This window comes from Eublepharis macularius, chromosome 12 (assembly GCF_028583425.1).
Source record: "Eublepharis macularius isolate TG4126 chromosome 12, MPM_Emac_v1.0, whole genome shotgun sequence".
Classification (NCBI taxonomy): Eukaryota; Metazoa; Chordata; class Lepidosauria; order Squamata; family Eublepharidae; genus Eublepharis; species Eublepharis macularius.
In genome coordinates, this window is record NC_072801.1 from 55550091 (window position 1) to 55694269 (window position 144179).

Genomic DNA, 144179 nt, shown 5'->3' on the forward strand with positions numbered 1-144179 from the left:
AAAAGATAAGGAAATTACACTTAAATGATGAAACCATTACAATGATCTTACCATTACAATGGCTAAGAATGAATAGATGATTGTGGCTGATAACATCTTAGCTGAATAAGAGTGACAACTTGTCTTTTGCCACATTGAGGCTCATAACTCTGTAGTGCATACATCCTTTTATAAATTATGACACGCACCAGTATGACTCTGTCTTACATCTGGTTATGATTGTCTATGCTTCAGCTGCTTGCAGGTTGGTGAGATTGTAACAGGCCTGCAGCAGTTTACAACAGCAGCCCTTCATACCCAGACTGCAGAGGAATTTTTGGCCCCACACCCAGGAGCAACAAAATGCCCCTGACTCACCAGGCTGCCATAGAGAACAGCAGTGGAGAGCCTGGCTCACAGTGAATGTGCCATAAAGCCTCTAGAGAGGCAAGAATGCAGTGGGAGCTACTGTGGAGGATGCCAAGAGAAGCCTAGCAGAGAAGACCCTGGCTGGGGCCAGCAAAGGAGGGGCCAGGAGCATGCTGGAAGCTCAGGTGCAGCTCAGCCGGCCCTGTCCAATGAAGGCCAAGGAGAGGAGCCAGGTGATCTGGTGGTTGGCTGTCTGATCTCCGGCAGCTGGGAAGTACCCTGGTGGAGGCCCTGGGGATAGAGGAGGTGAGTGGAAGGGGAAAAAAAGAGGGCCTCTGAGCTGGGCCAGGGAGGAGACACTGGGCTAGTCTTGGACAGAAAGAGAGAAGAATGATGACATCCCCTGAAAGAGAATGAGATGGGCCAGTGAAGCAACCAGGCTCTGTCCAGTTTATTTTTGAGGCTGAGCAGAGCCACAGGTGGGAGAAGGAGGTGGCAAGTCAGGATGGAGAAGGATCTGCACACGGCCCCAAGAGGCAAGGGTTATAACAATGATGTAATGGACTGTACCTAAATCTTCTTCTGGAGGTTGTTCAGAAATTTCCCCTGGTTCTGGATAATCTGGATCCACATCGGGTCCCAGTTTGGTTGAAGTGAAATTCAGTGTTTTTCTGGTTCTTATCTATAAAGCCACCAGTGACCTAACTTCAATTTATCTAGCCTGCCCAATACTACAAACATTTTGAGATGGAGATACGTAGTGCAAATATTCCAAATGATAAATAAACCAAGTCTGATGGGAAAAATAGGGTCTTTTAAGACGCAATTACCTGCCAGGGTTGCACATTATAGAACTCTAGATTCCATCCTTTGTCCATTCTTCTATGTTTAGATCTGAATAAGTAGATAGCCTGCAAAGTATGTGATACTGCATAGACAGCATTGTAGACATTGTAGCTGTGGCCAGTCATGCTCATTTCAAACAAAGTCACTGGAACAGAATCCAGCTTCTCCTCTCCAGTGCACACTTTCTTGCTGTCCCCATGAATATTTGGATTTCTCAGTGAACAACTGAATGTCTGCTCCCAGAAGTTCTGGATAAAACCATCTCCTTTTGCCCAGGAAGGACTTATGGACCGCAGGAATGTTTGGAATCCTGGAGGATCATTGGAGTGAACTGCAAGAGAGAGAGCACCGTGGAAGGTTTCTATATCCCAAACCCTTTGGACAGAGATTGATTCAAAGTCCCAGTGGCATGTAACAATCCATACTTTATGCACAGGTGGAATTGAAATTAAAGGTGCTAAAAACAGGAGTAGTCTCAAAATGTTCATGGATGGGTTCTCTCCATGTACAAAATATGCATTGGCTTTACTTGGAGTGTGAATAGGAATATTCTCTGTCTGCCTTAAAAGTGCATCTACTGCACCTTGCATATTAGTCTGTTTTGGTAATCTTATTATGAAATCAAAACAGATGCTATTCTCATTAAGCATTGGCAGCATGATTTGCAAGAACCTGTCCCCATTGTCATCATCTGTTGCAATCAGTACAATCCATGTCCATCTGAAATGGTGAAATAACCGGATAACTCCCATATATTGAGTGGCATCATTGGGGACCATCGGATATACGGAAGTAAATAGCAATTTATTACCCTGCACTGTGGAAAATGATCCATATGTGAGCTGGAAAAAAGGATACAATATTTTTTTTCCTGGTGGAACGCAGGGTATCATTCAATCACATGCCAAAGGAGTCAAAAATCCATAGCCCTATATGGATGTCTTACCTGTGGCATCTTTTTAATGGCAACTATGGTGGCAATATCAGCAGATGTTTCTGAACTCAGTCCGCCAATGACTGCGATCTGATTGTTCTGTATATCACATTTGAAATTGGGCACAAAATTCCGGTGTGTGGAAAGCAAGCTCAGGGTGGCTTTATATGTCATCCTTGGAACATAGTAGCTGTTGAGGATGTGGAAGCCTAATGAGATGTTTGGTAAAATGCTGGGATTCCCATTGATCTCTTTTATAGCAAAAGCCAAGGCCAAGATGTGCTGGTAGTACTTTGGTACTGATCTATAATGAGAGTTACAGACATTCTTGGTATCCAAACTGCAAATATCTTTCATTCACTCATCCCACCATCCTACAAGGAGCTTCTCCACTACACTGTGCTTCTCTTTTTTCAATCTAGCTCTTATAGTTATAGAATCATAGAATTATAGAATCATAGAGTTGGAAGGGGCCATACAGACCATCTAGTCCAACCCCCTGCCCAGTGCAGGATCAGCCTAAAGCATCTCTGACAAATATTCATTCAGCCTCTTCTTGAAAACTGTCAGTGAAGGGGAGCTCACCACCTCCCTAGGCAGCTGATTCCACTTTTGAACTACTCTGACCATGAAAAAGTTCTTCCTAACATGCAGCCGGTACCTTTGTGCATGTAATTTAAGCCCATTGATTTGCATCCTACCCTCTGCTGCCGACTGGAACAGCTCCCTGCCTTCCTCCAAATGACAGCCTTTCAAATACTTAAAGAGAGCAATCATGTCCCCCCTCAATCGCCTCTTCTTCAAACAAAACATTCCCAAGGCCCTCAGCCTTTCCTCGTTGGGCTCTGTCTCCAGACCCCTGATCATCCTCGTCATTCTCCTCTGCACCCTCTCGATTTTATCCACATCCTTTTTGAAGTGAGGCCTCCAGAACTGCACACAATAGTCCAGGTGCGGCCTGACCAAGGCAGTATAGAGAGGGACTATGACCTCCTGCGATTTTGACGCTATGGCCCCTTTGATACAACCCAGGATTGAATTGGCCTTTTTTGCCACCGCATCACACTGACTGCTCATATTTAGTTTACAGTCCACTCTTACCCCAAGATCTCTTTCACATATACTACTGCCCAGAAGTGTACCCCCCCATCCAGTATTTGTGTTTGCCATTTTTGTGGCTCAGATGTAATACTGTGCACTTGTCTTTGTTGAATTGCATCCTATTCACAGCTGTCCACTTCTCCAGAGTATTCAGGTCTTGTTGAATTTTAATTCTATCTTCTTGGGTGTTTGCTACTCCTCCCAATTTGGTATCATCAACAAATTTAATGAGCAGCCCTTCCACTCCTTCATCCAGATCATTGATAAAAATATTGAAAAGTACCAGGCCCAAAGCTAAGCCCTGCGGCACCCCACTGGACACCTCCCTCCAATCTGATGTAATGCCATTGACCACCACTCTTTGGGTGCGGTCCTCTAACCAGTTCCCTGTCCACTGAACTGTCCTATAGTCCAGTCCACAGTCTTCCAGTTTGCCCATCAGAATGTCATGGGGGACCTTATCAAACGCTTTACTGAAATACAGATAAATCACGTCAACAGAGTTCCCCAATCCAGTAAGCTGGTCACTCGATCAAAGAAGGAAACCAGGTTGGTCTGGCAAGATCTGTTAGGGACAAAACCATGCTGACTTCCCCAGATCACTGAGCGGTCCTTCAGATGTTTACATATTGATCCTATTAAAATCTGTTCTAATATCTTCCCAGCAACAGAAGTCAGACTGACCGTTGCTTATAGTTACTTATAGTTGTGCTTATAAACACTGGTTTACTATTCACCAGTAATAATTTTCATCTAATTGCCATAAAAATACAGTGGTGAGTTATACATTTAAAATGGAATTATGAATAGTGGAGAGGTGCCTATGTGACCATGATCAGCTTATATCATAGCTCCAAACTTTAAACACAGATAATGCCATAACTTTATAGAAATACTATGTGACTTTCTTACAGGAAATCCTTTCTTAACAGGCACTAGGGAAGTGAAATAAGAAGGATGTCTTCATAGGATATATGTCCATGCAAAGTGCTAATTTTTTTCAGTGCTTTGGGATGAATACAGTTGATCATAACATTTGAGTCAAATTTCCATAGCCCTGTATCATCTTGTGAACAACAACTATGCTGGCAATATTAGCAGATGTTTCTGAACTCAGTCCTCCAAAGACTGCAATCTGTTTATGACATTTGAAATTGGGCACAAAATCCCAATGTGTGGAAAGGAAGCTCAGGGCAAAGCTACAAGTGACAAATGACACTTGAACAGCAAGTGGATTGAGCGGAGGGCAAGTGAACAGGGAGAAATACACTTGCCATTCAAGTGTCATTTGTCACTTTTAGCTTGGCCCTCAGAGTGGCTTCATAGGTCATCCTTGAACTATAATAGTTGTTGAGCATGTGGAAGCCCAAAGTGATATTTGTAAGATGTTGGGATTCCCATTTATCTCTTTTACAGCAAAAGCCAAGGCCAAATTAGGCTGGTAGTTTCTTGGCATTGATCTATAATGAGTTACAGACTTTCTTGGTATCCAAAGAGCCAAAATATGTCCTTCATTCAACCCACCTTCCTACAAGGAGCTTCTCCATCACACTGTGCTTCTCTATTTTCAATAGGACACGGACCGGAAACTGGACCTAAATTTGACATGAACTTGCCCTGTTCAGTGTTTATGAACAGGCAGCTTGTGGGAGGCATATTTTTCATGAAGCCATGACTTTTGGGTGGGTCCTTTGGTCCATTGCTCCATGAACACAGACATCCTGGCGTCAAGCAATCAATTCCCTAGGTAACGTAGGAGCCACCTGCAGGCCTTTTGCTGCCTTTGGAACACACCAATCCTAGCCCTGAAAACTTTGGTAGACAGCTCTGGCTGCCAATGAGAGAGCTCCCATTATTCTCTATGTGAGCATTTAGGGCGGAGCCGCGGTTTCACTTTCCAGCCCACTGTTACCGAGCAAGGAATTGCTTGTTGCAGGGGTTTTTTTTGCATTGCACGTTGCACGAGAGCGGCTTCAGGCTTGTGCTGCAGCAACGCTCTGGAAGTAAGCTCATTATAAGTTGTATTGTCGAAGGCTTTCACGGCCGGAGAACGATGGTTGTTGGGGGTTTTCCGGGCTGTATTGCCGTGGTCTTGGCATTGTAGTTCCTGACGTTTTGCCAGCAGCTGTGGCTGGCATCTTCAGAGGTGTAGCACCAAAAGACAGATATCTCTCAGTGTCACAGTGTGGAAAAGATGTAGGTCATTTGTATCTACTCAGGAGGGGTGGGGTTGAGCTGAGTCATTCTGTGAGAGTTTCCCAGGGTGTGGAATGCTAATGGCGGGAGGCTTCACTGAGTCATTCTGTAAGAGTTTCCCAGGGTGTGGAATGCTAATGGCGGGAGGCTTCACTGTATCCTGAGGATACACTGTATCCTCAGGATACAGTGAAGCCTCCCGCCATTAGCATTCCACACCCTGGGAAACTCTTACAGAATGACTCAGTGAAGCCTCCCGCCATTAGCATTCCACACCCTGGGAAACTCTCACAGAATGACTCAGCTCAACCCCACCCCTCCTGAGTAGATACAAATGACCTACATCTTTTCCACACTGTGACACTGAGAGATATCTGTCTTTTGGTGCTACACCTCTGAAGATGCCAGCCACAGCTGCTGGCGAAACGTCAGGAACTACAATGCCAAGACCACGGCAATACAGCCCGGAAAACCCCCAACAACCATCATTATAAGTTATTGGGTTTCCTCAGCTGAAGGGTCACTCTTTTGTTTCATTTTTTCCCCTTTCTATTCTTATTTGCTTGTGGGGTGGTGGACTAGGTCTCTGAGTTTCTGGAGTTAAACCTGTGTTGGCTGACTTCATTTTTAATTGATCTGTAGTTTTTTTAACACAGAGCTGTGAGGCCCCCTCCAGAACAGGCACACAATGGAGAGCCCTAGTTGAGTGTGCTTGCTAACTGGCCAGTTCGCCTGAGGAAGATGCAGGAGGAAGACATCAACCTGATCTAGCTGCCTCTCTCCATGCCATTCTGATCATAAGGCAGATGAACACTGCTTGCCTTCCTCCCCTTGCCGAGCCTAGCATTAAATTTACATTCAGGGAGGGGAAGGCTTGGACTCAGCTTCGGTGGTTCTTCTTTGCAAAGGGGCCAGGGAGAGGGAGGACAATGCAGGCACGCTGGGCTTCTGTGGGCATCTTGTCCCCCCCCCAACCCACCTCCTTCTAGTTTCTTTCAATTGAAATTTAGTCCTTCCTTTCCTTTATTCTGATTAAAACTCTTTGACTAAATGTCCTGAGCAGTCAAAATCTATCTGTTAAGAAGAATAATCTAGACACAATATTTAGAAGGGCCTGGGACCACAGCATATACTGCCCCAATGGTCAGTAATGAGCTTTAAAAAATATCTACAAATTTTATACAGAAGGAAACATAAACTTAGCTTCTTTCAGTGCTTTTCAACTGCAGAAGCAGAATTCCATTTTCATGTCCATATATATATATTTCAGATTTTTCAAGCCTACTGCAGCACTAGAGAAATATGTTCCTTCCTTTCCAATCCCTTCGTCTATGTCCTGGTCCTCCTTTGCCTTTACTACAGAAATCTGTGTTCTTTGGCTGTCACATCTGGACCACTATTTCCAGCCAGCGCTTTTTCACAAAAATCACTTATTCATCTCATCCATTCTTACTATGAGATGATTTTTCTAATATCTTGATGCAAGGTTCTTGTCATTTGCTAGAGCCAATGCAAAAACTTCATCTTTACCCTCATACTCCTTCAAGGCCTCCCTGCCTCTCCTTCATTACCCTACACTGATGTATCTCTGCCTCTGGTCTTCATTTTTCTAGACTGACAACCTGAGCCAACCGAAGTTCTTTGGTTCCTCAAAAATCTATACTTTCCATTTTGTCTCTTGCCTCTGGCTGCTTCCCAGACCACCAGAATGATCTCATCTCTTTCTCTCCTTTCAAATCCTTCTTCAAAATCCCCCTATTCTGTGAAGATTTGGACATGACCATTTAGGTATTTTACAGTGAAATCCTAAACAGTTACTTCAGTGTAAGCCCATTCAAGTTAATAGGCTTAGATTGCTGTAACTCTGCTTAAGTTTTCACTTTTACTCTATTAAGTCAATGGAAAGGTAAGCTCATTGTTCCCCTTTCTTGTTCTCTCAACTCCACCTCCCTGTGGTCCTTTTGCTGTCTTCCATGTATCAAATTATAGATTTTATGTCCTCAAGACAGGATCCAGTCTTCCCATACTTTTTAAAAATATCATATACATTGTAGATTTAGATGAATAAGTAAATGGTACAAAGACCATGAATGAATGTCTTACATGGGCTCAGAAATGAGCAACTGTGTAGGCTCCTCCTTGAAAGAGGGAGTTTCATATGCGTAGAAGACTTGAGAAACAATCTCACCAACAATCAGGTCACCAGGATGATAAAATGCATGAGTAACTGGAAGAAAATCAATAGTTGTGGTGCAATGAATGGAATGCTTCTTGCATACGGCATGGCACAGCATCAAAAGCAGCAACAGCAGTACCAGCAACTTCATGACCAACTTTTTCTCCATTCACACATGTCTCTTAGAGTGTGCTGTGCTATCAGTGTTAGTTTAGTTCTCACTTCCATGAATCAGAAAATGCATCTGTGGGTGTGCTTGAGCCAACTTTAGCCTAAAGGGGAATGTCAGCATAAAGTTCAGTTAATGGAACCTTCCCTCCCCCTCCTCCTTCAGCACTCTGTACAATATAATTTCTCTGCCTTCTTTCTATCTTCTCCCTGGATGAACCAGCTACAGCTTTGCCCAGTTTAACTTTTAAAAAAGAAATAACACCCTCAAAAAAAGCTTTAACCAAGAACTATACCTGTGTATGAAAAGGGAGGAGTTAAAAGTCAAACTGATTTTCTTTTTAAAACTTCAATTGGAAAACAAAACTGTGATGCTTCAGTAGCAGAATAGTATCAAAATGATGCAATGAGTTTCATCAGCCCCGTCCCACAAAGGGACTCCACAGTAAGGTCATTTTAGTTTAGAACATTTATGATCTTTTCCCCCCCAAAATGAAGTGGAGGTAAGAGGCTAAGGAGGAAAAGAGAAGTGATTAAGTGCAGAATGATTTTGGATCCAGCTAGCTTTTTTTACTTAATTTTACCCAATTCCCTCCATACTACTGCCGCTACTTCAAGTTGGTCAAAGAAGGTATCTTCTTACCTTTTAAATAGCAGAAACTCGGTGGCTCCAACCTTTATCCTGTTAATTTTTTTTTTCTTTGTGAAAATATGTTGGGGAATCAGTGGGTAAATACCTTACATATAAATGTTAACTAAAAATCATGATAGAGCAGACTGACAAAGCCCTGTCTATCCCTGCATTCACATCCTGCTGGTACATGGGGTTTTTATTTACAATGTTTTTTTTTTATAGTGACCCCTGGAAATTTGTTGTCTAGCAGGAAAAAAAACAACCATAATGACTGTGGCACACCCTCCTAACTATGTGGTGCTGATTATGTTGGCCTTGGTCTAAATTGGCAGTTCAGATTGGCAGAATTTAATTTAATGTGTGTCCATGCAATTGTAATAATGTAAGAGAAAGCATACAAAAAATCAAACCCAGTAATTGTACCTGTTTTGGACATCTTCCAATTTTTCTGATGTTCCCAAATGACCAGAAAATACACCTGATCTGTGGTAAGTAATAAGTAAAGTTTGTCATGGTATAGATCTGCAAGCAAGGTAGAGATCTACAGCGGAAGGTCTAAATGACCCACTAAACTTAAAGAACACCTTACAGCTGAAAACTAACAATTATGGGGACATTTAAATCTATGAGATGCTCAAACCTATTGATTATTGATTGCTTTATCTTTGTAACTAACAACTGTGGTTTATATGTAAAGAACACTTAGTTGCTTTGATATAAATATATTTTTGATAAATACTTAGAGAAACTTGGTTGTTAATTTTCAGCTGTAAGGTGTTCTTTAAGTTTAGTGGGTCATTTAGGCTTTCTGCTGTAAGTCTCTACCTTGCTTGTTGCTTATTACTATGCGGTGCCCTTCTTTATTGTGTTATTTTCACATGGTATTGATCTGAGCATTATCATCTGCTGTCTGTTGGTAGTAATGTCTGCTGGAGCCAGTTTGGTGTAGTAGTTAAGAGTGCAGGACCCTAATCTGGAGAATCGGGTTTGATTCCTCACTCCTCCACTTGAAGCCAGCTTGGTGACCTTGCGTCAGTCACAGCTTCTATGAACTCTCTCAGCCCCAACCACCTCACAGGGTGTTTTGTTGTGGAGATAATAATGACATACTTTGTAAGCTACTCTGAGAGGGTGTTAAGTCATCCTGAAGGGTGGTATATAAAGCGAATGTTGTTACTGTTACTGTTACTGTTACTGTTACTGTTACTGTTACTGTTACTGTTACTGTTACTGTTACTGTTACTGTTACTGTTACTGTTACTGTTACTGTTACTGTTACTGTTACTGAACTTTTATGTTGAACTTGAATGCTGCTTTACAGGCAGCTAAAACAGATGGTGATGATGCCACAGGTCAACCTATGAGTTCACCTTATGCATGAGGCTCAAAATCAGATATCCTGATTAGATAACCCTTAACCCTGAAATGACTGACAAAAACTACACATGTTGCCACTGCGGTGAAAAGGTCCCACAGAAACAATACCCCCCCCAAAAAAATACGGTGGCAGAAGTCAGTGCACTTATCAATTCCAAAACATTCTGAAAACATCCTTTCTCATGATGCACAATATTTTTAAGGCATATGTCCTTCCTCATTTGCATATGAAAGAATTTATTGTACATGGCCATAGGCCTTCACAATCTAAAACCTTTCATTAAAAAGATTTTTAAAAAACACATGAATACAAATATAATTACATGCATATAAATAAAATTACAATAAAATGCATTTTACCTAAAATGTAAAAAATAAACATTAAAACTAAATGGTTTCTAGCAGCTTATAAGACAACGAACTGTATCAGGTGTTTACTCTCCTAGTTGCCACATTTGCCCTTATTTTCCAAGCAGCCAGGGTGTAGAGTGCCATCCTATTCAAAATAAAAAGGTCTGTGTCTGAAAGTATAAAATTTAGTTTATCATAAGCAGACAAAAGATGGAGATAAAATATTTGTGAGAAATTTTCCCCTTGGTTCCTGATGTGCCCCACACATGCACATGCACACGCACACCCACCTACCCACCCCTGGAGTGCCACAGCTGCCCCTGCAGTTATTAGCGGGCTAAAGGTGAAACATCATGTTATACTCACAACTTGTTGTGCTGAAGAGCTTGATGCACCTTTAAATGGATGTTTATTACGGATAATGAAATTTCAAGTTCACTTCAGTCGGTAAAATGCCACATTCACATGAACCTTGCTTAGGCTTTACCAAGTTCCTGAGTGTGGCAGGGAATCCCCCACTCTCAGCTAGCCTTTCCCAACACTGCTCAGCTGACCAGTGGGAGGTAAGTGGGGGAAGCAATGTGCAGTGTTCTGATGGGCTGACCTCATTTTCTGTGCACTTGGAATTGATGTGAGTGAATTGCTAGGGACATTATAGCATTTGGGGGAACTATATGCTAGAGCATCACCGACCAGGGGAGTAGACTTTCCAATTTCCGGGGGGGGGGGGGGCTGGGGCTGGGCCAGAGATATTGCTATGTTAGGGACATCACAGGGAGGATCCAATGACATCACAGGGAGGGGCTTCCATTGCCACCATCTATGGAGGCAGGGCCATGGAAGATTTAGGGAGGGGCTCTGCACAAACTTAGGGGGACCCCGGCACCCATGGGGACCCCCCTAACCAGTGGCATAGACTTTCCAATTTCCCGGGGGGAGGGCTGGGGCCGGGCCAGAGATATTGCTATGTTAGGGACATCACAGGGAGGAGCCAATGACATCACAGGGAGGGGCTTCCATTGCCACCATCTATGGAGGCAGGGCCATGGAAGATTTAGGGAGGGGCTCTGCACAAATTTAAGGGGACCCAGGCACCCATGGGGACCCCCCTAACAATGCCCCTGAGCTGGGCCAAACCTAGGGAAATGTGGGAGTTGGTCAGTGGTTATAGTGCTATCTCAGTGATCTCTTGTTGTGTCCTGTTTTTGAAATTCACTTTTAGGATAGTCACTTTATGATCTATAATTATACATACCATGTGTATAGGACAAATTAATGGTCACAAATTTGACACTAAGAAAGGCAACACAGAAAAGCCTGTAAGGGAACATTTTTAAAGTTTTCCTGGATGTTCATTTACAGGAGTCTTGATTCTGCCTTATTCATAAGGGTGACTTAGTACTGAAATTTACTAAATTATGGCATTGCAGATGCCTTCATTTGGTAAATGCATGGTTGAAGTTTGAACCAGGGCAGAATACAAAACAGTTGCCGTGCACTCGATTTCTGAGCAGTGTACAGAGTGCAAAGTAGTAGCAAACTCCCATCTTCTCACTTCAAACATATCCTATAAGTGAGTACAAGCACATTTTGAGGCAATTCAGAACAGTACTAGTCATGACCCCAAAGAAAACTCGCAGTTATACTACCTAGGATTTTATATACCTTGCTTTCTTAGCACACTGCTTAAACTCCACCTTAAAAGACATTATTAACCAAATCACAGCCTGGACACAGGGCAAAAGGAAATTTTTAAAAGGCCTCTGATCTGCACCCCCTCTCTTCCAATCTTGTTCATGCATATAGGGCTTCTCATTGCTTCAGAGAGACAGCACTCATTTTTAGGAATTGTCCTTTTCTGCAATAGATACCACCTCTCCATTAAACATGGAATGGAAATTGAAAGAGGGGTTTAGGAGTGGCTGAAGCAGCCCCCCCCCATACATTACCATGAAAAAAAACTAACTGTTCTCCCACACCCAGCAAAAAAAAAGCCACAAAAACCAAACAAAGCTATTTCAATAAGGAAACATAAGGCCTACCCTTTCCCAGTGTTCCATTTCCAAAATACAATGTAATGATAAGGTTACTGGAAAATAAAATACTCACTTTTTTCCCTGTTAAAAGGAATAGAAACTGGTTCTTAACAGAGTAGCATTGACTGCAAAGAATACATGATGATGGGTGGCTGGAGCGTTCTGGCTGGTGTGAGGGTATGTTTTAAAAGGGAAGCAGTTTTAGAAAAAAAATAGTTTTAAAAAAGAAATCAGAGTTCTTTATTATAGAAACTCCATACTTTGATAGGAAAGTGAAGAGAGCTTCCTACCTACAGATCTGTTCTGAGGAGGAAGTCCTCATGAGTAGACATGGACATTGGTTGCAGAGTTTTTAGTGGGTATGCTAAAGATTCATACAAGTTTTGTATAAATATATTGACTTCTGATATTTTATGTAATTTTATAGTGATTTGTTTGCTGTCTTAGATCTTTGTATGCCGTTAAAGGTATTTGAATTGAATTGACATGGACATGGAACAAAAAAAAAACAATGAACCAGCAGGTTCGTGATTTGTGGGTTCCACGAACCACAGAACTGGACTGGTTATGAACCAGTTCGTGGTTCGCAGTTTGTGGGGTTTAAATGCCCCTTTCTGGCCTTAAAAGTGGCAGGGAAATGGACATTTAACAGTTTAAAGGGCCCTTTCCTGCCTTGCAAGCGGCAGGTCCCTTTAAACTAGCAGCTGGCAGGTGGCAGGGGAGATCCCCCCCACAGCCTGCCAGCTGATAGTTTAAAGGGGCCTGCCTGGCAGGGCCCTTTAAACTGCCCAAACCCCAGCCCCCCTACCCCCCCAGCCCCAGCCCAGCCCCACACTTATCTTATCCTGCAGCGCAGCATCCTTTCTCTCCTCCCAGGAGGGGCAGGAAGGCCATTTTTGGCCTCTTCCATCTCCCTGGGGGCCTGCAGGGCGATGGAAGAGGCTGAAAACAGCCTTCCTGCCCCTCAAATGGCTGCCACAACAGCCATTTGAAGGGCAGGAAGGCCGTTTTCAGCCTCTTGAAGGGCAGGAAGGCTGCCAGGCAGGTCCCTTTAAACTATCAGCTGGCAGGTGGCGGGGAGGGGGGGCGGGCGGGACCTGCTGCAGCAGGGCCCTTAAATGGCCATTTAACTGGGGAAATGGCCATTTAAACTGCCCCTGTAAATACGACCCAACAAACAAGCATACCGTTTGTGAACCCCGAACCAGCGTGGTGCATGGGGTTTTTTGGGTTGTATTTACGTTTGTGACCATCTCTACTCCTGAGTAGTAATCTACACATCAAAGGGCAGTAAAGGAATAAACAGTAAACAGATGCTCTGACCAGTCTATCTTTCTAACTCTCTGGTTTCTCCCCCTATGAAACCTGAGGAATGGAACAGCATTAGAAGTGGAATCTTCTAACATTCCCTGAATGTAAATTGTATCCATGCACTTATATTGCACTTATATCCAACAGAGGTCTTGCAATCGGACTGTTGCTACATTGAAAATGGGTGGAGTCAGCCAGGGTTAAGGACTAGAGATGGGCACGATCCAAAATAAATTAACGATCCAGCTGATCGTGGATCGGCGCTAGCGACGATCCCCAATAAACGATCCACACCGATCATCTCCCATTCCCTATCCATGGATCGTGGATCGTGGAGACCAAAGCGGGGCATGCTGCTATTCCCAGCTATGTGGGAAGGTGGGTGCTGGTGGCGGCCGCTGAGCCCAGTGGGCACGGGGTGACAGTGACGAGCTGCCTCCTCTCAGGAGGTGGGGGGTCTGGCCTGTGTTTGGCTGTCAGAGCTGCCGATCAGGGTTTGCAGGGATGAGATTGGAGTGCCCATGGCTACAGAACACCCCCTTCCCCCTCCCTCCCCTGGCTGTCTTCTCCCAACTGGTGTCTGCTTTGCTGCTCTGTGGTTGGAAGGAAGCCCTGCTGATCAAGGAAAGCTGGGCTTCCATTCGGGTTTCCAGGGTGACAGAAGGAGGGCAAACACAGCTCAGGCATTCCCCTGGCTCCGTTGCCAGGGGAATAGATTGCTGGCACCTGAGTGTCTGGCTTCCCAATCCAAGCACAATCGCGCCGATCCAGCCCCCCCCCCCTGCTGATCACTGGATCATTGGCCGTGGCCGAGCACGATCCGCCGGTTCACGATTGCACAATCGCCATTATCGTGGGTTTTTTTCGATTGTAATGCGGATCGTGCCCATCTCTATTAAGGACTAAGCTAATTAGTGTGTCATAGTCAAAAGTATTTTAAGGCTGTGTATAAATTCTTTTTTATATAAAATTTATTTTTATAAATATAAGCAGAACAGAAAAAAGAAAATAAAAACAATAGCACAATTATAATTATGTCAAAAGAAAAAGAGTAAACATAATATAACAAACAATATAAATAACTTATGTTTTTTATATCCAGCACATATCAATTCTTGAATGTGTTTGGTGTCTGTCAGAAAAGAAAGTATAGTCTCCAATATTCAGATTTTTGATCCTACAAGCATCTTCCAATTGTAACATTTCCATATAATTAAACACATTTTGGAGAAGATGGGGGGACATGAAGAGAGGGGAGAGACTTCTGAGGTAAATGCTCCCTGGATTTATGGCTGTCAAAATCTCACATGCTCTCTGGTCCTTTCTTTTATTTATGTAAATTGCTTCAGTCGCCCACAATGTAAAAGAAACACAAGCTTTGTTGATAGTTTGTAAGCTTTGTGTTCCCTTTGTAGGATCAAAAATCTTTTAGACATTTAACCCACTGAAGCCATCATATACTATTTAAGGTATTACTTCAAAAATAGTTTCTTGATAGGAAGAGAGAGAGCACATTTTGGGGGAGTTTGCCTTCTTTGGGTTTTTTCCCCTACCTATCTTTTTCTTAGATCCATTACCCCATTCATGTCTCTGAAGATCATTATCTTCTTGAAAATTAAAAATGGATTGAAAAACATTTTCATAAAAACTTTCTCTTGCATTGTTTGGTGCATATATTGTTGCTAGTGTGTTGCCTTCCAGGAGCCTGATTTTCAAAATCAAATATCAGAGTTCTTAATTCTTCTGTAACATTTATTTGTAAATTGTTTATACAAACCACAATATCTTTAAAAATGATAAATTCTTAATAAACACACTAATACATACAAGCAAAAACCAGGAACAAAGGCCCAAAGAATCATAGAAATTATAATATGATATAACAGGAAGGGGGGACAATCCTGTGCTTCATCAGCTATTGTAACTGAGACCCTCATGTGAGATCTGAGGGGGCTCGAGCCCCTCAGCCCCCCCGTAGTTTACACCTATGTCACCGACAATACACTCGTGTCACTTCCGACTTCCAGATAAGTCTCCTGCTGTTAGCTAGGTAAAGATTAGATCTGTCACATTGTTTTAAATGGGATAACTTTATCTCTGTATTCTTCATACAAAGGTTAAAAAGAAAGAGTATGGAATGCTGATCTAAACACAAAAATACAGGATCAACGGTGATTTAAGTCTTGCCTCTTAAAATACTCAGAGGGTTTTTGTCTTTAGCTGTATCTGAATGTAAATTGGGGGGTGAAATAAAGCACTTTGAAATAGGGGAACATGTGGCACTTTTTTCTGCATTGTTCCAGCATCTCAAAGAGTCTTTTGGGCCTCCCTTCTATCAGTTTTGACATTTGTGTTTTAATACATGGGAAAACAGGTCTGTGTAAGAAGCAGGGCAAAACATATTCAAAGACTATTGATGTTTCTGTATGAAAGTAGATCCCCATCCCCCATCTATATGTGTATGCACAAAACCATCCATTCAGCAGAGAAAAAATGATTTTTTTCTGTATTATCCTCCTCTGTAGTAAATGATTCTTCGTCTGTCTTCTGCCCACTTCTTTTTCATCTACCTAATAATAACCTTCTGGACAGAACTTGTGGAAAAATTACTTAGCACCTCTGAAACCATCTCCAAGATAATCTTGCTGGAATTGTGACAATTAGTTGTAATTGCAAAGGCCTGGTTTGATTGGTCCTTTGGAGAAATGCCACCTCCCAGTGTTGGCAGTAAATGGTAAAGTAAGCACAAGTGGTGCTGAGGTAATGAAACATTAAGGCAATGCCAGTCACTCATTATCAAGGCAAAACTTTGGGCTACTGACTCAGTGGAGAGAAGGAAATTTAATCAAGGCCTCTCAACCGAGGTCATTAGGTAGGTTTCACTCAACCAATGTTTTGATGAAATCGTTGATTCTTTATATTCCAAACATCATAGCATTGTAGTAGAAAGTTCATGATTGTATTTGTAACTAGAGATGGGCACGAACTGAAATACAAACCAAAATTAAGCATGAACCAGGCTGGTTCGTGGTTCGCGAACCACTGTTTGTCAGATCCCATTTCTGATGAACTGCCATGAACTTCTAGGCTGGTTCATTTGGTTCGTTTTCTGGTTCGTCACGGCAGACAGCCTGTTTCCAATCAATCACTTTCCTAGGCAACAGGGGATGGACTTCCTGCAGACCTTCTGCTGACCCAGAAGTGAACTTCTGCTGGCCCGGAACTGACCTTCTGCTGACCCAGAAGTGATGATTTTCTGACCTGGATGTGACATTTTCACGAACCAAATGAACCGGTTCGCGAACCAGGGGCAGGTTCATGAAAGTTTGTGGTTCGTGGTTCGTGAAATTTGACGAACCATGAACCACATGGTTTGGCTTTTTTCTGGTTTGTGCCCATCTCTATTTGTAACTCCTCATTATGATGTCCTGATTTGATGACAGAATGACAGTTGAAAATATGGCCCAATATTGTGTTTATGATACATTTAAGTATAAAGTCATGTGAACCCAACCTTATAGAGTAATCATAAGGAGGTCCACTGAGAATCCTACTCAGGTCTATTCAGTGGAATATACTTCTGAGAACTCATCTTTAATATTGCACAGTACTTTCTTGCAAGAAGGAGATGGGCCATGATGAACACAGGCACAGACTTCCTTATTTCTGCCTAAACATGGTTGTATATAGGATTGGTTCTCCTTAGAATCTTCAGTCCTTCTGGTAGAAGTGGCACCTTTAACAAAATTGTAATTCTGAGGAAAGAGAGAGCATTCATTCATTCACAAATCTGTCTACTCCCATGCTAGAAAGAAGTGAATTCAGTGCTCATAATGAGAGCTCCTATATATATTTCTGGCTATGTCTTATAGCAATTTTAAAAGATTGTTGACAATTAACTAAAACAATAAGGAAACAAGTCTTTGAAAAATGTAAATCAGGTCCATACAAGTTTAATTGCCTGATTTTGGATAAGGAACCTTAGGAATTGTAGGTCTCTGCTATGTCAGGAAACAGCATGTGAAAGAATGCAGAGACCAACATGTTTTGTCTTCATTTTTTCCTCTTTATTAGTAATTCCCTGTTGTTTAGCTCAGGCCTCAGTGCAATGATGTAACATTTGGGTGCAAAAATGCAACCCAGTAAGCCAGCACTGGAGATTAAGATGGAGAAGATTTCTATTGCTACCATGGATTTTCCCTTTGTGCTCAGGTAAGTTGGAATAAAAGATAGCCAAACACTGCAAAAGAGCAACATGCTGAACGTGATAAACTTGGCTTCATTGAAACTGTCAGGTAACTTCCTGGCCAGGAAAGCCATAATGAAGCTGACAATGGCCAGTAGGCCCATGAAGCCCAAAACACAGTAAAACATGGTAACTGACCCTTCATTACATTCCAGTATGATTATCCTGGACGATGAGAGCATATCTTTATCTGGGAATGGAGGAGAACTGCTTATCCAAAAGACACAAATGCCTACTTGAACAAGGGTGCAGGAAAGGACTACAGAATATGCCAGTCTTTTCCCCACCAATGGCATTATCCTAGACCTTGGTTTAGTAGCCATGAAGGCCAGAACCACAGTAATGGTTTTGGCCAACACACTTGAAATAGCTACCGAAAATATGATGCCAAAAGTAATTTGTCGGAGAAGGCAGGTCACCTTTCCAGGCTTCCCAATGAACAGCAAACAAGAGAGGAAGCAATGGACAAGGGAGATTAGAAGAATGTAAGTAAGGCTTTGGTTATTGGCTTTGACGATGGGAGTGTCCTGGTGCCTCACAAATGTTCCAAGCACCAAAGCTGTGACCAGTGAGAAAGAAACAGCCAAAGTAGCTAAGATGCCTCCTGTCAGTTCTTTGTAAGAGAGGAAGCTGATATCCCTGGGAACACATTGATTTTGATAGTAGTTGGAATAGTGATCTTGTGGACATTTTACACAGATAGTCATGTCTGTAAAAAAAAAAAGGAGAAATTGTTGAAATATTTCAAGACTGTACCCAATGTCTATGGAAAAGGTTTTAAAAGTTTGAACACTGGTTATGAATATTATTGTGGTTATTAGATTAGGAAACTTTCCTCTAATAGAAGGAGTTTGTCTTGAATGGAAGAGAGATGTTCTGCTGATGGAAGCTGCGCACTGGAGGAAGGGCCCACCAAGAGCTAGATCTTGGAAACCAACCCAAGATTATTCTTTGAAAAGTCTTCAGATAAATTGAGAGAAGGAATTTGAAGGAAGGAATTTGAACGTGGGGGAGAACAGGATAAAGATGGTTTTTCACTCATGAGAGTGTCTTTTTTAAAGTTCTTACTCTTGTAAATGTGTTCCTAGATGGCACTGCACTAGTGTATAGCAGTAGGCAAGCTATGAACTGAGTTTTGTTGACTGAGATGAGCTCTCAACAATTTTACAAGGTGATCTTTATTAATCTTCACTTTCCAATTGCAATAAATAATAATATTGGCTTCAGATTATTATAACATCTGATGAGACTGAATTTCATGAATTAGAATTCTCCTCCCCCACTGGACCAGATGTTGGATTGATGCTTAATTTATTAGGTATCTAAAAACCATTTGCCTATTGTTCTCCTGAGGCTGCTTGTCAACTCAGCATTCCTGTCATATGTTGACCTCTCCAATAGCAAGCAGATGCTCGGGTGAGCAGGGAGACAAAATTCCAAGAGAATATTGCATTTCTCTTGCAGGAACATGCCTTTATCCTTACATCTCTGCAATAAAAGGAAACAGGGACTTATTTTTTAAAAAAATAAAAGCTGGTGCATGTATTTGTTATAACATTATACCAAGATAATAATATTCTAATGCCAATTAAATTTTTTTTAAAGCATCCTGTGATGGTGGGGGGGGGGGGGAATGACCACTGCAGAATAGGGGCAATCTCAGGATAAATCTTGCAGATTCACACTCATTTTACATGCGTCTTCTCCCCAAATTTCCTTCTTCATTAAGCACTTTTACATTTTTGTGAGCTTTTTTCTTTTAGGTGGGTAGAAATATTTTGAAGGGTTCCCCCACCCCCACCCTCCAGTGGATGATTGTTTGAGAAAGTCTAATTTCTTGCTTCTCTCAATGGGACTTTTTTTGTACCGTATCATGTTGCAATATGAATAGTGTAAATTGTAAGTAAAATATTTTCATTAATCATTTCCCCCCTTTACTTTAATGTTCCTTACCTAATGAACAATTATAACTCTAATTATGGTATCATGATGCTAAGAGATTTGTCAGATATTTAGTTTGAATCAGGGTCATATGGGGTATTTGTCCATGGGGCCATGGTGGTTCTCAGCAGCCCTAAAGGAAGACAGAATCATTGCATAATGCACAGGCAGTAACAAAGACCTGGGTTCAGTTGCTACAGAACCACCTGTAGATCTGCATATCCTCTACTGTCACTGTCAAAGATCCAGAGGAGTTAGCTGTGTTAGTCTGTCGATGCAAAACAATAAAGAGTCCAGTAGCACCTTTAAGATTAACCAACTTTATTGTAGCATAAGCTTTTGAGAATCACAGCTCTCTGGATCTGATGAAGAGAGCTGTGGTTCTCTAAAGCTTATGCTACAATAAAGCTGCTTAGTCTTAAAGGTGCTACTGGACTCTTTACTATGTTACTGTCAAGCTTCTTGAAGGCTCTGGTTCTACAGAGCTCTGGTTCTACAGAGCTAAGTTCCTGCCCAAGCTTCCTCAGGGGCTGTCTCTAGGCACTACTCCCTTACTACAGCGATAGGTCCCTAGGATATAAACCCTAGCTCACACAGCAAGGAATGCCATCTCTCACATCTAGGTAGACTCCGGTCCCTCCAGATCCCAGCAGTCCTAGGCCTTGGCAGGCAACTGCCATCTATCGTCCTTTCTCCCTGATCTGGTATTTTTATTCCCCTTCCTCCTGCCACATTCATCACTGGATCTCTTGGGCTACACTTGAGTAGGCCTTTTATCCTTAGGAGTTCTCTACTGACAAGGTGGCCTTTACATCTTAGAAGGCTAATACTGGCAGTCCTTGTCTCTGCCTGCCATTTAGCTGCTCTTGGTGTATGCATAAAAGTTAGACTAGGATCTGGAAAATCCAGGTCCGAATGCTTACTCTACTATGAAAACATTCTGCGATGACCTTGGGCCAGTCACAATTTAATCCCCTTCACAAGATTATTGTGAAGATAAAACTGAGTTAAAGAAAACAATGTCAGCTGATTTGGATCCCCTTAGGGGTTGCCCGAGGCCAAATCGAGGGGGGGACATGGCAGTCAATAAGTACTTACCCTGTCTTGCACTCAACACTTGCACCAGAAAATAACATCATTTTACAGCACCATGTGGAGGCTATGGGTTACACCAAGGGTAAATTCATTGGGGCTGGGAATCACGTGCCTCCAATGGGGGGAAGGCATCCATAGTCCCCATTGAGATGGAGGAGGGTATTATTGAAGTAAGTAAGCAAGCAAACAAGTAAGCAAATAAATAAATAAAGTGAAGCTTTTCTGAAGCTACTCTAAAGCTTCCCTGCTTCATACCCTGACATGGAATATTGTGACATGTTACAAGAAGACCATGGACACTAAAGGAAACGTAGGCATTTTTTAAAGTGGGGAAAGTCAAGAGTGTTTCCTGTGTATCCTTGCAGTTTTACTCATCAAATTTCTCCGGTTTTAGTAGAAGACCTTCAGGTACAATCCCCCAAAGGGGAAAGGAGAAATCAAAATTCTTATTGAGATGAAGCAGAGGAAATCCTCTCCTCTCCTATAAGCCTGTATTACAGATTATGATAGTGATCACCAGGGTCAAGAAGATGGTTCAACTCTGGGAATGATTAAAAAGCAGCATGCAAACACTGGAGCTATATTTCCAGTTTGCTTCAATGAACCACAATATTAGTAACCTGTACCTCTGCTGCTGTGAATAATCTTGAACTGCATCTCCATATATGACAAAAGGACAGCAATGAAAGCAGTTGCTTATAGAGCAGTTTCCTATTTTCCTATGCCTAAATCACAGAACCAACATATTGTTAGATTTCTTTTGTTGGATTATCTTGGATTATTACTGTGTTCAAAAGAATGGTTGGGAATCTTATTAATTGTGGAGGGGGGAAACAGCTGGCAGGTATACCCAGATACTCCTGATCACTTTGGGTGTAGGTGAATATACTATTTTACTGTATATGATCGACTTCTCTGTTCATTCTGTTTCATACCCATTTGCTCCGAGATCATCCCATCTGGACATGGAACACAGTCATAGCAGCAAAATTTTTCTCCCTCTTTCTTTTTCTTGCAGGAGCCGGGAAGGCAGTGGTCATTGCACACAGAAAGTGGTAGAACCTGTCCGTAAACAGAAAGGGAGATTAACACTCCCACAGCATGTGCACTGAGAACTGCTGATCAGCACAAGTGCTGTTAACAGTGAAGAGCCGTTTAGAGTGCTGGAGCAGATGAGACCTTGGCTTGAATCACTCTGCAATGAAAGCTCACTGGGTTGACTGGGGCCACTCATTCCCTCTCAACCTAATCTACCTCATAGGGTCGTTGTTGTTGTTATGAGGATTAAATTGAGGAGAGGACAATAATGTTGTAAACTGCTTTGGGGAGAAAAGCAAAGCATTAATATCGAAATAAATAAATAAATAAATGGTAATGACTCAGATCTTACTGTTTCTCAGCAAATTATTGCCAGGATTCACATGCCATATTTTACTGATCGACTTACAGCACCCCAAACATGTTAATTGATTATTCATGGCAAGGTAACTTGCTACTGTACAACGTGCATGACTCATCCAGGCCCAGCCCTTTGCCATTATTCAATTGCCACCCCAGAAATTCCAGTGGCCGGATATGGATGACCCAGGTCCAAAATCCCCATGCTGCTTTGGAAGGAGGATACAGAAGAAAGTGAGATGTTACTACAAATCCTTCCTTGTTCCCCTCAAGCAACTGAGACTGGCCTGGCAGCTGGCACCACACAACTGGGGTACAGTTTTCTTAGGTACAGATGACAGGGAGAGCAAATGAAGGAAAGCAGAATACAGCAGGGAAAAAAACAGGTTGGTTAATGGGTGAGAAGGAAAGATGTAGGCAGGAAAAGGGTAGAAGTTATGGGGGCTTTCAGGGAAGGCAGTCATGAGGGAGGGAAAATTAAGATCCCATCAGTAGTTCTTGCACGTCCCTAATTGTTAATATATGCAATTTACAACATGCCCCGATCTGTGGATACTTACATCTAGAGAATGGAGCCACAACAGCCAATCTAAATCTACAAATCTGAGAAAAAAACTAGGTTTACTGAAAAATCTGAAATCTAAAAAGAGTGGAGAGTTCAAAACCCTTCTAAATAATAGATGCCATGCCTGTACCTTTAAGAAAGAAGATCTTGGGGGCCATTGTGGGGGTTACTAGGCAACTACAATGCTATTGCCATCCTTGAAACTTTGGTTTCTGTCAGTAAAAGTTGGGGGAGGTCCTTTGCAGGGCTATTTGGGATTCCCATTCCACCCCTACTCCCCTCCCTCATCCTACCTTGCTGGGAGGACTCATGAGGCCAAGTACATCAGCAACCACTGGGCAGCTTACTACCATGTGAGTTATGTGACTCATTCAGGTAAGTGGTGGTGGCTACTGGATGACAGCTACACAACTTGCTGCTGCACAAATTTTGCAACTTGGCCACACTTTTCCCATGGAGAGGCTGCTGGGGGAGGGAAAGAGGGGAAAGCTAAAACCACATACTGTGGGGAAGGGGGTACAGAAAGAAATGAAGTAATCCCTGAGAATCTTTGCTAGATCTAGAACTACATGTAGATCCAGAAACTATTAAGTCAACAATCATCATAAATTGGATAAGATATGACAGCTAAAGTAATAAATGTGTGAAGAGTATGCAGCATTCTGATCAGTGGGAACATGGTAGATTTCATGAATCAAATTGGGGGAGGAAAATATGTACTCAAATATTTCTCTGCTCAACTTGGAGACTCCACTTGGTGCAGAATATTACAGCTCAATTATTATTAGGAGCTAGATGTGGCAATGCTTATTATTCCCATTCTGCAGTCACTCCATTGGCTACTCATCAGCTGCTGAGCTCATTTTAAGGTTATGGTATCACATACAAAGCCCTTCATTCCATGGCCCCACATAACTATGGGACAACCTCTCTCCTTATGTTCCACCATGGGACCCAACCAGCTAAATCATTGAGGAAAAGACTGTGTTGGAAGGACAATTTGGCAACCTTGAGTAAAAATGCTGGCAGGACCCATCTCAAGTGCAGGCAAATAAAACTCTGAAAAGTTGTTCAAGTTTTTTCATGCACAAAAATATCTATGTCCCACCTGATTAAATGTTCTGTGCCACACAATCTGATCATCACAAATGGTTAATTCTTTGCCTGGAAAAGCCCAAGGATCAAATGTTCCCACTTTTACTCTAATGAAGGAGCCATTTGGGAAAGTTACCCAGTTTGTAACATCAAAGCTAGCATTCATTTCTCCATTTTCATTGAAATGCATGGTATCATCAGCACTGTTGTTGAATGTGATGCTTCTTAGAAAATTATGCAGCTGATTGATAGAAAAAATGAAATGAATGGTAAACAAGAAATTGAAATCATACAATGAGCTTTGAAATATTTTGATTTACTGAGATCCATATTCCTTCCTAGATAATCTGCTTTTATTTTCTTAAAACACTTTCTTTTTCTTCCTTGTGCATAGAAATTAAAGAAAACAGTGACAGAAGGCTATGGCTGATACAACCACATCGGTTCACAAAGCTGAATGACCACATAGAGATGTAATTACCTGCCACGACTGCACATTCTGAAACACCAGCTGCTCTCCTTCTACTCTTCTTCTGTGTTTGGATCTGGATAGATATATGGCATGCAAAGCATGTGCCACTGCATAGACAGCATTGTAGACATTGTAGCTATGGCCAGTCATACCCATTTCAAACAAAATCCCAGGAAGGGTCTCTAGCTTCTCCTCACCCGTGCAATTGTTCTTGCTATCAGCTTGAATGTCGGAAATTTTCAATGAACAACTGAATGCCTGCTCCCAGAAGTTCTCGACGAACCCATCTCTTTTTGACCAGGAAGGGTTTATGGCTTGAATGAAGTTTTGGAACCCTGATGGCTCTTTGGATTGAATGGCGAAGGACAGGGCACCATGGAAGCTTTCTATTTCCCACATCCTTTGAAAGGACATTGATTGAAAATCCCATTGAGATGTAATAATCCATACTTTATGGATAGGTTGAAATGAAATCAAAGGTGCTAGAAACAGCAATAGTCTCACAATGAACTGGTATGGCGGTTCTCCATATACAAAACATGCATTGGCTTTGTTGTCAAAAATCACCATAGACGTTTCTGCTTGCCTTACAACCAAGTCTGTCAAAGTATTCAGATAAGTCAGTTTTGGTAATCTTAGAGTAAAGGCAAAGCAGATGTCATTGTTGGAGAGCAGTGGTACGATAGTTTGGAAAAACCTGTCACCTCTGTCATCATCTAGAGCGAAAAGCCCAATCCATGTCCAATTGAAATGCTGAAGTAAGAGGACCACTCCCATGAATTGATAGGCTTCCTTCGGGACCATCTGGTACAAAGAAGAAATGTGTGTTTTGTCACTCTGTGCTGGGGAATATGATCCGTAAATGAGCTGGAAGAAAATATGTTGGCATTATTGCAGATGGATTACTATAGAATGTTCAGCTATACGCCAAAGATTTGTCATTTCATTACAGCCTAGCACATCACATACCTGTGGCATCTTGTAGTTGGCAATAATGGTGGCCATATTGACTGAGGTCTCAGAGTCCAGTCCTCCAATAATAGCTATCAGATTATTTGCAATACCACACTTGAAGTTGGGGACAAACTTCTGCTGCTTGGAAAGCAAACTCAGGGTGGCTTTAATAGTTATCCTTGCATTATAGTAGCTGTTGAGGGTGTGGAAACCCAAAGTGATATTTGGTAAGATGTTGGGATTCTTGTTGATCTCGTTTATAGCAAACGCCAAGGCCAAGATGTGCTGGTAGTTCTTTGGCATTGACCTACAATGAGAGTTATCAGCTGGCTTGATAATCGAAGAACAAGAGCTTGTTCCTACCTTGAGTGAATAAACTTCTGGTTGATCATTCATTTATTCATCTATATTGACTGATTTACAGAGGTAGAGTAGAACGACAAATATTGAGGCCAAAAGAATAAAAGCAAAATAATCTCTCAAACAATAATTGCAATAGAATTAGAGTTGTTAGCGCCAGGTTGATACATTTCTCAAGATTTTGGGGATGGAATCTGAAGGGGTTAGTTTGGGGAGTAGAGAGACCTCAGCAGGAAATAATGCCATAGAGATCACCCTCTAAAGCAACCATTTTCTCCTAGAGTACTGATCACTGTGGCCTGGAAATCTGTAGTAGTTTTTTCAGGAGCTCTCCAGCTACCACCTAGATGTTGGCAACCCTAAATAGAATACAACACTATTCCACCCTTTTGCACTGTTCTATCCTGCTACAATTCTACTCCTTTCAGAAAAATGCCCTCGTGAACATTTCTGTTTTGCACATTCTGCAGAACGATAGAAGTGCGGGACTCGGAGCCTTCCTGACTCCCTGAGGCAGAAGCCATTCTCTGCAGTGAGAGCCATCACAGACAATGTGCTGAGATGGGGCACTTGCAAGTATGTGGGTCCAAGACCATTAAGGGCTTCGTAGGTCAAAACTAGTGCCTTGAATTGCACAGATTCAATGTTCTGTAATGAACAGAGTCACTGCAGAATGAGCATGACATGCATTTTACACTTAATGCCTGCTTGTAACCAGGCTGCAGCTGTGGATTCTGACTTGATTTTAAGGCAGATTCATACAGAGTATACCCTGAAATCAATGGCCTTAGACTGGAGTAATTCCATAAGCAAAGTTGGCCCTAGTAACTGGATGAGAGACCTCCAGTGAAGACCAGGTTTGCGATGGCAAACCACCTCTGTTAGTGTCTTGCCATGTAATCCTCACCAGGGGTTACTATGACTCAGTTATGACTTGATGACACTCTCTACCACCACCATGCAGAGTATATTGCAATTTTCTTAAGAATTGCCCCACAGGCCTGCAGTTTTACCCATCTCTGTCACAGAATGATAATCTGCTCCCTAAAGTATCTTCTCTAGTTTTACCACTTTTATATGTTTATTCTGTTCCCAGAATGGGCTTCTTCTTTCCTTTTTTTGCAGTTTCTTTTCCTTACAAACCCCAGCATAATTCCACTTACTTTGCTTCCTTCAATCCCCTCCTCCAAACCAACCTTTTCAGTGAATTCTCTGGAACACCTCTTGAATTCTCTTACCCCACTAAAATTTCGAGTTCGTACATGTAACTGGAATGAAGGTATTTATTTTGGATATTTCTGTGCCATTTCTTCAGAGTCCTACTCAAGGCAAATTACAATTAAAATATAAAATATATTTTTTTCATTTATTGTTACCAAAATAGGCTTCCTTTCCTCTTACTTTTTCCTTGACCGAATTGTAAGAACCTAAAAACTGTGCACATTGGGGTCACTATAAAAGTAACAGGAAACAATTCCGTACATAGGTTCATTAATCAACATCTGTGTAGGCTGCTCCTTGAAAGAGGGGCTTTCATGCAAGTACAAAACTTGTGAGGCAATCCCACCAATGACAAAGTCACCAGGCTGATAAAATTCATGAGGAAGAGGAAGGGGATCCACATCTGTGGTGCAATTAATGGAATGCTTCTTGCATGCAGTATCACAAAACAGTGCATGCAGCAACAGCAATACTAGCACCATCCAGGTAAGTAAACTTTCCCTCCAGGTACAGAATCTTGTTTCCATCTATAGCATCATCTAGTCAGCAGCATTAGGTTCAAAAAGAAGAATTTGATATGAAAACACTGAGGAATTTATTGGGTCTGCAGCTCTGCACATGCATAAACTGGAAATGGAAAAAAAACCCTCTCTAACAGAGTAAAGTGTGAAATTTTTCTGCATCGATTGTACAGCTCCACAGAAAACGCCTCTGGTTTCTGTCTTCTTCCTACTGCTGGGACTTTTGGTTGTAGATGATATTATATTGGAGAGTGTGGGGGTGACAGTAGCTGCATCCCGAGATCTGAGGAGCTGGCATCATCTACCTACTAACTGCCTTCAGGGCAAGGGATATTGAAAAAAATTATATACCTAATGCCAGCTCCAATTTGCACGTAGTGGAATTGTTACAATTAACTGTAATTTTAGAGGGTGGGCTTGATTTGTCCTTTGGGGGAAATGCCACCTCACAGAGGTGGCATTAAGTGGCAAGGCTGGTGTTGAGGTAAATTACAGAGAGAATGATATCTCACTCATTATCTAGGCAAAATTTGGGGCTGCAACTCAATGTTGACAAGAAAGTTTCATCAAGGCTTCCTAGACAAAGTGGTTTCCTAGGTTTCACTCAGCTAGTTCTTTGATAAGGTTTGGTATTGCCCCCCTAGTTGGAATAAAGAGACAGACACAGGTGTTGGCTCTAAGGGCTACTTTATTAAATTAACCTCAACGAGAACCTTAAACATAACTGGGGCAAGGGTAAAGCAGTACAGGTCAAGCCACAGGGTCACCCCTAGACCTCTGCCTTGACCTATCTGGGCGAGCCCCAAAGCCCCGGGTGTGAGTCCTCCATGTGGATGGCTAGGAGACCCGGCTGGCCAGGCAAATTGGTTCCCCCCTTTCAAGCTCCTAAGCCTCAGCTGTACAGCAGTGAGGGAAGGACTTGCACGTGGGGTTCCCCCAGGCAGTCTGCCCACACGTGCTGGCAGCCATCACAAGCAGTACCAGCTGCTCCTAGCAGACCCCACTTCCCTACCAATAAGGAAGCACCAAGGGTGCTCACTGGCCCGCTGCTTCTAACCGAACTCCATCCCGCCAATGACACCACTAACAAGCACCACCCTAAGCCAATTTCCCCACTCGAGTCCTGGTGCAAGGTAGGCAAAAAAAACCCTCAACCCTTCTCCAATTAGAGATGAGGGGGAAAATTCCTACCTGGCTCTGAATCCAGCAACCGGCTAATCCTGCACCAAAACAGGGTGAGGAGGGTGGGCTGAGTGTTGAATGCACCTGAAGCCGGGCAGGTGGAGCCACCTGAGAAGGCTGCTAGCTCCTCCCACCTGGCAAAGCCCCGGATGCCCGGGAAAGCTGCCTCTGTTCTCCCTCCTTCCAGGAGGGCAACAAACGGCCCCCTCCTTGAGCAGCTAAAGCTGCCCGGAGGCATGGCCACATTCTTTGTACTCCAAACCTCTATATCATATTCCCAGGAGAAAAGTCTATAACCAAATAGAATTGTTAAGAGAATTTCTCATAATTCCTCGTTACCCAATTTCTCCCTGAAATCCATTTAGCGCTTTTATTTTCTCTTTTCAGGACTTTGAAATATGTTATTAATCCATTTGAAGAGAAGGTGGGCAGGAAAGGAGGTTCTGAAAAATATCAGAGTTTCATTCTGCAGATGCTCAGAGGCAGGCAATGTCTCTCCAAACTGTCCTCTCCTCCTGCTGAAGCACCAACCTCTAGTGTGTAACATAAAACATCTGCAAGGGCTGAAGTTTGAAAAGGATGTATTGACTTCTCACCAAAAAGAACCCCCTGTTCTGAAAAGAGAAAAAAGAGAAAAAGAGGAATCAATGGGTATACTTAAGAAGAGTTATTTGGGAAGGAAAATTCCCCTGTTCATAACAAAAAGCGGGTCCGTGTCCCATGACTTACCACCGTAGTTTGAAAACCTCAAAACCATGGGACGTGAACCAAGTGCTGAGGCACTTTAAAGACTGAGTATGAAATCTCTCAATGTTACAACTAGATATGGGCATGATCTGAATTACGATTTCAAAAAAACCCCGATTTTGGCGTTTGCGCCATCGTGACTCAGGGCCAAGCTACACATGACGAATGACACTTGAACGGCAAGTGGATTGAGTGGAGGGCAAGTGAACAGGGAGAAATACACTTGCCATTCAAGTGTCATTCGTCATGTGTAGCTTGGCCCTCAGCTAATTGGTTCCGTCCACGGCAACTGATCCAGCAGTCGGGGGTTTGCTTGTTCGGGACTTGATCGGATATATTGGTTTCTGTTCGGAATTGCAGACACTCTGGCGCCAGTAATTTATTCCCGGGCCAACGGAGCCAGGGGAATGAGCTGTGTTTGCCCTCCTTCTGTCACCCTCGAAACATGAATGGAAGCCCAGCTTTCCTTGATTAGCAGGCTTCCTTCCAACCACGGAGCAGCAACCCAGGGGAGGGGGAGGAAGGGGGTGTTCTGAAGCCATGGGCACAAAGGAAAGACAAAAGGCAGCGCGGGAGGCTGGGAGGCCACCCACGCCGTTCATCTTTCCCCAGGACAAGGGGCATGTGGGCAAGCCAGCTGCCCCTTGTCCTGGGGAAAGGCAAAAGGCAGTGCGAGTAGCTGAGAGGCCACCCGCACCGTTAGTCTTTCCCCAGGGCAAGAGGCGTGTGGGGAAGCCAGCCCGGCAGCGGCCCGGATCCACGAACGGCTTAATCGGTATTTTTTTTTGGATTGTGCCCATCTCTAGTTACAACCCCAATATTGGTGGCTAGCAAGGAAAATGTGCACTTGATTGTTTTTGCATTTGATTGTTCTGATTCATTTATTCTATCTATCTCTTTGTCTATGAAAACCAGCGAAGTTCTTTTAACTAAGAGATACTCATAAAATAAACTAATTTGGATACAATTGAATTCAAGCCAAGGCTGCAAATTTTATCACTTGGGCCTCCTTTGAAAGAGTTTTTTCTCCCATTTGTGGCACCTCACCCTGGGACTGTCAAAGGTTCACTTCATTTATTGCCATGTATGTATCAAGGCAAAATAATTCTCTTTACCCAGGTTGGTCACCAGGTTGGTCCCATCATTTTTACTGGATTGGTAATCTTCTAGTCTGAGGGCTGTTTTCTTGCTTGTTTTAATAGTTATAATGTTTATGATTTTTATGTAATTGTTTTTATTTACATTGTCAAGCATGTCAAGCAGAATCCTGGAGAGGAATCATAGAAGTTTAAGCTAATAAATGCAGCCCTCATTCTCCCAATGATTTCATTTGTGACATCATGATCACCCCCCCCCACCCCCATGTATGGTTATATTGCTCCAAGTAAGGCATGGCATTCTTTCAAAGTTATACCTGGTATCAGGGCTTTTTTTTCAGCTGGAACATGGTGGAATGGAGTTCCGGAACCTCTTGAAAATGGTCACATGGCTGGTGGCCCCGCCCCCTGATCTCCAGACAGAGGGGAGTTTTGATGGCCCTCCGTGCCACAATGCAGAGGGGAATGTAAACTCCTCTCTGTCTGGAGATCAGGGGGTGGGGCCACCAGCCATGTGACCATTTTCTCCACTGAGTTCCACCACCTCTTTTCCCAGAAAAAAGCCCTGCCTGGTATCCACACTGCAGAGATCAGTTGCCCTGGAGGAATTGGCTACTTTGAGGGCAGACCCAATGACCCTTCTCCATCCCCATTGAGCTCCCTCCCCAAGTAGTGCCCCCAAATCTCCAGGAATTCCCCATGCCAGAGCTGGCAACCCTTCCACTGCCTCTTCCACTCTTTTGGGTCCACCTTGTATGGCACATGCATATGTGTGCATGCCAAAGTCAAGGTTGCTTTTCAAATTGTCATTGAGTCTCATCATATTTTACAATAAAGGATATTTGTGGTTTGTTATTAACAAGTGATAATGTTTATCTCAGTGCCATGGGATATATACAGTATTGATTTGTGTTTATCAAATGCAGTTAACAGAAAGGTCTACTTGACTAGGATCAGCCTCTATCAAAGCTTTGATTTTTAAAGTTTGAAAAGCACCTCCATAATCATATAGAATGACTTTATTTCAGGACATGGTTTGCTAACAGGTAATCTCTGAACATTCTCACTTTGTCAGTTTTAGAGGGTAATCAATCTGAATGAAATTAACTTCAGTTTTTTGGTCAGGAAGCTAGAAGTCTACAGCTGAATGTAACTTTTGTTGGCACCATGTAATTCAATAATGAAACATACCATTCAACATCTGCGCTGAATATGCCACATCAGGGCTGGCCCAGGACTTCATAGCTTCCTTGACAGCCCTAGACTTCTCTCAAATAGTGACAGGCCCCACGCATGGAAAGGACCACACATTGGAATTAATCTTTTGCTTTGAGCCTTTGAAGAAAAGGTCTTCTTTCAAAGTTGGAGATTTAGTCTGAACCTTGGACTGACCATTATCTGGTGAAGTCAAGGATGAATACGGTCTTGACATCCCATGAAAGGTGGAGGGGAGCTAAAATGGTCCATTCAGAAAGGCTCATGGAACCTTCTGGATTCCTAAATGATCTGAAGGATTTTAGAATTCCAAACATTGGTTCTGTTAAGGCTGAATTGGAAGCATGGAATTTGAAGCTCCTTTCTCCCACCCTTGTAAGCAGAAGCCAACTCCATGGTTCACCACAGAGATGGGCAGTCTAAAAAAGGCTGGAAATCATTCAGAAAGATGCTTGTGGAAAATTTATGCTGAATCTGATAAGAGCATGCTACAGAGCTCAATGGAAGACTTATTAAGTAGTGGGGATATCAGCAAAGAAACTTTACTTTCCCACAACCATTGCATCAGCTGGTTCACATTCATCTCAGTTGTTTAAGTTGTCTTGACATCTTTTGAGTCCTAAATCTGAACCTTCACTGGTTCAAGAACAGGCAATTAGCTGTGAAACTTTTGCAAAGTTTCAGTGTGCTCTGATCTGGCTGCCAGTTGTAATACAGGTGAAGCAGAGGTAATGCTTAACACACTGTCCAGTCCACTTCTGAATAATTTTGACCCAGTTACAGTGATGAATATTGACAGAATTCTAGCACTTGTGAAGGCTACTATTTGTGCACTGGATCCTTACCCATCATGGCTGCCAAAATCTTTTAAAAACAACATAAATTAGTCACTAACTCAAGGCATCTTCCCTCAGCCTCTCAAAGAGATGATCATCTACCCAGTACTTTAAAAAAAAGCATCCTTAGACAAAAATGTAGCCAATTATCCCTCAGTTTCTAGTCTGCCCTTTCTGGCCAAAGCGATTGAGAAAGCAGTAGCTGACCAACTCCAGGTCTTCTTGGACAACTTTCATGCTTTGGAAACTTTTCTGTATGGTTTTAGGACAGCTTATGGGATGGAGACAGCTCTAGTGGCTCTAGTTGATGATTTTCACCTGAATGCAGACAAAAGCCATGCTTCATTGTTGCTCTTCCTGGATCTATTGGCAGCCTTCAACACAGTAGACCGTACCATCCTCCTGAGGCATTTGGGGCAGAAGTAGGTATCAGAGGATGTGCCTTGGACTGGTTTAAATAATTCCTCATGGAACCGACTCAAAGGGTTGTTATTATAGACCAGCTATATTCAATGTGGGAACTATCTAGTGGGGTTTACAAGGTGCAATCTTATCACCCATGTTATTCAACTTCTGTATAATGATTTTAGGAAAATTGGATGCTATCGATATGCAGATGTTAACCACCTCTGTATCTCACTATCGAAACCCCTTGGTTATGCAGTAGAGGTATTGAGTCACTGTTTGACAGATGTTGTCAAATGACTGAAAGCAAACAGATAGAAATTGAACTCAGACAATCTGGGTGATGCTGGTTGGAAAACCTTCTCAGCCAGACCTACTGCACAGGGTTGTTGTGAGAATAAAATGGAGGAGAAGTGAACAATGTAAGCAGCTTTCCCCATTGGGGAAAAAGGAAGCACAGATAGGGAGAGTGAAACATATTCTCTGACCTACAACACAAGGGGTTTAAGAAGCTTGCTGAGCTATTACAGCCAATGTGATATAGTATTTAGAGTGTGTGACTAGGATCTTAGAAAATCCCACTTCAGCCACAGAAGCCTGCTGGGTGACCTTGGACCAGCCACATGCCTGCTTACTCTTACCTACCTTACAGGGCTGTTGTTGGGAGGATGAAATAGAGGACAGGAGAATGATGCAAGTAACTTTGGGTGCCCATTAGGAGAAAGGTGGGGTATGATGTCATTGATGAATCTAATTTTGCCTACAATTTGCCAAACAATGATCACTCTTCCTTCTGCTACATACAGTATTGCTGCAACTTTTTGGCAAGAGGCTTAACTTCTCCTTCAGTATTCAAAATGCCATCAAATATGGTGAAAACAAGGAGGTATGGGGCTGAGGAGCACAGCAAGCAGCAGTGGGGGCTCCTAGTTTCTAAATAGGAAGAAATTACACTTTAGTAGGTAGAAAATTAGTCACTTCTGTTGTTTGAATAAAATCATAAGAGTAGCCAGGGCTGGTGGCACTGTTGAGGCAGTGAGGTGGCGGCTGCGGGCGCCACGGGGCTGAAGGGGGTGCCAGAGGCCAGGGGTGGAGGCGCATGTCCCACGCCGCCGCCACCCAGCCCTGCACCGCCGCCGCTGCCGCACGCCCCTGGGCAGGCGCAGCAGCCACGGGCCAGGGACGACAGGCAGCCAGGGCGGCGTGCGGCACATGGGCGGCTTCCTCGCACTGCCCCAGCCACCCGCCACCAGCACTGCGTGATGACGTCATCATGTAGTCCAGGGCATGCGCTGGCCTCCGGCACCAGAAACCCTGCCGCCGGGGCTGAGAGTAGCCATGCCAGAAGACATCACTTTTCCATCTACACTTGCTTTCAGTTTCAGACTGTGGCGAATACCCTCTGATCATCTATAAACAGGACACGTAGCCCCTAGTTAAACAATAAAAGAGTGCCTCCTAACAGATCATAGAACTTTAAGTAGATCTGAATCTTAGTCACTTACGCATGTGTTGTTTGCCAGAGCTTAGATGCTAGTGGGAAGAATTTTCCCCGCTGCTTTCCCCCACCCCCGCAACATCATGCTGCTTCTGTAAACCTAAGTTTTCCCCATCTTTCCTGAAATAGTTCCTAAACCAGGTTTGTTGTAATGCCTTGTGAATGATCACATCAAAGTTGGGACGGCACCCATGAGAACAAGAAAGTCTGGCTTTTCCAGCACCACCCACATCACTTCCATTTCCCCTGCCCCAGTCCCCACATGGTAGTCATTCCCCCTATCACCACTAGAGGGCTTTCTGTTTGTTTTATTTTTAATTGGCAGGTGGCATATCAGTCTAATGTTTTAATGATTTACAGTGATATCAATGGGCTTAGACTGGAGTAACTCTGCTTAGGATTTCACTGTTGTTCTATCAGGTTCTCTGAATTCCCAATTTCCTTCCTTCCTTCCTTCCTTCCTTCCTTTCTTTTAAAAGTAAGTTTCTTGTCTCTTTCATTGTGAAGATATTGGTGATCCATAACAACTGCAGTTCAGAGAAGCCCTTCCTAATACTTAAAAGATGCAAATTTTGCCTGAAAGGAATTGGGCTTTTTTTGCCAGTTATAACAGGATACAGAGCAATCTTACATATTACTCCCTAAAACCCTTAGTAAAAATAAATATATCACCTAGTAAGGATAAAGCTTCAAGGGAAACAACTGTGATCAGTTTTAAAGTAGTCTCTGGATGCTTTCACACATGCTTTCAATCTACTTTCAATGTACTTTAAAATAGTTTGCAAATGGATTTCCCCATTTCACACAATAAGGTCCAGTTGCAAAGAGCACTGAAGGTTGATCGACAGTTGCAAAGAGCACTGAAAGTTGATCGAAAGTACATTTTTCAGCTTGTGTGAAAGCAGCCTCTATGTGGTGGCTGTAGGCAGCACTCAAAAGACTGATGAACAAGTAATCACATCTATTGTTTTACTGACAATAGGGCAAGCAGGAAAAAAATGTAAAAGCATTTACATGTAAATCTGCCTTTCTGCCTCCAATACTTTGGTCAAACTCCCCCCCCCCTTTTCTTGCCATATAGTGTAATACAAAGCACAGCCTTCATCATAGCATAGGCCCAGTGGGATCTATACAATGACTTATTTCAGAAAACATTGATGAAAGATTCTGGTCTGCATTTGGACAGCAACTTTTTTTTTTTTTAACTTCATAATGAATTTGATAGAATGGCAGTTTCCCCAAAGGACCAAATAAGCTAGGCCCCTGCAATTACAGACAATTATCACTTCCAGCAAGAATGAACATGCAAGCTAATTTAGGAACAAACTTTGCCAAGTAATCGATTATTGAGCAGATGGTGCTGGAAGCCAAGAGACCAGATCTGCAGTTTCTCAGACACTTCTGCTGCCTCTCTTACACTCCCAATTAATCATAGTAACAAAGAAGTGTCACAGCTGGTAACCAAGGCAGACACATAAACATTGACAACAGGACTAGACAATGAAGACAACGTTTTCTATTTTCTTTGGGGGGTTTTGTGTGACTTCTGTCATGTCAAGCTGCTGACAGGAATCCTTCAGAATATTTTCATATGTTACGTTTCAATAGATGTGAACCTCTCCTGCACTATTTAGATCATCTGTAGGGGCAGAAACTGCATTCTATAGTCCTCTGCTTTACAATGGGTCTGAATAGTGCAGAGTTAAAATTGCCCCATTTTTATAAATCCCAGAGATAGATAATTTTGAAATACAATGCCATCCAACGTTCCTTTAAAGGACAAAAAAGCCCATATGTTTGCCAGTAAAGATATGAGTAGAGCAGATGGCTCCTGTTTAAGAATTAACTAATCTCAGGAAATGGATTTGGAGTGTGCATCTTTAAGACATCCTCATGAATGGAACTTTGACATTATCACTGACTAGTTAACTGCTCAGCAAGATAGCGTTTAACTGTAGCATAAACACTGGTGATACACTTTACCACTAGACCCTGTTCCTCTCTCACTAGTAACACTTAGGTCTGCAGATATTAGAAGATAACATTTAGCTCCTCAGTGTTAACAGCTGGATCACCTAGTTCATATAAAAGGCCTCAAATCAGACTAGAGTGTCCTTCTGCTGTTTTGAAAATAGTCCCCAAACAAAAAAATCACTAACCAGAGGTAAAACACATGAACCCACACATTTATAGATAATTTAAATATATGTGTTTTTGTCTAGAAAGTGCAATGTGCTCAGTGCTAAACCAAGACTTGAAAGATATATAATGTATCACAATAATCCTAATATCCACTATCTACTATGTCTCCAAGTTGTTTCATATTCTACTATATAAAAGGCTAAGCGTATTCAAGACAACTGTTTTCCTACCCTGATGCACCTCCAGAGGGCGCTGCTGTGGAGGGCGCTGCTGTGGAGATGAGGCAGCCAGACCTCCAGAAAGCATGCTGCAGCAGGAAGCCCAGGCCCAAAACAGGTGCTAAGCAGGCGGCAGTCCATATCCCCCCCCCTCACCTAGCTGGGATCTGGAGCGGAGAAGGTGGCTCACCATCACTCAGCTGGGATCAGGAGGAGTGGAGCACTTGGTAATGCCCGCCCACCGCCTTCACCCAGCTGGGATCAGGAGCAACAGCAAGCCAAGAGAGGTGGTCCCCGGCAATGCAATAGAAAAACGAACTGAACCAGCAGGGGAACCAACAAAAATCAAGATTACTCAAATGTGTATATTCTTAGGATACATGTAAAAATATTTTCAGTGCAATACTCTGTGCAACGTATAAATACAAAATAATTCACTTCAGTATAATGAAAGGTGTATACATATCAAGTATTTACATCAGACCGTATCCCCTCAACCCAGTCCTAATTCCTCAGTCAGGTGGAGATGCTTGCTCTTCGAAATTGTATAGTGAACGTGATTGTTTCCCACAGACTGAAGACTCCCGCCGAGGTGGTGTGGCTGGAAGAGGGTCCAAAACGGAGAGGAGATGAAGAAATGAAACCCCCAAAGGGTATAATTCTCCTGGTGTTGTATTTTCAATTGTAGGTGGAATGCAGAGGAGAACGGAGGACCCGGGAGGGCCCCCCCTGCCCGCCCTACAAGCGACCGGTTATTTCGGCTTGTTTCATGCAATCCAATTCCTCAGGGGACAGCACACAATCCACCTTGAACAATAAACTTTTCCGACTCTCCAACAAAGCAAACTCTCATGCATACATCTCAGCGCATGTACATCATCATGATCGTACACTTTTCATTATACTGAAGTGAATTATTTTGTATTTATATATTGTACAGAGTATTGCACAGAAAATATTTTTACATGTATCCTAAGAATATACATATTTGAGTAATCTTGATTTTTGTTGGAATCAGGAGCAAAGCAAGTGGCAATGCTTCCTCCCTGTCTTCACCCAGCTGGGATCAGGAACAGAGAGGGGGCAATGCCCACTCACTGTCTTAACTCAGCTGGGATCAGGAGTGGAGCAGGTGGCAATGCCCACCCCCACCTTCACCCAGCTGAGATCAGGAGCAAAGCAGGTGGCAATGTCCGCCTGCCCTTCACTCAACTGGGATCAAGTGGGGAGCATGTTGCGATGCCCACCCCCCGCATTTACACAGCTGGGATCAGGTGGCAATGCCCAGCCCCCCTTCATCTAGCTAGGATCAGGAGTGGAGCAGGCGGCAATATCCACACACTGCCTCCACCCAGCTGGAATTAGACGCAGAGCAGGTGGCAATGTCCAACTACTCTTTACCCAGCCAACATCAGGCACAAAGCAGGGGGCAATGCCTGCCCCCTGCCTTCACCCTGCTGGTATCAGGAGTAGAGCAAGTGACAATGCCCCCCTTCACCTGGCTGGGATCAGCTGAGGAGCAAGAGGAAATGCCCGTCCCCCTTCACGCAACTGGGGTCAGAAGTGGAGCTGGTGGCAATGCCCACCCCCTTCACCTAGCTGGGATCAGGAGTGGAGCATAAGGCAATTCCCATTGCTCTGCACATGGTTTGGATCAGCCACAGAGCAGGAGGTAATACCCACCCCCAACTTCACCCGGTAGGGATTAGGCGAGGAGAAGGTGACAATGCCCACACCCTCCATGTGGCCGGGACCAAGAGTAGATCATGAGGCAATACCCACTTGCCTTCACCCAGCCTGGATCAAGCATGGAGCAGGTGGCAATGCCCCCCACTTCACCCAGCCAGATTCAAGTGCAGAGTAGGAGGCAATGCCTGTCCCTTCTTCACCCGACTGGGATCAGGTGTGGAGCAGGAGGCAATGTCCCCCCCCCCATTCACCTGGCCAGGATCAGGTACAGAGCAGGTGGCCATGACCTCCCCCCCCCATCTTCATCCAGCCAGGATCAGAGATGGAGGAGGAGGGAATGCCCACCTGCTCACCCTCCCCTTTCTAGAGCTCATATTTTTTGCCTCACAATGGACTTCTTTGTTAGTCAGTCAATACATATCACAATAAATACAATACAATAAGTTACATTCAATAAATATTTACAACTAGAAACAAAGCCCGTTGTGGGGAAAAAATACAATGGGCTCTAGAAAGGGGAGGGTGGGCAGGCAGGCATTCACTCCTCCTCCATCATTGATCCCAACGAGTGAAGGAGGGGGATAAGCATTGCCACCTTCTCTACAGCTGATCTCAGCAACATGAAGGGGTAGCGGGCTTTGCTACCTGCTGCACTTCTGATACAGACCAGGTAAAGGGGGGGCAGGCATTGCCATGTGCGCCGCTCCTGATCCCAGCCGGGTGAAGGGAAAATGGTCATTGCCTTTTGCTCTGCACCTGATTATGGCTAGGTGAAGGGGGGTGGGCATTGCCATCTGTTCCCTGCTGGGAGAAGGGAGGAATGAGCACTACCTCCTGCTCCTTGTCTGATACCAACAGGTGAAGGCGGGCTTTGTTACGTGCTCCATTCCTGATCCCAACTGGGTGAAGGGGGTGCAGGCATTGCCTCCTTCTCTGCTCCTGATTCCGGCAGGTTGAAGGGGGGTAGAGATTGCTGCCTGCTTGGTGCCTGATACTGACAGGGTGAAGATGGGGTGGGCATTGCTGCCTGCTCAGTGCCTTATTCTAGTAGATTGAAGGGGGTGGGCATTGCCACCTGCTCCATTTCTTGTCCCGGCTGGGTTAAGGGAAGAAGGGAATTGCCTTCTGATCTGTGCCTGATCCCACCAAGGAGAAGGCACGAAGTGGGCATTGCCAACTGCTCCACTCCTGAACACAGCTGGGTGAAGGGGGTGGGCAATGCCATCCACTCTGCTTCTGATCCCAGCTGGGTGAAGGGGGGTGGGCATTGCCATCTGCTCTGCTTGTAATACCAGCTGGGTTAAGGCAGAGAGTGGGCATAGCCACCTGCTTTGTTCCTGATCCCAGCTGGGAGAAGGCAGGTGGGCATTGCCACCTCTTTTGCTCCTAATACCCGCTCTGTTAAGGCAGTGGTGGGCATAACCTGCTCAGCTTCTATTGCCAGTTATGATAAGGAGGGTGTGTGTATTGCCACCTGCTCTGCTCCTAATAACACCTGGGTTAAGGTGGGGGTACGTATTGCCCCTCCTCCACTTTTAACAACTGGGTTAAGGTGGGGGTGGGTATTGCCATCTGCTTCTCTCCTAATGCCAGTTGTGATAAGGTGGAGGTGGGCATTGCCACCTTCTTTGCTCCTAATACCAGCTGGGTTAAGGCAGGGGCAGGCATTACCACCTAATCTGCTCCTGAACCCAGCTGGCTGAAAGGGGGCTGGCATTGTCACCTACTCTACTCCTAATACCACCTGGGTTAAGGTGAGGGTTGGCATTGCCACCTCCTTTGCTTTTATCAGCTGGGTTAAGATGGGGGTAGGCATTGCCACCTTCTTCTCTCCTAATTCCAGTTGTGATAAGGTGGGGGTGGGCATTGGCACCTTCTTCAATCCTAATACCAGCTGGGTTAAGGCAGGGGCAGGCACTACCACCTACTTCGCTCCTGATCCCAGCTGGCTGAAGGGGGCCCGGCATTGCCACCTGCTCTGCTCCTAATACCACCTGAGTCAAGGGGAGGGTTGACATTGCCACTTCCTCCGCTCCTAATACCAGTTGGTTAAGGTGGGGGTGGGCATTGCCACCTTCTCCACTCCTAATACCAGCTGGGTTAAGGCAGGGGTGGGCATTGCCACCTGCTTTGCTCCTAATATCTGCTGGGTTAAGGTGGCGGTGGGCATTGCCACCCACTCTGCTTTTAATACCAGCTGGCTGAAGGGGGGTGGGCATTGCCACCTGTTCCACACCTAATGCCAGTTGGGTTAATATGGGGGTGGGCATTGCTAAGTGCTCTTCTCCTATTACTGGCTGTGTTAAGGCTGGAGATGGGCATTGCCACCTGCTCTGCTCCTAATACCAGCTGGGTTAACGCACGGGGAGGGCATTGCTACCTGCTCTGCTTCTGTTCCCTGCCTGGGCTTCCCACCAAGGCATGTTTTCTGGAGCGATATGGTGAGTTACCTGGGCTTTCCTTTGTGGCAGCGCCCTCTGGTCATTCACCAGGGTATAAAGTGAGTTGTCTGAAACATGCTTACTCAATTATATATAAAGATAGGGAGGTGAAATCCTCTGCCCATCGAATTCTACTGCCTCCCTCTCTATTCCTGGGTCTAATGTAGCTAAGATAAGTTTCCTGGGTTACAGTAGCACCTTTCTTGGCCACGCCTATACAACTTTCTACTGTTATTCATCAAAGTAGAAACATGTAGTTATGGAACAATCAGAGGCAATTATTTCTTTCTTCGCTATTTTGTCACATGACAGCACAGTACAGGACAACCCACTGAGGACTTGATTATCTTTCCCATCATTGTCAAATTACTGATTTCTTTCTTACTGCCCAATGGATTTCTAGAAACTACTAAGTCAACCCACAGTATCTGCATCTGAAATATGATATAAAAACCCCATATGTTTTTGGGAGTAGGTCTAGGGAAACATAGGGCTCTGCCAGTCTTTCTCCTTGAGCTGTTTCTTTCAGCATTTCAATATGACAATTATGAAAGTTATCAATGTGCCGAGGTGCACATTTATTTCTTATTAATTTATTTCCTCATAAAAACTTAGATTGGATCAAAACATACATCCCAATCATCCTGAAGTATGGTCAGAGAGGGAATACCTCATCAAGAGAACTGGAAGGAGGAAACAATGACCAATGAAACCATTATTGACTATAAAGCATCTGCACCAATATTGAGATGTTAAGCTTTTCATTGCTGCCCCTCAAGGAGACTGTAACAGTACCAGTGAAAGCCAGATAATTATGCAAATGGAAAGATGGAAATCTGTATCTGGAAACAAAGTTCTCTTACCAGGATGGCATTGGCTCTGTTGTTGGTACTCCTGTTGCCATGCCACACTGCACACAAAGCATGTTCTCAGAACTGCGCTGCACCTGAAGATCCTCTTCCTATTCTTCATGAATTTTACCAGCCAGGTGATTTTGTTATAGGTCAGATTGCTGCTCACATCTACTTCTTCCATGACCCTCCCACTTTCAAAGAACAGCCTAAGCAGATGTTGACTGCGGAACGACTGTAAGAAATTATCTTCTTTGTTCAATAACATGTCCTGATAATAACAATGGCGAGCAAATAATTAAGTAAAAATGTAATTCAGTCAGTTTATTTTGAGCATGAGAACTTCCATTCCAGAAGACATTTGGTCCTGACCATAATTTGGTTTGCTTTGCATTTCTCCATATATTGTCAAAGTTGACCAGAAAGTTCAACATGTGAACTTGCCTCATGCTATGTCTGGCCATTGGTCCATTTAGCTCAGCAGGATCTAGACTTACTGGCAGTGGCTCTTCAGGATCTCAGTCATAGAAAGATTCTGTCCCAGAACGAGATACCTGAGATTTTTTAACAGGAGATACCAGTAACTAAACCTAGAAATCTTCTACATGCTGAGTCATGTGCTCTTCCACTGAGCTATAGCCTCTCCTCTAAGTTCTCTTGCACAGACAACATTGAATGGAATGGAACCTGTTCATTTTTGGGTTGCTTTCACAAAAGGAACACATTTTCTTAGTTGTTGAGGTACTACATCTGTTCCTTCAACCTGTTGACCCACTCTGTGTCTTTAGACAATGGTCATGGCAGTAACATTTAGAAACTGTTTTTCAAATTTATATGAGGAATGGCTATACCTTGTGGTTTAGGATAGATGATAGAGATCATCCATTGGCTCTCGTTTCTGAGATTTCTGAAAACTCATATTTTATCCAAGATATTCAGATTTTTATCCAGGATATATCTGGCCTAAACGCATGGTTGGGTCACTAAGTTTAAATCAGTCTATTTTAAAAAGTAATATTGAAAGCCATATGTCTTTCAAAGAGCATCATCTGAGGTGGATGCAACCCATGTCCATTCATAATATTCAGAACAATAAGATGATGGACTGCACACATGATGAACATAACTAATGATTCACTTTTATATTTGATAGTTTTTGAAATTTCTCGGATTGCATGTTTGCTTTGGTAAACTGTATAGTGTAAAGCTTTCATTTTTACTATGCAATAAGGAGATTGTTTATGTGTTTTTAAAAAACAGAGCTTTGATGAAAGAATAGGCAAAGAACAGCGGGTATAGAAACTGGCACATGAAAAGAAGACTTGTTACCTGCTTTCATGATGAATTGTGCCTGTGAACATTCTGATTAGTTTAACAACCTGAAATTCTTATTACAGTTCAGCACCAAAGCATTACCAGGATCTCCTGACCTTGACTTTTGCTGTAAAACAGATCAATGGGAATCCCAGCATATTACCAAACATCACGTTGGGTTTCCACATCCTCAACAGCTACTATCTTGCAAGGATGACTTATAAAGCCACACTGAACCTACTTTCAACACGGCATAATTTTTCCCCCAACTTCAAGTGTGATTCTCTAAAAAATCTGATAGCAGTCATTGGAGGGCTTGTCTCTGTAACCTCTGTCAACATGGCCAATATTTTAACCCTCTACAAAACCCCACAGGTAGGACAAATTCATCTGTGAATGAAGATTTCACAACTGTGTCATGTAATATATGTTTTCTTGTACTTCAGCTGAAAAAGACGTGTGCATTTTCTTTCAGCTCACTTATGGATCATTTTCTACAATGCAAGGTAACCAAATGCTATTCCCTTTCTTATACCAGATGGTCCCAAATGAAGCCTATCAGTACAGAGGAGCTGTCCATTTATTCCAGCATTTCAGATGGACGTGGATTGGACTTGTGGCCATGGATAATGACTACGGGGACAGGTTTTTGCAGGCAGTGATACCTCTGCTTTCACAGAGTGGGATCTGTTATTCCTTCATACTTAGAACACCAAAGACGACTTACATGGATGCATTAGTAGGGTCATTTTTTAAGTTGCAGGAACGATATTCAGTTCTTGTGGAGAGTAAAGCCAATGTATATTTTGCATATGGAGAGCCTCCAACCCTGAACATAATGAGAACATTTCAAATTGTAGCAGAAGCACAATCATTACAACCTTTGGGTAAAGTTTGGATTGTTACATCTCAATGGGATTTTGATTCATTGTACTTGGAAAGGATGTCAGATATAGACGTTTTCCATGGTGCCATCTCATTTGCAGTGCATTCCAGCCAGCCACCAGGATTTCAACAATTCCTTCAGACAGTAAAACCTTCTCAGCAAAAAGAGGATGGCTTTATCCAGGATTTCTGGGAGCAAGCCTTTGAGTGTTCACTGAAGAAATTCAGGAAGAGTGAGATTGAGAGGATGTGCACAGGGGAGGAGAAGCTGGAGAGCCTTTCTGGGATTTTGTTTGAAATGAACATGACTGGCCACAGCTATAATGTCTACAATTCTGCCCATGCTGTGGCGCATGCTTTGCAGTTCATATACACATACAGATTTAAACATAGAACATTAGTAGATGGAGGGAGTCAGGAAATTCACAATGTGAAGCCATGGCAGGTAATTCATTATATCTCAAAACATTAAATTTTTAAAAAACCCAAAGCCGGCTACCTATAGGTAGATGGAAATTTGCCCAATAAGGGAGCCAATGAATGACCTCTAGCTACCAAGCCTGGGTTGGTCATAAAAATGTTCAAAATGTGCTGAAATTGTATCTGCACACTGATTTATTCACTGGAACAAATGTAGAGTAACTCAATTGCCCCCCCCCCCAGTTGAAATAAAGAGTCAGACGCAAGGCTTGGGTAATAAAGGGCCACTTTTTATTTATGGCAACAACATGAACTGCAACAACTGAAACCTGGCAAGGGCCTAACCAGCTGTACAGGTCAAGCCCTGGGGTCACTCCCCTGGACCCCACCTTGACCTGTCTGGGCGAGACCCGCTACCCTGGATGCGAGCCATCCAAGTGCATGGCTGGGATCTGGCTGGCCTGGTGGATGGGTTCCCCAAAGCTCCAAGCACCTCTGCCGCGGAGCATGAGGGCAGGACTTTTCCAGGGGCTCCCACCAGGCAGCCTGCCCTCTCAACTGGCCACCGCAAAGCATGCCAGCTGATCCTGACAGGCCCCCAATATCCCCACCAATGAGGATGTGCCAAGGGTACTCACCATCCTGCTAACATCCCCCCAACTAAATCCTGCCAATGCTAAGGCCGAGCCTCTGCTCAGGCCTTCGCGCCCCCTAACCCAATAACATTTGATATTTAGTCATGTAAATGGATATGACATTTAGAAAACAAATGTGTGTAGTTGAAGTCCTCTAATATAAGAAGATTGTACAACAGATGGCTTCTCTTCAGTGTCCACTCTGCTATATTATACCAAGCATCCACTGTTAGATTCATAATTAAAGTATATTTTAGACTGAAGTCAATGAAACTGTATAAGGGTCTAACTCTGTCCTACTCTTACAAATAACGATATGTCACTCATGAGGAACATGGCATTGCAAACCATTGGTTATAAGAATGTCCACCTAAATCCTCCAACCTCCTTCCCCACAATGTGACAAAATATGAGACAGATCAACAGTTGAGCTCCTAGGAATGTGATCAGTTAAACCATATATCTGCAGTCAACAATTTCTCACAAACCACTGTAATTGCTCAGTATGGAGTTGCATTTCAATTAGTGCAGCACAGAAAATGTGGATTGTTTTTAATTTCCATACTTGTTATGTTTTTAAAGCTAAGTAGATGAAAATGACCAAATCTTACAAAAGTAAACCACTGCATATATATTCAGATATGGCTAAATCGAGACGTTATATAGGCTGCTGAAACAGATTTCAACACCAGATCATTCCTTTCCTTCTTTTTCTCTTACAATCTAGCTCCATCATTTTCTGAGAAGTATTTCTTTCAACAACAGTGCTGGGGACACTGTGCATTTTAATGAAAATAGAGAATTAGTGGGAGGTTTCGACATGATAAATTGGGTAACGTTCCCAAATGGCTCTTTTATTAGAGTAAAAGTTGGAAAACTGGATCCTCAGGCTCCTCAGGGTCAAAAATTACTTGTTAATGATGATCTAATTGTGTGGCATAGAAGCTTTAACCAGGTAAGATGTGGTAAATAGTACACAAAAGTATTATACTCTTAAAGAAATGTTTTGAGGACACTATTTTTCCTGTTACAAAAAGTATATTCTGGATACCAATAACAATACAATACTAACTGCACTTACTCAGTCTCTGCCTGTTAAATAAAGTTATTTCTTTTTTGAATGTTATACAGTCTACAGTGGCATTTCCAAGGACAAAAGGAAGAGGACTCCTGCTTTTCCCCATCAAGTTCCTGGGCTGGGCTAAAAGCCAAAATTATATCTGCCTGTCAGGGTGGGACAAACAGACTTTCTAAACCACAAATATTAACATACTACTTGGGGCAGTTCAGTCAAAGCAGGAAACTGAATTTTGGCAGGAAAATCAGCCTCAAGGTGGGAAGAGTGAAGGGGAGTGGGGGGAGTCTGTCATACATGCCTTAAAGTCATAACTCAGCAAGGGAAGTCAGGAACAGAGGTAGTTTGCCATTGCCTTCCTCTGGAGAGGAAGCCTAGTCTTCCTTGGTGGTCTCCCATACAAGTAATTACCAGGTTGACCCTGATTAGCATCTGAAATCTGATGAGACTGGGCGATACCATGCTACCTTCTCTCCCTCCCATGACTTAGGGGACACATTCAAAATTCTCTTCAAGGAGATTATTGTCCAATCAGTTCTAAACCTGAGATTAAAGGCCTGCTGTACTCTTTGGTTTGTGTGCAGCAAGACAATCATGGGGATCTAGATGTGAAGACCAGAAACACTTTATCAGTGGCAAAGGACATAATCACAGGTGGTATTGGTCTGTTTGATTCTATTTCTTCCTTCCCCATATCATTTAGTGTAAAAATGCCATCTCCCTTCCTGGAAAGTAGCTTCAGGCTTTATTGATCAGTTAAAACAGATATACTCATCTGTGTGTGTGTGTGTAGTGTTTGTCGAGTCACAACTGATTTATAGTGACCCCAGGAAGGGGCTCTGAAAGCAAGTAAAAGCAGATGTGGTTTGCCATTGCTTTCCTCTGAAGATTCTTTCTTGGCCATCTCCCATCCAAATACCAGCCTTGCTTAGCTTCCAAGACCTGATGAGATTGGGCTATACCACGCTGCCTTCCATCCCAGATATCCCCATATTATCCTAAAATCATATGACTCTATTCATATTCATAACAGGTACAAGATGGGCCTTGTGGGGAGAATATTCTTTTTTCCTGTGATTTTTACATGCTTGGGTGAAAAGCTTGTCGAACATTTTAATGTTTATTATCTATGCTCTGTTTATGCGTAATTCAGCAGGCACACCATTTAGTTTGGGGCAATAGTCAGAAAAGAAAATTATCAGTGGTACATATGAGATGTGTGATCTTTTTAGTGTCATTGCTCCATGACAAAGACAACTATTTGTACACTAGCCTAAATTCTAATCTTCAAGATCTGCTAAATTCTCTGTATGTTTATGGACAGACGCTGCCCCCTTCCGTGTGCAATGAAGGTTGTCACCCAGGCTACAGCAAGAAAAAGAAGGAAGGAGAACAATTTTGCTGTTATGATTGTGTTCCCTGCCCAGAAGGGATGATGTCTGAACAGAAAGGTAGGGGACACCATGGATAAAACCCAACAATATGAAAATCATATTGGTTCATTCAACCCAATATGTAAAAGAGGGAAAAAAAATCTTCCATTCCTATAGGTTGTTTTCCTTGGCCATGATATTAATAAGTATTAGTTTCTGTTGAACTCATCATTGATCATAGGAGATAAATTAGTGAAAGGATCCATGTTTGAATCAGTCATAGCAACTCTCAGGGCCAAGCTACAAGTGACGAATGACACTTGAACGGCAAGTGGAATGAGTGGAGTGCAAGTGAACAGGGAAAAATACACTTGCCATTCAAGTGTCATTTGTCACTTGTAGCTTGGCCCTTAGTCATACCATTGAAACATAAAGCCTCACTTCGGAGTTTTGTTCTAGAAATGGATGCTTTTTAAGACACACATTTAATTAAAAAAAATAATTGTCAATGTGTAATAATAAGTCAAAGACATATTCACTACCCATTTATACTAATAATTGTGCAGGAGGTTGGACTAGATGACCCTTAGGATACCAGATCTATATTTGTAATAATACTTCACATTTATACAGTAAATTGGAGATTTCCAAGTAATGTGTAATCTTTCTCCCAGTAAACACTTCAACAATTCTGGAGTTAGGTTAGTATTATTTTTACTGTATTAAATTTGGAGACTGAAATTATAAAAGTGAATTGAAGGTCGAAGTACTGAAATATTTAAACAGGTCTTTCTGTTTGTTTGTTTTTTCTCCCAGCTATGGATGCCTGTGTGAAATGTCCACAAGATCATTATTCTAACCAGCACCAAAACCATTGCATCCCCAAATTTATAACCTACCTTTCTTACAAAGAACCATTAGGGGTCACTTTAGCTATGCTGGCTGTTACTTCATTTTTGGTCACAACTTTGGTGTTTGGAACCTTCATAAAACACAAGAACACTCCCATAGTCAAAGCCAACAACCGGAGCCTCACCTACATTCTCCTCATTTCCCTTCTACTTTGTTTCCTCTGCTCCTTGCTCTTCATTGGGCAGCCTGGAAAGGTGACCTGCCTTCTCCGACAAACTACTTTTGCCATTGTCTTCTCTGTGGCCCTTTCCAGTGTGTTGGCCAAAACCATCACAGTGGTTCTGGCATTTATGTCAACTAAGCCAGGATCCAGGATGAGGAAATGGGTGGGGAAAAGACTGGCACATTTCATTGTTCTTTCCTTCTCTTGTATTCAAGCAAGTATTTGCAGTTTTTGGTTAAGTACTTCCCCTCCATTCCCAGATATGGACATGCATTCACTGAATGAGAAAGTCATTGTGGAATGCAATGAGGGTTCAGCTGCCATGTTTTACTGTGCCCTGGGCTATATGGGTTTTCTGGCATTTATCAGCTTCACTGTGGCTTTTCTTGCCAGGAAGTTGCCCGACAGTTTCAATGAAGCCAAATTCATCACCTTCAGCATGTTGGTCTTTTGTAGTGTGTGGTTGTCCTTTGTTCCAACCTACCTGAGCACCAAAGGGAAATCTATGGTGGCTGTGGAGATCTTCTCCATCTTGGTCTCTAGTGCTGGTTTACTTGTTTGCATTTTTTCCCCTAAATGCTATATCATCCTGCTGAGGCCTGAGCTGAACAGCAAGCAGCAGTTGATACGAAAAAAATAATACGAGGATATAAGTTTATCTCTGTATGTTTATTTTACACGAGCTTCATTTTCCTTGGACATTTTGGTCCAGTGGGTTGAAAGAAAACTTCAATTTTTAAAGGGCACTAAAGGTTCTCATACTGTTCTTCAATATCTGTTGTCTAAAGTATTACCTTTCAAATGAAATGCTTTCATTGGTTTTCTTGATCTTCTTGGGATGTTTAAACTTCCTGTCTTGTCTCTGTAATGTTCTAGCCTTGTCCTTTTTGCTTCTATGCCTGACTTTTGAAGGCCAACTTGTTAATTTTTTTAAGCATTCTTGCACAGTCATCTTCCAAATGTGCTAGTACAATGAATGCCACAAATTGATGCAATTGTGCATGTGAAAGGCACTCTAATGCAGTGCATGATCAGCCTATGAAGGTGCATGATCTGCTTGTGATGATCTTGAGCCATATGCAATCCAAACAATTGTAAGAAAAGATCCATAGTGGCTACCATATTGAATATTACTATTTCTCAGTTCCAAAATTACTAGAAATCCAGTTTGCAAGTAAATGAGTGAGGTCATTGAATGAGGTGAGGTCAAATGTCAATTGCTTTTTGGCAGATGAGGGGAATTGCATCTCTGATCCAAATGTGTATGCTGTGTGCATACCAGATGCAAGAAATGTACAATAAAGAATTGTTACACACAGACTTCCCATTCTGGACTGGAATTGTTGCTTACAGAAATTCAGAAGGTTTTTGTTGTGAAAATGGGTGGTATTCTAAGATGAATATTAAGTCAACAAACAGATAATATATATGTCTTGTGTGTACAGCATTGTCCATATTTTCCTCTCATGTGTTAGTGAGTAGCTTTGGGGACCAGTAGAGTATCTCCCCATTTTCCTAAGACTACAACTTCATTTGCATGACTGCCTCTAGGATAGGGCTATATTTGATCTCAGGTTCATAGGGGATCAATCTCAGAGCCTATTTTCAGTGTCCAACCTTGATTTGAACTAAGGCTCTGTATCTGGAGAGAAACAATCTCAGCACATACCAGAAATTGAAATTAGGTATCATGGAGGCTGATCTGAGCCATGGCTTCATTTCTTCTTGAAAGTAATCCACCTCCACTCAATATTCCCCAGCCTTCAATCCCACCAGACTAACTAGGTAATCTCTGGGCTGAAACAGAGAAAGCCTCTCTTGAACTGAGGTGGACATGGATCAAAACTCTGTAAGGCCCTAATGGGATCAGCTCCTGCTACATTGCTGGTCAGCTGACCAGGAAGTGTGGAGTCAAGGCCCTTTACATACCAGCTATGACTTGAAGCAGCCACTACAGGAGAGGCGTAGCAAGAGGGAATGGGGCTAGAATAGGGAGGATCCAGGAAAGACTCTTGCATCCTGACCTCTAAAAGGAATTCCTCTTCCCGTGTAATATTGGGGCCTGCCGCTAGGCCTGATAAGTTAGGTGGTTCTGGGTTGGGACATTCCTGTAAATTTGGGGAAGGAGCCTGGGGAAGGCAGGGTTTAGGGAGAGGGAGAGGGACCTCAGCATGGTATAATGCCATGTGGTCCACACTCCAAAGCAGTCATTTTATCCTTGGGAATTGATTCTGTAATCTAGGGATCCATTGGAATTCTGGCAGATTACCAAGCTCCACCTTAGGGCTGCTAGGCCTCCTACTGGGGGCAAGGGATTCCCTGCTCCCAGCCTCTGCCTCCTGCTATCAGCCCTCCTGGCTGCTCCCACAGCACAGCACAATGACGTAACTCCATCACTTAGGTCCCAGGACCGTTCACATGCTCAAAGTGCACGTGAGGAGAAGAAAGAAGATGAATGCTAGGTTCCCCCACTCCTGCTGAGAGGGTAAGAGGACCTGGCAACCCTATTCCACCTGGAAGTTGACAACCCTATATGGCTTGGCAGAAGCTCCAGAATCTCATAGTGCCCCACTCTGCCAATTGGGTCTATACATGAAGAACGGACAGAAAAGCTTCCTAACTAAGGGTTGCTAGCCCCCACCAGGACAATTAACCATTTGAAATTTCATTAACAAATTAACGGCTGTAGTTTAAAATAATGCTGAAATGACTGCTTTTCAATAATGTCAGAATTCTGTTACTCCTTATTGTCACCCAAAAGATTTCAAAGGCATCTAGTTATACTCACAACTAAATATGACAGATCTTACACCCTCCTCCACAACAAAAATACTCATGTTCTTCAGAAAGCCCCTAGTCGCCCCTCCAATTACAAATTTTCAATAGCATGATAGTAAAGCTGTCCTACTTGGTACATATTTCTATTTTTTCTCCATCTGAGTTCCACCTTTATTCCATGGAGTAGACATGGGCACGAACCAGAAAAAACAAACCATGGGGTTTGTGGGGTTTCCACGAACCATGAACCATGAACTGGCACGGAACTGGCCCAGTTATGAACCAATTCATGGTTCGTGGTTTGTTGGGTTTAAATGCCCCTTTCCAGTAGGAAAAGGGGTCATTTAATCATTTAAAGGGCCCTTTCCTGCTGCTTGCAAAGGGCAGGACCCTTTAAACTATCAGCTGCTAGGCGGGGGAATCCCCCCTGCTCCCTGCCAGCTGATAGTTTAAAGGGCCCTTGTGCTTGCAAGCAGCAGGGCCCTTTAAACTCCCCAAACCCCAGCGCCCACCCCACCCCAGCATCAGATGGGAGGTAAGTGGGGGGGGTGAGGGGCTGGGGCTGGGGCTGAGAGTTGGGGCTGGGGCTGGGGATTGGGCCGTTTAAAGGGCCCTTGTGCTTGCAAGCAGCAGGTCCCTTTAAACTATCAGCTGGCAGGCGATGAGGGGGGGGGATCCTGCAAGTGGCAGGAAAAGTTTAAATTTAAACTGGGCCTTTAATACGAACCAAACGAACCAGTAGTCCAGTTCATGGAAAAGAGCTTCCATGAACCCTGGTTCACGAACCCTGAACCGGGCTGGTACGTGGGTTTTTTGGTTCATATTTAGGTTCGTGCCCATCTCTACCATGGATCTCAGTCATAGTGTTTGCAAAATGTTGTGTGAAATATATTGTTTAGGACCCAAATAAATATGATGCGAGCCGTGGACAATTCTTTCCCCATAAACATCCCACACGTACCACATTCTGGTCAAATCTTCTCTTCTCTTCTCTTCTCTTCTCTTCTCTTCTCTTCTCTTCTCTTCTCTTCTCTTCTCTTCTCTTCTCTTCTCTTCTCTTCTCTTCTCTTCTCTTCTCTTTATACCCTGATTTTCTCTACAATGTGAACCTACTACAGTTTACAACATTATTCTCCCAGCTAGGTGTAGTGGTTATGCAAGGATCTAAGACAAGAAAGTTGACTCTCCACTCTGTTGGATGACCTTGGGCCAGCCACATAAGCTCAGGCTAACCTACCTCAGGGTTGTTGAGATAAAATGGATGAGATGCAAATGATGTAAGCCACTATGGGTCCCCATTGGGGAGAAAAGTGGGGTATAAATAAATAAACAAACTAATAAATAAATAAATAAACAAATGTCCTCACAACAACATCACAGTAAGATGAGTTAGGCTGAGAGGGAATGATTGACCCACAGACACTGAATTAGCTCCTGTGGCAGAAGGGGCAATTCATACCTGATCCCCCAGCTTCTCATTCAACACTTTAACTACTTCAATCACTGATTCATTATGTTCACCAGCTCAGTTGGCTTGCCAGCATTAGCTTGCTAGTATGTCCTGGCTCAACCATCTACTATTTCTTCGTATTATCATTTTAGGAGGAAAAAGCAAACAAAAAACTGAGGTAGGATTTCTGAAGGGCTCTTCCCTTTTGAAGAGTGTATTTTCCTTAGCTATTTTGCTATGTTTGATGGCACAACAGAGACCAATCCACTAGGGAGCAGTCATTGCCAAATTACCAGATTCCATCATTATAAAAATTACATTTTTCCTTAGCACCACCCAAAGTATACTAGAGGCTGCTAGCAAGACCATCAACAACTGAATGTGACAGATCTTATATTAAACTCACATTTTTATCAGACCCCAGTCTAGGGTAAGGAGGACCATGCTGCTATGTGTATTTCTGTGTTATGTTTTAAAGTATGCTTTTATACTAATTCACACTCACACACACTCACACAAACACCTTTATTAGGCTTACCAACCTCCAAGTGGGGCCTGGAGATTGCCTACAGCTGATCTCCAGACAATAGAGATGAAAAGTTCTCCTGGAGAAAATGGCTGCTTTGGAGGGTGAACTTTATGGCATTACACCCCTTTGGACTCCCTTTCCCCAAACCTTCAGGATTTCCCAGTCTGAAGTTGGCAGCCCTGCTCTTCAGCTCTACCCTCTCTTTTTCCAATTAGACTGCCTGATCTAGGTTTGGTTTTTGATGTGAAAAAATGAAGCTTATAAAGGTCTTAATAACTCCCGCCCTAAAACACAACATCTGATTACAAAATCCTTTTGGTTCAATATTTTTGTTTGCAAGGCTTTGCATGTGGACCCTAACTTCCTATCTTCCACTATTAGAATTTTGTGATACATAAACATAAACATGCTGGTTAAGATTAAGAAATCTCATTTATCTTTGCATGCCCAGACAATGTTAATGATGACCAGTTTCAGTCATATGTGATTTTTTAAAAAAGAAATTCATTTTGGAACAAAACAACACTCCCAGGATCCATCCCCATATGAGAGAGTAAGGACATAGAAGTAACCTCTGCACCAATTACTTCTTGACCATCTGGTCTTTATCATAGAATCTTTCTAGGTCAAGAGTGACAACCACGGATTGACAGAGCAATTTGCCATTTGAAGAAGCCTGAATTACAACTGATGTTAGCCAGATAGCACTGCAGCTGGAAACATGGGAATCCACATCTGGAGGGAAAGATTTGTGATCAGGATAATAATAATGATGATGCTTCTGCTTGTATTGCTGGGTCACACTGTATGTAAGAGACCTTTGGTTACTTGCTCTGTACGTGATGATCCCCTTCCTATTTCTCACGGATTTTATCAGCCAGCCAATTTAATCATTGGTGAGATTGTTGCTCACATTTTCTTCTTGCATGACTCTCCCACTTTCCAGGAACAACCCAAAGAGACATTGATTAAGGAACCTGCGTAAGAACATCTTTCTTTCTGTCTTATATTGCTAAACTCTATCGCCCACTATTTTTTAGATGATAGAAACAAACAATTCATACTGGGTTGGATATAAACTACAATGGCAATTTTTGCAGATTCTCCCTTCTTGTTGCAGATCCCCCCACATCATCCACAAGGTCCTCTAATCCAACAGGGGCAACATTTTATGTAGACCAGTGGGCTGTAGTGCAAGGGGGGAGGCAGGAAAGTTTCATTCTACTGATGAAAAATAGTCTGGATCCAACCCACTGCCTTGAACTGACCTCATTTTATGATATATTTCTCCTGCTTCAATAGAGATTCTCAGTGATCAGCATTTATACTGTGGAGTGATAGGAATATCAACATATTGTGGTAGATGAATCTCACTTTCCTGTTTCCATGGAACTTATCAAGTCATATCACATCTGACATGCACAAGAGGGAGACAATTCCCTATCCTATGGCAGCCTTCCAACTCCCCACTCCTGTTGCTCTGGAGGTGCCCCATTCACCTGAACCATACCACCAGAACCAGAATCATGCCATCATTTCAGGGGGGCATTTGGGGCTGCTTCAGGAATGAAGAGGCAGGGAAGTTGTGTTTCCTTACCTGGAATTTTGACGGGATCCAAAGGATAAGAATTATGAAAGTACAGTGATGTTGGACTTTGGGTGCAAACACAGCTGGTCTGGCAAGACAATGCTTAGCTGAGTTACCTGCTCACATGGGAGAAAAGAAAGCTTTTTCTAAGAGTGTCAACATTCTCAATAACAACCCACGGAAAATACTAGAGTATCCTGCAAAATTTCACCAGGCACATAATGAGATAAAAGGGGTAGGGAATGGGATCCCTTTGTTTTGCAGGGGGGCGGGGGAGAGAGAAGTGGAGACTTTGGGGGAAAGAGAATGCCTTCAGGCAATCTGTGGAATGGATGGAAGGTGAATGTCTGATGTTATTGAGGATTTATCCACAAGGTAAAAGGAATTATTTCTCGTACTCATTTTGCTGGCTGTTTGTGAACCCACAAAAAACTTCTCCTGGTCTATATTAAAACAGAAAATGAAGGAGTGTTTCTTAAAATCATTATTGGATATAAGATTTCCAAGAAAAGTTCGGCTTCCAGGGATAGGTATCATGGTCATGTAAGAGGTTTGGGGAGAGTCTTACAGTGCAATCCTATGCAGAGTTACACCAGTCTAAGCCCATTGAAATCAATGGGCTTAGACTGGAGTAACTCTGTTTAGGATTGCACTGTTAGACTTCAGCAGAAATTATCAGATTGAGATCGCAAACAATAGCGGGCTACCTCTGCTAAATTCTACCTTCTGGTGCAGTATGCAGTCACATGAAAGAATAAGACTAAAGGTGGAAACCACATCAAGGTCTCACGGTTTGGAATCATGATCAGATGGATAAATTTCTACACATAAAACAGGAAAGCTGGAAAGACTGCTTTATCTCATGGCAAAAAAAAAGAATGTATCTTTCAAACATCTGACTTTGGGAGCATCATTTTACAGTTTTGTATAGTTCAAATGACATGCAGTAGAATCCTAAGAAGGGTCACACCAAAACAATTGTCTTCTATTTGGCAGAGTTAATTGTCCATGAAATGTATCAGATGATGGCTTTGTGATGAATGATGTTGATGTGCTAAAGAGCCTATCCCTCTCACTGCAGGTCAGTGACGAAGTTCTACCAATATCTCTTGGCTTTGGTGTTTGCTGTAAAAGAGATCAATGAGAATCCTCACATTTTACCAAATGTCACTTTGGGTTTTCACATCCTCAATTGTTACTATCTTTTGAAGATGACCTATAAGGCCACCCTCAGCCTCCTCTCAACACACCAGAATTTCACCCCCAATTTCAAGTGTGGTACCCAGGAAAAACTTATAGCTGTCATAGGAGGACTTATGACTGAAATCTCAACTAGCATTGCAAGAATATTAGCCATCTACAAGATACCACAGGTAGGACACATACATGATAGAACTGAGATTTCATAACTTGGACACATAAATTATGTCCTAATTCATTTTCATGATATGTATACATTTTCTTTCAGCTCACTTTTGGATCATTTTCCACAGCGCAAAGGGACAGATACACTTCCTTGTATCAGATGGTCCCCAATGAAGCCTATCAGTATATGGGAGTTGTACATTTCCTTCACCATTTCAGATGGACATGGATTGGTCTCATTGCTGTGGACAATGATAACGGGGACAGATTTTTGCAGGCAGTGTTGCCTTTGCTTTCACAGAACAAAATCTGTTATTCCTTTATTTTAAGAATACCCAAAAGGACATACAAGGATGAAATCCTCATATCACTGTTAGGGCTACAAGAACAATATTCACATCTTGTTGAGTTCAAAGCCAATGTGTACTTTGTATATGGGGAGCCTCCAACACTGCCCATTTTGAGCATGTTGCTTTATACAACAGAAAACTGGATACTTCAAGGTAAGGTGTGGATTATTACATCTCACTGGGAATTTGAATCATTGTCCATTCAAAAGATTTGGAACACAGAAATCTTCCATGGTGCCATATCATTCACAGTCCACTCTAATCAGCCACCTGGATTCCAAAAGTTCCTTCACACCATAAGACCTTCCTGGGCAAGAGGAGATGGCTTTATCCGGGACTTTTGGGAGGAGGCATTCAGCTGCTCATTGGAAATTTCCAATGTGCACGAAGAGAACAAGAGAATCTGCACTGGAGAGGAGAAGTTGGAGAATGTTCCAGGAATTTTGTTTGAAATGGACATGACTGGTCACAGCTACAATGTCTACAATGCTGCCTATGCTGTGGCACATGCTTTCCATGCCATCTACGTATCAAGATCCATAAAAAGAAGATTCAAAGATGGAGGTCATCTGGAATTTCTGAATGTACAGCCATGGCAGGTCATTACTACTCTACAATATAAATTTTATTTAAAGCAGACTAGCCCATTATGTAACTAAGTACCCACCTTATATGCTTCTAAGACCATTAACTTCCATTGACTTAGAAGGATGTATTGCTGCTTAGGATTACACTATAGTTGTATTTAGGGGTGTGCATTATAAAATTCCAGACTTCAAAATATAAACACAAATCATTGGTGTAGGTTATAATTGTGATTTTCTGGAATGGTAGTATAAGTCTATGAATCTTGAGAATTATGAAATCCCTCTCCCCAATCCATGTTTTTCCATACTTGGATCTTTACCATCAGCAGCACCAGTTGTCTTATTTCTCTTTGATTCTCCAAACTTCCCAGGTAGTGGCTCAGGGAAGTCGGCTCCCAGCCCTTCTAATTTTGCACTACAACTTCTATTGCCATCCTGAAACCTGTGGACAAATTTTAGGCTTCTAGCTTCATTTTCAGATGAGTTGTTCCTGCGATTGACAACCTTAGCTTCCGTTGCAAAGAGCATCTGGAGCTTCTGTGCATAACTTAGGCCAGGATCTCTCAAGTCCCTTCCTTCTTGGAAATCCCTCTCCCATCATCATCCTGAACTCGGTGGCCAATTTTCAAGAGCCTAGCTTTATTTTCCAATGAGCTGTGCCTTCCAGACACTACAATGACTTCCAATACAAAAGCAGGGGGTGTGGGTTTCTAGCAGTTATACAGGTCAGGATCTTTTGGTACGTTCATGTTTGGCAGTGCAACTCCCACGACCATCCTAAAGCTCTTACCAATCCTGCATCTCTTACCTTGTGATGATTCTTTACTTTTCAATAAATATGTTATGTCTACACCAATATTTCCACATTATACAGTCTGTTTTACCAACTATTTACCTAAACAACCAATAATCTTTGCATAATCAACCATCTTAAAATCAAATCATGAAATACATCAATATACAATTGTTTCCCGGTTTTCCGAATTAAGATCTCATAAAATTTTATTCACTATAAACAAAATATCTTCCCCATTTCTCTTCAAATTTGTCCATGGGCCTTCTTTTGATATAAGTCAATTTTGCCGTCACCACATATTCTGACATTTTATCCTTCTGTATTTCTCTGGTGGGGCATTCTTCTTCTTTCCATTTGCTTGCCATCACTACTCTTGCTGCTGTTAACAAGTACTGAAATAGTTCGTGTAATGTTCTATCAATATTGTCTGGAATCATTCCCAGCAGCATAATCTGGGGTTTCGTGGCAAAGTTAATTCTTAAGATCTTCTGAATCTCAGCATGTATATCTTTCCATTTATTTATTTTTTTTGCTTTTTTTGCATGTCCACCACATATGAAAGAAGGATCCATCTGCCTCTTTACACTTCCAACATGATCCTATGTCCTTTGGTGTAACATACCATCTATAAAACATCTTATACCAATTTTCCCTAAGTGATTGACATGCAGAAAATTTTATTCCTTTAGTCCATAGATTTTCCCATTGTTGAAATGTTATACTTTCTCCAAAATTCTGCATCCATTTTATCACACAATTTTTAACTTGTCTGTTTCTATATCATATTGAAGTAAGAGTTTGTAAATTTGACCTAGCATATGATTCTTTTTTCTGTGTAATTATCTTTTCAAAATTGGTGAGATCCCTGAGTCCTAGCTTTATTTATTGATAACTTCTGCCTGCCATAAGCACTCTTATCTTCCATTGCAAATAGCATCTGGGGCTTCTGCAGAGAATGTGGTCCATGATCTCCTGATTCTCTTAATTTTTGACAAGGCACTCCCATCATCATCCTGAAATTTGATATTCCTAGGCTCATTTTCTGATGAGTTGTGCCTTTCATAGGCAGCAATGACTTCCAATGCAAAAAGGGCAGGGGGTGAGGGTTTCTAGCTATTACGCAGGCCCAGATATTCCAATTCGCTTCATGTTTGGCTCAGCAACTCCTATGACCATCCTGAAGCCCATGGCGAATTTTGAGACTCCTAGCTTCATTCTCTGAGTAGTTATGCATGCTGCAGATGGGCAGACAGATGTATCCTTTTATCTATATAGATAGGTTGAGAATGGGGTGTTTAACTACAGTAGCAGATCTCAATGATTTATTTGTCTGGTTTTACTGTATATTAGTAAAGCAGAATTGCTATATACAATTAACTAATTAGGACATTCTAAATTGTGTTGCATTGATTTTAACAGCTAACTTTCCCTAATGTTCATTCCCCTTACACTATAGCTTAATCTTTTTCTGAGAAGCTTGTCCTTCAACAACAGTGCTGGAGACACCGTGCATTTTAATGAAAATGGAGAATTAGTGGAAGGTTTTGATGTTACTAACTGGATAACTTTTCCAAACAGCTCTTTTGTTAGAGTAATAGTTGGAAGGCTAGATCTTCAAGCTCATCAAGGGCAAGAATTAACCCTTATTGATGATATAATTGTGTGGCACAGAAACTTTAACCAGGTGAGACATAGATGCAGATGCTCGAGTCATTTATTCATTGGGGAAAAATCCATTTCAGCATTTACCGAGCTCTGTTCATTTATGATAAGGATTTGGTGGGGTTGACCTGCCTTTTTCAACTCTATATGATCACTTCTCTTGGATTGTTGTCAGGATATCTATTTCTCCTAATAGCTGCCCTTTTTTTTCTGATGATGAATTGTCAACAATTAAGAAACCATTATAGTGTGTCTTAGCTTCCATTGTGCCAAAATATCCCAAGTATCTTAATTTCATGTTGAGATTTCTGAAAACATACTTTCAATATCTAGCAAGATATTACATTTTCTGGTCGTGATTGTAGCAGTTCAACTTGATAGTCTTCTGCTAAGCCCTGGGCAATAATGTCATATTTTTTGTTCACTGATAGGTGCTGCCCCATTCTGTGTGCAATGACAATTGTAATCCTGGTTATCACAAGAAAAGGAAGGAGGGAAAGAAATTTTGCTGCTATGATTGTGCTCCATGTCCAGAAGAGAGGATCTCTGACCAAGTTGGTAGGATAATTAATGCATGGAGATCCCAAACATTTCTCATAATAGATCACATTAAGTAAATAGAATATAATGGTGGTCCACTCCACAGAGGAACTGGGAAAATCTGCTGGTCTTTGATTCTCCCCCAAGGTTAAGGAGATTACCAAACATATATTTGTGTTGAACTCATCACAGTTTCTAATCATCATCTATCAGCAATGTATAATCTTTTCTCCCCAAATTGCTGTCTCTTTTAATTTTATGATATAGACAATAGGGTTTGTTAAGAGAAATTCTCTTAATTCCTCTTTATCCACTTTCTCCCTGAAATCCAACAATCTTTTCTTTCTGTTTTTTAAAAAATTTGGAATTTCTAATCAATTCTATTTTGATCAAAGAGAAATGTGAAGAGAAGAGGAGCAGGAAAGGAGGTTCTGCAAACTTTCAGAATTTCACTCTGTAGATGCTCAGAGGCAGACAGTATCTTCCCAAGCCTTCCTCTCTTCCTGCTAGAGTACCACCCAGTGTTGTGTAACATAAAATAACAGCAAGTGCTGGTTACAAAAGGGCACTTTGGTTTGTCTTTGAAGAGAAATGGAAGGGAAATGAAAGAGAAATCCTACTTTTAAAAAAGAGGAAAGAACAGGAGGAATTAATAGCTATATCTAAGAAAGTGAATTTCTGAAAAAGAAATTCCCCGCCCATTAACACCCTGCTAGACACAGCACCTCTCATTCAGGCCTTGGGAAACTGAAAGTACCACAATCCTATTCTCATAGCAAGATTTTCAAACAAATCCGTAGCTCTTTGTTTATATAGAAGTATTGAAAAATAATTTCTATTTATTTAAAAATGGTCACCCTATTTGTTCCAGTGCTCATGCTGGACAGGTGGCTTAACAAGCATTTGCTTGCAGAGTCCAGCAACAGACAGCATTAAGTTGGATCTAGCCTGCTTTTTCACTCAATTTCATCCAATTGACCTCCTTACAACTTGCATTCTGTCCATAGATGTCCCATTATCTCCCCATAGCCTTTGTTGGTGGTCAAAGAGGATCCTTCTTTTCCACGAGCAGAAAAGTTGGTTGAATTCAACCTATTAAAACAGGAAATTCCTGATTAATAATATTTTAAGGAAGTATCATTCTACACCACTTCAGAACAACCCACATGCTCATTTTGTACTTGAAGAAACCAAAACCTGAAGTTCCAATTTGCTGTTCCAAAATTGTGAGATTCCTTTCCCCAAGATGTTGGTCAAAGTATTGAAATTTAAAACTGTTTTTGTTTTTCAGACATGGTTGCCTGTGTGAAATGTCCAGATGGTTTCTTTGCAAACAACCACCAAAACCAATGCATTCTTAAGGATACAAGCTTCCTCTCTTTCAAAGAACCTTTAGGAATCATCTTGGTCGTGTTTGCAATTTCTTTCTCTCTGATCACAGCTTGGGTGCTTGGAGCTTTCATAAAGTATCGTGAGACACCTATAGTCAAAGCCAACAACCGGAGCCTCACCTACATTCTTCTCATCTCCCTTCTTCTCTGCTTCCTCTGCTCTTTGCTCTTTATTGGACAGCCTCAAAATGTGACCTGTCTACTGCGACAAACTGCATTTGGAATCATCTTCTGTATTGCGCTATCTAGTGTGCTGGCCAAAACCATCACTGTAGTTCTGGCCTTCATGGCAACCAAACCAGGATCTAGAGTAAAGAAATGGGTGGGGAAAAGAATTGGCATTTCTATAATAATTTCCCTTTCCTTTATTCAAGCAGTTGTTTGTATTCTGTGGCTAAGTACTTCTCCTCCATTCCCAGATAAAGATATGCATTCATTGTCAAGGAAAATCATACTGGAATGTAATGAAGGGTCTGTTACCATGTTTTACTGTGTTTTGGGCTACATGGGCTTCCTGGCCACTGTCAGCTTCAAAGTGGCTTTTTTTGCGAGGAAGTTACCGGACAGTTTCAATGAAGCCAAGTTCATCACATTCAGCATGTTGGTCTTTTGCAGTGTAGGGCTGTGCTTTGTTCCGACCTATCTGAGCACAAAAGGGAAATTCATGGTGGCTGTGGAGATCTTCTCCATCTTAGCTTCCAGTGCTGGTTTATTAGGCTGCATATTTTTACCCAAATGTTACATCATTATTTTAAGGCCAGAGATGAACAGTAGAGAGCAGTTAATACAAAGAAAGAATAAAAAATTTTTTGCTTAGTTTGTATGATTTCTTTGTGAGAACGTTTGTACAGTAGGCTTCTAACTTCTCAAGGTCCTCAAACTCTGTTGCTGTGGTAACTGTTCAGACTGTGATATTTTAAACATCACCCTGATAAAGTGTATGTGAAATATTTTAATTCTTCCTTTCCCACACATTGAGGGGCTGAAGGTGACATATGTAAATTCATCCAAAGTGGCATGTGACCTACAGTAAAACCTTACATCTTAAAAAAAAAATGTGATTTAGGTCTCATACATGTATTATAACCACAGCCCATTCTTATTTCATAGAGCTTTGCAAATGGAGTTATCCTCATAAAATCCTTTTAGACAGAATAATACTACAGACAATGAGACGTGAGCCACAGGCAAAAGGTTTACCCTTGTAAAAATACCATGAACAGACCTTTATGTTCATATATCTCATGCTAACGAAACCATATAGTTACACCACAAGGCACACATTGTTAGCAAACTGTGTGTAGCTTTCTTCACTACCCTTAAAAGCAAAAAGAATAGTTCTTGTACAATTTCAGACAAAATATATTTCCTGGCTACTTTTGAAACAGAGATGAGCTCACTGGGAACTAAACACCTGTTTATTGTAACCTTTCTTGTACTGTGAAAAACTGAGGTAAATTTTCCCAATGAGGGAATCTCCATAATAATGTGACAGCCTTTTGGTAGATGATGACAGCCCCTTTTAGTCTTCTCCTTCAGTGCCTCTTAGTAACATGTTCCCTCTGTGATTTTTGGCTCAATTTAAATTTTTTAAAGTGAGATATAGAAGTAGAAGACTGTACAGTTAGAAATGTCAATAATTTTGCTTGAGTTACAAAAAAAAACAGAAGTGAATTTCTTTGAATTGTATATAGCTTTAAAATATTAATTTAACAAAATAGGTGGAAAACCACATGTGGAGGAAACAAACAAGTCTATGTAGTGTAATTAATCACCAAGTAATTTACTATCTTTGAAAATAAAGTAACTATTCACCAATACAATTAACCTACATAGGTATGAATAAACAACAGTGCAGCAGACATACATGAACATTAAACAATTCCAAGCCACTATACAGTAATATCAACTCTTAAGTAAACACTATGGTTTTCGTAGTCCAACAGGTGCAGAAGAATCAAGTGCCAGGAAGACATCGAAAAGATAAGTTCCCACAATGACAGGTAAATTAGTAAAAGTACATTTTTTCTTAATTATCTCATCTCTTTCTTGTATTCTTTCATTTAGGTGGTGCCAACAAGGTCGGGATGTCTGGAAGACGCTACCTGCACCATCTAAGAAAGAACACTTGATTCTTCTGCACTTGTTGGACTATGAAAACCATAGCATGCTTGCACCCCGGGTGTGAGGATGGCTCACACCTGTGGCTGTTGGAGGTCACCCATACAGGTTGAAGTGGAGGTCCTGGAGTGACCCCAGGGCCCGACCTGTACTGCTAGTTAGGCCCTTGTAGTGCTGACAAATATGTTGCTATCATTTAATAAAGTGGCCCTTTAATCTCCAACACTTGTGTCTGCCTCTTCATTCTGACAGGGGGGGGGGACTTTTTATCAGCTCATGTTGTTCATTATGAATTGCATATTTTAGGGAGAATACTGCTGCCTCAGAACACTCTTGAAAAAGCTTGCCAAAACAGGAGAACAGCTAGCCCCCTGTTGAGCAATTCTCAGTGGCTTTGGATCTTGTCCTCCTCAGAGACTTTCCTGTCCTCCTGTATTCCTCCTGCCCGGGAGTCCTTGGCTCTCTCAGGGGTGAATATGTATCTGTGAAGGAAGAAAAAAGAACAATTAATAATCTTGGAAATTCTATACATTACCTAAGAACTTACTTCAGGACGTCAAGTCTTCCTTTGGACACTGTTAACAGTTTTATTTGAGTAGTAGAAGTGTACTCCCCAAAAGCATGATCCATCATCATTACAACTGGAAATAACTTAATGTATTTATAGTTGGATGTGAACTATACATTTTCCTCTAATACTTATTCATTGTTATTTCTTGGAAATTACACACTTTGCACTTTATATGCAAATATAAATTACTGAATGGTACTTGGCTTTTGCACGGTTCTCTTTAACTGTTCATAGGAGTTGTAAGTTTTGGCCACGGGAGATTCTTTGATCTCTCCCTTTCCTCCCGCTCCTGATCTCAGCTGGGTGAAGGGGTGGGCATTGCCACCTGCTGTGTTCCTCATCCCTGCTGGGTGAAGGTGGGGTGAGTATTGCCCCCTCTTTGCTCCTGATACCAGCTGGGTGAAGACTTGGAGCAGGCATTGCCCTCTGTTTCACTCCTGATCCCAGCTGGGTGAAGGAGATGGCATGAATTGCCACCTGCTCTGCTCTTGATCCCAGCTGGGTGAAGGTAGGGGATGGGTATTGCTACCTGATCTGCTCCTGATCCCAGCTATGTGAAGATTAGGGCAGGCATTACCACCTGCTCTGCCCTGGACCTCAGCTGAGTGAAGGCGGGGGGGGGGAGGCATTGCCACCTCCTCTTCACCTGTTTTTGGCATGGGCGTCTGGCTGCGGCACACTCTGTGGAGGTCTGGCTGCCTCATCTGGGCTTCCCTCCACAGCAGTGCACTCTGGAGGTACATCAGGATAGGAAGCGAGTTGTCTTGAATATACTTAGCCTCTTATATATTCGGATAAATTAACTTATACTAAATACTAAAACACAAACATTCATTTTGAACTCCACGAACAGAAAATTAAGATTTCTTATTTTCTGTTAAAATTATGGGGGTCTTTTCCTCTCGCTATTGATTAAAGGATTTAAACATTTATTTCTTTTTCCCCCAAGACACGGATGCCTTTATCAAATGTCTAGATGATCACTGTTCCAATAAAGGCCAAAATCAATGCATCCCCAAACTGATAACCTATCTTTCTTACAAAGAACCATTAGGGATCACCTTAGCTATAGCGGTTATTTCTTCTTCTCTGGTCATCTCTTTGGTTCCAAGGAGTGTCCAGAAGTTCTAGGACACTCCCATTGTCAAAGCCAACAACCGAGGCCTCACCTACATGCTCCTTATTTCTCTCCTGAGTCGCTTCCTCTGCTCTTTCCTTTTCATTGGACAGCCAAGGAAGGTGACCTGCCTTCTCCAACAAAGCATTTTTGATATCATGTTTTCTGTAGCCCTCTCCAGTGTGTTAGCCAAAACAATCACAGTGGTTCTGGCATTCCTGGCTACCAAACCAGGATCCGGTGTGAGGAAATGGGTAGGGAAAAGAATGGCAAATTCTATTGTCATTTCCTGTTTCTCGATCCAAGGAGGGATTTGTGCTCTTTGGCTAAGTACTTCACCCCCGTTCCCAGATACAGACATGCACTCACTAAATGATAAAACCACATTGAAATTTAATGAGGGTTCAACAGCTATGTTTTACTGGGTCCTAGGCTGTATAGGATTCTCTACTATTATCAGCTTGATTGCAGTATTCTTGGCCGAGAAACTACCCGACAGTTTCAATGAAGCCAAGTTTATCACCTTTAGCATGTTGGTCTTTTGCAGTGCTTGGCTATCCTTCGTTCCAACTTACTTGTGCATGAAAGGGAAATACATGATGGCTGTGGAGATATTCTCCATCTTAGTCTCCACTGCTGGCTTACCAGGATGCATATTTTCCCCTAAATGCTACATCATTATTCTGAGGCCTGAAATGAATTATAAAGAGCAGTTAATGATGAGAAGAAAATGAAATTAAGTTTTGCTGTGTACTGTGCTGTTACATAGATTTCTTGTTGGAAAAATTAACACAATGGGATAATTTAGTTTCCCATTCCTTTGTCTTTACAATCCTTCTGAACTATGGAATAAGAACATTTTTTTCCCTTGTTACAATTTTTTTCTCTAGAAGCATTGGCATTTTAGATGAAGAAATGTGGCAGATTTCATTGAACGAATGGAGCATTTTCTGAAACTGTTTCAAGGAATGCTGTCTAGGATTTTTCTGCATATTCCTATCAATCAGCAGTAAAAACTGGGATGGTTGCAAAATCATATTGAAATAGATTCCTTGATTAAATAAGATTCCTCCACTACCAGATGTGTTTTACATCTTTGCCTTGTTCACTGAATTCAAGTGGCATTAACAGAATATGCAGTTAACAATTAAGAGCATCTGACTTTATCACCCTGTGCCTCCAGCGACTATGGAGACCACATAGAATCAAAGGCACCCAGTTTCATGATTCCATGATATGGGAGTTGCAGGAGAAACATCAGCAGAATTGTGCCCCATCTTATATATTAACTGGATCCGAGAATTCTGGTAAAATGACACTGATGTGTTCACTAAGAATATCTAGTGTGTAGCTCAAGTGATTCATTTTGTTATCTCATTAGACAGGAATCATCTACGGCAATATTGGGGTTTTTTGCATTTTTACTATGGTCTGGAAACATGAACAGTTCTGTATGCTGTTATCAGTGTTTGATGAGGTACTTTTTAAAAAAATATGTGTACATCTAGAAACCTGTTATAGTTGTACTGATACCTGTATAATATATGAGTAAGTAGTTCTAGGTTTGCTGCATTCTTGGCATGTATATGCATATGTTGTCTAACCATTCCTTTTTGCCATTAAATTGGTGCTAGTAGTGCTTCACATACAGTTTTATTCTGATATACTTATATTCTGTTTTTCAGTTTCTGTAAAGGTAGCAATAGAAATCACATTTTATTTATAACTATTACAGCATATAAATTCATGCAGATTAATCAAATCAGTTAGTATAGATACAGATACAGATACAGATACAGATACAGATACAGATACAGATACAGATACAGATACAGATACAGATACAGATACAGATACAGATACAGATAGCACAAGCTAGCCCAATCTTGTCAGATCTCAGAAGCTAAGCAGGGTCAGCCGTGGTTAGGCTTGGATGGAAGACCTCCAAAGAAGACCAGGGTTGCAGGGGCAGGCAATGGCAAACTACCTCTGTTTGTCTCTTGCCTTGAAAACCGTAGCAGGAGTCACCATAAGTCAGATGTGACAAATAGCACTTTCTACCACATACACACGCTTCTCCTCTGCTCCCCCTAATTACCAGTCCCAGAGCTTCAATTCATCCTTAGAACAACAACCTTCTAAAGTAGGTAAGGGTTGAAATAGAGTGACTTGCCCAAGGTCAGCCAGTCAAGTAGGTCTGACTGAGACTACGTGTCTCGGCTGAAATGAGCAGCCTTCCATGGTAGAGTGAGGATTTGGACCTGGATCTCTTTGATATTTTTTTTTGGAACAGAGGTAACTTTGCATGCCTCATCAGTGGGGATGTGTGTGCTATTTCCTCTTTTTTCACTAGAACCAAATTGTGTATATTTATTATTTATTTAAAGCATCTATATGTCACTTTTCTACTCAAATAGGGTCCTAAAGGTGTCAAAAACGAATACATTAAAAGAATTTAAACATTTTGAAAACAATTTAAATCAACATGTAAATAGTATAAAATTATTCAATAAACACACATACACAAACAACAACAAAAACAGGGTGGAGTGCAAGTATACGTGAAGAATTTCTTACTCTGAACCAGAATCTTCTCCTCCTTTTTCTGTTCTTTTGTTCTCTCTTTCCTCATAGTTTTGCAAGAAGCAAGACAGATCTGCAGTTTCCTGTTCAAGCATGCCAGAGACACATCCATGCTCTCATACACCTATTCATGTGAAGCTGGATTAGGTGATCACTTGTAATAGGGAATAGTAACTTTTGGCTCTTTGATACTGTTCTCACCATTTAGGATCAACTGTAAGAAGTGTCATCTACTCAAAGTACAAGCCAAACATACACTGTAAATATAAGTTCAGTGAAACTGCCATCAAGAATTTGAGAATCATTTTGATGAGTAGATCTAAGCAGAAAGAATCATACCTGAGTCACTTGGATCCTTCTCACATTGCTTATTTTCATAATATCAAGGAAAAGCCACAGCTGATGTCAGATGGTAGAATTCTTTAATGTTTCACATCAATATTACACCCTTTCTCGATGGATCTTAGAGCTAAGCTGCAAGAGATGAATTACATGAGGGCAAGCATGTGAAGGGAGTCACAGTATTAGCCGGGAAGCTGAGTTTTAAAGGAGACAGAAAAGCTTTGTCAATTTCCCCTCTCTACAGAGCCAGGGAGATGGCTGCTCAGAGGGTTTGTTAATTTCTTCTTTGCCTCCTAGAAGGGGAGGTGAAACTGACAGAGCCTTTGGGAGGCAAAAAGGAAATTAACAAGCTCTCTAAGCAGTGATCTCCCTGGCTCAGTAGAGAGGGAAAATTGACAAAGCCTTCTGATCTCTTTTAAAATTCAGCTTTCTGGCTAACATTGTGACTCCCTTCATGCGTGTGTCCTCATGTAATTTGTCTCTTGTAGCTTAACTCTCAGTAGATGGGGTTATCTCCTTTTATACTCAGAAAAACATATGTGGTAGATACTATTTAGGACTAAAATACATTCAGTGTGGGCCATGAATAAAGTTCATATCCAAATAAACTTTTCATGCACAACCCCATTCAGGTCAAATGTATGTATAATGTTCATTAGCTCATTTGAGTTTAGCTTTCCAACTTTAGGTTCTCTTTAGCCAGAGATACACAATTTCCTTCATTTTAAACATCAAATGACTAATTACAAGTAATGAGGGATTAAAAGAAAATTCTCAGTATGTGGCCATGCCTGATGGCACCTCTGAAGCCAATCTACTGCAATTGTCTCCTCTATCATTGTCACTGATTATCATTATCATTGGGGGCCTCCTGCTACCCAAAGGATTTCCAGCAGCTACCGACAATACCACCAACAGCTGCATCTCAAAGAATTTATAAGAATCCCACATATGGATCAGATCAGTCCAGGTATAGGGAGATCTCTGCTAGTCTTTTCTACCAAGACCTTTTCTTTAGACAGAAATTCACAACGGTACATAACTCTGAACTTAGCCCCTTATCATTTTCTAAAGAAACCTCCAGGTCTAGGATTTTAGTTTTAAAAACTTGAAACTGAACTTTATAGAAGAGAAATTATTTCCATACACACACGCACACTGCCCTACAGCAATGTGCATTGCTTTGCGTGGCTTCCCTTTCATACGATCACAGGTTTTCTTGTTAAATATTTTTGTCTCTCTCTACTTTTACACAATCAAGCAAAGCACTTGTTCCTGAGTTTTAAACATTATTTTGTTTTTAGGGGTATATTGGGCCAAAACAACAGCCCAACATTCATCTTGAGGTAAGAAAGCAAAGACATAGAAACAATTCATTACTGAGAAACACTGATAGAAAAGGTAGCAACAAAGAAAAGCTCTTAACTGTTGGACTGAAAAACTGGTGCAGGGATTCCCACACAAGCCAAGCTTCACTTTGATGCAGCAACAGCATCGTCTGCTATTCAAGGAAGATCAATTGATGCTAGCCCGGTGATGCAGTAGATGAAAACGTGGTATTCTGCTTGTGGAGGGGAACTGTTGTCATGATGGTTGTACTGACAGTGTTGCTTCTGCTTATTCCGCTGAGTCATCCTGTCTGCAATGACCATGCTGTTATTTGTACTACATACAAAGACCTCCTTCCTATTTCTCATGAATTTTATCAGCCAGGAGACTTTGAAATTGGGCAAATTGTCTCTCATATTTTCTTCATTCATGACTCTCCCTCTTTCCTGGAACAGCCCAAAGAAATGTTGATTACAGAACTTGTGTAAGACATGTGTTCTTTTTCTTGCTTTCTATAATATGTCCAGACCAAAATATGGGAGAACAACTAATTAACGAATTGAACACTAGCATCGTAGAAGACATTTTGGTTTGTCATTTTTTCCCAGTGATTTTCTATTGTACCATTAAGTGAGGCCCATTGGGGCAGTCTCCTGACAAGATGCATAAAATAATAAAATCTAAGCATTTCTTTGGGGTTTGTGGAGAAAATCCACAGATGAGATTGTGCTCTTACAATGCAATTTTTAAACAGATTAAAGCCGCTTGCACTGGGCAGAGACTGGAAGAATTCAGTTTAGGATTGCACTGTTAGTTAGTTTTAAACGCCATTCTTATTCCTGAAACTTTTTCATTGCCTCTTCTCTTTTGTCTCCAACTTGGTCTTCTTTTAACTAGGGATTTTTTAAAAAACAACTGGAACTGATGTCAGTGGCAAATAGTCCACAAATGCTGCAAGAAAGCAGAGTAATTCTGCAAACAGGCATGTGTGAATTCCTTTTGATGCATTTGATCAACTCAGTGAACAACTGACTCCCTGTTTGAATCCTGGTAAAAGAGGATCATTGCTATCCAGGCCATTTTTTTTACCCAGCTCAAGCAGGGGAGATTACAGAGGTGGCTTTACCCCATAAAGACAAACTATCTACAATAAAAATAACTCTGATTTGCACTGGAAAAAAATGCAAAAGACAATTATAGTAGAAGTATGTATCTGTCAAAGACAACTAAATGACAACTCAGATAAAGTTTTGCAAAAAAATGAAAACCCCCATCCCCTCAAACAAAGCAAAAGAAACCCCACCAAGAGTGAGGAAGGTATCATATTAATGTTCCAATTCTTTAACAAACAGTTGCTCATTCTCATTGCAGTTCAATTCCAAAGTACTACCAATTCCTCTTAGTGCTGGTGTTTGCAGTTAGAGAAATCAACAGAAATCCTCATATCTTACCAAATGCTTCTTTGGGTTTCCATATCTTGAACAGCTACTTCCTTAAAAAGATTATTTATAAAAATACTCTGAACCTCCTTTCTACACAACAGAAGTTTCTTCCTAACTTCAACTGTGATGCCAAAACTCATCTTATAACTGTTATTGGAGGAACTGTCTCTGAAACATCAGTCAATATAGCCACCATTTTAGGCATCTACAAAGTTCCCCAGGTATATATATACAAAGCACTGTGGTGATTTCACATTTCTGGCACATAACTGAACATTTAGAATTATTTCTCCTTCTAACCCCAGTGCATTTTCCATTAATTTCTGTGGGGTTAAAATGATATATGGTCTCTAGAAACTTAAATGCTCCTGGGCGAAGGAATTAAGCAAGTGGTTATGGAGATTTTGAAGTTGAAAATTATCTAGTTTTTCACATAAGAATTCCTTTACATTTTCTTATAGTTTTCCTTAGGATCATTTTCCCCAGTGCAGGGGGGAGAAAAGCTATTCCCCTCCTTGTACCAGATGGTCCCAAATGAAGCCTTTCAGAATATTGGAATTGTACGTTTACTTCACCATTTCAGATGGATATGGATTGGACTCGTGGCTGTGGAGGATGAAAGCGGGGACCAGTTTTTACAGACTGTGGTGCCTTTGCTAACACAGAATAAGATCTGTTATTCCTTCGTACTACGAACACCCAAAAAGACTTTTAGGGAGGAATATATAGAACTGCTTTTCAGAATTCAGGAGCAATACTCATTTCTAATACAGAGCACCGCCAATGCATATCTTGTCTATGGACCACCTTCAACCCTGCACATTCTCAACTTCTTACTCTCTGCTGCAGAGAAGTTCTCAGCAGCACTGCCAGGAAAAGTTTGGATTGGAACATCCCAATGGAATTTTGAATCAATGTCCATTCAAACAGATTGGTCTATAGAAACCTTCCATGGTGCCATATCCTTTGCAGTTCATTCTAATCAGCCACCAGGGTTCCAAAAATTCCTTGAGCTCGTAAGACCTTCCTGGGCTAGAGGTGATGGTTTTATTCAGGACTTCTGGGAACAGGCATTCAGCTGTTCATTGAAACTATCCTATGAGCAAGAGGGAAATAAGGAACTCTGCACTGGGGAAGAGAAACTGGAGAGCCTTCCTGGCATTTTGTTTGAAATGAGCATGACTGGCCATAGCTATAATGTCTACAATGCTGTCTATGCTGTGGCACATGCATTGCACAATCTCCATACTGCCAAACACAGAAGATTGCTCGAAGGAGGAATACAGGAGATTTACAATGTACAGTCATGGCAGGTAGTGTTAGCTTTAGGATGCAATTTTTTTTAAAAAAAAGCAGGCTAATCCATCACTATTAGATGGATGGAACTCTGCCAAGTAAGGGTGCAAATTTTTAACTACATTGGACATGCTGTCTCAACTGATACTGAAAACATTAAGGTCCTTGATGAAGACCCTATTTTATAATCTAAACTTAAAATGAATCAACAGGGGGTGAGATTCAATCAGCTTTTGCATTACCGGGGAATAAGGTGTTTAAAATGGTTACTTAATATGGTCTCTCAATATGCAATAAACCGGGGGGGGGGGGGTTATTCATTTGTTTACATTTTTATACAGTTGGTGTCCGTCTCAGATCCCAAGATACTTTAAGTAAAATAAAATAAATACATTTTCATACCCCACTGAAGTCTGGAATGGAATGCATGGAAGTGTGAGATGGTTCAGCAACAACACTCAGGCCTGAAATGGATCTAATTTCTATTATGAGCAAACTTTTAATGGCCCCTATTTGTCTTGCTTACAGCTGCAGTGGTGCTGGGAGCACTGTTCAAAGATGATGAATGACAGAGATGATTTCTTGTTTAAATTTTTGTAATGATTTTATAATGAGCGATGAACTAAGACATTCTACACTTTTCCTTTTTTGTTTATTGTATTATGCAGCTGCATCACTTCCTAAGGGCCATGTCTTTCAACAACAGCGCTGGAGACACCATACGTTTTAAAGAAAATGGAGAATTAGTGGAAGGTTATGATGTTCTAAACTGGGTAATTTTCCCAAATGGCTCTTTGATTAGAGTAAAAGTGGGAGGATTGGATCCTCAGGCCCCTCATGGCCAAGAGTTAACCCTTAGTGATGATCAAATTGTGTGGCACAGAGACTTTAAGCAGGTGAGAAACAGCAGTGGATATGAAAGTTGCATTTGGGCCAGTTCACAGTTTTACCTTGTCTTTGTGCGCTGAATTGTGTTGGTAGACCCTGAATTTTTAAAACTACAGTTCTTTCCTTTGTTTGCAAGAAACCAGGAGTGCAGGGGTGACCTGAGACTTTTCATCCTCACTTGCACATTCCTAGTTGGTCCTCTGTGGAAGTCACAGAAAACTGCTAAACAGCTGAATTAATCCACAGATAAATCCCTAATAATTTTACTTTCTGTTTTATACACACAAGTCTTTCTGTTTAAGACATTTTTATGCTTTGTTACCACTTTTCATTTTCATTGTATTAAATACTTATCCCACCTTTCCCTGTGGCTCAAGGCAGTTTACATATCCTATTTTTTAAAAAATCTAGCCTCCCCCCTGCCCCCCAGCATCTTGCTATTATATTCCATTAAAAATCTTGACACAAAAGCTGAGCATCATTGTACCTATACCTATATAAGGGGGATAAGTCCGACCTGCGAAACTATAGACTAAAAAGCTTACTGAATATAGTGGCAAAGCTTTATAATAAATACTTGCTGTCAAAATCGGAAGAGTAGGTGGCCGAGGAACAAATTATTCACTCCGCTCAAGTGGGATTTTGAAATGGTCTCAGAACAATTGACCATTGCCAGTTTTTTTTAATCAACTGGCTTACTTTGGTATAAATGGACAAACAAAGGCACTTTACGTAGTTTTTGTTGACTTGGCTACCGCTTTTGACTCCAGTAACAGGTTCCATTTATTTTCAAGGCTCTCTAAGTTAAACATTGATAAGAGATTGTTATTTCTGCTTCTTGAGCTGCACAGAGACACCTCTTCCCAGGTTAGGGTGGGAACCCCTGGTTCTTTAACTAATAAAATTCCCATCAACAATTGTGTGAAACAGGGATGTGGCTGGCTCCCTTACTATTTAACTTGTACTTGAATGACAAAACTAAGACTCTGCCAGGGCCCCAATTTACCCTACGTTCTTTGGGTCAACAGAAAGTCTATATCCTCTTATATATGGACAAAATGGTCCTAATTTCTTTGACCAAAATTGGACTGAGAAAGCTTCTATTCCAGCTAGTGTCCTACTGTAATGAAGATTATCTTAATGTAATGGTCTTACATTACATTAAGTGATAATGGTCTTACATTACAAAAGTAATGGTCTTCAGAAGAAAGCCCAAAATTTCTCATTGGAGCATCCTTGGTAATTCAATTTAACAATGCAGTTCTTTTAAGTACTGGGGTGTGATTTTAAGGAGACACTGAACTGGAAAATGCATCTGCCATGGTCAAATCCTCAGCATTAAGAATCGTTGGGTCAATCTTATACTTTTTCCACACAAAGGGTGGACATCTGATAGACCTAGCCTTGAAACTATTCAAGAGCATAGTAGTCTCCCACCTCCTATACAGAGCAGACATATGGAGTTGGAAGGAAGATACCATATCCAGTCAAGAGGTAATCTAAAACCAATTCTTAAGATGACTTCTAGCACTCCCAAGGGGCTCCTCTGCAGTCCTGATGAGAGCCAAAACAAGTTTCCCCTCCCTTAGGGAGAGGGTTCACCTTGGAGTTATAAAATACTGGAAAAGGATTAAATTTTCGAGATCCAGTTCCTTAAGTCTTCAATCTGCAAACCTCTTACTGTCAAAAGACTCCACATGCCCTTCTTTTCTTAATACCATCTTTCAAAGATATACCATCCCTGATGATTTATTTGGGGTTTCAAGGGGTAACTCTCAACTCAGGGACTGGACCTATAATTCTGACACACTGACTAATCAATCCTTAATAGTAAAATTTAAGGCTGAACCTTAGTACAAATTACTTAAATCTGACCACTTTAGATCTACTTACTTAGTTAACATTTCCACTTACAATCTTAGAGTTACTCTTACCGCCTTGCGATTTTAAACCTTTCAAACAGCTCTTTTGGCTGCCTGCTACTCTCACATCCCAATGGAGCACTGTGTATGTATCTGTAGGTCTTTTGCAGTTGAGGATCTGCCCATTACATTATTTTCTGTCTACTATATAGAGCGCTCAGAAATACATTTTTGACTGGTATTCTATCTGCCAGAAACACCTATTTTGAACCTAAGAAAATTGTATTTCTATTATGAGATAATGATACTTAGAATCTTACAGAGTTTCTCAGTTTGGCCTTACGGCCAAAATTAGATCTAGAGCAGCACTGACTTGTGTAGTATTATGACCATCCAGTTGGAACAGCCTATTTTATATTTTTAAATTGTTTTAAATTCATTTTATCACTAGATTTTAAAGTTTTTATCGGCTATTGTACCATATGGTTCCGTAAATTTATAATGACCAATGGCTGAATATAATAAAAATTCTAATTCTATAGCTTGGCATAATTTGGGAGGGGGGGGTCAATACTGGTTTTCTATATGAAACATCTTCCCCATTCATTTAAATATTTACATTTCTGATTCATGGGCACAGATACCATTTTTAAGCTCCCCACTTTATTTTTTGTTTTATTAGGGGGTTGGCAGTAAGAGAAAGTAATAACAGAGTATTTCTTGTATGTGTTCAATACAAGAACAACTGAAGCATTTTGGCTTCAAAGACCACTTCCATTCTTAATGTTCTTCCTCTTCATATTCTTTATTTTTTATATTCATCAACAGGTGCTGCCCATTTCTGTGTGCAATGACCAGTGCTATCCTGGCTATATCAGGAAGAAGAAGGAGAAAGAGACATTTTGCTGCTATGATTGTGCGTCATGTCCAGAAGGGATGATCTCTGAGCAGAATGGTAGGAGACAAGAAAAAGAGATATCAAGCATATGCTGTAACAGACCAAATTTATCAACAGAATGATAAAACAGAGGTTCACACAATATGAGATATGAATACAAGGAGAAATTGGCCACAAATTGGTTCTTCTCCTTGGTTAATAAAATTACAAAGAAGTTTCTTCTCACGTCAGCACTGATATAGGAACATGAGATTGTGAAAAAATAGATTTTCAATGCTCTTAGTCCACTGATTCTCTCAGTCATATTGAATAAATGTTAGTCAGTGAACCCTTCACTGGGGTTACTCAATGTTTTCCTGAAAGTTGAAGTTGCATGTCATGCCAAGCAGTTTTGCACCTGCAAATTTTGAGACATTCAGCCTGTAGCTTATGTATGAAAGTGCATGGTAGCTCCTGTACTTAAACAGTTGATGGACAGAACTTTCAACAACACAATAGAAGTCAAGTAGCACAAAGTCAGGTCATTAAAAACCTACTTCAGGACATTAAAAATCCTACTTTTCAGCATAGTCAAGGCACACTGGTTATGCTCTCTAGATGGATTAAATGAAACCTGAATTAGCAAACTCTGACTGTATACAGCTACTCTTAGATAACATCACTAGTGCAATTCAATACAAAAACTCATTGCAAATTCCAGAAACACAAATAGAGAATTTCTCCTTGGCAGTTCTAAATTATGCGACGTATTTCCTCGTAGTCAAAATTTTAAAATATTTAAAAAGATTTTTCTTTTCTTCTTTTTTCAAGACATGGATGCTTGTGTCAAATGTCCAGAAGATCTCTACCCCAACAAGTATCATAATCAGTGTATTCCTAAGGATGTAAATTTCCTCTCCTATAAAGAACTATTAGGGATCATCTTAGCTGCATCAGCTATCTGTTTCTCTATGATCACAGCTTTGGTGCTTCGAGCCTTTATTAAGCACCAGAACACTCCCATTGTAAAAGCCAACAACCGGAGCCTGACCTACATTCTCCTAATTACCCTCCTGCTTTGCTTCCTCTGCTCCTTGCTCTTCATTGGACAGCCTAGAAAAGTGACTTGCCTTCTACGACAAACTGGTTTTGGAATCATCTTCTCTGTGGCCCTTTCCAGCGTGTTGGCCAAAACCTTCACTGTGGTTCTGGCCTTCATGGCTACTCAACCAGGATCTAGGATGAGGAAATGGGTGGGGAAAAGAATGGCCAATTTTATTGTTTTTTCCTGTTCCTTTGTTCAATCAAGTATTTGTGCTCTTTGGTTAAGTACTTCCCCTCCTTTCCCAGATACAGACATGCACTCAGTCAATGGGCAGATCATCCTGGAATGTAATGAGGGCTCAGCCACCATGTTTTACTGTGTCCTGGGCTATATGGGCTTTCTGGCCATTGTCAGCTTCACTGTTGCTTTCCTTGCCAGGAAGTTACCTGACAGTTTCAATGAAGCCAAGTTTATCACCTTCAGCATGTTGGTCTTTTGCAGTGTTTGGCTGTCCTTTGTTCCAACCTATTTGACTACCAAAGGGAAATCCATGGTGGCTGTGGAGATCTTCTCCATCTTAGCGTCCACTTCTGGCTTACTGGGATGCATATTTTTCCCTAAATGCTATATCATTATTCTGAGGCCTGAGATGAACATCAGAGAGCAATTAATAAAGCGAAAGTAATAAAATTAAGCTTCTTCCTCTATACTACTCTTTTTATTAATTAGGTTTTTCATCTTAGAAATGTTTTTAAAGTACTTTTATTACATTTTAAACAGAAAATGATAACGAACAAAGGGATAACTAAACAGAAAATCACAAAACCAAAGAACAACAGCTAGCACAGAAATAACAAAACAGAAAGTGAAAATATACATAAAGTTCTTAGTCTATTGTCTGGCAGTTGGACATTATGTCTAGGATTTTAAGCAGCATGGCTGAACATTAGTTCAGTGAGGATCAATGTAGTAAGTGTTTGCAGACTGAGGCCTAGTTGAAACATGCTGCCTTTGTTAATCACAACACCTACAAACAGTCTCTGAGGGCCAAGCTACAAGTGACGAATGACACTTGAATGGCAAGTGTATTTCTCCCTGTTCACTTGCCCTCCACTCAATCCACTTGCCGTTCAAGTGTCATTCGTCACTTGTAGCTTGGCCCCGAGTCTCTAGTGAACGACCTTGAAGACCATTCTCAGAGAGTCCCAGCAGCTATCCTCCCTGAATGTTCTTTTAGCATTAATGCCAAGTAGTCTGTTTCCTCGCAGCCGCTCTTTCCTGCCCTTATTCTAGTTATTGTGTTAATTTTTCTGAGTCACTCTGAAAACTCAGCATCTACACACACTTCCCAAAAGTGCTTACCTTGTGCTTTGCAGTAGCAGGCAGCCTCAACATCTCCTAGAAAAAATGGATTTGGAGGGGAGGTTGGGCACTTTTGTCAGTATCGCCCGCCTCCCTTTCATTTTTTTTTTTTAGCTCTGTACATGTGAGATTGCACGCTGAGAGCTTGTGGGGAGGAGCCAAGTGGTGACTGGAGGTTTCCTTGGAGCGCTTTTACCATTCACATGCCCAGGAATGAAGAAAAGGCACTCTGTCAAGCTGTGCAAAAAGGAAAGGCTGGAGAAAGTGCGATCGCAGAAGAAATGCCTAAAAAAACTGTAGGTAAACGCCTTACACCCATTTTGCTATCCAAGACGTGTGGAGGGAAGGGGAAAAGCTGCCAGCTTTCTTTTTTTTTTTTTTTTTTGAAAAATTTTTATTGGGTTAGAATCCATTATTTCCACATTTACATTCAATTTTCCCCAATTTTTTCATCTCTAACCCCCTCCCTTTCCCCCCCCTTTTTGTTGACTTCCAACAGCTTTCCAACCCTTTGTCCCCTTTCCCTTACTTTTATTAGCTTCCTCTATCTAAAACAAATATATATTCTCCATTATTCTAAGCAGTACATCCTTAACTATTTTTAACATTATATGCCCAAACTGTAAGCCTTTGTTTCCATCTTAGATAAACAATTTATCCCAATTTTTCAATTTCAGGTATTTCTATATATCATAAACCATATAGATCATACATTCGTTTATATCAAACAATTTGACTTATTCTCTATATATATTACTCATTCTATCTTTTTATAATAGTTCTATATATCTCTCCTCACGTAGTCAATCAATTTGACCCATCTATATCTTCAGACATTCAGTTTGGTACAAAACTTGTCAGAAAAAAAAAGAAAATATTGTTAGTTAATCGCTCCTTATATTTAGTCCTTATAATTAATTATTTTCTCTATGTTCTGTTTGTTAACCTATATATATCTATATATATGTCAATCTATTAATCTGACTGCTTATTAATTCACATTTATCTCTTCTCCCCCCGGTAAAGTCTCCCCCCTCTACTTCAATACTTCAGTAGTTCTCAAACTGCCACAGTTTTCCTCCCACCTCCCATTTCTTCTCCAGGTATTGTTTCAGCTTCTCCCAGTCTGTGTTGAACTGCCCTGAGTCCAGATCTCTCAATTTTCTTGTCATCTTGTCCATTTCAGCCATATACAGCAATTTATAAGTCCAATCTTCAATAGTTGGCACTTCTTGTACTTTCCATTTTTGCGCATACAAAAGTCTAGCTGCTGCTGTCATATAAAATATCAACGTCCTGTGTTGGGCTGGAATTCCCTCCATTCCCAAGTTCAGTAGCAGGAGTTCTGGGTTCTTATTAATTTGAAATTGTAAAATTTCACTCATTTCTCTTATTATTTCCCCCCAGTACTGCCTGGCTACCTCACACGACCACCACATATGATAGAGGGAGCCCTCATGCTTCTTACATTTCCAGCATTTATTAGAAGTATTCGAATTCCCTAGCGCAATCTTCTTTGGTGTCATGTACCAACGATAGATCATTTTATAAATGTTCTCTTTGATATTAATACATGTCGTTGTCTTCATTGTAGTTTTCCACAAGTATTCCCATGCCTCCATTGTTATTTCTTTATTAAAGTTTATAGCCCATTTCACCATTTGTGTTTTAACTATCTCATCCTCGGTATACCACTTCAACAGTACTTGGTATACCTTGGATATTCTTTTCTTATCTTCTTTAAGAAGGGTCTGCTCTAGTTCCGAATTCTCTATTCGTATACCTCCCTTTACAGAGTCCGAATTATATAAGTCTCTGATCTGTCTATACTGGAACCAATCGTAGTTAGGTGATAGTTCCTCTTGTGTCTTTATTCTAAGTTTGGATGCTTCAGTTTTAGTTATTTCTTTATACGTTAAACATTGTTGTTCATTATCAACAGCTCTCGTGTCTATCACCTCATATGGAACCACCCACAAAGGGGTTCCTTCTTGTAGATAAATTCTGTACTTCTTCCAGATTATGTATAGACTTCTCCGAACAAAGTGATGCAGGAACATCGAGTTGACCTTTACTTTGTCATGCCATAAATATGCGTGCCATCCAAATATTTTTTTATATCCCTCTAGGGCTAATAGTTTCTTGTTCTTTAATGTCATCCATTCTTTCAACCAAACTAGGCAGATTGCATCATGATAAAGTCTCAGATTGGGCAGTTGCATTCCGCCTCTTTCCTTTGCATCTTGTAAAACTTTCACTTTCACTCGAGGCTTCTTGCCTGCCCAAACAAAATCTGATATTTTCCTCTGCCATTTTTCAAATTGTTTGGAGTCTCTGATGATTGGTATTGTCTGTAGCAAAAACATTACTCTTGGTAACACATTCATCTTAACTGCTGCAATCCTGCCCAACCATGACAAATTCAATCTATTCCATTTAATCAAGTCTCTCTCTATCTGAGTCCATAGTTTTTCATAATTGTTTTTGAATAGATCTATGTTCTTTGCAGTTAATTCGACTCCCAAATATTTCACTTTACTTGTTACTTCACAATCCGTTGTTTCCATTAACAATTGTTGTTTCTGCTTAGTCATATTTTTGCATAATATCTTTGACTTCTTTTTGTTAATGAAGAAACCTGCCAAGTCTCCAAACTCCTTGATCTTATCTATCACTCTTGGCATGTTCTCCAATGGGTCCTCTACAATTAACATTATGTCATCCGCAAATGCTCTGACCTTGTATGAATAGTCCTTTATTTTTATTCCACGAATTTCATCATCTTGACGTATTTGTATCATCAGAATCTCCAATACTAAAATGAACAACAATGGAGATAACGGGCAACCTTGTCTTGTTCCTTTACTTATCGTCAATTTCTTGGTCAATTCATCATTCACCACAATTGCTGCAGTCTGGTCTCTATAAATTTCCTTAATTGCTCTGATGAATCTTTCTCCCAATTGTAGCTTTTCCATAGTGGCAAACATAAAGTCCCAGTTTAAATTGTCAAACGCTTTTTCAGCGTCAACAAAGAAGAAACCAACCTCTTTGTCACAACGCTTGTCATAATATTCAATAGCATTGATCACTGTCCTTAAGTTGTCTCTTATTTGTCTGTCTGGCAAAAAGCCTGCTTGTTCCTCCTCTATGACTTCCGAGAGCCACCCCTTCAATCTCTCCGCCAATATCTTCGCAAAAATTTTGTAGTCATTGTTGAGTAGCGATATAGGTCTATAATTTTTCACATTAGTCAGGTCTTGGCCCTCTTTTGGGATCAATGATATATTCGCTTCACTCCAAGTTTCTGGAATCCTTTGATCCCTTAAAACCCCATTCATCACCTCTTTTAGGAATGGTGCCAGTTCATTAGCCATTGTCTTATAGAATTTAGCCGTAAGTCCATCTGGCCCTGGCGCCTTTCCTAGATTTGCAGATTGTATTGCCTTACTTATTTCCTCGTCAGTTACTTCACTATTCAACTTATTTCTCCAAGCTTCCGAGATTTCTGGAAGTTTGGTTTTCTCCAAATATGACGCTATTGATTCTTTGTTTACTTCTTTTTTATTATACAGCTTAGCGTAAAATTTATAAAAGGCTCTACTAATGGTAGCCTGCTCCAAATACGTTTTGTTATCTTCGCAAATTTTATTTATTATCTTCTTTTCCCTTTTCTTCTTCAATTGCCATGCCAGGTACTTCCCAGGTTTATTAGCACCCTCAAACGCTTTTTGATTCAGTCTTTTGAGATTCCACTCCAATTCTTTATTGCTCATTGCTGTTAGCTGTTCTTGAAGTATTTTAATTTCCTGGTATACCTTCTTTTTCCCTGGTCTCTTTTTTAGCTGTATTTCTTTGGCTTTTATTTTCTCCTCAATCTCTTGTCTTTTCTCCTCTTTCTTCTTTCTTGCTCTACCATTTAAGTCCATTAGTATGCCCCTTACAACCGCCTTGTAAGCATCCCAAACTTTATTGGTTGGTACTTCTTTATTCACGTTGTATTGTATAAAAAACTTTGTCTCTCTTCTCAATATTTCCATATTCTCTCTTTCCTGTAACAAGTCCTCATTTATTCTCCATGCTTTCCTTTTTCTCTTTTTTCCAAATTTCCACATAATTGGGTTGTGATCTGAGCCTACCATAGGCATTATTTCTACCTCCTTAGTCCATAATGCTAAGTCTTTTGAGGCCCAGATCATATCAATTCTTGATAATGTAGAATGCCTTGCAGAATAAAAGGTAAACTGTCTGCTTTTAGGATATTCTCTCCTCCATACATCTTCAAGAGTCTCTTGTTGAATCAACTCAAAAAAAAGCTTTGGTAATAGTCCTCTTTTCTTTTGTGCCGTTGTAGTCTTTTTGTCTAGTTCCAAGTCTGTCACTCCATTGAAGTCTCCAGCAAGAATTATCTGGTCGTATGCAAGATCGTCTAAATGCTTCCTTAAATCCTCAAAGAAGCTTTCTTTTGCACCGTTAGGTGCATAAAGTCCGACTACCAACACTCTCTTTAAATTCCAAATACATTCCACTGCTACAAATCTAGCTTCCACATCTCTCATAACAAATTTTGGCTGTAGCTCCTCTTTTATGTACAACACCACTCCTCTTTTTTTCTTGTTGGAGGCCGCTACATATTCTTTGCCCAATTTTCCAGATTTTAAATATTTTACATCCTGCTTTCTGATATGGGTCTCTTGCAAACAAACAATATCACATTTTTGTTTTAGTAGCCAGTGAAAAGTATTTTTCCTCTTATTCGGTGAGTTTAGTCCATTTACATTCCAAGATAATACTTTACACTCCATACTCATGATCTTGTTGGTAAGTCTTTTTCATTGTCCTTAATAAATCGCTCCATCTCTCGCTCAGATCTGATGCGTTTTTTGGCCCCTCCAAACTCAAAGGACACTCCTTCCGGTAACTCCCATCTGTACCTGATTTTCATGTCCTTCAAAATCTGAATTAGCACTTTATATTTTTTCCGGTCCAGTAACACTGATCTGGGCAGTTCCTTCATTATAATAATCGTCTTGCCATCAATCTCCAATGGATCTTGAAACTGTTTTGTCACAATCCTCTCTTTCATATTTCGTGTTGTAAACTGCACAATCACATCTCTTGGTAGTTTCCTCTGGGTTGCTATTCTCGAATTCACACGGTATGCCACATCTAGGATAGCCACAACTTCCTCCTCCTCCTTCCCCAGGTACTCAGCCAACACCTCAGTCATCTGTTCTTGCGCTGACTTTCCTTCCACTTCTGGCAAGCCACGAAAACGTAGCTGCTTCTCCATGTGTTTAGTTTCTGCAACTGACATTCTCCCCTTCACCAATCTCATCTCTGTTTGTTGCGTGTCTGCTAAATTCTCCATCGCGTCTTCTACTGTTTTAACTCTCTGCTGCGTTCCTTGTAATTCATTTCGTATTGTTTCCATACCTTTTTTCACTTCTGACAGCTCCGATTTTACTGTCTGTGTAACCTCTTTAACCTCTTTTATCAGCTCCAATTTCGTGTCCTTAAGTTCTTTAATCATATCTAAAAGTTTTTTGTCCAGGTTTTTATCCAGGTTTTCTATTGCTGATTGCCACTCTTTTTTTGACATCGTGGGGCTTGCTTTAGCTCGCTCCCACGAATCCGCTCTCTTCCTTAACTCCGTGGCGTAAAATTTAACGTTTTTCTATTTTAAATGTCCCGGTCTTCTTATAGAAATTAAGTTTTAAAGAGTCCAAAATGTCGGGCGTCTTTTCTCTATGGTTTCTCTATGATTTTGTAATCCAAGATGGCCTACTTCCTCTTCCGCTGAAGCCGCGACCCTTCCCCTTTCAAAAATGGCGATTCCCTACTTCCTGCCCTCCAGCAAGGGCCGCTTCTCTCCAGCCACTCTATTGTTATTACGCACTTCCTGTCTCCCGTCTTCCCACAGCAGATCTCGCGATGGTGTCTTTTTCTCACAGCTCCAAAGCCACAGGTATTCAAAACAATAGTCCCATTTCTTTAATAACTTCTTTAAACTTAGTCTCTTTTTAAATTCGATTCCTGCCGAGTCTTCCCCTCCTTTTCACTAGTCTGTTGCAGTTTAAAAATCTACTTTTTTTCCTCTCTGTTTTTATCAATCTGTCCCGTCTCAGAAGATAATGATCTTTACCTTCTCTTCACTTTTCTCGGGTTGTAATCGCTGTTTCGATTTTAAGTTCTCCTCTCAGCTTCTTCCCCCAATCGATGCTTGGGTATGTAGGTCTTATGCCAGCCGAATTGGCCCCAAAACTGCCGCAGAGATTATAGCCGACCCGTCGCAAGGTGGGACCTCAAGGATCGGGGGGAGACTCGTTGTGTAAAGCCCCCCCTCGTCCGAGATCTAGCTCACCCTAGGGTCTTGAGCGTTCTTTGCCTGCTCCCCGCCTGAGAGCAGTCGGCCGCGGGCTATTTTCACCCCGCCGGCCGGTTAAAACGGCAGTCCGGTCAGCTCCGCAAGTGGAGCTGCGTTAGACCTCCATGGATCCCAAACAGGAAGTTTCCGCTGCCAGCTTTCTATGAGTGGGCAGTCCTTTTAAGGACACGTGGAAGCAGCCTTAATTGCTTTTACCCGATTGGCTCATAAGTTGCCTGGTGACGCGATTCGGTTTCGTTTTCTCGGCCATGTCGGACGCTCCTCTCCGCAGGTCCGGGAGGAAACGTCCGAGCAGCCTGACCGGGCGGTTGACCCGCGAGGGTTAACCCCCAGGACTCCCAGTGAGGGAGGCAGGAGCGCGGCGGGAAGAACCCCCTGAAAGCAATGCAGGGGGTAAATTGCCCGCTTGCTCCAACGGAGGCCGGCAGACTTGCGCAGCACATTGCGTGCAGCCGGGCCATGGAGAACGGCAATAAGCAGATTTAAGGTGAAAACCTGTAAGTAAGCGAATCCCTTCTGATTTCTAAGCGTATGCGAAGGATTGGTGGGAGTTGAAGCTAAGAAGGTGCGGATTTTTTCCCCTTCACGGAGTTTCGGAACTTAGTTGGCGCCCCCCCCAAGATGGCGACGAAAAAGCAGAGCCCTGCATTGAGTAAATCGGTGATGGCGACGTTACAGGGGAAGGGTGAAACTTTGGAAGAGATGGTGAGACGAGCAGTCTTTGAAGTTGTGCAGCCCTTTGTAGCGAAGCTAAATGAAATGGGGCAAAAGGTTGATTCAGTGGAAAGAGAAGTGAAAACCATTAAAGAAACAGCGACCGGAGCAGAGCAGTCTGCACGCGAAAACGTAGTACTCATGAAAGCAACAAGTAAAGAAGTGAAGCTTTTGGAGAATCAAATAATAGGATTACAAGTGGACCGTGCCCAAACGGTACTGCGTCTTCAAAATGTAAAAGAGGAGCAAAGTGAAAATTTAAAAGATTTGGTGTCTGGACTTTTGGCGCCATTCGCAAAGGCAACTAAAGAAGAGTTAAAAAGCGATATTTTGGAAGTCCGGCGGACATCTTCAAAGTATGCAATGAAGCGTCAGCTGCCTCACGAGATTATTATTGACTTTTCATCTAAGAAGATTCGGGACACCATCTTTTATAATTCGTACAATGTGGACTTGGATTATTTGGGCAATAAGGTTAAAATATTGAAGGATGTTCCATTTTTGGCTCGTAAAAGAAGATTTAAGTATAAAGGACTTGCGGCTTTCCTGAGGAAATGTGATGTAAAATACAAATGGTTGTTTCCGGAAGGCGTCTGGTTTAGATATAAGGATCAAACCTACAAGATTACATCGGAAGTGCAGCTGACAGACTTTTTGTTCAACCATCAGGAGTTCCAGCAAGAAGAAAGTCCAACGTCTGAAGGGGAAAGTGGGGGGGAGGAGAGAGCGAGCGCAGCTGCTTCAGCAGCGCAGAGAGAACTGAGACCGCGACGCAGGGGGGGGGGGAAGAAAATCTGATCCTTAATATAGTCTGTATTGTATAAGATCTACCAATCTGATAGCATATTAGAAAGTTAACTTTTAAGAAAAATTGCAGCATGAAGGGAATACAAGACATGTAGTGTAGTGAGCGTTTGTTGTTTTTATGTTGCTCCTCCCTTTTCCCCAGCCCCCCCTTTTCCCTTATATTTTTGTAGTTTTTTGTAGTTCTTTATGTTAGATATTAAAAATAAAAAATCTTATAAAAAAATAAATAAGTTGCCTGGTGACATGCTGAGGGCTAAAGAAGATAGCCCTTTCAGTATAGTTTTTTCTACATCTACCATTCTTTCTTCACCTGGCAAGCTTCCTTGCTGCACCAGCTTAGCATGGAGAGGGCCTACATTCTCCCAGATGTGTAAGATGAACATCTTTTGGGCACCAACCAGACATGAATGCCTGTGTCAGATGTCTAGATGACCACTATTCCAATAACAGCCAAAATCAATGCATCTCCAAATTTATAAGCTAACTTTCTTACAAAAAAATCTTTAGGAATCATCTTTGCTATATTCGCTAGTGCTTTTTCTCTGGTCATTACTTTGGTTCTTGGAACCTTTATGAAGTTCCAGGACACTCCCATTGTCAAAGCCAACAACCAGAGCCTCACCGACATCCTCTTCATTTCTTTCCCGCTTTGTTTCCTTTGCTCTTTTCATTGGACAGCCAAGGAAGGTGATGTATCTTCTCCAACAAAGTACTTTTGGTATCATGTTCTCTGTAGCCCTCTCCAGTGTGTTAGCTAAAACAATCACAGTGGTTCTGGCCTTCATGGCTACCAAATCAGGATCCATTATGAGGAAATGGGTAGGGAAAAGAATGGCAAATTCTACTGTCATTTCCTGTTCCTTGACCCAAGCAGGGATTTGTGCTCTTTGGCTAAGTAGTTCACCTCCATTCATAGATGCTAAATGATAAGATCATATTGAAATGTAATGACAATTCTACTGCCACAATTTACAGATATCTCTCCACCCTGATATAGACAGCCCAAGCTAGCCCAATCTTTTCAGATCTCAGAAGCTAAGTAGAGTCAGCCCTGATTAATACCTGGGTGGGAGACCTCTAAATAAGTCCAGGGCTGCAGAGGCAGGCAATGGCAAACCCCCTCTGTTTATTTCTTGCCTTGAAAACCACAGTAAGAGTCACCATAAATCAGGTGTGACATGTAGTACTTTCTACCACACTCATGCTTTCCCCCTGCTTACCCTACTTACAAACCCTATAGCTCCAATTCATCCTCAAAACTACCCTGTAAAGTAGGTAAGAGTTGAAATAGTATGACATGCCCAAAGTCAGCCAGCAACTTTTTGTGGCTGAGGTGGGATTTGAACCCGGCTGTACTTGACCCTAGCTCAGGAAGGTAGTTAAATGTTTTTTGTTTTGTAAAGAATGGAATATGTTCCATCCTATCTGTCTGTCGCTTACATAGTTCTTCTCTCCTTTTATCCACAGAAGTAGGTCTAAGAGTGTGTAACTTGCCCAAACTCAACAGCCAGAGTGGGGATTCAGACCCCAAAAATAGTGAAACAATGCTGGTGAATATATATATATATATATATATATATATATATATATATATATATATATATATATATATATATATATATATATATATATATATATATATATATATATATAATTGAGTAAGGGTGTTTCAGACAACTCACTTTATACCCTGGTGCACCACCAGAGGGCACTGCCACAAAGGAAAGCCCAGGTAACTCACCATATCACTTCAGAAAACATGCCTTGGTGGGAAACCCAGGCAGGGAACAGAAGCAGAACAGGTAGCAATGCCCTCCGCATGTCTTAATCCAGCTGGTATTAGGAGCAGAGCAGTTGGCATTGCCCATCTCCAGCCTTAACACAGCTGGTAATAGGAGAAGAGCACTTAGCAATGCCCACCCCCACATTAACCTAGCTGGTATTAGGTGCAGAGCCCCCTTCAGCCAGCTGGTATTAAAAGCAGAGCGGGTTGCAATACCCACTGCTACCTTAACCCAGCTGGTATTAGGAGTGGAGCAGGTGGCAATGCCCACCCCCACACCTTAACCAACTGGTATTAGGAGAGGAGGAGGTGACAATACTGATCCTCACCTTAACCAAGGTGGTATTAGGAGCAGAGTAGGTGGCAATGCTGGCCCCCCTTCAGCCAGCTGGGATCAGGAGTGGAGAAGGTGGTAATGCCTGCCCCTGCCTTAACCCAGCTGGTATTAGGAGTGAAGAAGGTCCCAATGCCCACCCTCACTTTATCACAACTGGCATTCGGAGAGAAGCAGGTGGTAATGCCCACCCCCACCTGAACCCAGCTGTTAAAAGCAGAGGAGGGGAAATGCCCACCTTCACCTTAACCCAGCTGGTATTAGAAGCAGAGCAGGGGACAATGCCCACCCCTGCCTTAACCCAGCTGGTATTAGGAGTGGAGCAGGTGGCAATGTCCACCCCCACCTCAACTCAGCTGGTATTAGAAGCGGAGGAGGTGGCAATGCTGCCCCTCACCTTAACCCAGGTAGTATTAGGAGCAGAGTAGGTGGCAATGCCAACCCCCCCTTCAGCCAGGTGTGATCAGGAGTGGAGTAGGTGACAATGCCTTCCCCTGCCTTAACCCAGCTGGTATTAGGAGCAATGAAGGTGACAATGCTCACCCCGACCTTATCACAACTGGCATTAGAAGAGAAGCAGATGGCAATGCCCACCCCCACCTTAACACAGCTGTTAAAAGTGGAGGAGGGACAAGGCCCAACCCCACCTTAACCCAGGTGTTATTAGGAGCAGAGCAGGTAGCAATGCTCACCCCTGCCTTAATCCAGCTGGTATTAGGAGTGGAGCAAGTGGCCATGTACACACACACACGCCTTAACTCAGCTGGTATTAGGAGTGGAGAAGGTGGCAATACACACCCCCACCTTATCATAACTGGCAATAGGAGCTGAGCAGGTTACAATGCCCACCCCTGCCTTAACACAGCGGGTATTAGGAATGAAGAAAGTCGCAATGCCCACCCGCCTTCTCCCAGCTGGGATCAGGAGTGGAGCAGGTGACAATGCCCACCTCATGCCTTCTCCTTGGTGGGATCAGGTACAGATCAGAAGGCAATTCCCTTCTTCCCTTCACCCAGCTAGGACAAGAAATGGAGCAGGTGGCAATGTCCACCCCCTTCAACCTACTGGAATAAGGCACTGAGCAGGCAGCAATGCCCATCCCATCTTCACCCTGATGGTATCAGGCACCAAGCAGGCAGCAATCTCTACCGTGCTTCAACCTGCCGGAATCAGGAGCAGAGAAGGTGGCAATGCCTGCACCCCCTTCACCCAGTTGGGATCAGGAACGGAGCACATAGCAAAGCCCATCGCCCGCCTTCACCTGTCGGGATCAGGCAAGGAGCAGGAGGTAGTGCTCACTCCTCCCTTCATCCAGCAGGGAACAGGTGGCAATGGCCACCTCCCTTCACCCAGCTGGGATCAGGAGCGTAGCAGGTGGCAATGCCTGCCCCCTTTACCCAGTCTGTATCAGACGTGCAGCAGGTAGCAAAGCCCACTACCCCTTCATGTTGCTGAGATCAGTTGTAGAGCAGGTAGCAATGCCTATCCCCCCACCTTCACTGGTTGGGATCAATGATGGAGGAAGAGTGAATGCCTGCCTGCCCAACCTCCCCTTTCTAAAGCCCGTTGTATTTTTTCCCCACAACGGGCTTTGTTTCTAGTTTTGTCATAATGCCTTTGTTAGAAGCTATATCTATTAGTTTATGAAGATTTGCTTGTTTTAGAGATGAACTATAAATTCTATTTTGTCCCAATCTTGGTTATGAAATTATGAGAATCTAGACATTTTAGGAACTATTTTGTCACTGATTTGGTCACAATCTTTCAAGATGGCTGACAAAAATATATTATTGCTTGTTGTAAGGCAATTTTTCTGACAATTCCAAATTATATCTTTGAGTGAAAATTGGTTCAAGAGTGGGTGTAAAATTAATGACCAGCTTAGAGGATCAGAAGATGAAAGAATTTGCAAGATGTTGACTAATCTAGTGGCAGTTTGGTAAATTGCTAAGTCTGGATTGTTTAAACCTCCTTTGGAACTTTTCAATGATAAGTTATTGAATGAAATTCATGGGTGTTTATTTTGCCACATAAATTTATTCAGTAATGATTGCCATTTCTGTATTTGAGAGGTTGCTATTTTAATTGGTATAGTTCCGAAAATAAACAAGATTTTCTGTAAAAAAAAAAAAGATTTAATTAAATGGAATCGGTCGTGCCATGAGAGATTTAGATATTTCCAACTGTTTATATCAGATTTAATTTGCGACATGATCTTGGAGTGGTTAAGTTTAATAAGGTCATCAAGCTCTGATGAAATATTTATACCAAAGTAAGTTAATTGTCTAGTTGCCCATTGGTACTTATATGATTTTTTAAATTTGATTTGTATTAGTAGGTTTTAAATTTATAGGAAAAATTTGTGATTTTGCTTGATTTACTATTAAACCAGATAGAATGCCAAAATATTCTAGTAAGAGATGTAGATGATGCAATGAAATGAAATTAACATATCATCTGAGAATAAGCTAAACTTAAATACTGATGATCCAATTTCTATGCCTCTTATATGCTCGTTGACTCTGATCGCAATAGCTAGTGGCTCTAGGGCAATTGCAAATAAAATGGCTGAAAGTGGGCACCCTTGTCTGGTGCCACGTCTAATTTGGAGTGTTTCAGAAAGCTGACTATTCAGTTTAACATTTACTTTTGGTTGATTATAGATAGACTTGATTATGGTTAGAAATTTTTCTCCAAAGCCCATCGTTTGCAATATTTTGTATAAGTACTCACTTTCAGTGGAATCAAACACCTTTTCCACATCCAGGGAGAGAAAAAACAGCCTCTATTTGATTAGTTTTACAGTGAGCAATTAAGTTTAAAGTTTTGTGGATGTTGTCAGTTATGTCACATTTCAGGATGAATCCTGATTGGTCTGTATGAATATAACTGGAAATAAAAGAATTCAAATGATTTGCCAGAATTGATGTGAAGAGTTTATAGCCATAGTTAAGTAAGGAAACAGGCCTATAGTAGGCCGGGTTTAAAAGATCCTTACCATGTTTGGGAATTACAATTTTAGTTGCCATTTCCCACATTGGCGGTAATTTCCCTGTTGTTACAATAGAGTTACAGGCATTCATTAGATTAGATAATAAGATTGCATATTTTTTATAGAATTCTGTAGAAAATCCATCTGGGCCTGTCGTTTTGTTATTTTTAGTTCTTTTTATAGCATCTACATTTCTTGTATTATAGGTTTATCCAGAAAATCCCTGTTAGAAGTGTCTAACTTATTAATTTTCTTGAGCGATTAGAGGAAGGAAGCAGTTTCATCTTTATTTGGGCTTTTTGATGAGTATAAACCAGAATAGAACTCTTTAAATGTATTGTTTTGGAATTAGTTTGTAATTCATTATTTCCATTTTTGATGCAGTTGATTATATTTGCCACTCTTTTTTTATTTTGTTAGAAAGCAAGCGAAGGGCTTTAGGGGAAATGAACCAATATTTTTGTTAAATGTACAATAGATTTTTGTGAATGTCATTTACCTCCAGAGATTTTAGTAATTTATGTTTGTTTAAAAGATCTCAGCAGTTCTTTATATTACCTGTTTGTTTATGGAGGGTTTCTAAATGTTTAATGTTCCAGCAGGTCTTGCTTTTGCATTGTTTTTTCTTTATGGATTCTGGAGGAGAGTGATATTATATGTCCTCTGGTTACTGTTTTAATAGTATCCCAAAGAATGTGTGGTTCCGTTTCAGCTATTGGTTTTCAGCTGGTTTTCAGCTATTGTTGTTTCTAAATTTTTTCCTGTTTCTGCTGAGGTGTGTTGATTGTACAGTAAATTTTTGGGAAAGCATCATTGTTTATACTTTCAAGAATTCTGGTTATTTGAAATTGTTAAGTTAACCCAAGCATGATCTGATATGGAAATATTGCAGATCTCCGAACTAATTAACTTGTCAACTAAAGAGGTGGATACTAAAACATAATATATTCTTGAATATAAATTATGTCTAGGTAAGAAATAAGTAAAATCTTTTTCTCCAATGTGAAGATGCCTCCATGCATCGATTAGGTGGTTATTATGTAAGAGTGTCACTAGTCTTGTTGCAGTTTTTTTTTTTGCTTATTTTGTTTACTGAACTGAACATTATCTAAGGAGTGATTGGTAATATAATTTAAATCTCCATCAATTATTAAATGGCCTTCCTGAAAAGTAGAGAGTTTGTTAAATATTTCCTCTATGCAATCTAATTGATGATTGTTTGGTGCATACACTGAAACAAAAGTATACACTTGTCCTTTTATCGTACCTTTGAGATAAAGGAATCTTCCTTTGGGATCTTTAAGTACTTTGTTAAATTGAAAAGGTACGTTTTTGGATATTAGGATGGCAAAGCCTCTAAATTTGGATGTTCCTGTAGCATGGAATTGTGTACCAATCCAATTAACTTTCAGTAGATTCATTCCACCAGGACAAAAGTGTGTTTCCTGCAATAAGATAACCTGTTAGATTGTTTTTGCTAAAATAGTAAGTACGCATTTACGTTTGATTGGGTTTCCAAGTCCTCTGACATTGAAAGATGTAATTTTAAGTTTAGAACACATATTTTGTCTAAATTATCACACAATTAGTTGCTCTTTTATTTTTAAGAGATAATGAGCCTGAAACTATTTTGTAACTTAAAGCTATTAATAAGGTGAGATAAATTTACTTTATCCAGAAAAGGTAATTTTTATCTTTTGCAACAGACTGTTCATTGGCCCATTTAAGTTTAGCAATACTCTGCAACTGTGCTACATTGTAACAAATATCTCTAACCTCTATACTACAAAGTCTTTGATAGCTCAGGGAGGCGAGTTTACTCATGAGAAGACAGAAAAGCCACCCTGAGCCCATCTGTGGGGAGGGCGGGGTATAAATTGAATAAAATTAATGAAATAAATAAATAAAAGGTCCAGCAACACAGAAAGGGAGGGTGCACAATATTCCCTCTGTGACAAAACAAAGCAATTTTTTTGAGAGAGCTCCCTTGGACAAATCATGATTTTGTATGATGTCTCTATCAAACTACTGAATCAGTCTGAAAGGACCTGGTGACACTTTCAGCCAGTGTTGAATCAAAAAATCAGTCCTTGTCTCATGTAATGTGTTGTAGTGACTGTAACTTTTGATTCTCTGATACGGTTCTCGCCATTTAGGATGAACTATAAGAAGTGTCATCTCCTCCAAGTACGACAAACAAACACTGTAATTATAAGTTCAATGAAACTGCCATCAAGAATTTGAGAATAAATTTCACAAGTAGTTCTAAGCAGAGAGAGGTATACTTCAGTCACATGAATACAGGTGTTGCTTTTCACCCAGCCTAGTTTCATAATATCAAGGAAATGCCCCAGCTGATGTCAGAAGTAGTTTGCTCAAAGATGGACAGCTGTGGGTAGGTGGGGAGTTACATGTTATTCATTGAATGATCTCCAGTTTGAGGTTTCTGCTTCTTTTGCACTTTGTTAGGTCATTTATTTGATTATTGTGAATGTGAAGGAGAAGGGAAACTTTTTTAATATGAATGTTGATTTAGTGTCATTTACTATTTAAATTAGAATTAAGAATCAGGTGAAACAAGTACTGCTTTAAGACTTGCTTGTGAACCTCAGATTCCAGTTGAGAACTGTTGAAGCTTGAAATGCAAAATACCCAGTTCAAATCTCATCTCAGGGCCAAGCTACACATGACGAATGACACTTGAACAGCAAGTGTATTTCTCCCTGTTCACTTGCCCTCCACTCAATCCACTTGCCGTTCAAGTGTCGTCATGTGTAGCTTGGCCCTCAGTCATCAACCCAAGAAAGCCGCCAATCTCCCTTCCTTCTTATGATAGAACAAATTGACTTCTTCAATGTTATGCCCATATCCCATGCTTTCTCCATGGATCTCAGTAGATGGGGTTATCCCATTTTATACTCAGAACACTATGTGTGGTAGATACTATTTATGACTAAAATACATCCAATGTGGGCCATGGAAAAAGTTCTTAGCCATATAAACTTTTCATGAACACCTATTCTTCTGTTCAAATGCATATATAATGTTCATTGGCCCATTTGAGTTTAGCATTACAAATCTAGATTCTCTTTAGCTAGCCATGCAAAACTTCCTTCATGTATAACTTCAAAGGACTAATTACAAATAATGATGGATTAAAAGAAAATTCTCACTATTTGGCCATGCCTGATGGCACAGCTGAAGCCAATCCACTGCCACTGTCTCCTCTATCATTGTGAAAATTACTGACTTGCCTCCTGCTACCCAAAGGATTTCCAGCAGCTACCAGCAATACCACCAACAGCTGCATCTGAAAGACTGTATAAGAATTCCATGTGTGGATCAGTCCAGGGATAAGGAGGTCCCTGCTAGTCTTTTCTACCAACACTTTTCCTTTAGACAGAAATCCATAGCTGTGCATAACTCTGGACATGAGTTCTTATCATTTTCTAATTAAACCTCCACGTCTAGGATTTTAGTTTTAAAAAGTTGAAACTTAACTTTATAAATTATTTTCTCCTTACACACACACACACGCACGCACACACACACACACACACAAAACACACAAGACACAGTAATGTTATTTGCTTTGCATGGTTTCCCTTTCATACTATCACAGATTTCTCTCTCTATTTTTCCCCAGGCAAAATTTATAATATCACTTGTTCCTGAGTTATACATTAGTTTGTTTTTAGGGGTCTATTGGGCCAAAACAGGAGCCCAATGTTCATCTTCAAGTGAGAAAATGAAGACATAAAAACAATTCATTACTGAGAAACACTGGTGGTAAAGAGGTAACAATAAGGAAATGCCTTTAACTGTTGGGCTGAAAAACGGGCACAAGGATTCCCACACAGGCCAAGCTTTGCTTTGATGCAGCAACAGCTTTATCTGCTATTCAAGGAAGGCTGAAACTCAAGTATCCCAATGATGCAGTAGATGAATACGTGGTATTCTGCTTGTGGAGGGGAAGTGTTGTGGAGAAGTGTTGTCATCATGGTTGTACTGATAACAGTGCTTCTGCTTATTCTGTTGAGTCATACTGTCTGCAAAGACCATGCTGTTATTTGTACTACATCTAATGACCTCCTTCCTATTTCTCATGAATTTTATCAGCCAGGAGACTTTGAAATTGGTCAGATTGTCTCTTATATTATCTTCCTTCATGACTGTCCCTCTTTCCTGGAACATCCCAAAGAAATGTTGACTACAGACCTTGTGTAAGAAATTCATTCTTTCTTTTGCCTTCCATAATGTGTTCAGACCATAATAAGTGAAAACAACTCATTAATTAATTGAATACTAGATTAATTTTCATTATTAAAAGTAGCTTTTAGAAGACATTTGTGTTTGCCATTTTTTTCCAGTGACTTTTGTATTGTACCATTAAGTTAGGATCATTGGGGCATTCTCCTGACAAGACCCATAAAATATAATCAACCCTAAGCATTTCTTTGAGGTTTGTGAAGAAAATCCACAGGTGGGATTGCCCTCTTACACTGCAATTTAAGCAGTTACTCCTGTCTAAGCCCATTGATTTCAATGGGCTCAGACTGAAGTAACTGCTTTAGAATTGCACTGTTGTTTAGTTTTAAACACCATTCTTATTCTTTTTGCAGCTTTAAATAGACTTTATTAAAACAGAGAAAAATATACAGTAACAGCTTAAAAACAACATATATCAGAAGTTAGAAATCAAAACTTTTAAAGTTGCTAAATATTAAAACATACACAAGAATTTCTAAGCAGTTGAAGAACAATGAGTCAACTCAATTTACAATCATAGATAAAACTACAGCTAATGATAAATTTACATCATAAAAGTAGGAACTGTTCGGGGTGGGTGAAGTGGAATGTTGCCTATTTTCTTGCTATAAAATCAATTATAGGTTGCCATGTTTCGGCAAAATTGGAGATACATTGGTCTGACTCAATCTGCTTTTGTTGATCTAGAATTTTCTCCATTAAATATGTCCCATATCTTCTTGTACCAATCAGATATCAAAGGGAGTTTACTTCTCTTCCAAGCTCCCACAATGCCTAAGCAGGCTGCAGCACATAAAAACGCTATTAGGTTAAGTCTTAATTGGAGTATACCTGTATCTTGAAAGAAATTTAACATTACTTGCGGCTTAAAAGGAATTGGACATGTTGCAATAGTAAATATTTGAATTCAAATTAGACACCAGAATGATTGGACACGTTTTACAAGACCACCCAGTATGAAAATGAAAACCTCAGTCTCAACATTTTTTCAGCAGATTGATTACTGGTTGCAGTTCATACGATGGATTTTAACTGGTGTAAGATACCATCTCATTAACAATTTAACCATCTGGAGTTTAATATTGATTGATCTGGAAGTAGCCAATTTAGATTGCCAAATCTGTTGTCATTGAACTTTAGAAAGTGTAAAACCAAGGTTTCTGTGCCAAGCCTGCACATATGATGGTGGTTTATTATTGGAGGCTGTTAATAAGACTGTATAGATGCTTGAGATAATTCCTTTGTCACTTATTGGAGGTACTTTTAACAATTTTTCACTCAGTCAAGAGTTTCAACAAATGATCTTTAAACGTGGATTTGGGAATCTAATTTGGTCTCTAAAACAGACTTATCTAGAACCTTAGCATTGTTGGTTAAATCTATTAATCTTGTACAGTGAGTTTTCATCCAAAATCTGTAAGCTTGTGTCTGCAACCCTGGTTCATACCATGATTTACCTATGAAAGTAGAAAGTGGTGATATTGGGGCACAAGCTTGGCACGCTAACTATCCCATATTTGAAGTGAATTTACAAGGAAAGTGCTATCAACAATGGAGTTTGGTCTTTCCTTTGGATTATTCCAAAACATTACAGGCCAGGTTTTCAGATGTACAAAACTGTTCTATGTGTATTCAATCTAAAGTTGGAATTTGACTTAGGGTTTTTAATAGACTTGCTAGGAGCTATGCATTCTGATATAATTTTAGATCTGGGTAACCTAGTCCTCCCTGATTCTTAGGCTTAATCAGCATGTTAAACCTAATTCTAGGGTTTTTGTTGTTCCATACAAAGTCATTAAAAGATTGTTTAACTTTCTTAAGAAAAGAGTTTGGGAGATGAATTGGTAAAGTTCTAAAAAAAAAAAAGGTGGAATAAATGATTTAACCAATTTTTTTTCTTTAGTCAGGAAAACTGTAGATTGTTCCAGTGCTTAAAGAGGAACAAGGTTGAATGGTACAAGTCCAGGAAATTATGTTTAAACAAATCATTTAAATGAAGGGGGATCTTCTTGATCCTCAAATGATGCCATAAAGTAAAGACCCATTTATAATCGTAGGCCTTCTTGATTTGGAAGGTAGTCACTTGGGAAAGATGTATAGGAAATATTTCTGTTTAAGTTGGTTAACTTGAAGACCTGAAATTGCTGAGAACTGGGTAAGTTCTTTGTCAACAGCCGAAATGGTTTGTAATGGGTTAGACAAACCCCACCTTTGGGGTGGGGGAGGGTTCTCCCCACCACTGCACCTTGTTAATTTGTTTTATTATTTGTATATTGATTTTAGTTTTTGTTTTTATCGATTTTAACTGTTCACCGCCCAGAGCCCCTGGGGATGGGCAGTATATAAATTGAATAAATAAATAAATAAATAAATAAATAAATAAATAAATAAATAAATATATCATTTGCAAACAGACTGAGTTTCATATCCCTATCTTTTACGTTGATACCAAGGATAAATGCCACTTCACATATTTCAGGAATGGGCCCATGGGCAGATTCTAGAGTTGGAAGGCCCCATTTCATATTAAGTCATGGTTAAAAGGTAAAGGCAGTCCTCTGTGCAAGCACCAAGTCATTACTGATCCATGGAGGACGTCGCATCATGACGTTTTCTTGGCAGACTTTTTATGGAGTGGTTTGCCATTGCCTACCCCAGTCATTTACACTTTACCCCCAGGAAACTGGGTACTCATTTTACCAACCTCAGAAGGATAGAAGGCTGAGTCAACTTTGAGCCGGCTACTTGAACCTGGCTTCCGCTGGGATCAAACTCAGGTCATGAGCAGAGCTTGGGCTGCAGTATTGCAGCTTACCATTCTGTGCCACATGCCCCCTAGGGGTTCAATAGAAAGGGCAAAAAGCAATGGTGAGAGTGGACAGCCTTGTCTGGTACCCTGTGGCAGCAGGAAGTCTTTTGAAGATAGGTTGTTTATTTGGATTTGGGATACTGGATACAAATAGAGGGCTTGGATGGTATGCAAAAAAGTTCCCCAAATGCCATATGACTCAGGAGTGAGATTAGGTATTTAAGCTCTAATTGTCAAAGGACTTTTCTGTATCAATTGATAAGGGATTCAATTTTATTTTTCCTGTTATAATTTATGATATCAAGTGATTTATGGATGATATCTGTAATATTTCATTTTGGCATATTTCATTTTGGCATGAACCCTGGCCGTTTTCACATGGCTACGTGCCCGAAAGATTGCATGAAACTCACAGCATAAAAGCATCTTCCTAGCGCGATTTCCCAGCACGATCCCATTTAATGGCCCTTTTTCTGACATCATCAGGCCAGTAAAAGGGATCATGCTGGGAGATTGTGCTAGGAAGACACTTCATGCCATGAGTTTGTGCGATCTACCGGGGCACGTGTGAAAATGGCCTCGATTTGGTTTTGGTGAACATAATGTGTGATGATGAATCGATTGGTTGTTAGAATCTTTGGGAAAATCACTAAAATTACTCATCATTTGTAAGGGAGGACCTTTGGTTGCATCACTCCAGCTACATTCGTTGAAGGAGGTTATGAATTCCTTTGGGAATATTTGATAGCAAGAACACTGTTCCAAGAAATTAATTTCCAATAGGATTGGCAATAGTCATCAATAAAAGCATATTAATCACCATTCTTATTCTTGAAACATTTACATTTCCTCTTTTCTTTTGTTTCCAACTCTGTCTTCTTTTAACTAGGGATTTTTTTTAACAACTGGAACTGATGTCAGTGGCAAATAGTCCACAAATGCTGCAAGAAAGCAGTGTAATTCTGCAAATAGACGTGTGAATTACTTTTGATGCATATGATCAGTTCAGTGAACAATTGGCTCCCTGTCTGAATCCTGGTAAAATAGAATCATGATCATTTTTTTACCCAGCTAAAGCAGGGACAATTATAGAGGTGGCTTTATCCTATGGAGAAAAATAACCTACAATTAAAAATAACTGATTTTTCATAGGAAAAAATGCAGAAGAAAATTATAGTAGATGGCAGTTTCTGCAAGGACAACTAAATGACAATTCAGATAAAGTTTTGCAAAAAATGAACAACCCTATCCCCTCAAACAAAACAAAAGAAACCCCACAAAGAGTGAGGAAGGTATCATATTAATGTTCTGATTCTTTAACGAACAGTTGCTCATTTTCATTGCAGTTCATTTCCAAAGATCTACCAATTCCTCCTGGCGTTGGTCTTTGCAGTTAGAGAGATCAACGGAAATCCTGGTATCTTACCAAATGCTTCTTTGGGTTTCCATATCTTGAACAGCTACTACCTTAAAAAGATTATTTATAAAAATACCTTGAACCTGCTTGCCACACAACAGAGGTTTCTTCCTAATTTCAACTGTGATGCCAAAAATCACCTTATGACCGTTATTGGAGGATTTGTCTCTGAAACATCAGTTGATATCGCCACTATTTTAGGCATCTACAAAGTTCCCCAGGTAAGCTATGGTGATTTCACACTTCAGGCACATAATTGAACACTTGCAATTATTTGTCCTTCTAATACCAGTGTATTTTCCTTCAGTTCACTTTTCCATTATTTTCTTTATTGCAGGGATTAAAATAGTGTTATTCTCTGCCTTCTGATTCAGAGGCTGTCTAAATGAAGTAGTTCAGCATATGGAAATTATGTTTCACCATTCCAGAGGCACATAGATTGAGCTTGTAGTGACTGTAACAATCAGACAGGGTTTTACAGACACTGAAGTCTTTCTTACTTAGTATTATTATAAATGTTTTGTCTGTAGTTCATTTAAATAGCCTGTAGGTACCAAACCATGACTAAATCATCTTGACCTTGGCATGTGTTATAAAACAAATATTCCATTTTACCAAACATCCTTTGGGTTTCGGCAACTTCAATAGTTCAATAAATGTGGTCAAGTAGCACCTTACTTATGTGACCACTTTGGGTTTTCAAGGCAAGAGATGAACAGAGGTGGACTGCCATTGCTTGCTTCTGGAAAGTGACCCTGAACTTCTTTGGTGGTTTCTCATCGAAGTACTGACCAGGGCCATACCTGTTTTGCTTCTATGATCAGACAAGATCGGGGTATCCTGGACCATCCAGGTCAGGGTATTTGTTACCACATTGCATATAAGTCCATTCCAAGTTTGCTTTCCTTGAATAACAGATGTCCACTTTAGGTGTGATTGCCGAAGAAATCTCTTAGCTGTCACAAAAGGCCTTGTCTCTTTAATCCCTGTAAGCATGGCTTCTAGAAGATCAAATGCTAGTTTGATGTAGTGGTTAAGAGTGGGGGGACTCTAATCTGGAGAACTGGGTTTGATTCCCCACTCCTCCACCTGAAGCCAGCTGGGTGACCTTGGGTCAGTCACAGTTTCTAGGTGCTCTCTTTCAACCCCACGCACCTCCCAGGGTGATTGTTGTGGGGATAATAATGGCATAATCTGTAAACTGCTCTGAGTGGGTGTTACATTGTCCTAAAGGGTGGTATACTATCATTATCATTATCATTCAAATTACACGCAACACAATCCTACTATATAATTCAGTTAGCGTCTATCCGACGACTCACATAGATGCTGGTGCGCATGCCCGGGCGCACCACCATAAAAGGGCGCCGGGGAAGGCCGCGGGCGAGCTAGCCCACTTGGAGGGAGAGGGCGGCGCGGGAAGGGTGGCGTGCTCAAGGGCCGGAGGAGCTGCGGCGACGGCCACATGCCCACCCAGTTGGAGCCCCGCCGCGCCGCCCTTGGCGGGGTCTGGGCAGGCAAGACACCCGGCGCCCTCAGAGCCCCGCCGCGCCGCCATCGCCAGGGGTCAGGTGGAGGCAAAACGCCTCTCGCCCTCCCGAGCCGCGCAGCGTAGCGCTACTCTTGCCGGGGGCAGGGCGGAGGCAAAACGCCCCTCGCCCTCCGAACCACTCTTGGCAGGGCCTGAGCAGGCAAGACGCCCGGCGCCCTCGGAGCCCCGTCGAGCCGCGCAGCGCAGCGCAACTCTTGCCGGGGGCCGGGCGGACGCAAAACGCCCCTCGCCCTCCGAGCCGTGCAGCGCCTCCCTCGGCTGAGCCCGAGCAGGCGAAGCGCCTGTCCCCCTCGGAGCCGCGCAGCGCAGCGCTGCTCTTGCCGGGGGCTGGGCGGAGGCAAAACGCCCCTCGCCCTGCGAGCCGCTCTCGGTGGGGCCTGAGCAGGCAAGACGCTCGGCGCCCTCGGAGCCCCACCGAGCCGCACAGCGTAGCGCTACTCTTGCCGGGGGCCGGGCGAAGGCGTAACGCCCCTGACCTCCTAGCCCTGCCGCGCCGCAGTCAGCGGGCCCCGGACGAGTGAAACGCCCCGGCAATAGCAGCGCGGGGCGGCGCGGCTCCGAGGGCGACGGGCGCTGCGCCTGCCCGGGCCCGGTTGAGAGCGGCGCGGAGGGCGAGGGGCGTTTCGCTTCCCCGGGCCCTGCTGAGCCGCGCCGCGGTGCACTCAGCAGGGACACGGCGATGGGGCGGGAGCAATGCTCCCTTCAACCTGCAACGCCCACTAGAGCCGAGCATGCGGAGGGGAGAGCGAACCCGCTCTGCCCTCCCTCCCTGGCGCCACACCCCGCCTTCCAGGCCCCCACCCCACCCCGCCTGCCTTGCCATCCTCCTTTCTGTCCCCCTTCCCTTCTTATCTGCCATCCCACCTCACACCCCGCCTGCCCTTCAACCCTCTCCTGCCCTTCCTATCTGCCATCCCACCTCACACCCCTCCTGCCCTTCCACCCTCTCCAAACCACCCCTTCCCTTCCTATCTGCCATCCCACCTCACACCCCACCTGCCTTTCCACCCTCTCCAAACCACTCCTTCCCTTCCTATCTGCCATCCCACCTCACACCCAGCCTGCCTTTCCACCCTCTCCAAACCACCCCTTCCCTTCCTATCTGCCATCCACCCTCTCTAAACAACTCCTGCCCATCCTACCTGCCATTCCACCTCACACCCCGCCTGCCTTTCCACCCAAACCAACCCTGCCCTTTCTATCTGCCATCCCACCTCACACCCCTCCTGCCCTTCCACCCTCTCCAAACCACCCCTGCCCTTCCTATCTGCCATCCCACCTCACACCCCTCCTGCCCTTCCACCCTCCCCAAACCACCCCTGCCCTTGCTACCTGCCATCCCACCCCATACCCCTCCTGCCAGCCCTTCTTAACCACCTCCCCTGCCAGCCCTCCCTAGCTTTCTAGAGCCTGTTGTATTTATTTGCACAACAGGCTCTGTTTCTAGTCAATAATAAGTAAAAATCACATGTTATCATTGATTGGCCTTGCTGAGCCAATACAAGTTTCCGCCAGAGACCTAAGTACCAGTCAGGTATTGGTGCAATATGTACACTGTTCCAAGTACTGTCGTCTTTTGCAATTCTGTAGGTGTTATGTCAGAAAGCTGCAGTTTTTTCATATAATTTGCACATTTTTTTTTAATAGTTCCCAGTGCCCCAATGACAATGGGGACTACTGTTGCATTCTTCTTCCATAGTTAGGTGGTTTCTGTTGCCTGATCTCAATATTTAATCATTTTTTCTTGTTCCTTTTCTTTGACTCTGCCATCCCCTGGATTTGCAATGCCTATTATCCAGATATTTCGATCTTCCACAACTGTTATGTCTGGTGTATTGTGTTCAAGGTATCGATCAGTTTGTATTCTAAAATCTCACAAGATCTTGATGTGACCATTTTCTATTATTATTATTATTATTATTATTGTCATTGTCATCATTGTTATTGTTATTGTTAGCATTAGCATTCAAATGATCTGAAACAATCAACAATAAGCAGAGGTCACATATTGTTATTGATTGGTCTTGCTAAGCTGATACAAGTTTCCACCGGAAACCTAAGTATTAACCAGATATTGGTGTAATATGTACACTGTAGTACATAATATGCAAACTGTCTTTTGCAGTTCTGTAGGTGTTATGTCAGAAAGCTGCAGTTTTTCTATATAAATTGCAAAGTTTTTCAAGCAATGGGGACTACTATTACTATTACTACTACTACTACTACTACTACTATCCTGGATGAGGGAATTAGCCAATTAGTTTGGAAATTTTGAAGTTGAAAATTAACTGGTTTTTCACATAAGAATTCCTTTACATTTTCTACAGTTTGCCTTAGGATCAATGTCCCCAGTGCAGGGTGGACATATGCTATTCCCCTCCTTGTACCAGATGGTCCCAAATGAAGCCTTTCAGTATATTGGAATTGTACGTTTACTTCACCATTTCAGATGGATGTGGATTGGACTCGTGGCTGTGGAGGATGAAAGCGGGGACCAGTTTTTGCAGACTGTGGTGCCTTTGCTAATACAGAATAAGATCTGTTATTCCTTCATACTACGAACACCCAAAAGGACGTTTATGGAGGAATATATAGATCTGCTCTTCAGATTTCAGGAGCAATACCCATTTCTAATAGAGAGCAAAGCTAATTCATACCTTTTCTATGGACGACCTTCAACCCTACACATTCTCAAGTTGTTACTCTCTGCCGCAGAGAAGCTTTCAGCACAACTGCCTGGAAAAGTTTGGATTTTTATGTCCCAATGGAATTTTGAGTCAATGTCCATTCAAACAGATTGGTCTACAGAAACCTTCCATGGTGCCATATCCTTTGCAGTTCATTCTAATCAGCCACCAGGATTCCAAAAATTCCTTAAGTTCGTAAGACCTTCCTGGGCTAGAGGAGACGGTTTTATTCAGGACTTCTGGGAACAGGCATTCAAATGTTCATTGAAACTATCTTATGAGCAAGAGAGAAATAAGGAACTCTGCACTGGGGAGGAGAAACTGGAGAGTCTTCCTGGCATTTTGTTTGAAATGAGCATGACTGGCCATAGCTATAATGTCTACAATGCTGTCTATGCTGTTGCACATGCATTGCACAATATCCATATTGCCACATCCAAACACAGAAGATTGTTAGAAGGAAGAATACAGGAGATTTACAGCATACAGCCATGGCAGGTGGTGTTAGCTTTATGATGCAAATCTTTTTTTAACAAAGCAGGTTAATTCATCACTCTTAGCTGGATGAAACTTGGTCAAGTAAGGGTACAAATATGTAACTACATTGAACATTCTATCCTAACAGATAATGAAAACATTAAGGTCCTGGATGAAGATCCTCTTTTATATGCCACACTGAAAATAAATAAACCGTACTTGAGATTCAGTCAGCTTTTCCACTACTGTGGTATTAGGTGTTTAAAACTGGGATTTAACATAGTCTCAGTATACTATAAATCAGTTTTAATTTTTAAAAATTGTTTATGTTTTTATACTGTTGGTGCCCAACTCGGGTCCTGAGGCACTTTCAATAAAAGAAAAAAAGTACATTTTCATGCAGCACTGAAGTCTGGAATGAAATGCATGAAACTTTAAGATAGTTCAGCAACAATATTCAAGCCTGAAATGGATTTAATTTCTATTATGACTAAACTTCTGTCTACAAAGCAGGCAGATAGTTAGATCTGGCACCTCGTAAAAGAGGTCCATGGGTGGGGTTGCCAGGTTTCTCAGCAGTAAAATCTTGAGATGAGGGCCTGTTGAGGGGTTTGCTGGTGGGGCTTACCTTACATGTGCAAGGCACGAGAATTCCAGAGAGTGTGGTAACATGCTCCAGAGTTTCCAGACACATACCCATGCGCCTCCCCCCACCCCCCCATCAAGTGAGAGATGGCAGGAGGTGGAGGTTTGGAAGAGATGATCCTCTGTCTCCATTAAGGGGCTAGTAACTGTATCCATGGGGCAGGAAGTGAAATCTTTTTAATCAGGCAATTCCAGTGTAGTTCACATGCAGAGAGAACACAGGTGCATCTTTCCACTAATGATATGTTACAAGTACTGAAAGTCCAAGTCAGATATAGAGTAAAATCCGTTTTGAGATCTCTCCATTCCCAATCACATATCAGTGCAGGGCTTGGATAGATGTCAATTCCTTGAAACACCCCTTGGAGAATGGCCATGATGGGCTGGCTTGCTTACAGCTGCAGTGGAGCTAGGAGTACTGATCAAAGATGATGAATGACAGAGATGATTTCTTGTTTAAATTTTTGTAATGATTTTATAATGAGATTTTATAATGATTTTATAATGAGCGATGAACTAAGACATTCTACACCTTTCCTTTCTTGTTTATTGTCGCACACAGCTGCATCACTTCCTAAGGGCCATGTCTTTCAACAACAGTGCTGGAGACATCATACGTTTTAATGAAAATGGAGAACTAGTGGAAGGTTTTGAAGTTATAAACTGGGTAACTTTCCCAAATGGCTCTTTGAGTAGAGTAAAAGTGGGAGGATTGGATCCTCAGGCCCCTCAAGGCCAAGAGTTAACCCTTAGTGATGATCAAATTGTGTGGCACAGACATTTCAAGCAGGTGAGACACAGCTGCAGGCATGAAAGTTCCATTCGAGTCAGTTCATAGTTTTACCTTGTCTTTGTGTGCTGAATTGTATTTATTGGTCCTGAATTTTTACAACTACAGTTTTTTCCTTTGTAAGAAACCAGGAATGTAGACTTGATCTTAGACTTCTGGCCTCACTTGCACAGTCCTTGGACAACCCTGGTGGTCACAATAAACTTCTAAACATCTGAGGGCCAAACTACAAGTGACAAATGACACCGGTTGGACACTTGTCAGCTTGATAGGAAATGTAGGCAGCTTGGCAGAATTTTGGACAAGTGACAGTTGAAAAGTCCATTGGACAGCAGTTGGAGAGCCAAGCTGAAAGACCAGGATGCCTACATTTCCCATCAAAACTTGAGAGAAGCTGACGTGTCCAACCTGTGTCCGTCACTTGTAGCTTGGCCCTGAGTTAATCCAGAGTTAAATCTCCAGTAATTTCACTTTCTGTTTTAGATACATGAATCCATCTGCTTAAGACTTTTTAACCCTTTGAATCCACTTTTCATTTCCATTGTGTTGAGTACTTATTCCTATTTGTTTACTAAATATTATATCCCATTCTTCCCTGTGGCTTAAGGCAGTTTACAAATCTTACTTTTTAAAAAAAAAATCACCCCTCCCCTGATTCCTGCTGTTATGTTCCATTGAAAATCATGGCAAAAAATAGCTTGGCATAATTTTGGAGGGGGGGAATCAGGCAAAGAGAAACATTTTTACGCTCGCTGCCTAAACAATCTCCAATAATTTATTTTTCATTTTATTGGGGGGTTGGCAGTAAGAGAAAGTAAGAATGAAGTGCTCTGTACAGGAACATCTGAAGCATTTTGTCTTCAAAGACCATTTTCATTCTTATTACATGTCTTTTTCATATTCATTATTCTTCATATTCATCAACAGGTGCTGCCTATTTCTGTGTGCAATGACCAATGCCATCCTGGATATAGTAAGAAAAAGAAGGAGGGAGAGAAATTTTGTTGCTATGACTGTGTTCCATGTCCAGAAGGAATGATCTCTAAGCAGAAAGGTAGGAGACAAGAAAAAGAGATATCAAGTATATGCTGTAGCAGACCATGGGTGTTTCCACACAACTTACCTTCATCCAGAATGCTGCGGAACATCGTGAAAAAACCGCGGAAGATAGTGTCTTCTGGCACGAGTTTTGCACTATGTCACATAAAACTCGCATTAGAAAACGCTGTCTTCTGTGGTTTTTTCTCAACATTCCGCAGCGTTCTGGATGAAGGTAAGTAGTGTGGAAATGGCCCATATTTTTCAACAGAATGATAAAACAGGTGCATACGACATGATATAGGAGTATAAGGATAAAAGCTGCCACTGGTTGGTTCTTCCCCTTGGTTAATGAAATTCCCAAGAAGATTTTTCTAAAGCAGCACTGAGCCATTTTGGTTTAGTGGCTAAGAGCGCGGGACTCTAATCTGGAGAGCCGGGTTTGATTCCCCACTCCACCATTTGAAGCCAGCTGGGCAACCTTGGGCTAGTCACAGTTCTCTGGAGCTCTCTCAGTCCCACCCACCACACAGGGTGTTTTGTTGTGGGGATAATAATAGCGTACTTTGTACACTGCTCTGAGTGGGCATTAAGTTGTCCTGAAGGGCGGTATATAAATCGAATGTGGTGGTGGTGATGATGATGATATGGGAACATGAGTTTGTGACAAAATACATTTTCAGTGCTCTTATTTTACTGATTCAGTCAGACTGAAGAAACGTCAGTCAGTGAACCCACTGGAGTTACTAAATGTTTTCCTGAAAGTTGAATTTGCATTTTATGTCAAGCAGTTTTGTACCTGCAGATTTTGGCATTCAGCCTGTAAACTTGTATATGAAAGTGCATGGTAGCTTCTGCTCTTAAGTAGCTGATGGATCGAACATTTGGCAGGAAAGTGGAAGTCATGTAGCACAAATTCAAATCATTAAAATTCTACTTCAGGTCATTAAAATCTGACTTTTTCAGCATAGATGAGACACAGCATGTTCTCTCTAGATGGATTAAATGAAATTTGAATTAGCAATTTTCTGACTAACTACAGCTATTCTTAGATACCACTAGCTCAATTCAATACAAAAACTCATTTCAAATTCCAGGAACACTAATAGAGAAGTTCTCTTTGACAGTTCCAACCAATGGGATGCATTTACTCTTAGTCAAAATTGTGAAATATTTAAATAGATATTTTTTTATTCTTTTTCAAGACATGGATTCTTGTGTCAAATGTCCAGAAGATCTCTACTCCAACAACTATCAAGATCAGTGTATTCCTAAGGATGTAAACTTTCTGTCCTATAAAGAACCATTAGGGATCATCTTAGCTGTGTCAGCTATCTGTTTCTCCATGATAACAGCTTTGGTGCTTGGAATCTTCATAAAGCACCAGCAGACACCCATTGTAAAAGCCAACAACCGGATCCTGACCTACATTCTCCTGGTCACCCTCCTGCTTTGCTTCCTCTGCTCCTTGCTCTTCATTGGACAGCCTAGAAAAGTGACTTGCCTTCTACGACAAACTAGTTTTGGAATCATCTTCTCTGTGGCCCTTTCCAGTGTGTTGGCCAAAACTATCACTGTGGTCCTGGCCTTCATGGCTACTCAACCAGGATCTAGAATGAGGAAATGGGTGGGGAAAAGAGTGACCAATTTTATTGTTTTTTCTTGTTCCTTTGTTCAATCAAGTATTTGTGCTCTTTGGTTAAGTACTTCCCCTCCTTTCCCAGATACAGACATGCACTCAGTAAATGGGCAGATTATACTGGAATGTAACGAGGGCTCAGTTGCCATGTTTTACTGTGTCCTGGGGTATAAGGGCTTTCTGGCCATTGTCAGCTTCACTGTTGCTTTTCTTGCCAGGAAGTTACCTGACAGTTTCAATGAAGCCAAGTTTATCACCTTCAGCATGTTGGTCTTTTGCAGTGTTTGGTTGTCATTTGTGCCATCTTATCTGAGCATAAAAGGGAAATCCATGGTGGTTGTGGAGGTATTCTCCATCTTAGCTTCCACTTCTGGCTTACTGGGATGCATATTTTTCCCTAAATGCTATATCATTATTTTGAGGCCAGAGATGAACAACAGGGAACAATTAATAAAGAGAAAGTATTGCAATTAAGCTTTTTGTTGTATACCACTCTTTTAATACATTATCATTTTCATCTTGGAAATGTTAATAGAGTGCGCTTACAAGACCCTCCCCCATTTGTTTCCCCCATTCTCACAAACATTTCCAGGATTTAGGTATCCTTGGGACAATTAGACCTTCAGTAAGAATCTCTAGTGTGAAAGGTTTTATTTGTATCATGTGACATTTTAATTTCACTTGGAGATTCAAGGAATGACTTAAAGAAACATTTTTTCTTGATTTTACAGTGGCCAGGAAGTATGATCATTTTTGATATTGTCATCAATCTCTTGGGAAGGATTTGTTCAATATACATTTTGTCTAGAAATCTGTTAATTTGTATAATATATGAACGTGCAAAATATTTATCATTTGTTGTATATATTCCCCTTTTGTCATGAAAAGAATGTTAAAGAAAAAAGAGAGTTGCAGAGCAAGAGCTATTACAGAAACAGAAAACCCCATTATAACCTAACTAATAACAATTTTGAATAATCTAACAATTTTAACTATGTGTGTGTGTTCTTTATACAAAAACTTGAAAGACATACATGAACTGTATTTACATAATATATTTTATCAAACATTCATGGAAAGTGTGAGATTCTTAAAAGGTACATTAGCAAAACAATTTAAGGCAGTATGAATAAAACAATACACAATAACGACTGTCTTGTGCTGACAACAGCTGCCCTGCATAATATTTCCACTCCTGATGGCTGTAACATGAGTGAACGGCTGGAAAGATGCCCATTTCTGCCAGGTATTCCTCAGGTGTATTTACCATATCCAAAAAAATCTTTGGTACTATGACAAATTACAATAAGTAAAACCAAATAGTACAGAGTCCAGTAGCACCTTTAAGACTAACCGTTATTATAGCATAAGCTTTTGAGAACCACAGCTCTCTTCATCAGATGCATGCATGCATCCCATCCCACTATTTGGTTTTACTTATTATAATTTTTCATAGTACCAAAGAATTTTGCAACTACAAACTAACACAGCTAACTCCTCTGGATCTAAAACCAAATAGAATCACTCAAAAAATTAATACTTATGTCCAAGAAGGTTATATAATACTCACAGTTTACATCTCCAATACCATTCAATAGCATTCAGTATCACACAATTAAAGCACCTTGAAGTCAAGCATCCTAGGTAACTAACCCAAAAATCTGAAGTAGAAGACTAGGGTTGCCAGATGGGGTCTGGAATTATACTGGACTCTGGGGAGGTTTTGTCCACAAAATATGCACTCCTGAACACATTAGTAGCCCAGCAGAGCGACAAGGGACTACGACTCAGACTGGAAGGACCTGGTTAAACTCTTTGGTCTACATTAAATTGAAATGTCAAAGTTCTTGTCTTGCTTAATAAGTTGTATTGGTTATAACTTTTTTTTTTTCTCAGTACTGCTGAGCCGTTCAGGTTTTATTGTAAAAAGTGTCATCTTCTCAAAGTGTCAACTAAATATACAACTCTTGCTGGACTTGACCAAATAGGTCATAGAGCTAGCCTGGCCTCCGAGGTAAAAATGCCAAAAAGGGAGACTGGAAACCCAAAAAAGAATAGCTCTTGAGAAGTACAAAAGACTATTATATGGCCTTGTGGAGATTAGAAATGCCCAACACATATGAATAGGTGCAGGTACAGAGTGTGTCTGAGAATGACAAAAATGTCCAGCTTCTCAGCAGTGAAGATATGATTAAAAGACTGGGATAGTGGTTGAGGGCCAAAAAGATATTCATATATATGAGAAACTTACAATCATTATTTTAAATACACTTAAGATAAAAAGTAGCAAGAGCGAACTAACAGTTTTGATACATTTTAAGAACAGATAAACTTGCATGGTGCTTGAAGTTATAAGATAGTAAGTTAGCTTGGAATGTGCACCCTTATCAAGTGGAACTGTAAGCAATTGTTAGAATATTTTAAAATCCTATCAATATGAGAAGATGAATGGATTGAGAGCTCCTTCTCAGGAGGTCCTCCTTGTTTGTGATCTGTTTATCTTAGAGTCAAGAAAAGTTTCTGTCTGGCATTGGTCCAGTCACATTCTCTTAGACCTACCATACAAAGTTATTTTTAAGATAAAATGGAAGAAAGGGGAATGATGTAAGCCACTTTGGGTCCCCATCAGTGAGAAAGTCATCCCATACTGGGACAACAGAACATATCCCCTCTTACACAACAAAGGGGGTAGAAGAATAATGTTGCCAGATAGGGTCTGGAATTATATGGGACCCTGGAGGGGAAGGGAGCAGTACCAACATTTTTCTTTCAATATTTGCATGAACGCACCGCTTGCTCGAGCTCCTATCCAGAGCAATGACATCACTACCAGAAGTGACATCATCCACTGACCTACTTCCAGGGTCCTCAGGCTGGCCAGTCATTCTTCGACAGCACTGCACAGCTATAGGAGGCTGGCCAGGTGCCAGCCTCCTGATTGATAAGCTACTTCTCTGGTCCAGCAGCAGCTCTGCACAGCTGCAGGAGGCCAGTTGTGGTTCCAGGCTGGCTGGCCATCCATTCTTAGTTGGGGCCATGCAGCCACAGGAGGCCAGCCAGATCCCAGGCTAGCAGGCTACTTCCTTGGCCTGGAGGTGGCTCCACAGAACCACAGGAGGCTGGATGGTTGGTGTCAGGGCTTGCAGCAGCCACCGCTGGGCGGGGCACTGGGCAGTCTGCTTCTGACGTCAAATGGGTGCCAGGGATGCTGCAGGACCCTGCTCTGTGGAAGAAGGGGTGGTATACATCACCCAGACTCCTTCTCAATCCACTCGCTGGTCTGCTCAACCTGTGCCAGTCACCCCCTTTGATCTCTGCCATCTCCTCGCCTTTGCTCTCACTCTGCTCCGCTCCCACTCCATTACTCCTACTTAAACCCACCACCCCAGAGCTTTTCCCAGCCATCCTTTATAGGGCTTCCTTTTTCTGCCCCACCCTCCTTCCAGCCTGGTTCTGGGCTGCCCCAAGTAGTTGCAGCTGGGGTAGCTGATCTGGCTCCATTGACCAGCACCAGCTGTGTCTTGTTGCCTGGCTGTCAAGCCTCCCTGACTCTGCTGATTGCCGAAGGCAGGCCCAGCTGCGGCTCCTTGGCTGGCTGCCCAGCTCCTCCCCCAGAATGCCTGTGGCAGCTCCACCTGGAGTTGCTTGGCTCCTGGCACTCCCTGAGCCTGGCTATTGCCTTCTAGCTGGTGGATAGGCTGGGGCGTGGCTCTGAGTTGTTGTGGCTGCTTCTCCTCCTCAGCTGGTAAGGGCTCTGTTTGGGCAGCTGCTGGGTCCCTATTCCCCCTGCCTTTGCCCCCTCCCTCTGCCCTGCATAGCTCCCTATCTTCTCCCTGGCCTCACTCTGCCCCTTCCAGCCCTCTGGGGCCTTGGACCTTTGCCCTATTCCCCTGGCACAAGCAGGTTCTGGCTCTGATGGCTGGCTGGGGCAGCAGGGCAGCTGCCTCCCAGCTGTCTCCCATTGCTTCCTCCTGGCGAGGCCGGGGGCTGTGCCTCAGACCCCGAACAGTTGGGCCAGGCAATGGAGCAGGGGGGAGGAGTCAGGTGTCTGGTATTTGGGGAACATTTTCTCTGGACAGTCTCTCAAAATACTGGATATCTAGGCTTGGTTCCTGGCAGTAAAAGGCAGATAGAATGGTCAGGGCCCTTTTCCCAGCTGTTTTGAGGGAGGACTCATTGGGCCCTGTCCCTAATGCAGCTACTGGCAGGCCTTACTGCTCACTACTATTTAACAGCAGCCACTCCACATTAACCTCATCCTTACTTGGCCAAGGAAACTCACTGGGTACCTTAGGCTGAATGTAGCATCTGTTGTATTTTTCTGGTAGGTCTGAATACTGTTTGTAGGCTGTACTTTTTCATAAGCTTTCCCATCTGATCAGTGATTTCTTTGATATATGGCAAAAAACACTTTTCCTGTGGGGGACTGTTTTTCCTTAGTTGTTTGATTTGTCCTTGGTTTACTTGCTCTTCTGATTTCATTTCTGGAGTAGCCATTTGCTTGAAGTACGTGGTTTAGAGGATTCATTTCCTCGTTGAGAAAGTGCGGTTCACATATCCGTCTTGCACAGATGCTACATTCAGCAAAAGACAGTAGAGACCCCCTCACCTCTGCAGGAGTATACCGTATACCCTGCAGCTGTGAACAAGTTTACATTGGGACCACAAAGTGCAGCATCCAGACAAGAATAAAAGAACATGAAAGACACTGCAGACTTGGCCATCCTGAAAAATCAGCAGTGGCTGAACATAGCCTAACTCAAACAGGACACAGTATCCTATTCCAGGACACTAAAATACTTGACAACACTTCCAACTACTTTGTCAGACTGCACAGGGAAGCCATTGAAATTCTTAAGCATAAGCACAATTTCAACAGGAAAGAAGAGACTTTAAGAATGAATAGAGCATGGTTTCCAGTCCTGAAAAACACCAGGCTAACAAAACACACTATACCCGACAATAGCCCTGCAGGACTTCCTGTTTGGGATCCATGGAGGTCTAACGCAGCTCCACTTGCGGAGCTGACCGGACTGCCGTTTTAACCGGCCGGCGGGGTGAAAATAGCCCGCGGCCGACTGCTCTCAGGCGGGGAGCAGGCAAAGAACGCTCAAGACCCTAGGGTGAGCTAGATCTCGGACGAGGGGGGGCTCTACACAACGAGTCTCCCCCTGATCCTTGAGGTCCCACCTTGCGACGGGTCGGCTATAATCTCTGCGGCAGTTTTGGGGCCAATTCGGCTGGCATAAGACCTACATACCCAAGCATCGATTGGGGGAAGAAGCTGAGAGGAGAACTTAAAATCGAAACAGCGATTACAACCCGAGAAAAGTGAAGAGAAGGTAAAGATCATTATCTTCTGAGACGGGACAGATTGATAAAAACAGAGAGGAAAAAAAGTAGATTTTTAAACTGCAACAGACTAGTGAAAAGGAGGGGAAGACTCGGCAGGAATCGAATTTAAAAAGAGACTAAGTTTAAAGAAGTTATTAAAGAAATGGGACTATTGTTTTGAATACCTGTGGCTTTGGAGCTGTGAGAAAAAGACACCATCGCGAGATCTGCTGTGGGAAGACGGGAGACAGGAAGTGCGTAATAACAATAGAGTGGCTGGAGAGAAGCGGCCCTTGCTGGAGGGCAGGAAGTAGGGAATCGCCATTTTTGAAAGGGGAAGGGTCGCGGCTTCAGCGGAAGAGGAAGTAGGCCATCTTGGATTACAAAATCATAGAGAAACCATAGAGAAAAGACGCCCGACATTTTGGACTCTTTAAAATTTAATTTCTATAAGAAGACCGGGACATTTAAAATAGAAAAACGTTAAATTTTACGCCACGGAGTTAAGGAAGAGAGCGGATTCGTGGGAGCGAGCTAAAGCAAGCCCCACGATGTCAAAAAAAGAGTGGCAATCGGCAATAGAAAACCTGGATAAAAACTTGGACAAAAAACTTTTAGATATGATTAAAGAACTTAAGGACACGAAATTGGAGCTGATAAAAGAGGTTAAAGAGGTTACACAGACAGTAAAATCGGAGCTGTCAGAAGTGAAAAAAGGTATGGAAACAATACGAAGTGAATTACAAGGAACGCAGCAGAGAGTTAAAACAGTAGAAGACGCGATGGAGAATTTAGCAGACACGCAACAAACAGAGATGAGATTGGTGAAGGGGAGAATGTCAGTTGCAGAAACTAAACATATGGAGAAGCAGCTACGTTTTCGTGGCTTGCCAGAAGTGGAAGGAAAGTCAGCGCAAGAACAGATGACTGAGGTGTTGGCTGAGTACCTGGGGAAGGAGGAGGAGGAAGTTGTGGCTATCCTGGATGTGGCATACCGTGTGAATTCGAGAATAGCAACCCAGAGGAAACTACCAAGAGATGTGATTGTGCAGTTTACAACACGAAATATGAAAGAGAGGATTGTGACAAAACAGTTTCAAGATCCATTGGAGATTGATGGCAAGACGATTATTATAATGAAGGAACTGCCCAGATCAGTGTTACTGGACCGGAAAAAATATAAAGTGCTAATTCAGATTTTGAAGGACATGAAAATCAGGTACAGATGGGAGTTACCGGAAGGAGTGTCCTTTGAGTTTGGAGGGGCCAAAAAACGCATCAGATCTGAGCGAGAGATGGAGCGATTTATTAAGGACAATGAAAAAGACTTACCAACAAGATCATGAGTATGGAGTGTAAAGTATTATCTTGGAATGTAAATGGACTAAACTCACCGAATAAGAGGAAAAATACTTTTCACTGGCTACTAAAACAAAAATGTGACATTGTTTGTTTGCAAGAGACCCATATCAGAAAGCAGGATGTAAAATATTTAAAATCTGGAAAATTGGGCAAAGAATATGTAGCGGCCTCCAACAAGAAAAAAAGAGGAGTGGTGTTGTACATAAAAGAGGAGCTACAGCCAAAATTTGTTATGAGAGATGTGGAAGCTAGATTTGTAGCAGTGGAATGTATTTGGAATTTAAAGAGAGTGTTGGTAGTCGGACTTTATGCACCTAACGGTGCAAAAGAAAGCTTCTTTGAGGATTTAAGGAAGCATTTAGACGATCTTGCATACGACCAGATAATTCTTGCTGGAGACTTCAATGGAGTGACAGACTTGGAACTAGACAAAAAGACTACAACGGCACAAAAGAAAAGAGGACTATTACCAAAGCTTTTTTTTGAGTTGATTCAACAAGAGACTCTTGAAGATGTATGGAGGAGAGAATATCCTAAAAGCAGACAGTTTACTTTTTATTCTGCAAGGCATTCTACATTATCAAGAATTGATATGATCTGGGCCTCAAAAGACTTAGCATTATGGACTAAGGAGGTAGAAATAATGCCTATGGTAGGCTCAGATCACAACCCAATTATGTGGAAATTTGGAAAAAAGAGAAAAAGGAAAGCATGGAGAATAAATGAGGACTTGTTACAGGAAAGAGAGAATATGGAAATACTGAGAAGAGAGACAAAGTTTTTTATACAATACAACGTGAATAAAGAAGTACCAACCAATAAAGTTTGGGATGCTTACAAGGCGGTTGTAAGGGGCATACTAATGGACTTAAATGGTAGAGCAAGAAAGAAGAAAGAGGAGAAAAGACAAGAGATTGAGGAAAAAATAAAAGCCAAAGAAATACAGCTAAAAAAGAGACCAGGGAAAAAGAAGGTATACCAGGAAATTAAAATACTTCAAGAACAGCTAACAGCAATGAGCAATAAAGAATTGGAGTGGAATCTCAAAAGACTGAATCAAAAAGCGTTTGAGGGTGCTAATAAACCTGGGAAGTACCTGGCATGGCAATTGAAGAAGAAAAGGGAAAAGAAGATAATAAATAAAATTTGCGAAGATAACAAAACGTATTTGGAGCAGGCTACCATTAGTAGAGCCTTTTATAAATTTTACGCTAAGCTGTATAATAAAAAAGAAGTAAACAAAGAATCAATAGCGTCATATTTGGAGAAAACCAAACTTCCAGAAATCTCGGAAGCTTGGAGAAATAAGTTGAATAGTGAAGTAACTGACGAGGAAATAAGTAAGGCAATACAATCTGCAAATCTAGGAAAGGCGCCAGGGCCAGATGGACTTACGGCTAAATTCTATAAGACAATGGCTAATGAACTGGCACCATTCCTAAAAGAGGTGATGAATGGGGTTTTAAGGGATCAAAGGATTCCAGAAACTTGGAGTGAAGCGAATATATCATTGATCCCAAAAGAGGGCCAAGACCTGACTAATGTGAAAAATTATAGACCTATATCGCTACTCAACAATGACTATAAAATTTTTGCGAAGATATTGGCGGAGAGATTGAAGGGGTGGCTCTCGGAAGTCATAGAGGAGGAACAAGCAGGCTTTTTGCCAGACAGACAAATAAGAGACAACTTAAGGACAGTGATCAATGCTATTGAATATTATGACAAGCGTTGTGACAAAGAGGTTGGTTTCTTCTTTGTTGACGCTGAAAAAGCGTTTGACAATTTAAACTGGGACTTTATGTTTGCCACTATGGAAAAGCTACAATTGGGAGAAAGATTCATCAGAGCAATTAAGGAAATTTATAGAGACCAGACTGCAGCAATTGTGGTGAATGATGAATTGACCAAGAAATTGACGATAAGTAAAGGAACAAGACAAGGTTGCCCGTTATCTCCATTGTTGTTTATTTTAGTATTGGAGATTCTGATGATACAAATACGTCAAGATGATGAAATTCGTGGAATAAAAATAAAGGACTATTCATATAAGGTCAGAGCATTTGCGGATGACATAATGTTAATTGTAGAGGACCCATTGGAGAACATGCCAAGAGTGATAGATAAGATCAAGGAGTTTGGAGACTTGGCAGGTTTTTTCATTAACAAAAAGAAGTCAAAGATATTATGCAAAAATATGACTAAGCAGAAACAACAATTGTTAATGGAAACAACGGATTGTGAAGTAACAAGTAAAGTGAAATATTTGGGAGTCGAATTAACTGCAAAGAACATAGATCTATTCAAAAACAATTATGAAAAACTATGGACTCAGATAGAGAGAGACTTGATTAAATGGAATAGATTGAATTTGTCATGGTTGGGCAGGATTGCAGCAGTTAAGATGAATGTGTTACCAAGAGTAATGTTTTTGCTACAGACAATACCAATCATCAGAGACTCCAAACAATTTGAAAAATGGCAGAGGAAAATATCAGATTTTGTTTGGGCAGGCAAGAAGCCTCGAGTGAAAGTGAAAGTTTTACAAGATGCAAAGGAAAGAGGCGGAATGCAACTGCCCAATCTGAGACTTTATCATGATGCAATCTGCCTAGTTTGGTTGAAAGAATGGATGACATTAAAGAACAAGAAACTATTAGCCCTAGAGGGATATAAAAAAATATTTGGATGGCACGCATATTTATGGCATGACAAAGTAAAGGTCAACTCGATGTTCCTGCATCACTTTGTTCGGAGAAGTCTATACACAATCTGGAAGAAGTACAGAATTTATCTACAAGAAGGAACCCCTTTGTGGGTGGTTCCATATGAGGTGATAGACCCGAGAGCTGTTGATAATGAACAACAATGTTTAACGTATAAAGAAATAACTAAAACTGAAGCATCCAAACTTAGAATAAAGACACAAGAGGAACTATCACCTAACTACGATTGGTTCCAGTATAGACAGATCAGAGACTTATATAATTCGGACTCTGTAAAGGGAGGTATACGAATAGAGAATTCGGAACTAGAGCAGACCCTTCTTAAAGAAGATAAGAAAAGAATATCCAAGGTATACCAAGTACTGTTGAAGTGGTATACCGAGGATGAGATAGTTAAAACACAAATGGTGAAATGGGCTATAAACTTTAATAAAGAAATAACAATGGAGGCATGGGAATACTTGTGGAAAACTACAATGAAGACAACGACATGTATTAATATCAAAGAGAACATTTATAAAATGATCTATCGTTGGTACATGACACCAAAGAAGATTGCGCTAGGGAATTTGAATACTTCTAATAAATGCTGGAAATGTAAGAAGCATGAGGGCTCCCTCTATCATATGTGGTGGTCGTGTGAGGTAGCCAGGCAGTACTGGGGGGAAATAATAAGAGAAATGAGTGAAATTTTACAATTTCAAATTAATAAGAACCCAGAACTCCTGCTACTGAACTTGGGAATGGAGGGAATTCCAGCCCAACACAGGACGTTGATATTTTATATGACAGCAGCAGCTAGACTTTTGTATGCGCAAAAATGGAAAGTACAAGAAGTGCCAACTATTGAAGATTGGACTTACAAATTGCTGTATATGGCTGAAATGGACAAGATGACAAGAAAATTGAGAGATCTGGACTCAGGGCAGTTCAACACAGACTGGGAGAAGCTGAAACAATATCTGGAGAAGAAATGGGAGGTGGGAGGAAAACTGTGGCAGTTTGAGAACTACTGAAGTATTGAAGTAGAGGGGGGAGACTTTACCGGGGGGAGAAGAGATAAATGTGAATTAATAAGCAGTCAGATTAATAGATTGACATATATATAGATATATATAGGTTAACAAACAGAACATAGAGAAAATAATTAATTATAAGGACTAAATATAAGGAGCGATTAACTAACAATATTTTCTTTTTTTTCTGACAAGTTTTGTACCAAACTGAATGTCTGAAGATATAGATGGGTCAAATTGATTGATTACGTGAGGAGAGATATATAGAACTATTATAAAAAGATAGAATGAGTAATATATATAGAGAATAAGTCAAATTGTTTGATATAAACGAATGTATGATCTATATGGTTTATGATATATAGAAATACCTGAAATTGAAAAATTGGGATAAATTGTTTATCTAAGATGGAAACAAAGGCTTACAGTTTGGGCATATAATGTTAAAAATAGTTAAGGATGTACTGCTTAGAATAATGGAGAATATATATTTGTTTTAGATAGAGGAAGCTAATAAAAGTAAGGGAAAGGGGACAAAGGGTTGGAAAGCTGTTGGAAGTCAACAAAAAGGGGGGGGAAAGGGAGGGGGTTAGAGATGAAAAAATTGGGGAAAATTGAATGTAAATGTGGAAATAATGGATTCTAACCCAATAAAAAATTTTCAAAAAAAAAAAAAAAAAGCCCTGCAGAGAAGATTAGCACATCAAGCACCAATCCATATGCAAAAGAACCTCCTCAGGATACAGTGAAGCCTCCCTCCATTAGCATTCCACACCCTGGGAAACTCTTACAGAATGACTCAGCCCAACCCCAACCCTCCTGAGTAGGTATAAATGATCTGCCAACAGCTTTTGCATGCTGTGACACTGAGAGATCTTTGTCTTTTGGTGCTACACCTCTGAAGATGCCAGCCACAGCCGCTGGTGAAACGTCAGGAACTACAATGCCAAGACCACGGCTATACAGCCCGGAAAATCCACAACAACCATCGTTCTCCGGTCATGAAAGCCTTCGACAATATATTGAATACATCTAATTTTCTTCATTGATTGGCCCTGCAACAGGTGCTTTCTGTACCTGTCTACTATCAACACCTGTAGCTTTGCCATGTTGGTATTATTAAACTAGATTGTATGACAGGAAGCAGATGTACCCAAAGAACTCTACTTCCTTGTGGCACCATGCTACCTACTAATCTGGTATGTTTGATTCCAAAGTTAGTTTGCACACCTGAGAGTTCTTTGAATTGTATTTGCTGAAACACTGGCAATTTTAGATAATTGCAGGTAGCAGACTTGGTTTGTGCTGTAAGGGAGTTGTGGCTTCTGAGAACTATCACTAAATTGCAAGAACAATGTTAAAGAAAACAGATGTTACAAGCTGATGCCACTTAAGCCTTTCAGCCATGGCCTCCCCCCCTCATCCTGTTTGACTATTGCTTTGATTGGCAGTGGTCAATTTATTTTTCAAATGTTCATATCTTATGCAGAGTAAATTTGGAATCTATGACAAAAGTCAATTAAATCAAATGTTCACATATTTGCAATCATCTCTTACACAACCATTAATTTCCCCTGCCAATCTATTAGGAAGACGTATGATCCCAGGATATTCATTTAAGCTTCTATATGGTTGTTATTTTAAAATAGGACAATCAACCAAGCTCTTAAAAAAATCTTGATTGGTTAAATATGTTAGTTTTATTGATTAATTAAATGTGCATTTGTTTGCATTTAAGAAAAAAATGTTCTACAAAAAGCAGAGTTTTCAGATGACACTCAAAGCTCTCCATCAGGCATCTTCTTAGAAGATGCGTTCCCCATTGTGACTCAACAGAGTGAAGCTTACCATGCCACGGTTTTCATAAATATTTCAAAATATTTCATATTTCTTTTAAAATTATTTCATTGTCAAACATATGCATTCCAAGTGTTTAATTCTTTAATGTTACCTATATTGGTTTTGTCCAATGATTTAAATTTTATAACCTTGCATTAAATTGCTCACTGTGGAGCTATTTCCAAATTTTCTCCATGTCATGACAGGGTTATTCATGTTTTTTTTGGTGGGGGGGAGGGGGGAGAATAATTTAAGGGATCCACTATACAGTGCAAAGATAAACAATTAGTGGACCCTGGGCCCACTAAGAGGCATTTTGTGTCTTCCCACCTGCCAAACAGCGAAGAATATGCAGATTAATTGGCATTCATCTGACAGGACTTGAGAGAACATGGCCTAAGCATCAATGAAATGGTCAATTAATATTTAGACTGTACTGTTTCAAACCGTATGTAGGGCCCAATGTGATTGAAGGCTTCCTTCATATAAAAACAAACCCTACAATTAGAAAACTAAATCTGAGAAGGCTCAAACACCTTTTCCTGATGATATCAGCAGCAGCAGCAACATCACCACCACCATGAATGTTATTTATAATCTGCCTTTCTCACTGAGATGCAAGGCAGATTACACCGTGTAACCCCACCAAATGTTTTTAAAATGTTGGGGGTGGAGATGGGGATTTTAACCACCAGAGTTTCTTTTTGGCCATTGGAGAACTAACAGATACTCCCAGATGATTTTTTTTAGCTAGTTCAATATGCATACTTATTTTGTGTATATGCGAGAAAATGTTTTTAAACATGTTAATTTTTTTAAAAGCATCCTGTTAAACTGATCTTCTTCCTGAAACGGTGAAGAGCTAAATTAGAGATATGTATAACCTCACTCCCTGATATTTTGTGGTTTGTTACACCATTTTGTGGTTATGTCTACAACCCTTTGTCAGAATTTCAAAGGTGCCCACAGAGTGAAAAGGGGGATCCCTGAATTGCACAGTAAGAAATATAGAATACAATTTCATTTCAAATCTAAATACACATATTTTTGCTGAGGAAAATTCTATGGTCTGAATATGTTTTATACAGAACATGAATTATACATTAGTATGAGGGTGTGAAATTAAAAATGGTCATATTTATTTCATTTCTGTATTTTGGGGGAGGAAAGGCTTCGGTTAGCCAGAATTTCTAGACCTGTTATTACTGGTTTAGGATTCTATTTCTGGTACATTTTCCAGTATTTCAAGACTGTTTTTTTAAAAAAATTCCTCCATCAAACTTCCCCTCAGAGGCAGCAGCTGTTAGCATCTCTGTCCCTTTACATTTTAAAGATCCTTCATTTTGTACTAGGGGCTTTGCCCCTCCTCTTGCTGCTCACAAACCCCATAGTTCACAGGGGTGGGGTGTATTTCGAGGAGGGAAACAGGATGTTCCAGTAAGCCAGGATTACCAATCCCTTTTATTTTGAACACTGCAACTCCTATAATCATTTTGAAGCTAGTGGTAAGTCTTAAGGCTCCTAGTTTTATTTTTGGATGAATTATGCCAGCCAGAGATAACCATTGTTTCCAATGCAAAGGTCAGGTTGTGGCAATGGGGTTTCTGCAGATAACCTGGGCCACAATGTTCAAATCCCTTTATGTCTGACACTATAATTCCCATTATCCTGAAGTGATTGGCCAATTTTGAGGAGCCTAGTTTTATTTCTTGAGGATTTAAGCCTGCTCCAGACAGACAAACAGATGGGTGAACAGACAGGTCCTGTTGTTATTAGATAAAGAAACTAAAGTTGTCTGCAGCAGGTATAACTCATCACAAAATCTTGCAGTGTTGGCCACCAGTCTTCAGGGAAGAGATGGGAACATCCTGGTGTATGTTAGTTTCACAACATCCTTCTGCTATTTGAAAGTGGAAGCAAATATTTACTCATGAGATATCAAGAAGAGCAGGCAACACAGAGAGGAAAGGTGGAAAACATCCCTTCTGTTACACAGTAAAGGGGGTTTGACTACGTCCCTGAACTATCAGATCCCGTGTGATTTTTTTATTTTTTTATTCATATTATTTATAGTCTGCCTTTCTCACTGAGACTCAAGTCAGATTACACAATCAATACAATCAAAAGTTGGGATTCAACAACAACAACAACAAAGTTTATTAGCTAGAGGCCATCACATTCTTGGAATCAATTCAAAATTACATGATTGCACATCAGCGAGACACACGCCATTTTAAAATAAATATTTAAAAGGTATATATTTCAACAAATTACCACCTTTAGAAATTTACTTATAAAATTGATCAGTCCTAAAAGCATAATTATTTGGCAACAATATAAACTTAAAATATCCAGGCAATCATTAAAATTGTAGCTTACTAGAATTTACATAATATAAATACCTAAAATTCATATTACCTTATATTATCAAATTATAACAATACTTATCTAGGATTCTGCACACTAAGCCAGGTTTTCCTCCTATTAATGACCATCCAGCCATATTTTGCCACTTGGAACGTCATTTCCCTATTCCTGTCTGCTAACATGATTATAATATAATTTTTTCTCTTTCCCTGGAAGACTATCAATTATAGGTTTAAGATATATTTCCCTAATATAATCACATATTTTACACTAAAAAAAAACATATAATAGGGACTCGACACTCCCATCTCCACATGGGCACAAACATATTTCATAAGGTGTCTTCTTATATTTGCCTTCCAGGACAGCAGAGGGTAAGACATCATATCTTAATAGGGTAAAAGCTTTTCTGTAATCAGGATTCTCCAAGCTATTTATATAGGGCATTGGTGCAACCCTATTCAAGATACTTCTTTCCAATAAATACTTCTCAACCCTGGTCAGGTCATGTTGCTTTTCCACATCTAGGATTCTCTGTTTAATCAGGACCCTAGCCCATGTCATATTCATAGACAATAGATATTGTTGAGAGAAATCATAATGACCTAATTTGCTCTTCAGGGAGGTACAAAGCTGGGATATTCAATTAACAATTTAATAGGGTATGCAAATGCAAAATTGGCAGATATTTGAAAACAAGCAGAAGTCCGATACAGAGCTGAAACAATGCTGAAACAAAGCATAAATAATTAAACACTACATATTAAACATCAGAGAAACCACTCAGCAGGAACGTCTTACAGCACAGACAGGAGTATAATCAGTGTCCAATGCATCTCTTTGAACCATTTCCTTACAGTACAACCCTCCTACCTGAGTAAAAAAAGCCCACCAGAATAATTCAGTTTTGCACAGTTTGTGAAAAACCGGGACAGAGGGAGCTTTTCTGACCTCTGATAGTTGGTCATGCCATAATGTGGGGACCACAATAGAGAATACACATGTACAAGGTAAGTAGTTGATTTTTCCCATGTGTAGAGTGGTACCTGCAGAATGTCCTGTACAGATGAATAAAGCAGAGGGAGAGAAGTGGTCCCACAGACACAAGGAACCAAGGACTTGAAGGGCTTTGTATGTAATAGCCAATAGCTTCAACTGAGGCCAGTAACTGATGGGCAGCCAATGGAATGACTGCAGAATGGGAGGAATATGCATGCCCCACCAAGCTACCAATAATAACCTATCTGCAGCATTCTGCACCAAGAGAAGTCTCTGAGTTGACTTCAAGGGGAGATTTATGTTGTGCATATTACAGTAATCTACTCTTGATGTTACCCTGACATGGATCCAAGTGGCCAGATTTACCAAATCACTGTAGAGGGCCATCTTCTAGGCTAGCCTGAGTTGGAAGAAGGCCTTTTTTGCAGCATCATTAACTTGTTTCTCTAGCAGCAATGCTGGATCTAGTATAACCCCTAGGCTCTTAACCAAGTTAACAAGGGTCAACTGAACCCCATTGAAAGTGGGAAGCACAGTGTCCTTCAGAATCTCTGCCTTCCTAACCAGCATCACTTTCAACTTGTTTGGGTTCAGTTTCAGTTTGTTTGCTTTCAGTCATTTGACCACAGCTCTCAGACAGAAATTCAAAACCTTGTGATGCAGCATTTTGCTGGTTGGAATCTCATTACTGCCAATAAGCTCACCAGGTGGCCTTGCGTAAAGCACCTGTCTCAGATTCAGGTCATTATCTTACTTCCAGAATGTTTATTGCATGCAGCCAAAGGCCATCACAATCAAGCAAAACACCGAAGCAAAATATAAACACCAAACAATAAAATGATGATGTTAAAATATATATAAGGATACATTAAAACATGAGTACCTTCATTATACATAAGAGAAGGAGTCTTAACAGCTGTATTCTGGGGATACTAACATTGACATTGTTTACCACTCTGACTAAGCTGTACAGAATCGTGGTATGCAAGTGAAATATTATTATTGTTATTATTATTATTATTACAGCATCACCAGAGAATATAAATAGCAAGATATAGAGCTGGGTGTCATCTCTCATCTGCATATAGACAACCCATTCCATAGCTACAAATGATTTATCCTAAGGGCTTTACATAGAGGTTGAATAACATGGAGGATAAGATTGCATCCTGTGGATCCGAACCAGACAATTTCCACAAAGTAGGATGATCCAGAGCAAATTTTTTTTTAAAAATTATGTCTTGTTATTATTTCTCTTTATTAACTGCTCCTTACTGTTCAGCTCTGGCCGCATAATAATGATGTAGCATTTAGGGGAAAAAATGCAGCCCAGTAAGCCAGCGCTGGAGGACAAGATGGAGAAGATCTCCACAGCCACCATGAATTTTCCTTTTGTGCTCAGATAGGTTGGAATAAAGCACAGCCATACACTACAAAAAACCGACATGCTGAAAGTGATAAACTTGGCTTCGTTGAAACTGTCAGGCAACTTCCTGGCAAGAAAAGCCACTATGAAGCTGACAATGGCCAGGAAGCCCATAAAGCCCAGGATAATGTAAAACATGGTAGCTGAACCCTCATTACAGTCCAGTATGATTTCCCCATTCACTGAATGCATGTCTGTATCTGGGAATGGAGGGGAAGTACTTAACCAAATAATACAAATACATGACTGAATGAAAGTGCAGGAAAGGATAATAGAATTTGCCGTTCTTCTCCCAATCCATTTCCTCACCCTGGAGCCTGGTCTGGTAGCCATGAATACCAGAACCACTGTGATGGTTTTGGCCAATACACTTGAAATAGCCACAGAGAAGACGATTCCAAAAGCAATTTGTCGGAGAAGGCAAGTCATTCTTCTAGGCTGTCCAATGAACAGAAATGAGCAGAGAAAGCACAAGAGGAGAGAGATAAGGAGAACATAGGTAATGTTCCTGTTGTTGGCTTTGACTATGGGTGTCTCCTGGTGTTGTATGAAGGCTCCAAGCACCAAAACTGTGATCAGGGAGAAAGAAATAGCCAAAACTGCCACGATGATCCCTAAAGGTTCTTTGAAAGAGAGGTAGCTTATAATCTTGGGAATGCAATTACTTTGGTCCTTGGTTGGATGCTGATCTTCCGGGCATTTTAAACAGGAATCCATATCTTGGGGAAAAAAGGAAATAAAATTATATATTTTAGGATAGTTAGTTACCACAGCCCAGGGGAAGAAATCTCAACAAGAAGGCTGCTTATGTGATCTTACTATATACTATAGACAGAGTTTCCAACTGTGAACTTTTGGTTAGATCTTTGGCCAGACCTTTATCTTGTCTCTATTTCCAACTCTAATATGATAATCATATTAGTAAATGATTATAAAATGCCTTAGTGAAAATTACACAAGTAATTTATTTACATAACTTTGATTTCCTGAAAAATTATTTAGTAAACGCTAAACATTGCAGTATTATAAAGACTTCTTTGAATTTCTGATTGCATTGCCTTATGAAGGTAATGCAACCCATATTTGTGGAAAAAGTCTTGGGTGAGACTATTACATTTCACTATATATCAACTTCAGCCCTCCCTCCAAATGCCTATAGCTCACATTAGTGAGCCATTACTTTTCCTGAATATGATCCGATATGGAAAATTGTTCATATCCCTGTGCAATGCATTTCTTACCTTTTTGTTGGGAGATCATCCCTCCAGGACAGGAAACACAATCATAGCAGCAAAATTTCTTTCCCTCCTTCTTCTTCTTGCTGTAGCCAGGGTGGCAGGGGTCATTGCATGCAGAAGTGGGCTGCACCTGTCCGTAAACAGAGAGGTGGATTACACCCACAGCACAAAATGAAGATACAAGGCACCAACATATTGGTTAAATTGGGTTTTAATTAATGACTTAAATACTGAATAACTTTAATACTGAGTGATTTTAAAAAAACTATCTGACACAATTCAACTACTAGGACAATGTCAAATTCTGGAATTTCAGCATGGAGTTTTCTCAGATTGTTATATATGTTTTACTGTATTACCTGATTAAAGCTTCTGTGCCATATGATTTGATCATCATTCAGGATTAACTCTTGGCCTTGAGGTGCCCGAGGATCCAGCCTTCCGACCTTTACTCTCACATAAGAGCCATTTGGGAAAGTGACCCAGTTGGTAACATCAAAACCTGTAAGTATTTCTCCTGTTTTATCCAAACAAACAGTGTCACCCACACTGTTGTTGAACGAGATGCCTAATAGGAAGGGGTGAAGCTAGGTTGCAAGATAAATGAAAGAACAAGACAGCAGGTCTGTGAACTCTTTCTAGCAACCCTTGTTTTTTCAAGATCTAAATTATTTTAGTTTTATACTATTTATGTTAAGTGGGCTGGCTGCCTCCTTTGACCCCTGATATGTGGCAAAAACGTAGACAAGAAAAACCAATATTTAAACAAATGCTTGGCATCCAAATGCATTCACAAAGCGGAGTAACCATCATGTTTTGATGCAATGGTTGGAAGTGGATGTATGAAGGACAAACTGCTGTGTTTGGTTAAAAATCTCTCAATATCTGCATATATGTTTATATGTCAAACTGTTTTGTGTGTTTTACGTGTGTGGATTGTAGCGGCCTTTGGCCACAAACAATAAACCTACCTTCTACCTTCTACCTTGTGTTTTACGTAATTCTTTTAACCAATTCATGCAACAGATGAAGTCCTTCCTGGAAAATTGAAATCAGTTCATAAGTAGCCATGCTCTAATCATATCCTGCAATAGCCTCTATGTGGGCATGCTTCTCAAGACTATTGGAAAACAATGGTTGGCTCAAATTCAAGCCACTTTTTCTGATTACCAAAGATTCTACAGTCAGGAAAGATAATTAGCTATTTGAGTTTTGCTTTGACTCATTTGGTTACTGCATTGATATGTTTTTTAATTATAAATTTAATTCTTAAATAAAGTCCATCTGTGTTATCATTTTATCCTATCGCTCAGCTATGTAAAATCTGAAGCCTTCCTCCAGCTAAAAAGAGTCTTTCTTCCATTTAAATAGCCTGCCTTCCAATGTAAGACCCATTTAGGATAGATGAAGACTTCTTAGCCTCCTTAAAACTTACTCCAGTCTTTATTAGGAAAGACTAGATTATTTTTGATTTTATGCAAGAGAGGTGGAGCTATGATTATATCCATTTTCACAATTGTCCAGACGTATTACAGGATTTCATATCCGAATCAAATTCACATTTAACACAACTCACACACAATCACAAGGGTTTTGAACCAATTACATAACAAATGCAGGCTGCATCAAATGCTGTTGTGGATGTCCAATTCTAGCTTTATATTTTCTTCATGATTGGAAAGACACATATCTGTCTATGAATGAGGAGCTTGCCTGCTTTACAAACCAAATTTTTTTGTAGTGAAGTAATTACCTGCCAGGGATGCACATTGTGAATTGCCTGCCTCTCTCCTAATCTTCTATATTTGGATCTGGACATGTACATAGCATGCAAAGCATGTGCCACAGCATAGACAGCATTGTAGACATTATAGCTGTGGCCAGTCATGTTCATTTCAAACAAAACAGCAGGCAGGCTCTCTAGCTTCTCCTCTCCTGTGCAGGGTTCCTTGCTCTCCTCTTTCTGATAGGAAGATTTCAATGAACAGTTGAATGCCTGTTCCCAGAATTCTTGGATAAAACCATCTCCTTTTGCCCAGGAAGGTCTTATATTCTGAAGGAACTGTTGGAAACCAGGAGGCTGACTCGAGTGAACTGTGAAAGACAAGGCACCATGGAAGGTTTGTATATCCCAGGAAGTTTGAGTGGACAGTGATTCAAAATTCCATTGAAACGTAACAACCCACACTTTCCCTAGAGATGGTAATGAAGCCATTTCTGCTGCAAAGAGCAACATTCTCAGAATATGCAGAGCTGGAGGCTCTCCATATACAAAATATACATTGGCTTTGCTCTCCATGAGAACCGGATATTGTTCTTGCAGCCTTAATAACAGCATTAGTGTTTCATCTTGGTAAGTCCTTTTTGGTGTTTTTAGTATGAAGGAATAACAGATCATGTTCCGTGAAAGCAAAGGAATCACGCTCTGCAAAAACCTTTCCCCGTTGTCATCATCCATAGCCACAAGGCCGATCCATGTCCATCCAAATTGGTGAAATAAATGGACAGCTCCTATGTATTCATAGGCTTCATTTGGAACCATCTGATACATAGAAGGGAATACTATTTTGTCGCCCTGCACTGAGGAAAGTGATGCAAATGTAAACTGAAAGAAAATGGAAAGAGTTTTCAGGTGAGTGGCAACAGAAAATTCACTAGTATTCTAATTGTGGAATCTCCATACCCTCTTTTAGATGGTCTACCTGTGGAATGTCGTATATGTCTAATATGGTGGCCACATTAGCAGTTGTTTCAAAGCAGAATCCTCCAATAACTGATATAAGACTGTTTTGGGTCTCACACTTGAAATTGGGAAGAAACCTATGCTGTGTAGAGAGAACGCTCAGGGTGGCCTTATAGTTCATCTTTCCAAAGAAGTAGCCACAGAGGACATGGGAACCCAAAGTGATGTTTGGTAAGATGTTTGGATTTTCATTAATCTCATTTATAGCAAATGCCAAAGCCAAGAGATATTGGTAGTGCTTTGGTACTGAACTGCAATAAGAATGAGAGGTAATTTATTTCAAATCATAATTTCTGAAAGGGTTACTTGGCTTTCATTTTGCAAAACAGGACAGTAGACTGTTTGGTTTTATTCCTCTTGCCACTGCGTTATATATGCATACAATTCTGCAATTAAGTACTTCTTAACTGTATCTTCCAAGTTTATATAACAATGTAGAGATGAGTCTTTCTGAGAAAGAATAAACAGACTCTTCTTGAATTGCTAAGTAGAAGGACCAGCTTTGAACATACACATACTTGTGTTTGTCATCCACACATATACACACATGCAGTAACAGATCAATTAAGGATTATAGTTGACTCAGAAAATGAAAATGTGTATAATGGGTCTTTAAGTATATTTTTATGCTTCACTCAATCTTGAGCAAATTTCCCCAAGGTCTGCTTTATAATGCAAATATTCAGAGGTGCATCATTCCCTATTACATAAGGAATATCCCATGTTCAATTCCATTTCCAGTTAAAGAGACTGAGTAGTTGGTAGTGCAGAAGTCCTCTATCTGAGATGTTGGAAAATAGCTGCCAATCCCTTATTTGATTGATGGAAAATTCAGGTGCATCAAAAATTAAAGATATTATTCAACATGAGATTCTGCTGCACAAGTTTCATAGAACTACATAGAATGCAAAAACTGTTGAATTTGTATAAGAAAAATGTCCCCATGAATCACACCCAATAATATATTAAACACCCCAAATTAACAAACCTTCATGTCTCCCAGAATACAACTTTTCACACTAAAAATTTAGGAAGCATGACTGAATTCCTTTATTACTTACAATCACTTAATGTAACAAAAAGAAGATAATTTCTTACATAGGTTCATCAGTCAACTGCCGCTTGGGTTGTTCTGTGAAGGAGGAAGTGCTGTGAAAGAAGAAAATATGAGAGGCAATCCCACCAATGACCAGGTCACCTGGTTGATAAAACTTGTGAGGAATGGGTAGAGGATCTTCAGGTACAGTAAAATTCATTGAATGTTTGTTGCAGACAGTATGGCACAACAGCAGAAGTATCAACCCCACTACCAGCTCCATACTGATAACAAAATTCCCCTTCCACGTGGAGATTCCTATGTTTCCATCTGCAGTATTTTTTTTGGCTTGCATCTGCTTTGATACAGGTGTCCTTGGAAACAGTTACCTCCCTTGGTATGCTGAGAAAAAGCTTGACTTACAAAGACATCACTCTCCCTGTGAAGCAGTCTTCTGCTTAATATTGGTTCCTTTTGTTGCTATTCCTCCTTCACAATCACTTAATGATGAATTCCCTCCAGGAACTCCTTTTATCCTGTCAGGATTCATGGATTGTCTGCTTTGGCTCATTGTACATTTTGTTTTGACATCCTGATATCAGTAAATAGTTACCCAATGATGGTGGTGGGAGAAGGATCACAGCGTATATGTCTTTGAAAACCTTTTGTCTGAGCGAGAGAGAGAGAGAGAGAGTTAATACCTTTTCTGTGATGTATCATTAGATGCTCTAAGAAGCCTGATCTCAAAGAGCTAATCAGGAACAGAGAATAGGTTATGTGAAGTTTTATGGTCATATGCTTTTCTTTAAAATGTGAAAGGATTTCTTGGAAACATACCTCCAAAAGACTGATAGGGCCTTGCCAAATGCTAGATCCACTTGGGTGTGTGTGTGTGTGTGTGAGGTTTTTATAATATCTTTCAGATGCAAATATTGTTGGTCTTACTGGTAGCCTATGGAAATGAACCAGGTATTAAGAAGGAAAACAACAATAATAACAGTGGTAGGGGAGGCAACAAACTCCCCAGCTGTTTTGCCTGTACCATGGGAGATAATGAGATAGGATGCTATTATTATTCTCTGAAATCCAACTGTATGTTTTTTCTCCTTTGACAGACCACATGTTCGTTGTTTGTGGCCCTTTAAAGATCCCTTTAACTATCAGCTGGCAGGTGGCAGGGTGGATTCCCCCACTGCCACCTGCCAGCTGATAGTTTAAAGGGCCCTTTCCTGCCATGTGCAAGGGGCAGGGCCCTTTAAACACCCCACAAACTGACCTTCCCAATGTCCAATACCCACTACATTTGCAGGGGACATAGATCTCACTGTCCTCCAAAGGACCCCCCCCCCCAAGTTTCAGAGAGATTGCACCCTGGGAAAGGCATAATCCATGGGTCCCCCCCTTTGCTGTCATTTTCTCTTCACAGTGGCAAAAACGGGACTCTCTGCTGGAAGTACTTTGAAGGGTTAAAACCAGAAGGAAAGCCAGAAGGAATTCAGACAGAGTTCAATCCCTGCCTCCATTGCCAGGAGAATTGATTGAAAGGCGCCAGACTGTCTGGCTTGACAAACAGCTGACGAAGGCAACGAACGAGGCTTGCAACGACCACTTGTTCATTTAGAATGGGGCCTCATGAACGGCTTGTTTGTGGTTGTTGTGGATTTTCTGGGCTGTATAGCCGTGGTCTTGGTGTTGTAGTTGTCAGGAACTACAACGCCAAGACCACGGCTATACAGCCCGGAAAATCCAGAACAACCATCGTTCTCCGGCCATGAAAGCCTTCAACAATACATCAGCTTGTTCGTGAACAGACAAACAGGCTGTTCGTGGGTAGGGGTGTGCAAGCCAAAAATTTTCGGCTATAGCCGAAAGTAGAAAGCCGAAAAAAGATTCTCTATCGTTAAAGCCGAAAGCCGAAACAAGAATCTCTTTCGGCTTTCGGCTTTCGGGATTCTTTTGGCATTATTTCGGCATTCTTTCGGCTTTTTTCTATGGGAAAATGCTTCCGTCTTCCAGGACGCCTGGAGGAGGCATTTTCCCACCGAATAAGCCCAAAATTGGTGGGGACCTTCCTCTAACACTTCTCTAACAACCACCCAAGTTTCAGACAGATTGAACTTTGGGGGGCCATGTTATGGCCCCCCAAAGCAGGTCCCCCCATCCTCCCATAAGAAAGCGAAGGAGCAGCATATTGTTAGCATGCTGCTGCTCATCTTTCTTCATTATTTCCTATGGGGAAAAAATGAAGAGGCAGGCTTCCTTTGCCAGGGACTTTAGGGGCTGAGAGGACCTACTTGGGGAGGCCATGAAATGCCCCCCCAAGTGGGAGCAGTCTGAGCCTGGGTGGGGGGTGGGGGGAAGGGTGGGAGAAGGGCCCCTGAGGGCTGGGGGCCCCTGAGGGCTGGGACCCCTGGCAACACAAGCCTCCCCCAGCTGTCAGTGGTAGAGATTAGAGCACCTACTTGGGGAGGCCATGAAATGGCCCCCCAAGTGGGAGCAGGCTGAGCCTTGGTGGGGGGTGGGAGGAGGGGTGGGAGAAGGGCCCCTGAGGGTGAGAGGGCATTTTGCATGCAAAATGCCACCCCTGGCAAAGGAAGCCTGCTTCTTCATTTTTTCCCCATAGGAAATAATGAAGAAGATGAGTAGCAGCATGCTAACAATATGCTGCTCCTTCGCTTTCTTATGGGAGGATGGGGGGACCTGCTTTGGGGGGCCATAACATGGCCCCCCAAAGTCCAATCTGTCTGAAACGTGGGTGGTTGTTAGAGAAGGGTTAGAGGAAGGTCCCCACCAATTTTGGGCTTATTCGGTGGGAAAATGCCTCCCCCAGACGTCCGGGAAGACGGAGGCATTTTCCCATTGAAAAGCCGAAAGAAAGCCGAAAGAATCCCGAAACGTTTCGGCTTTTTTCTTTCGGCTACCCGAAACGTTTCGGCATTCCCCGAAACGTTTCGGCATTCCCCGAAAGAAGCCGAAACACTTTTGTTTCGGCATTCTTTCGGCATTCTGAATGCCGAAACGCACATCCCTATTCGTGGGTTTTTCCCATTTTTAATGGTGTTCATGCCCATGTCTAGTAAGGAGTCAACAAGTTAAGGCAGCGGCAAAAAAATGCTAACTACAACCTCACTCTAGCCTGGAAGATGGCTTCTTATCTTGACACGGCTGACCTGGCCACTTGGATCCATGCTATGGTAACATCAAGGCTTGACTGTTGTGATGCTCTGTACTAAGTTATGCTCCCATCTAAATTAACTAGGAGGCTCCAATTAGTGCAAAATGCTGCAGCTTGACTGTTATCAGGGGTGAGCAGGAGCATGAACATCACTCCCATCTTACAGTTGCTATATTGGCTACCCATCAGCTCCCGTGCTCAGTTCAAGGTATTAGTTATTACATACAAAGTTCTTTATGGCTTTGGTCCAACATACCTACGGGACTGCCTTCCTCCCTATGTTCCTCCACAGCAGCTTTGCTCATCTGAACAGGGTCTCCTGCAGGTGCCAGGCTGCACACAGGTGAAGTCAGCAGCAGCCTGTACACAGGTTTTTTCTGTGGTGGCCCCTATCCTGTGGAATGACCTGCCCGAGGAAGTCAGAAGAGCCCCCACCCGCCTGGCTTATCATAAACATTGCAAAACCAAACTATTCAAAAAGGCTTTTTACTCAAATGGGAGGGCTGTATTGTAGGGATGGGGTCTCAGATGCTTCGCTAATGAGTTAGAGACCATAGACTTCATCACTATATTGCCTTACATATTATCTGCTGCTTTAAATATGTATTCCTATGTACCACCAGTGCTCCATGTTGTCTAATGTTAGTCGTAGAATTATGTTCGGCTTCAGTATTTTTTCTACTCTGTATTGGATTCTTGCTAATACTATGTCTTTTAAACTTGTAACTATTTACCCTATGGTATTGTGTATGAAATGTCCTTGATACTGTATTGAAATGTATTTGATACTGATTGTACTAATCTCATACTGTGTAATTCGCCTTGAGTCTCAGTGAGAAAGACTGACTACAAATGACATAAATTAATAAATAAAATAAATAAATGTATTGTCGAAGGCTTTCACGGCCGGAGAACGATGGTTGTTGGGGGTTTTCCAGGCTGTATTGCCGTGGTCTTGGCATTGTAGTTCCTGACGTTTCAGAGGTGTAGCACCAAAAGACAGAGATCTCTCAGTGTCACAGTGTGGAAAAGATGTAGGTCATTTGTATCTACTCAGGAGGGGTGGGGTTGAGCTGAGTCATTCTGTAAGAGTTTCCCAGGGTGTGGAATGCTAATGGCGGGAGGCCATTAGGATACAGTGAAGCCTCCCGCCATTAGCATTCCACACCCTGGGAAACTCTTACAGAATGACTCAGCTCAACCCCACCCCTCCTGAGTAGATACAAATGACCTACATCTTTTCCACACTGTGACACTGAGAGATCTCTGTCTTTTGGTGCTACACCTCTGAAGATGCCAGCCACAGCTGCTGGCGAAACGTCAGGAACTACAATGCCAAGACCACGGCAATACAGCCCGGAAAACCCCCAACAACTAAAATAAATAAACATCAGCCTTGTCCTTTGTACCCTGTTTATTGGCCCTTGAGGGCCACTGCTTGGCAACTTGAACCACTGGCCTGATCCTGTAGGACCTCTTTAAAGACTCTTAAAATGTGACATCCTTATGATATCATGGTCACCCTATTACAGTCCAGTATTTTGTGTGTTGCTTTTCTGTTATTTTGTATGACACTGGGGAAATAAAATGAAATTGCAGTGCCAGATGTGCATAATGGCTAGTTAAAGCTCTATTGATGTTTACTGAGACAACTATCCCTTTAAGAAAAAACAAAAGTCTCTTCTCCTTCTAGTGTGACCCTTCCTTCCTGCCTTCCTTCCTTCCTTCCTTCCTTCCTTCCTTCCTGGATCATCCAGATTTTCTGACTGTTCTGAAGAATTAAAACCCAATCATCCATGTTGGAGGAAGAGAGCTCTAAAGAACAGCTAGTTTGTTGTTATTTTGCAGCCAGTGAAATTGTTGGTCTTTTTTTGTCTTTTAATTATTGTTCTTTTGTAATAACGTAATAGTTAAGATGAAAATAAAAAAGGTAAATGACTGGTGATTTTCACTTACTACAAAGTAAACAACAAATACATATACCTACTTCCTCCTTACCTCTTCCCTTCTGGTAGATTCCCCAAGGAACAGCCTTTTTGCCCCTCCCCCTCGGGCTAAACACTGGTAGCCGTAGCAAGCAGGCTGCCTCCCTGAACATCTTGTAGCATGGCATGCTTTTGCCAAGGTGATGTCTGTCAGCCTGCTGACTGATGGGATCAGCTGATGCTTCCATGCTCCAGCCTGTGGGCATTTGTGCTGAGTTGCTACCATATCACAAATAGTGTGAAGTTGTGAGGCCCCGCCCTACCCGCCGCTGGCCCCCCCTGCTCTGCCGTACCCTTGGACCCCGGTTGGGGTGGTGGCAAAGGAGTTCCCTCAACCTCAGACTGGGCGGGGGCAGCAGTTGAGCCACTGGCTTCTGCCTCCTACCAGCTGCCTGGAGAGCCTATGGCCGTTTCCCCTCTCTCTCTCGCTTCCTCGCTCTGGCCGTATGCGCTCTCCCCGCCAACTTCTCCTCCTCCGCGTCCTCGGGCTCTTCCCTTTTCTGCCACCGCCTCAACCCGCTTCTCCCCTCTCCCCCAATCCGCCATCGTGCTCCCTCCTTTCCCCGCCCCGTGCTCTGCTGTCCGTCCTGTCACTGGTGCCTTCCCTTGTCTGTTCCCACCCCTTTCCTCTCAGCTCGCTTGCCTCCTCCGTCTTCCTCCCTTCCCCGCACTCCGCTGACCCCTTCTCCTTCCCCCTTCTCGTGCCCGTCTCTTCATACTGGGGAGCCCTCCCAACCTTCTGCTCCCCAATCTGGCTCCGCGCTGCCCCGGGTGCCCGCCTCCCTTCCGCTGCTCGCACCCGCGCCCTTCCCCTTCCCGGCCCGGGCCTGGCCTGCTCGGCCGCCATGTCTCCACCCAGCCGCCTCCTCGGCAGAGGCCTCTCCAGGTTTTCCCCGCCCGCCGCCGCCCGCGTTGTCGGGGGCGCCGGTCTGGTGCCCCTCTGCGGGGGTGGTGGCGGCGGCGGTGGCGGCCCGGCATTCCCCGGCCCGGCTGCTTCCTCCGGCCTGTGCCACGCCCGGGCGCTGCTCTGCCGCCGCGCCCGTCGGCGCTCCTTCGAGCCGGCTTCCCCCGGGTCTTGAGGTGAGCGCTGGGGGTCTGGCGAGCGGGGGGGCGTTGGCGGGGCCTGGCCTCGGTCCAGGGGGGGCCCTGGGTGGGCCCAGTCCGGGGCGGGAAGGTCCTGCTCCGGACAGAAGTCTTTGGCTTTTCCATTGTTCTCAGTGACGAAAGCGCCCAAATAAAAAATGGGTACTTGATATAGGCAAAAACATACATTTGAGATTTATGTCATCGGGATCATAAAGTTAGTCCTCAAAATTTTACTGTTGGTGAATAATGAATGTATGTGTGGTAGTCAAGTCATAATGGACTTATGGTGACCCCTGCTGGGGTTTTCAAGGCAAGAGACTAACAGAGGTGGTGTGCCATTGCCCTCCTCTGCAACCCTGGTCTTATTTGGAGGGCTGCCATCTGATTACTAACCAAATCCAACCCTGCTTAGCTTCTGAGATTGGATGAGATTGGACTTGCTTGGGCTATCCACGTCTGGGCAATGAATATATGTACACATGTCAAAATCAGGATGAAATTTGCCAACACCCTTAAAATCTGATTAATGAAACATGAGTTGGACACATTCCACTTCCTTGAATATTTACTTGGCCAAATACCTTTATTGTCTTTTATAATTCTCTGGCCCATTGGAAGATTTTCTTCTGCTTGATGCATGATGTAAGGCCAGACTTCCATGAAGACAACCACACTCACACTTTTTACACTGAAGAATAGTAGATGGGAATCTTTTCCTCCTCCAAACTATTTTTGTAAAATTAATTTTGCTTGAACCTTCACACAGCAGGGAGGAATGCAATGGGGCAGAGGAAAAGTGCCATCCAGTCCCAACTGACTTATGATGACCCCATCATGGGGTTCATAAGGCAAGAGAGGAGCAGAGGTTGCTTGCCATTGCCTTCCTCCACATAACAAACTTAGCTTCCTTGGTGGTCTCCCAAGGCCAAAAGCAATAGTAGTAGCCAAGGCCAAATGCAGTAGGGGTATTATTTATTTTACTTCATTTATACCCTGGCTTTCTCTCCAATGGGGGCCCTAAGCAGCTTACATCATTTTCCATGACTCCATTTTATCTTTATAGCCATCCTGTGAGGTTCATTAAGGTGCTAGTATGTGATTACTCCAGGGTCAGCCAGCAAGCTTCCATGGCAAAGCAGGGATTCATCATCATAATTCTGTAGGCAACCATCCCAGTTCACCTTCCACAGCTCCTAGGGAGAGGATGCACATTTAGATGTATGCATATCTCCACCACAATGATCACTGATGTCCTGTGAGAGTAGCTGGATGTGTCTTCTGATTAAGATGAGATCCCATAAGGAGATTTAGGAAAGGTAGCTGTATGGACATACAATATCTTTGGGTAATGATTTCAGCCATCCCCTACCCCACAGCCCAAGCTTAGACCACCATTTGGGCTTGGCAATTCCTCCTGTGGTCTCAGTCAGAAGAAGAGGGGTTTTTCTCATCCAATCTCTCCTCCTGCTACTCACCCCTCTGCTGCTGCTGGGACACATCTGCATCTTTAGCCAGCCACTTAGCTCTGTTACACAATGCAGAATGAGCTGTGTGCCCTTGCTTCAGACATCTCACCCAATAGGGTGAATAGCTGTGTGTCCTTGCTTCAGGCATCTCACCCAACAGAGTGATAACCTCTTTCCCCATCCACAGACCCAACTAATTGGGAGGTGAAAAATCTCCAGTCATAGAGAGAAAAATACAAGATGAGTCATAAATGAACAATATCAGGAAAGAAAAAGGCAATGCAATACGTATCTAAGAACACAAGAGAAACTTAGGTTATTTTATTATTTCGCCTTATTAAGTGCTCCTTGTTGTTCAGCTCAGGCTTCAGAATAATGATGTAACATTTGGGTGCAAAAATGCAACCAAGTAAACCAGCACTGGAGGCTAAGATGGAGAAGATCTCCACAGCCACCATGGATTTCCCTTTTGTACTCAAATAGGTTGGAACAAAGGACACCCAAACACTGCAAAAGACCAACATGCTGAAGGTGATAAACTTGGCTTCATTGAAGCTATCAGGTAATTTCCTTGCAAGAAAAGCCAATGAGAAGCTGATAAAAGCCAGAATGCCCATATAGGCAAGGACAAAGTAAAACATGGCAGCTGAACCTTCATTACATTCCAGTATGATTTCCCCATTCACTGAATGCATGTCCCTAGCTGGGAATGGAGGAGAAGTACACAGCCAAAGAATACAAATGGTTGCTTGAATAAGGGAACAGGAAAGGACTAGAGAATTTGCTATTCTTTTCCCCAACCATTTCCTTACCCTGGATCCTGGTTTGGTAGCAATGAAAGCCAGAACTACAGTGATTGTTTTGGCCAACACACTAGAAAGAGCCACAGAGAAGATGATTGCAAAAGTAGTTTGTTGAAGAAGGCAGGTCTCCTTCCCTGGTTGTCCAATGAACAGCAAGGAGCAGAGGAAGCAAAGCAGGAGGGAGATGAGGAGAATGTAGGTCAGGCTCCGGTTGTTGGCTTTGATGATGGGAGTCTCCTGGTACTTTATGAAAATTCCAAGCACCAAAGCTGTGATCAGGGAGAAAGAAACAGCCAACATAGCTAAGGCGATTCCTAATGGTTCTCTGTAAGACAGGTGGCTTAGAATCTTGGGAATGCACTGACTTTGGTCCTTGTTGGGATAGCGATCTTCTGGGCATTTGACACAGGCATACATATCTGTAAAAAAGGAGCTACTTTTTAAATACTTTGAAAAAGTCTTCAGTTTCTGTTGGTAAAAAGTTTCCATAAATTGGAGCCACCAATGTGAGTATTGTCTTGTTTACCCCAAGACACTGTATATGACCTCGATGCAGTCCACAAAGTTATTTGCAGGCCAGCGTCAAGCAGGGGAGGAGAGCTTGGAGGGCAAGGTGACAAAATACTTAAGAAAACCATGATGGAGTTAAAGGAGTCCACGGCTTTATTGATTTACAGCTCATTGAGCATTTGCACTGCATAAGGCACAGATCCAAGCATCAGCTGACCTGCCTGCCAGCCGGTGAACCACCACACCCCCTCAGACCTCTGCTGAGGGGGGGAAACCATGGGATGACAGTAGTTAGCAGGATACCACATGGGTATGCACTCCTGTGTGGATCCCCTGACACCTGGGAGTGAGGCGGACAGGACAGGCCCTGAGCTGGGCATGTACCTGGCACGCCACATTCCCCAGACCCCTTAAGGGGATCCCCATAATAGGGAAACTGAGCTAACGGGCCCTGTCCCCCCCCCAAATGGATCAGTGCCCAATGACCAAACCACCTGCTCCACTCCAAAGTTGTGACAAAAGGGAGGGCTGAGTGGGATGCTGGACACAAGCCAAGTGCTGAGAGGCAGAGTCTGCCTCTCCTTACAAGGGCTGGCAGCAGACCTGAAAGGAAACTGCACCTCCCAGGTCTGCAGCCCTCTCCCTTGCCCCTCTCCGCCCATGCCAGCCTGCTCTAATTGGCTGTCCTCGGCATTTGAATCTGGGAGGCGCAAGTTGCCTCACCGAGGGCACAGGGAGACTCCTGCCACCCCTCAATATGGTGCTGCCATGCCATCCTGCCCTCCACCCACCCACCCCGCAGCCCACAACTGAGCCCCCAGTTAAATCTGGGGGCTGGAATTTGCAGGCCAGCATCAAGGAGGGGAAGAGAGCTAGTAGGGCAAGGCAACAAAATACGCAAGGCAACCATGATGGAGTTAAAGGAGGCCACAACTTTATTGCTTTACAGCTCATGGAGCATTGGTGATGCATAGGGCACAGATTTATGCTTGAGATGAGAACCAATGAATGATGGGTTCTCCCTTCCCCGCTATATCATAGATGCTATGCAACATTGTTTGATTCTCTTGCTCAATGTGACTAGATATGTGATAAAGTTTGTATTTCTTTATGTTACATCTCATACCCTTGTGACTGGAAAACAGGGTTTGATTCTCTTGCTCAATGTGACTAGATATGTGATAAAGTTTGTATTTCTTTATGTTACATCTCATACCCTTGTGGCTGGAAATCATCCCTTCTGGACACTGAGCACAATCAAAGCAGCAAAATTGTTCTCCTTCCTTCTTCTCTCTGCCATAGCCAGGGTGGCAGTTGTCATTGCATAGAGAAATTGGCAGCACCTGTCCAAAACCAGAAAGATCTCTGCAGTTTGGAATGAAGACTCAAGAGACCACTGCATGGGTTGACCTAGGTATTATTCAATGGGTGATATGTCTAAATATTAAACACTTTTCTCCTTTTTTAACATGGGCTGCTACTGCTGATGGGCAACATTTCCACCATGGCTCCAAACATCTGGCATGACTGACAGCCTTTTATATACTACCTGCAGAGATAGCAGTATATAGTCTGTGCATAGTGGTGCCAGACTAATGCTCAGCAACTAAAGAACCCCTTCTTTATTTCCCTTTTCACCCAGCAAATGAGTGCCTGGATTGGTAGAACCTCTCTTAGATGCCTCAAAGTGTTTGTCATTTTTTCTTCCTATACAAGAGTAAATCACATGGTTTCCGACATCTCTAGTTAAGGCCTAATCAGTCTAGGCCTTATAACTATAAAACTTAAACCCATGAAACATTGTAGAAAAGGCAAAAAGGAGGGGGGCTTTAGCCATTGTGAAGGACCACCCCCCCAAACCTTGCTTAACCTCTGGGCAGTGGTGAAATTTTTCATGCCAGTTGGCCCAAAGATCTTTATTGGGATGGTCAAAAATACCCACCACGACAATTGGGTGTGGATTGGAATTGCCATCAGAACTGTACGTTGGATTCAGCTTGAGAAACAGGACACATTCCGAAATGTCATATATGGAATTTCCCCTATTCAATGATGTAGCCTAAAATACATATATTTTTATCTGTTACCTGATCAAAGCTTCTGTGCCACTCAATCTGATCATCATTCAGGGTTAACTCTTGGCCTTCAGGAGCCCATGGATCCAGTCTTCCCACTTTTACTCTAGCAAAAGAGCTGTTGGGAAAAGTTACCCAGTTGGTAACATCAAAGCCTGTAATTAGTTTCCCGTTTTCATCAAAGCGCACAAGGTCTCTGGCAGTGTTGTTGAATGAGATTCCCATTAGGAAGGGATGGAACTAGGATCCAAGAGAAATGGACAAAAAAGGCAACAGACTTTTGAAGTCTTTAGAATAAAATTTACAGTGACTTGATTTATTACAATTTGGGTTGTTTTCATTTTAGAACCAAGAATGGCAAGTTACAGTCACATAATTTAAAAGTATGTACAGTAATAAAAATTTCTGTGTATGACATTTGAGATGCCAGACTGCTGCCTGGCACGCTAAGAGGATTTTGGGGGTGGGGACAAGTGTGATGGTGTTGCTCCAGAGTAGAGATGGGCATGAACAGCAATACGAACAAAAAAAAAGCCACAAACAGCCCAATCTGCTGTTCGCGAACAAGCTGTTCATGAGGCCCCATTCTAAATGAACAGGTGGTCATTGCAAGCCTCATTCATTGCTGTTTGTTGCTGTTCATCAAGCCAGACAACCTGCAAACAATTCCCTTGGCAACTTAGGCAGGGTTTGTCTGTCTAAACTCCTGCTGCTGCCCTGGAAACCCCAATCTAAGCCCAATTTAGCTTGATAGGCAGGTCTTCCTTTCAAGTGTGGAACTCCAAATTAGTTACAACAAGGGAGCAAAGAGCAGGGGGGAGGGGGACTCCCAGCTCTGGCTTTGCAGACAGTGGAGAGACAGTTGCTGCTGGCATTTTGATAGAGAGAGTTCACTGGCGCTTGAATTTTCTTTGTGTGTGATGGGATAGGGATCTACCCCTTCAAGTTCCTGGGCTGCTGCCAGGCTCTGGGGCCAAGCTATCATTTATTATTGGTACCTTTCCTGGTGCCTGCTCAGGTAAGGTTTCTGGGAGTGGTGCAGTAGGGATCTTGACTTGGATGATGGCTGGAGGAAAGCCTGCTGGCCCCCACAAACAGCCAACCATGAACATGTTTGTCAACAGGGCCACGTTCGTGGTTTTCGTCAGACCCTGTTTGTGGATGGCAACAAACAATGAACATCATGTTTGGGTTTTTTTTCTGTTCATGTTCCAAAGTCATTTCCAGTAAAAATCTGAAGTTAGGAAGCAATGTTCTATGCTTCTCCAAAACTCACAGGTTTAACCATAGAGTTTTTAGAAAATCCTAGAACATTGAGTCCATAGTCATAATAATGTCACTTCTGGGTTTTTCTGGATGTTGTATCATGTACCAGAGTGTCCCCCATGCCCCCATTTTCCCCCTTCAGTGGGGGAGATGGGAAATGCCAGGAGATTACATGTGCCAGGATATTTCAATTCTCTTTGTGCTTAGCACTGCAAAACCACAATCATCCTGAAGCTGGTGATCAACTTTGAAGCTCCCAGCTTTATTTTCTGATGAGAGCAACAAAAATATTGGATGAAGAGGTCCTTTTAATATTATAGAGTAGAAATATGAAAGATGCATTGAATGATATTGTTTTGGCCCATGCTTGGTGATTTTTTAAAAAAATAATACTTTGTATTTGCATTTAACAAAAGAGAGAGAGAGAGAGAGAGAGAGAGAGAGAGAGAGGGATCAAGAAAGCTGTCTGTATCCCTCCTATTCAACCTTTTATATTGATCCTATCAATTTTCATCTTGTAGTTAGATAACCTCAGCATTTGTTTTATAACAAATACAGGGCTACTGCAGGGCTAGGCAATTCTAGAACAGTTTATTGCACAGTGTTCTATTCCATTATGGCTGGATTTTTTTAAAAAAAATCACTTTGAGTTGCCATTATAGAGGCAGGATTATAAAAGTGTTCAAAATAAATATCTGGTGGAACTTGCCTGCTTTGTGTGTGTGTGTATAAAAGAGTTCTGTCTCAGGATGTTATACCTGCCAAGGTTGCAAATTGTGAATTTCCTGCCTCTCTCCTACTTCAAACCTTTTGAATTTGGATCTGGATATGTACATGGCATGCAAAACATGTGCCACAGCATAAGCGGCATTGTAGACATTGTAGCTGCTGCCAGTCATGCTCATTTCAAAGAAAATCCCAGGCAGGCTGTCCAGCTTCTCTTCCCCTGTGCAGGGTTCCTTGCTGTCCTCTTGCTCATAGGAAGGTGTCAATGAACAACCAAATGACTGTTCCCAAAATTCCTGGATAAAACCATCTCCTTTCATCCAGGAAGGTCTTACAATCTGAAGG

General features: G+C 41.7%; 8 protein-coding genes across 8 annotated transcripts in view; 4 read left to right on the forward strand and 4 right to left on the reverse strand.

Moving 5' to 3' along the window:
- The window catches only part of LOC129339450 (vomeronasal type-2 receptor 26-like), a 12872-nt gene extending 5120 nt beyond the window's left edge, over positions 1–7752 (reverse strand). The window contains exons 1-2 of the mRNA XM_054994029.1: positions 7529–7752; positions 2141–2432 (exon numbers count right to left, since the gene is read on the reverse strand). Of these exons, the coding sequence (XP_054850004.1) occupies positions 2141–2432; positions 7529–7752 (516 nt within the window). The remainder of the gene's footprint in view (positions 1–2140; positions 2433–7528) is intronic.
- Positions 7753–17531: 9779 nt separating this feature from the next.
- LOC129339451 (vomeronasal type-2 receptor 26-like) lies at positions 17532–25547 on the reverse strand. Its single transcript, XM_054994030.1, has 4 exons — positions 25260–25547; positions 23832–24059; positions 21696–21822; positions 17532–18433 (listed from the first exon to the last, which is right to left on the reverse strand). The coding sequence occupies exons 1-4, from the start codon at positions 25545–25547 to the stop codon at positions 17532–17534; spliced, it is 1545 nt and encodes a 514-aa protein (XP_054850005.1).
- A 16136-nt stretch (positions 25548–41683) lies between these two features.
- Positions 41684–49084, forward strand: LOC129339452 (vomeronasal type-2 receptor 26-like). The gene is made up of 6 exons (XM_054994032.1): positions 41684–41904; positions 43065–43356; positions 43520–44311; positions 45649–45876; positions 47321–47447; positions 48186–49084. The coding sequence occupies exons 1-6, from the start codon at positions 41684–41686 to the stop codon at positions 49082–49084; spliced, it is 2559 nt and encodes an 852-aa protein (XP_054850007.1).
- A 6048-nt stretch (positions 49085–55132) lies between these two features.
- Positions 55133–62297, forward strand: LOC129339453 (vomeronasal type-2 receptor 26-like). Its single transcript, XM_054994033.1, has 6 exons — positions 55133–55164; positions 55871–56162; positions 56258–57088; positions 59344–59571; positions 59981–60107; positions 61381–62297. Exons 1-6 carry the CDS (start codon positions 55133–55135, stop codon positions 62295–62297), a joined length of 2427 nt encoding a protein of 808 aa, XP_054850008.1.
- Positions 62298–69803: 7506 nt separating this feature from the next.
- Positions 69804–101901, forward strand: LOC129339454 (vomeronasal type-2 receptor 26-like). The gene is made up of 7 exons (XM_054994034.1): positions 69804–70027; positions 70915–71206; positions 72950–73177; positions 75860–75986; positions 76740–77634; positions 99758–100049; positions 101509–101901. Exons 1-7 carry the CDS (start codon positions 69804–69806, stop codon positions 101899–101901), a joined length of 2451 nt encoding a protein of 816 aa, XP_054850009.1.
- A 3871-nt stretch (positions 101902–105772) lies between these two features.
- LOC129339455 (vomeronasal type-2 receptor 26-like) lies at positions 105773–109130 on the forward strand. Its single transcript, XM_054994035.1, has 3 exons — positions 105773–105979; positions 106907–107033; positions 108223–109130. The coding sequence occupies exons 1-3, from the start codon at positions 105773–105775 to the stop codon at positions 109128–109130; spliced, it is 1242 nt and encodes a 413-aa protein (XP_054850010.1).
- A 16403-nt stretch (positions 109131–125533) lies between these two features.
- Positions 125534–131025, reverse strand: LOC129339456 (vomeronasal type-2 receptor 26-like). Its single transcript, XM_054994036.1, has 5 exons — positions 130805–131025; positions 129666–129957; positions 127323–127550; positions 126967–127093; positions 125534–126444 (listed from the first exon to the last, which is right to left on the reverse strand). The coding sequence occupies exons 1-5, from the start codon at positions 131023–131025 to the stop codon at positions 125534–125536; spliced, it is 1779 nt and encodes a 592-aa protein (XP_054850011.1).
- A 7740-nt stretch (positions 131026–138765) lies between these two features.
- The window catches only part of LOC129339457 (vomeronasal type-2 receptor 26-like), a 7700-nt gene continuing 2286 nt past the window's right edge, over positions 138766–144179 (reverse strand). Inside the window, exons 3-6 of the mRNA XM_054994037.1 lie at positions 143867–144179; positions 141855–142082; positions 140984–141110; positions 138766–139676 (exon numbers count right to left, since the gene is read on the reverse strand). The exon at positions 143867–144179 is cut by the window's right edge and continues 545 nt beyond it. Coding sequence (XP_054850012.1) covers positions 138766–139676; positions 140984–141110; positions 141855–142082; positions 143867–144179 — 1579 coding nt within the window. The remainder of the gene's footprint in view (positions 139677–140983; positions 141111–141854; positions 142083–143866) is intronic.

What these genes read in the sequence shown, in the direction of transcription:
- LOC129339456 (XM_054994036.1), bottom strand. Translation starts at nt 131,025, where the DNA reads ATGGAGCTGGTAGTGGGGTTGATACTTCTGCTGTTGTGCCATACTGTC. An exon ending in CAGTTGACTGATGAACCTAT is followed by an intron (nt 129,958 to 130,804) that starts GTAAGAAATTAT and finishes TTCTTATTGCAG; the next exon opens with TTCAGTACCAAAGCACTACC. An exon ending in GATGATCTCCCAACAAAAAG is followed by an intron (nt 126,445 to 126,966) that starts GTAAGAAATGCA and finishes TTTTTCCCCAAG; the next exon opens with ATATGGATTCCTGTTTAAAA.
- LOC129339453 (XM_054994033.1), top strand. Translation starts at nt 55,133, where the DNA reads ATGTCTGATGTTATTGAGGATTTATCCACAAG. An exon ending in GGCACAGAAACTTTAACCAG is followed by an intron (nt 59,572 to 59,980) that starts GTGAGACATAGA and finishes GTTCACTGATAG; the next exon opens with GTGCTGCCCCATTCTGTGTG. An exon ending in GAGGATCTCTGACCAAGTTG is followed by an intron (nt 60,108 to 61,380) that starts GTAGGATAATTA and finishes TTTGTTTTTCAG; the next exon opens with ACATGGTTGCCTGTGTGAAA.
- LOC129339454 (XM_054994034.1), top strand. Translation starts at nt 69,804, where the DNA reads ATGGTTGTACTGACAGTGTTGCTTCTGCTTATTCCGCTGAGTCATCCT. An exon ending in ATGTTGATTACAGAACTTGT is followed by an intron (nt 70,028 to 70,914) that starts GTAAGACATGTG and finishes TTCTCATTGCAG; the next exon opens with TTCAATTCCAAAGTACTACC. An exon ending in GATGATCTCTGAGCAGAATG is followed by an intron (nt 75,987 to 76,739) that starts GTAGGAGACAAG and finishes TCTTTTTTCAAG; the next exon opens with ACATGGATGCTTGTGTCAAA.
- LOC129339451 (XM_054994030.1), bottom strand. Translation starts at nt 25,547, where the DNA reads ATGCCAAAGAACTACCAGCACATCTTGGCCTTGGCGTTTGCTATAAAC. An exon ending in GGCACAGAACATTTAATCAG is followed by an intron (nt 21,823 to 23,831) that starts GTGGGACATAGA and finishes GTTTACGGACAG; the next exon opens with GTTCTACCACTTTCTGTGTG. An exon ending in GATGATCTCGGAGCAAATGG is followed by an intron (nt 18,434 to 21,695) that starts GTATGAAACAGA and finishes TTTTTTTTACAG; the next exon opens with ACATGACTATCTGTGTAAAA.
- LOC129339455 (XM_054994035.1), top strand. Translation starts at nt 105,773, where the DNA reads ATGTCTTTCAACAACAGTGCTGGAGACATCATACGTTTTAATGAAAAT. An exon ending in GGCACAGACATTTCAAGCAG is followed by an intron (nt 105,980 to 106,906) that starts GTGAGACACAGC and finishes ATTCATCAACAG; the next exon opens with GTGCTGCCTATTTCTGTGTG. An exon ending in AATGATCTCTAAGCAGAAAG is followed by an intron (nt 107,034 to 108,222) that starts GTAGGAGACAAG and finishes TTCTTTTTCAAG; the next exon opens with ACATGGATTCTTGTGTCAAA.
- LOC129339452 (XM_054994032.1), top strand. Translation starts at nt 41,684, where the DNA reads ATGGCATTGGCTCTGTTGTTGGTACTCCTGTTGCCATGCCACACTGCA. An exon ending in ACAATGTGAAGCCATGGCAG is followed by an intron (nt 44,312 to 45,648) that starts GTAATTCATTAT and finishes CTTACAATCTAG; the next exon opens with CTCCATCATTTTCTGAGAAG. An exon ending in GATGATGTCTGAACAGAAAG is followed by an intron (nt 47,448 to 48,185) that starts GTAGGGGACACC and finishes TTTTTCTCCCAG; the next exon opens with CTATGGATGCCTGTGTGAAA.